Source organism: Piliocolobus tephrosceles, chromosome 2 (genome assembly GCF_002776525.5).
Source record: "Piliocolobus tephrosceles isolate RC106 chromosome 2, ASM277652v3, whole genome shotgun sequence".
Lineage (NCBI taxonomy): Eukaryota > Metazoa > Chordata > Mammalia > Primates > Cercopithecidae > Piliocolobus > Piliocolobus tephrosceles.
This window is the reverse complement of record NC_045435.1, coordinates 38,279,784-38,423,962: the sequence shown is the minus strand read 5'-3', so window position 1 is coordinate 38,423,962 and position 144,179 is coordinate 38,279,784. Positions and strand designations below refer to the sequence as shown.

At 40.8% G+C, this 144,179-nt stretch overlaps 1 protein-coding gene and 1 pseudogene across 2 annotated transcripts; both read right to left on the bottom strand.

Moving 5' to 3' along the window:
* Positions 1–1,602: 1,602 nt before the first annotated feature.
* Positions 1,603–2,771, bottom strand: LOC111542307 (annotated as a pseudogene).
* Positions 2,772–36,361: 33,590 nt separating this feature from the next.
* CASR (calcium sensing receptor) lies at positions 36,362–133,685 on the bottom strand. Of its 2 annotated transcripts, none has more exons than XM_023211104.2 (7): positions 133,556–133,685; positions 68,582–69,010; positions 65,141–65,447; positions 60,439–61,323; positions 46,806–47,036; positions 40,639–40,762; positions 36,362–39,178 (listed from the first exon to the last, which is right to left on the bottom strand). In XM_023211104.2, exons 2-7 carry the CDS (start codon positions 68,764–68,766, stop codon positions 37,674–37,676), a joined length of 3,237 nt encoding a protein of 1,078 aa, XP_023066872.1. In that variant the 5' UTR covers positions 68,767–69,010; positions 133,556–133,685; the 3' UTR covers positions 36,362–37,673. The 2 variants fall into 2 exon arrangements, with proteins under 2 accessions (XP_023066872.1, XP_023066861.1); XM_023211093.2 differs by lacking the exon at positions 133,556–133,685 and adding an exon at positions 132,832–133,035 and having other exon boundaries at positions 40,639–40,792.
* Between the last annotated feature and the right edge of the window lie 10,494 nt (positions 133,686–144,179).

The following is a 144,179-nucleotide window of genomic DNA, read 5'->3' as shown; positions in this document are numbered from 1 at the left end:
TGTTCAATTTATTACAACAAACTGTAAGAAAAAGGAATTTCCCATTTTATATTACTCATATTCGAGCACACACTAATTTACCAGGACCTTTAACTAAAGCAAATGAACAAGCTGACTTACTGGTATCCTCTGCATTCATAAAACCACAAGAACTTCATGCTTTGACTCATGTAAATACAGCAAGGTTAAAAAACAAATTTGATATCACATGGAAACAGGCAAAAGATATTGTACAACATTGCACCCAGTGTCAAGTACTACACCTGCCCACTCAAGAGGCAGGAGTTAATCCCAGAGGTCTGTGTCCTAATGCATTATGGCAAATGGATGTTACACATGTACCTTCATTTGGAAAATTGTCATATGTTCATTTAACAGTTGATACTTATTCACATTTCATATGGGCAACCTGCCAGCCAGGAGAAAGTACTTCCAATGTTAAAAAAACATGTATTATCTTGTTTTGCTGTAACAGGAGTTCCAGAAAAAGTTAAAACTGACAATGGACCAGGATATTGTAGTAAAGCATTCCAAAAATTCTTAAATCAGTGGAAAATTATACATACAATAGGAATTCCTTATAATTCCCAAGGACAGGCCATAGTTGAAAGAACTAATAGAACACTCAAAACTCAGTTAGTTAAACAAAAAGAAGGGGGAGACAGTAAGGAGTGTACCACTCCTCAGATGCAACTTAATCTAGCACTCTATACTTTTTACTTTTTTTTTTTTTTGAGACAGAGTCTTGCTCTGTCACCCGGGCTGGAGTGCAGTGGCCGGATCTCAGCTCACTGCAAGCTCCGTCTCCCGGGTTTACGCCATTCTCCTGCCTCAGCCTCCCGAGTAGCTGGGACTACAGGCACCTGCCACCTCGCCCGGCTAGTTTTTTTGTATTTTTTAGTAGAGACAGGGTTTCACCATGTTAGCCAGGATGGTCTCGATCTCCTGACCTCGTGATCTGCCCGTCTCGGTCTCCCAAAGTGCTGGGATTACAGGCTTGAGCCACCGCGCCCGGCCAGCACTCTATACTTTAAATTTTTTAAACATTTATAGAAATCACACTACTACTTCTGCAGAACAACATCTTACTGGTAAAAAGAACAGTCCACATGAAGGAAAACTGATTTGGTGGAAAGACAACAAAAATAAGACATGGGAAATAGGGAAGGTGATAACCTGGGGAAGAGGTTTTGCTTGTGTTTCACCAGGAGAAAATCAGCTTCCTGTTTGGATACCCACTAGACATTTGAAGTTCTATGATGAACCCATTGGAGATGCAGAGAAAAGCACCTCCAAGGAGACGGAAACACTGCAATCGAGCACCATTGACTTGCAAGATGAACCAAAGTGATGATATCAGAACAGATGAAGTTGCCATCCACCAAGAAGGCGGAGCTGCCAACCTGGGCAGAAACTAAAATAACCTGCTATACAATTAGTCACAAATACACTCCTTGAGTTTTTTTTGCCCATGCACATGAGTATTGTTTAAAATATGCCTTCTTTTTAGCAGCTAGGCTCTGCCACCACGATGTTTGGCTAAGTTCACAAGTCTATCGTAACCTGTAAGCTCCCTGTCACTTCTCTGGCTCTCCTCTCCTGCTAAGCTTTGTTTCCTGGCAGGATTTTCAATCTTCTGCCATTGCCATAGCTACTGCTCTTGCTGGAACTGCCATAGCCACCTTGGTTTTGTGGTTTGGCAAAGTATTCGTCTCTACCACCATAGGGGCCAGAGATTCTGCCTCCAAAGTTTCCTCCCTTCACGAGTGCAAATTTTAAGATTGATTGTTGTTTTTTCAGAAATCACTGTAGCTTCCATGCCCTCCCAAATTGCTTCCACTCTCACCACCAAAGTCATGTATGCCTCCTCCATTGTTATAGCTGTCATGGCTGCCACCCCCACCATAGCCACTGCCCTGGTTTCCAGAATCCTGTCCACTACTTCCATAGCCTCTGCTTCCTCCAGAGTAACCAGGGCTGCCTCCTTCATAACCACTATCATTACCAAATCCATTATAGCCATCCTAATTGCCGCCATATCCACCATCACCACAGCTGCCACCAAAGGCACCAGAAGCACTGAAGTTTCCTCTGTGACCAAAGTTGTCATTCCCACCAAAACCACCTCCATGACCACCACCAAAGTTTCCAGAACCACTGCAGCCTCCTTGGCTAGATGAAAAACTGGCCATCTCTTGCTACTACAGGGCTTTCTTTACTTCACAGCGGTGGCCATTCACAGTATGGTATTTCTGAATGACAATCTTATCTACGGAGCCATGGTTACAAAAACAAAGCCCCTCCTTTTGCCAAAGGTTACAAAAGCAACGCCCCTCTTTTTGCCACTGTCTCGGTCAGTCATGATTTCAATTACTTCAATTCTTCCCATACTCTTCAAAATAATCTCTTAGGTGATGTTATTCAGTGTGTTCTTTAATGCCACCAACAAAGATCTTTTTCAGAGTTAAGTGGGCACCTAGTCTCTGAGAATCTTCTCTTGAGACAGCTCTCTTTGGTTCCACAACTCTTCCATCCTCCTTGTGTGGCCTTGCATTCATGACTGCATCCACCTCCTCCACAAGGGCATATGTGACAAACCCAAAGCCCCTGGAGTGCTTGGTGTTGGGATCTCTCATTACCACACAGTTGGTGAGCGTTCCCCATTGCTCAGAACGGCTCTTCAGAGTCTAGTCGGTTGTTTAAAAGCTCAACTCTCAGATGAAGAGCGTCTGCAGCTGTTTGGGTTCTTTAGGAGACTCTGACTTAGACATGACAGCAGTGGGAAGAGAGACTTTATGCTTCCTCGGCAGTGTCCATTGGCATAAAAGAGTTAGCTAATGGATGAATCTGTGTATATAATTCTTCTGTTGGTAAAGGCATTAAGTTCCAGGCTTAATGAATTTATGGATTGCTGAAACCAAAACCATCAGGCTCTCAGATTTCTATCCTTTCACCAATCCCTGTAGATGTATCTGTCCTCTTCTACTTTTTCTCTGTCATCTATTAAAATGGACTCTGAGTCTAAAGGATATGAAAAAAAAAAAAAAAAAAAAAAAAAAGAATGAACTCTTAGAAAAGACTGCAAATCTTTTGCAAAATGGTACACATAAAAAAATCTTATGGGTATCTACATTTTGACTGAATAAGTGCTTTAAGATGAAGAAATAGAATGGTGAAATTTTATGCATGAGGTGAGCAAATACACTCTGGGAAGTAAGGTGGTTTATAGCATCCATGCATCACATCAATTAGATGATCACCTCTCAACTTACATGTAGAGCCGGCGTTTCTTTGATTTAAAAACTTGTTCTGATTTGTTAAACCACAAGAGTCTATTCTACTTCCATTCTTCTCTAGGAACCTGCCTATATCCATTTCAACAGCCTAAAGTTGGCAAGGATGACAGTTCAAAAGTCGTTGCACAAGGCAGGAGGAAGTTTTATAATATTGGAAAAATAATGTTGGATTACATAATTCTAGAGAAATGTTGAGAACTTAACAAAAATGTATCTAAACATATAGCTATTTATATTTACTTACGTTTTCTCTAGATTATAAACTCTTTTTAAATATACAGTTCATCCTCAAACAGGGGCTCATACCTATAATCCCAGCACTTTAGGCGGGCAGGGTGGCAGGGTTGCTTGAGGGCAGGAGTTTGAGACCAGTCTGGGCAACTCAGTGAGACCTTGTCTCTATAAAAAACAAACAAACAAACAAACAAAAAAACAAAAAATGTAAACCAGTCATGGTGGTGCATACCTGTAAGTCCCAGCTCCCCAGGAGGCTGAGGCGGGAGGATCATTTGAGCCCAAGTGCTCAAGGTTACAGTGAGCTATGATCACACCACTGCACTGCAGCCTGGGCAACAGAGTGAGACCCTGTCTCAAATACATATACACAGTTTGTATTACATTTTCTTTAATGATTATCTTTAATTGAGCTGATAGTTATTTCTCAAAAGGTATAATGTACATATGAATTTACATCTCTTAGCTAACCACATACTAATTATTGGGGTCATGGTATTCTAGCCACTTGGAGTTTCTTGGCCATCCTTGACTTCTCTGGCTATAGAAAATTCCTAAAAGTACAGGAAAAACTTTCTTATTGTAAAAAGTAAAAATAATTGTAGCCAAGACAAGACAAATTAAAAGAAATCATTCTGGCCGCAGAGGGCTCTGGCTTTCCACTGGGGCTGGTTGTCAGTAACAGCCAGGGAGTGAGGCCATAAGGAGATCCTCAAAAGGTGAGTTCTGAGCCTCCATGAGTTAGAGGTTAGTACTTTGCAGTGAGGCTTGGATTGGAATGTGAGGGGATTGTTTAACCCATATCTGCTTCTGTGGTCCTGGACTTGGCTAACTTCAATGAGGCTTACACAGATGCACTGAGAACGAAGATGGAAGATGGGATGAACATAACTAAAGCCAACAAGGCTGGGGGTGTGCCTGCCCTAGGGCTCCTCTCTGGGTGCCAGGACACAGAGGGTGAGGGGTGGGAGTGAAACGGGAGAAGTTCCCTTGTCCCCCTCACAGGGTGTGTGACAGGGAGAGTGGCTCACTTCTTCAGTGCCCAGCTGCTCAAACCTCTAGGGGGAGCTTGCAGACGTGTAGGTTGTGGGGCTCCGACCCCACGGTAGCATCTGGGGGTGAATGCTTACAGCTCCTGAAGCCCCAGTGGGTGTGTGTTACAAAGTGCTCTTTTAGCTTTGCTCTCTGTAGGTAGCTTGTGTCAATCAGCTCTATTAGACCCTTTGCCTTATCATAAGGACAGAGGGCGTCCTGTATCCCCGGGTTTTTGCCTTGGTATACTAGAAGAATCGGATCACATGTGGGCTTGGAGAATGAGTGCAAGGATTTTTATTGAGTGGTAGCTCTCAGCGAGGTAGATGGTAAGGCCAGAAGGGGGCTGGAGTGGGATGGCCCTGCATTTGGGCCTCCCAGCAGCTGGGCTCTTCTCTGACCAGCCTAGCCAAACTCTGCATTGTTGCACCAGTCGATGGCCTGCCGAAGTCTGTCAGTGCCTGTGGGTGTGCTCTTATGCTGGTATGTTCCTCTCCAGCATCTGCCGTTCCCTGTTGGCCCTTAGGCTGGTGTGTTCCTCTCAACTTCCAGTTGCTTGTGTCCTCAGCCATTGGTGTGTTCCTCTTGATGTCCAGCTGCTTGTGTGTGTGCCCGCTAGGATCTTGGAGTTTTTATAGGCACAGGATAGGGGCATGGCAGCCCAGGGTGGTCTTGGGAAATGCAATATTTGGGCATGAAAACAGAAATGCCTGTCCTCACCTAGGTCTATGGGCGCAGGTCTGGGGCTGGAGCCCCGGCTGGGGACTACGCCTTTCCCTTCCCAGCACTTCCCCGCCCCACTTGCTGCACTCTGTATCAGGAGCATAGTTTGCAGGGCTGTAGAAACAATAAGCTACCTAACATCTTTCCAGAGTAAAATTTTCAGCCACCCACAACTTTTCTCACTTCAACGTGGGTGTAGCAGCAATCATTTCCCTCCCTCTTCTGTTTAGGACAAAGGAACCAGTGGTCTCAACGCCAGTGGCTTTTGAGGTCCTCTCAGAACAATGTAGAGAAGCTTGTATGGGCTCAGGGGTCATTCAAACCTTTGCTCAGTAGCCTGGATTGTGAGTTGAGTTGCATTTTTGCCCTTTAGGGGAGAAAGAAGTTGTCGTAGAGGCCTTCCCATGCGTATACTCATCAAATGAACCAGCAATACTGGAGTTGCCTCAGTTTTTATGACTAATAGTACATTCCAGGGTGGAGTAATGTTATACAATCAATGTTGCTGTGCCTGTCCCTATAGAGAAAATTATGCCCTGCCACAAATATACACTGGGATCATAGGCTCTCCCAGTGTGACTTTGTATCAGTTTACACCGTAGGAAAAATGAGCCCTAAGACTCATACATAATCATAGTATCATGCTCTCAAAGGCTTCTTGATAAATGTTAATTTATGAGTTTGGCTTTAGCATGGATTGATTATGCTGCTAGGTTCAACTTTGCAGTGCTCTGGTAAGTTGGGCTGGGAACCACCGACACCAGAGTCAGCTGGGATGCCTGTTCAGTACAGATTCCTGAGTCCCATTCCTTGATTCATTAAATTACAATCTCTTGAGGGTGGGCCCTAGAATCTGCATTTCAAAAAGAGCTCCCTAGATGATTCTCATATGCATTAAATTTAGAAGCCTAGTAACTTACAATGTTGGTGTCCTAAGTTTATAGAGGCAGGAGGGAGGTGAAAAGGTGGGAATCTGGAAGAGTAGTCCACTGCTAGGTGGAAGCCATTTTTACAAAGAGAAAACACATGAAAACAGCTGAAGGAAAGAGCCAAAGCAGATGTTGGCAACACATGCTATTCATATTGAGGTGGGTGCAGGTGGATTCTGGGCTCCTGTTGCAGCACATCTAGTATATACTACATGGGGGCCTGTAATGTGTCAGTCCTGCAAAGTTTTGTCCTAGCCCAATGGCCTACCCCCAATCCTAGTTGAGGATGCTGTGCCTAGGCAGGTGGAGCTCTTTAATCAACAGGGACAGGTGGTGGTTATAGCTTCACCACTTCATGGGATTATCATTATCTTCTATGTCATTTCCACTTGGATCCTTCTAGGGTCCCTTTTCCCCTGCACTGACACAGCCACCTGGGAGAGAAGAGAAGGGAGAGTTAAACTTTAAAACTTCGATTTTTTTTGTATCCATTGATATTTAGAAAAACTGGATTCTTACAGAGGACCCTTTAAGGACTGAAATAGCGTATTAGGAACCCAAACCTTACATTACACTAAACAAATGAGGTCTTGGCGTAATACTTCTAAGATGTTGGCAATTTACAACTTAAAAGCTCATTGCATAGAAACTGAGGGGGAATATTGCCAGGAATTACGCCAACATACTGGCAGTGATGACTCTGCAAAGTCTTTCAATTTCACCCTTCCTTGCTGTTTTCACAGCTATCACTCCCTTAAAGCTTTCATCAACCTCTTACTGGCTTATTGTTGACACTCCCTGGTTGGATCCTACCCTTCTAGTTTCTCCTGAAAACCAAGCTCTTTCTCATACACTGAAAAAATATTGCTTCCTAACTTGGGTACTTCCTGTCATCTATCAAATTCATTTACAATTTTAAGAATAGCCTCCAAGTACTCACAGGTCTTCTTGAACCAGATTCTCTCTCAGAGTTTCTCCCTAGCTGGGTCTTCTTAGATCCTCTTGCACTTCTTTCTCACTCTCGTTCTTGCTCCTGTCTCCTTGTTCATACAATGCCCCTTGACAAGGATGTGATTCCTTCTGTTCTCCGTTACTCTACGTGCAATACTGCTTTCAAAAACCACACCACCCAGAGCCTTCTGTAGTTTCCTGTAGTTCTTGGTTTGTATTCCTGTTATCTCAGTTATTACACATATATTTTCCTGTTTCCTGTAACAGAAATTACACATGTATTTTCTGTTTATCTTCTTGCTGATCTGATTATAATCTCTTCCATGGCAGAAACTGTTGTCTTGACTGTTAGCCATCACATCTCCTAGATTATGAAAAACAGCAGTTGCCCAGCAAATATGTGAACAAATTCATGGATCTCACCACTTTCTCATTGGGAGAAGAGGGCAACCAGCTAACATGGACTTCTGGAGTCCTTAAAGGTCATTGGATAAACATGTCTTGGTCAAGTTTTCCATTTTGCAGCTGAGGAAACTGAGGATCAGTTTGGGTTACAGTGCTTGTTAATCAGAGGACTGAGACTAGACTTTGCTGCCAATTTAAATGGTCTTCCTTTAAGAAGCCAAAGTAGGCCAGGTGCAGTGGCTCACGCCTGTAATCCCAGCACTTTGGGAGACTGAGGTGGGTGGATCACGAGGTCAGGAGTTCAAGACCTGCCTGGCCAATATAGTGAAATCCCATCTCTACTAAAAATACAAAAATTAGCTGGGCATGGTGGCCCCTGCCTGTAGTCTCAGCTACTCTCAGCTATTCAGGAGGCTGAGGCAGGAGAATCACTTGAACCTGGGAGGTGGAGGTTGTAGCGAGCTGAGATCACGCCACTGTACTCCAGCTTGGGCAACAGAGTAAGACTTTGTCTAAAAAAAAAAAAAAAAGAATCCAAAGTAATTACAACAGGACAGCCAGGAGTTCAAGGTTATATTCCCTGATGATCACAGGGCTCCAGTTTCTCTGCATTGCTGGCCAAGGGATGGCCCAGATGCTTGGACAGTTTGATCAGAAACTTATCAAGTCTGTTCGTGTAAGTGAGTTGGCTGGCAGTCTCTATACATGGCCTGAATTAAGCTTGAGGCCTGGTAGCTTGATCCCAGCCAGCACAGTTATGGACCTGCTGGGGTGCACAGTTCCAGGAGCATTATTCCTACTGTATTCTAAAATGGAGCTCAAGTTCATTGGACGTTTTTACTAATAATACTTTATTATTTTTTAGTAAAAAAGGTATGAAAAAAAGAAGGCTTTTGTGGAATGGCTTTAACTTCATCCCAATTCTCGAAGGAGGGCTTGCTGGAGGTAGAGTAGCACAGCAGTTAATAGCACGGACTTTGGAGTGAGGGACAGCTGAGGTCAATAATCTGCATAGCTGTGTAAACCTGGGCAGGTGACTTCACCTTTCTGAGCATCTGTTTCCTTGTCTGTAAAATGGAGGTAATTAACTACCTCACAGGATTGTGAGAATTAAATGGAAAATGTATGTAGAAAATTTAACTCTGTGTCTGGTATATGTGTAGTTAGTATTCCTAAATGGAAACATCATATTTTTGTTTCCAGATATCTTATAAACTATAGCAACCATCCTTATATTTTGTGTCCTCAGCTGCATTGTGAAGGTCTAGAAATATAAAGGGAGATGAAGAAAGTAAAACAGGATAGAAGGATGCATTTGGATTTTTGGGTTAACTTTTCAATATTTGAAATAGAAGAGATAAAAGTCTCATAACCAAAACCAAGCCAGGTTGGATACCTAAGTAGTTTTTCTTTTTTCCTTTCATAATGTAAAATGTGGCACTTAGTAGAGATGTTGGGTGGATAATATTGGGTGGTCTCTTGGTTACAGGGTCTACTTCCAATTGACCCCTTCACCTTCTCCTGTACGTTCTCATCCTTTCACAGTCCATGCCTTGTTCTTCTCATTTCCCAGGTTAGAAAGATGGATGTTATCCTCCACTCTTCCTTGATGCTCAGCCCTTTCATCCAGGAATTTCCAGAGCTTGTCAGTTACATCGACTCCCTTCACTTCCGTCCATCTGGCCTGCACTACGCTGGCTCAGGCCGTGGTTATCTCACCACTGAAGAACGGCAATAGCTTCCCCTGGCCTCCTCCTTCAACCATGTTCCTGTTTCTTCCCACAGTATCGAAATATTTCTTCTAGAAAGCAAAGCCGATTATATTGTTTCCTTAATGGAAGCCCTTCAATAGTTATCCATTATCCTTAGAGTGTACTTCTCACTCTTTAGCACAGCCTTCTCTGACCTGGCTCCTGTCAAGTTCTCCTAAGGTGCCTTATTCCTCTTGCCTCTTTGCTTAGGTTGGAAACACTTCCTTTTGCTTCCATTTGTCAGGCTGATTTCTATTGATCCTTCATGCCTGCTATGGGTTGAACTGTGTCCCCACCTAAATTCATATGTTGAATTCCTAACCCTCAGTACCTCACAGTGTGACTGTATTTGAATATAGTGTCATTAAAGAGGTAATTAGGTTCACCTGAGGTCATTAGGGTGGTCTGTAGTTCAATATGACTGGTGTCCTCATAAGAGGAGAAAATTAGGCCACAAAAGCACAGAGGGAATAGCATGTGAAGACACAGGGAGCAGATGGGATGATGAGCCAGGGAATGCGGCCTCAGCAGAAATAAACCCTGCCACACCTTGATCTCAAGCATCTAGCCTCTAGAGTGAGAAAATAAATTTCTGTTGTTTAAGCCACCCAGTGTGGGGTACTTTGTAATGCAGATCTAGCAGATTAACACAAGGACTCAGCTGAGATGTCTCTTCCCCTGAGACACATCCTCCCAGCCACCACATCCTTGTGCCTGTGCTGTATACTCCTGTTGCACATTGTCATTAGAGCTCTTGCCACAGTCTACTGGAATTCCTGCTTTGTTTTTTTTGGAGTGTTCTTTTTGTTTTTGTTTTGGCTTGTACCTCTGTCTAAGCCATAAACTTCATAGGCTGGGACTATGTCTGTTTTGTTCACTATTGTATCCCCAGTGGCTAGCATAGTGTCGCACACATTTCAGACATTCAGTAGTTGAATGAATGAACACATTGAAGATAGTTAAAATCCTGGAGGTTAAACTAGTGTTAACCTCAAGTCTGCTAGGCCTAGAGATCCAGGGTAAAGTTTGGAGGCTTTCCCTGCAGAGTGAATGTTAGAGATCAGGATTAAAAGAATATTAACCAGTTACAGTCCTCAGCCCAAATCACAGAAACACCCCTCTTCTGCCACTGGGGTTACACAGCCACCCCCAAACCAAACAGAGGACAGAAGGGGCATGGCATCGTGGATTGATGCAAACCACTTTAGGACTCCAGGCTGGGCGCGGTGGCTCATGGCTATAATCCCAGCACTTTGGGAGGCCGAGGTGGGCGGATCACGAGGTCAACAGATCGAGACCATCCTGGCCAACATGGTGAAACCCATCTCTACTAAAAATACAAAAAAATTAGCTGGACGTGGTGGTAGGTATCTGTAGTCCCAGCTACTCAGGAGGCTGAGGCAGGAGAATCACTTGAACCCAGGAGGCGGAGGTTGCAGTGAGCTGAGATTGTACCACTGCACTCCAGCCTGGCGACAGAGTGAGACTCCATCTCAAAAAAAAAAAAAAAAAAAAAGACTCCCCAAGTGGAGGTAAAGATAACTGAGTCAGACATAAGAAAAGTAAAGTAATTATAAGAGAAGTCAGGCCCAGATTTGGCAGTGACAGGGGAGCTCTTCTTAATCACATTCATAATTTTTCACTAGTTATGCCTAAGACCAGTGCTGTTCCTACTTCTGATACCATTCCTCTACCTTATCGGACCTGCAAGCCTATGTGAGAAGGTGAGGCTGTCAGATTTCTCCTGAAACAAATGAGACAGAGCAGAGCCTGGAGAGAGAGGGTGGGGTCAGCAGTTACAAAGTCTAAGCCAGGTAGTTAGACCAGATTTTTACCCAACAGGTTCTTCATGACTCAACCAGCAAGCCAGGACATTCATCATCTATATGACATATCGAGGTTACTTCCTGGTTCTGTAGTCATTTGTGGGGAGACAGTGCATTTGTAGTACAGTCTTCTCTTTGGATTGGTAATTAGTATACGCATGATTTGAAAAATATTTTTATTAAGCACATTAATATCTGAGAATTAAAAAAATAAGATAGTACATTTTCCATGGGACAGACAGGAAATTTAACTAGTGTAAACAACGTCCTTGGTGAGCAAGAAAGCCCAACCAGAGACTGAGATAATCTCAGGGAAGGTTTCTTTTGTTTATTATTCTCGTCATTGGAGATCCCTGCTCTTGTTTTTTTAAAACCATTTTTTGAAGTACAGCATATACATAGTGTACAAATCATACTTCAATAAATGCTTTAGTTTTAAAAATAGTATTTCTCTGTTTATAAAAATAACACATATGCATTGTAGAAATGTAACTGCCCAATGGGTTCGCCTTGTCCGCTGTCCAGACAGAGCCCTATCAAGACAGGGGAATTGTAATGGAGAAAGAGTAATTCACGTAGAGTTGGCTGCGTGGGAGACCAGAGTTTTATGTTACTCAAACCAGTCTCCCTGAGCATTTGGGGATCAGAGGTTGGTTTTTTTTTAGAAGGAGTTTCGCTCTTATTGCCCAGGCTGGGGTGCAATGGCACGCTCTCGGCTCACCGCAACTTCTGCCTCCCAGGTTCAAATGATTCTCCTGCTTCAGCCTCCAGCATGTGCCACCATGCCTGGCTAATTATTCTATTTTTCAGTAGAGATGGGGTTTCTCCACATTGATCAGGTTGGTCTCGAACTCCCGACCTCAGGTGATCCCCCCGCCTCGGCCTCCCAAAGTACTGGGATTATAGGCATGAACCACTGCACCCTGCAATAAAGTTTCCCCAGGTGAGTCCTACACACATTAAACTTTGATAAGTATTGTCTTTTATATATTTATTTATTTATTTTGAGACGGAGTCTTGCTCGGTTGCCAGGCTGGAGTGCAATGGCATGATCTCTGCTCACTGCAACCTCTGCCTCCCGGATTCAAACAATTCTCCTGCCTCAGCCTCCCAAGTAGCTAGGACTACTGGCCCATGCCACCATGCTTGGCTAATTTTTGTATTTTTAGTAGAGACGGGGTTTCAACATGTTGGCCAGGATGGTCTTGATCTCTTGACCTCGTGATCTGCCTGTCTCGGCCTTCCAAAGTGCTGAGATTACATGTGTGAGCCACCACGCCTGGCCAAGATCAGAGTTTTTGAAGATAATTTGGTGGGTAGAGGCTTGGGAAGTGGGGAGTGCTGATTGGTCAGGTTGGAGATGGAATCACAGGGGGTCGAAGTGAATTTTTCTTGCCGTTTTCTGTTCCTGGGTGGGATGGCAGCACTGGTTGAGTCAGATTGCCGGTCTGGTTAGTGTCACCTGATCCATCGAGCGCAGGGTCTCCAAAATATCTCAAGCGCTCATCTTAGGTTTTACAATAATGATATTATCCCTAGAAACAATTTGGGGAGGTTCAGACTCAGAGCCAGCGACTACATGACCCTCAAACTGTAATTTCTAATCTCGTAGTTACTTTGTTAGTCCTACAAAGACAGACTGGCCCCCAGACAAGGAGAAGGTCTTTTCAGAAAGAGCTATTATCAATTTTGTTTCAGAGTCAAACCATGAACTGAATTCTTTGCGAAAGTTAACTTGGCCTATGCTTAAGAATGAACAAGGACAACTTAAAGTTTAGAAGTGAGGTAGAATCGGTTAGGTCTGATTTCTTTCACAGTCATAATTTTCTCAGTTATAATTTTGTAAAGGCAGTTTCAGAAGTATGTGAACATATGAAAAGAAAATCATTATTACCAATAATCCCACTTGTAATTTCACCACTGAGAGATACCTTTTAAAATTCTGGTGAGGAATTTTGCAACCTTTTTTAAAAGGCTATATTTAAGTATAGACATTATAAAATTGTGATTTTACAGTTCCTACTACCTTTATTATTTTTATTGTGAATATTATCATATATTCTTCCTCAATGTGACATTAACAGCTGCATAAAATTTTGTCAAATGATCTTACTCTACTATGGAAATATAGGGCCACAGTAGAGAGAAGCACTTAGTTGAGGAAAATGGGGTTAGAAGTAGAAAGTGTATTTGCCAATTAATTTCAGTAGATGGGGTGATGATTATAGATATTAAATTGTGCAAGTAAGTCATCTAAGAACCTATATAAGTACTGAAAAATAAACATGTGGCTGGATAATATTTCAGGTATTTACCTGCATTTTTATTCTTCTTGAACTTCTCCCTGGCCTTTCCCCCATTAAAGCTAGTGGTCAGTCTGTCCTCATTGTCACAAGAGGGAGATGTTGCATGTTAGAAAGCAGAAGTCTGCAAGACTTTCTGCTTTCTGTTTTTAAGACATGAAATTCTAGAATGGAGAGAGTGTAGACAAGATGTCTGCTTGAAATGGAAGTAAAACTTGAGAATGTTGTCCCAGTTAAGTGGAAGGAAATAAATGCACAGAGAACTCTGAAGCCTGGAGCAAAGGAGGGTGGTAGTAAAACTCCAAAGGTGAAGTAGCTTCCAGCTGTGTCCAGGCAGATGATTCCTCAGCTGTCCTAAAGGTGTTAAAAGTCCCCACTGACTTCATAATAGGAGAGATGCTGTGACCAAATGCTGCACGGTTCCTGGCTTACTGAGGGCACTCAAAGTGCATCCCCCCAGGGCTTCTCCTCTTTAGCAATGAAGCTCCCTAACCTTGAAAGACTTATTCATGGAGATGGGGCATTTTATAATCTCTGTCTCCTTCTAGGAGTAGCTTTAAGGCTGCCTGTCACCAGGTACGGGTCTAAAAGCAGCTAGCTTCTTTCTCTTCTCTACCATTTACAGGAATTTTTGCACAGACTGACCATAAGTGTAAATGTCCAACATTTTATTCTTGTAGCTATTAGAACCAGTTACGTGGCCATCAAACTGATCAGATCTTGGTGGAAAGATGGGTGTTCTCACGGGTGAACAGGGGAGAAAACGAATGCATGGATTCCTGTTTCGGCTCATACTTCAGATTCTGACCGTGTGGAAGAAAGGACTAACAGAAGGTCAAGTAGAGCTCTTACCTGGAACTCGCTGTTCCATGAAGTAAGTCTAAGTTAGCCATTCTCATTTACAGCAGACTTAGTGGAAAACTATTTTTTTTTTTTTTTTACAGTAGAAAAGAGAAGTGAGGTTTTTTAGGGGCTTTCCAGTTGGGAATTTTCAAGTCTAAACAACCATAAGGCAGTGAATCTTAGACACATGAGGATAATTCTGGGATTCTGTGGTGAAGGGAGGCAGGAGGAAGGACACATAAAATTTGGAAACCCACATACATATTTGGAAGAACAAAGATAACTACTTTTCAAATAATATGAGCTGTGTAAAAGATGTGACATCTTTTAAATTCTTGTTTAATGGGGATGTAAGTAAATAAAGTTTGAGAAACTGCTTTAGGCTGTAGAAAAAGGTGCAAGATAGTGTAAAAGACATATAAACCTAGTGTTAGCTAAATAAGGAATCAATACCAGTTTAATCAACAAAGACACAAAACTGGAGTTTAGAGAACATCTAGCCCAATGGTTCGCAAACTACAGCTCCTTGAGTCAAATCTAGTCTAGCTGCTTGTTTTGTTTTGTTTTAAATAGCCCTCAAACAATGGTTTTTATATTTTTAAGTGGTTGAAAAGAAATCAAGAGTTGTATTTCATAATGTGTGAAAACTATGTATAATTCAAATTTCAGTGTCCACCAATGAAGTTTTGTTGGAACACAGCCATGTGTTGTTAATTGCTGCTTTCATGCTACAAAGACAGAGTTGAGAAGTTGCAACAAACAGCATATGGCCTGCAAAGTTTTTTTCATTTAAAAATGTTCTTTTCAGAGACAGAGTCTCATTCTGTTGCCCAGGCTGGAGTGGAGTGGCACAATCATACCTCGCTGCAGGCTCCAACTCCTGGACTCAAGCAAGCTGCCACCTCAGCTTGCTGAGTAGCTGGGATTACAGTGCCAGCCACTGCACCCTGCTGGCCTGCAAGGTTTTACCTGGTAGTTTACAGAAAACATTTGCTGACCTCTGAGCTAGCTCACAGTTCAGGCAAGGAAATTGAAGTCCTGAAAGTTTAACTGATTTGTTCCAGCTCAGATAACTACACAATGGTAGGTTCTTAATATTATTAATGAAATCTCTTTACTGTCTATGTATTTTTTGGTTATTGCTCCTATGTCAGCAGTTTTACTTTCTTTTTGAACCTTTTCTAGCTCCAAAGATATTTCCTAATAGAATTTTCTAGAGTGTAACCACAAATATTTTTGGCAAACACAAGGTATGTTTTGCTTTGCTTCTAATGCACCTTTAAAGGATATTAAGCTGATCTTTCCAACTAAGGCACCTTGTAAACTGCCTGAAATGTCTTTATAAATTAGCTTCCAAGTCTGTTAGCATGCTGTTTATTACCATTTAAGAACTTTACGTGCAATTAGGATGCATTGCCACCAAGTGGCCAATGGCACCTCTGTTATGCTTTCTCCACTGGGCTATCACAGAATTATCATGGTCTCACAGGATCTAGTGGTTGGAAGGAACCTTAACTCCAGCTACTTAACAAGGAATCGTTGCTTAAAGAGATCATTATGCTGTCTGATCAAGTGTTAGAAACAGAGAGTTGTTTTTTCAAAGTTAAGCATACATTCTTACTTAGTCAATTTTAAAGCCAGATAGAAAGAAATGCAAGCTCGCAAATACGATTTGGTGTTATCCTAAGACTTCAATTGTTATTAATCATTGGTAAAACTAACCCTGTTGTCAGGCTATGTAGCAGCTTCCTAACTCAGTCTGTTATTTCCAGTTAAGTAACCCTCAGATGTGTCTTAAAACAATCTGACATAAAAGCCCTTGCAGCTTGATTATTTCTCTTTTTATTAAAAGAAAGATGGTGCTAACTTTGCTTATAACCTATCAGGACAGGAGCCTGCTCACCTTCACAGCCTTTTTCTTAACTTAATGCAATGGTGTGTTAATGTCTTTTGCCCATTTTTATATTGGGTTTTGGGGTATCATCCATCATCTATGATAGATGTTGCAAATATTTTTCTCTTAGTGATTTGTCATTTAACTTTGCCTTGGTGCTCTTTTTTGTGATGTGACAATTTTTTATTTTTATGTAGTCAAATTTATCAATAAGTATTTTCTTTTATGAATCTGGATTTGGAGTCACAGAAAGTTAATAATTCACCATTGATTTCTTCTAGTATTTATATGGTTTAACTTCTTCTTCTTTTCTTTTTTTTTTTGATACAGAGTCTTGCTCTGTCGCCCAGGCCAGAGTGCAGTGGCGTGATCTTGGCTCACTGCAACCTCCGCCTCCCGGGTTCAAGTGATTCTCCAGCCTCAGCCTCCTGAGTAGCTGGGACTACAGGCATGCGCCACCACGCCTGGCTAATTTTTGTATTTTTGGTAGAAATGGGGTTTCAACATATTGGCCAGGCTGGTCTTGAACTCCTGACCTCGTGATCTGCCCGCCTCGGCCTCCCAAAGTGCTGGGATTACAGGCGTGAGCCACCATGCCTGGCCAGCATCATCTTTTATGTTTAGATCTCTGATCTATTGTGAGGTTCTTCTCCTTCTCCTTCTCCTTCTCCTTCTTTTGAGATGGGGTCTCTCTCTGTTGTCCAGGATGGAGTGCAGTGGAGCAATGTCAGCTCACTGCAACCTCCGTCTCCCAGGCTCAAGCGATCCTCCCACTTCAGCCTCCTGAATAACTGGGAGTACAAGGTGTGCGCTATCACACCTGAGTAATTTTTGTATTTTTGTAGAGAGCGGGGGTCTCACTATGTTGCCCAGGCTGGTCTGGAACTCCTGAGCTAAAGAGATCAGTACACCTTGGCCTCCCAAAGTGCTGGGATTACAGGCGTGAGCAACCAAGCCCAGCAGAATTTATTCTTATGTATAGTTTGAGGTGTGGATTCAATTTTATCTTTCTCAAAATGGCTGTCACATTGTCTTCCCACCATGTATTAAATAGTCATATTTGCCTCAGTGATTTTTTTAGATGCCATATGATTTTTTTCTACCATATTTTAAATTTCCATTTATACTTAGGTTTAATTCTGGACTTTGAATTCATTTACACAGATCTGTCTATGTGTGTGCCAATATCAAACTTTCATTATGGAGCTTTTCATTTTATTTTTTATTTAATTAATTAATTTATTTTTGAGACAGTCTTGCTCTGTTGCCCAGACTGGAATGCAATGGCACTCACTGCAACCTCCACCTCCTGGGTTCAAGCAATTCTCCTGCTTCAGCCTCCCGAGTAGCTGGGACTACAGGTGCTCCCCTCTACGCCCAGCTAAATTTTTGTATTTTTGGTGGAGACACGGTTTCACCATGTTGGCCAGGCTGGTCTCGAACTCCTGACCTCAGGTGATCCACCCGCCTCGGCCTCCCAAAGTGCTGGGATTACAGGTGTGAGCCCTCGCACCTGGCTGTAGATTTTAAAATGTGTTTTAATGTCTGGTAGTGCTACCTTTCCTTTATAGTTCTTCTTCTTTTTTTTTTTTTTTTCCCCCCAAACCCTCCTTCTATTTTTTTTTTGTTTTTTTTTTTTTTTTTTTTAAAGCTGTTCTTGCACATTTATTTTTTCACATGAACTTTAGTATCAACTTATCTAGTTTCAAAAAATCTTCTGGGTATATTCAATTGTGATTTGACTTGGGAAGAACAGACATCTCTTGGATATGATCCTATTCAAGAACATCTTTCCATTCATTCAAATCTAGTTTTTGGTATTTTAGGAGTGTTTCAAAATTTTCTTCATACTGATTTTGCACATTTCTTGTTAAATTTATCCCTTAGAATTCATCTTTTTTGTTGTTATTGTCAATAGGACTTTCTCCTCTATTTTATTTTCTGACTGGTTACTGTTAGCATATCTAAAGGCTGTTGATTTCTGTTATGTTAGTTTTATATCCTGCTAACTTTAGAATTTTTTAATTGCTTGGTTAGTTTTACTTTGTTTCTCTAAGACTTTACAGATACATTATTATGTCATCTGTAAATTTCTAGCTTTAGGACTGAGGTGTATATATTTTATTACATTAATACAAAAATACATTAATTCCTACATTCCTGAGTGCTATTTTGACAGCAGAAATAGGCTTTGAGTTCTGTCAAAGATTTTTCAGCATTTATGGTGATCATCATACGGGTTTTCTGCTTAGATCTATTAATATGGTGAATTACAGTAATTGATTTTCTAATAATGGATCATTTTTGTGTTCCTGGAATACATCCCATTGGACATGGTGTATTATTTTCTGAATGTGGCATTGGATCCTGTTTATTAATATTTTACTTTAGGATTTTTACCTGAGATACATATGTGATATTGTTCTGTCATTTTCTTTGTGCCACATTTGTCAGATTTAGGAATCAGTGTTATGAATTTGGATGTTTCCTCTAGAACAATTTATATTGGATTGAGACGATCTGGTCTTGGAAAATATGATAGAATTTTCCTTTGCAACTGATTGTGGTGCTTTTTTGTGAGTAGCTCGTTGATCATTTCTTACATGGATATTGCTCTGTTTAAGATCTTTAAGTCAATTTTGATAAACTGTATTTTAGTAGAAATTTGTCCATTTCATCTAACTTTTCAAATGTATTTGCATAAACATGTACGAAGTAGTCAGTTAAGATTTTAAAAAATATCTTCTCTGTTTCAATGGTTATTTTCCTTTTGTCATTTATTCTTTTGTTTGATTTGTTGCTTTGTTAATTTTTTGGAGACCAAGGATTTTGATTAATTAGTTCTTTTTTGTTCTTTTTAAAAATGTTCTACCTCATTAATTTTGGCTTTTAGATTTATTAGTTCCTTTCTTATCTTTTCTTTTGGTTACTTTTATTCCCCCTAACTTTCTGAGTTGTGACTTCAATTTCTCTATTTTCATTCTTTAACTTTTAGTTGCTATAAGTGTTTAAGACTATGAATTCTCCTCAGATCACTTTTAAATGGATCCCGTGTATTCAAATATTTAGGTTTATAGTATCAACATTTTCTGCAAATTCTCTTAAAATTTTTTTGCAAATTCAATAATCTCAGGGAAAATGATATATATTTTTCCTTTCATCCAAAAGTTGTTTAATAAAACGTTTCTTACTTTCAAGGTGGAATGGCCTTTTGGTTTTTTGATTTGGCCATTAATGACTACTTTTTATTGTTTTATGATGATCTTAAATCTCTTATAATATCTACACCCTCCTGCCTTTGTTTCCCTTATTGAATTTTTGCAGAAACCAAGTTGCTTATTTTATATGATATTCCATATCCTGAATTTGGCAGGAATGGATGATGTCATTTAACTTTTTTAATAAAGTAATCCATGTTTCTGTAAATTGCTATTTATACTTCTAGGCTTGATTAAATTTAGGTTTATTGTTTTAGGCAATAATACTTCATGGGCATGCTATATACTTCCCACTGCAATATGTATTAAAACATGTAGTGTTGCACTTGAGTGATGTAGATATTATTCAGGGCTTTAGGTGGGTCGGCCTGATCCTCCCTTATAAAGTTCACATTCACCCTTTATGAAATGGTTTTGGCATCAGTGTTGTAACCTTGACCCACTACTTTATTAGGTGTAGTGGAATGGTGATTTTTCCAGTCCTGTCATTACTTTTGCTATTTGTGTTTGTTGTTATATTTATTTTTTGACAGTTTTATTGTGGTATAATCGATGTACAATACACATATTTAAAGCATACAATTTAATTAGTTTTGACATACTTATATAGCCAGATAGGTTATTATGTAGTCTGTTACTAAATTCTGTATGTTAATAACTGAATTCTTATATAAAGAAGAATTTTCCATCATCAATGATTTGATTACCCTGAAATACAGTTCAAATAGAGAAAGGAAGGCTAAATGCTTACTTTTTTTCTCTTAATTTATCAATGAACAAATAATAAGTTATTGTCCTGAAACTTCCAATGGTGAGAATTAAGGTTTCTTAAAATTTCTGTTTTTCGGAGGGTGGGGTTTAGGAGAGTGGTATTATGAACTAATGAATTTTTATATATTTAAAATGTTTCAGGCAACCTACAGAACGGGAGAAAATTTTTGCAAACTATACATCTGACAAAGGTCTTATATCTAGGATCTATAAGGAACTTAAACAAATCTATGAGAAAAAACAAATAACCTCATTAAAAAGTGGGCAAAGGACATGAACAGGCACTTTTCAAGAGACATACCTGTGGTCAACAAGCATATAAAAAAAAGCTCAACATCACTGATCATTAGAGAAATGCAAATCAAAACCACAATGAGATACCATCTCACACCAGTAAGAATGGCTATTACTAAAAAGTCAAAAAATAACAGGTACAGCCATGGTTGCAGAGAAAAAGTAATGCTTTTACACTGTTGATGGGAGTGCAAATTAGTTCAGCCGTTGTGAAAAACAGTGTGGTAATGCCTCAAAGACCTAAAAACAGAACTACCATTTGACCCAGAAATTCCATTCCTGGGTATATCCTGAAAGGAACAGAAATCATGCTGTCATAAAGACACTTGTATGTGTATGTTTGTTGCAGCACTCTTCACAACAGCAGACACATGGAATCAACCTAAATGCTCATCAATGGTAGACTGGATAAAGAAAATATGGTACATATACCCCATGGAATACTGTGCAGCCATAAAAAGAACAAGATCATGTCCTTTGCGGGAACATGGATGGAGCTGGAGGCCATTATCTTTAGCAAAGTCATGCAGGAACAGAAAACCAAATACCACATGTTTTTACTTATAAGTGGGAGCTAAATAATGAGAACACATGGATACATAGAGGGGAATAATAGAAACTGAGACCTATTAAAGGGTGGAGGGTAGAAGGAGGAAGAGGATCAGGAAAAATAACTAATGGGTACTAGGCTTAGTACCTGGGTGACGAAATAAACAGAACAACAAACCCCTGTGACATGAGTTTACCTACATAACAAACCTGCACATGTGCTCCTGAACTTAAAAGTTAAAAAAGTTTTCTATCAATTACAATCATGGTCTTTTACTGATGCTCATATTGTTCCATCTTAGGCTTATAGAAGCCCCTCAAGTTGGCTCTTACGTCTTTTTGATATAATTACAGTGGACTTTGATAGCTTCTTTGTTTTTTGGCACAATAACATATCATAAATTCAGCTTGTGTATTTCCTACCACAGCCATGGAATCAATCATTTCTCGAGGAAGTCCTGGTTCCTTTTAATAGGGAATGGCATATAGAACTATGGGCTATTTTTATATTCTCAAAAAAAACTTTCTAAAATTTTATGTTGGTTCAGTTACTAATGATGTACATTAATGACATACATTATTGGGATAATGCTTTTAAAATAAATTGTCTAAGTTAATAGTGTTTAGTTTTGTCTTTTTTATATCAGAGCCAAAAAATTGATTTCAAGTAACATTATTCTATTTTGCCTATTATCTTTACTCATATGATCTATATTTACTTACCACAAAAACTGTTAAGAAAGGGAACTGGGACCAACTAACAAGGAGGCCTGAGGACTCAGGCTCACTCTTTAGATGGCCAGAAACTTGAGCAAACAACCAGGTCTTTCTATGTTTCTGACTCTTTGTGTACGTAGGCAGGGGTAAAGGCAATGACCTGTCTTTGTGAACAGTTGGCTGCTGTGTACGTTAATTGGTCATTTGATGTTAGCAACCTGTCAGTCTTAGCCAGAGAAGCAAAGGCAGCCAAGGGAGGACTATAAAAGGGGCCAGACAAATTAGAGACACATCCATCTTTCAGACCCAGAAAAAGGAAGTGAGTATGAGTGAAAAAACAGACCCTGGCCATTTCTCACTTAAGTCTCTTAAGACAAAGTTTTCTTGACGGGGTGATGGGGAGGATAAAATGTGAGCCTTAAATTGGATTAGAAACTCAAGTTTTGGCTGGGCAGCGTGGCTCACACCTTATAATCCCAGCACATTGGGAGGCCAAGGCAGACGGGGGGCGGGGAGGATTGCTTGAGTCCAGGAGTTTGAGACCAGCCTAGGAAACATGGCAAAAACTCATCTCTACTAAAAAAAAAAGAAAGAAAAAGAAAAAGAAAAATTAGCGGGTAGTGGGGTGTGGTGGCACACCCCTGTAATCCCAGCTACTTGGGAGGTTGAATTGCTTGAACCCAGGAGGCAGAGGTTACTGTGAGCCAAGATCATGCAACTGCACTGCAGCCTGGGTGACAGAGCAAGACTCAGTCTCAAACGCTCAAGTTTTAAACCAGACAAGACTTTTTAATAAGTGAAAATTACTAGAAATATGTAGATTCTACCCAAAATTCTGGTAAGGGATGGGAAGAAAGATTTGGTAAAGCCTGGTCAAAGGCAGTAACTGGAGGAAAGTAAAACTATTTGAGTTTGTAGCCCACAGTGTTCAATAAACTGGATATATTTGGTAACCATAATGGCAGAAGTCAAATTTTTGTGCATCAATATAAGAAATAGAGATTCTGGAATGAAGACTTACATGGGATTATTTATTTATTTTTGAGCTGGAGTCTCACTCTGTCGCCCAGGCTAAGGTGCAGTGGTGCAATCTCGGCTCACTGCAACCTCCGCCTCCCAGGTTCAAGCAATTCTCCTCCCTCAGCCTCCTGAGTAGCTGGGATTACAAGCACCTGCCACCACGTGCAGCTAATTTTTTTGATTTTTTTTTTTTTTTTTTAGTAGAGACGGGGTTTCACCATGTTGGCCAGGCGGGTCTCAAACTCCTGACCTCAGGTGATCTGCCCAAGTCGGCCTCCCAAGGTGTTGAGATGACAGGCATGAGCCACTGCACCTGGCCTAGGTGGGATTTCTTTCTTTTTTTTGTGAGACGGAGTCTCACTTTGTCGCCCAGGCTGGAGTGCAATGGCCGGATCTCAGCTCACTGCAAGCTCACTGCTTGCAAGCTCACTGCAAGCTCCACCTCCCGGGTTTACGCCATTCTCCTGCCTCAGGCTCCTGAGTACCTGGGACGACAGGCCCCTGCCACCTCGTCCGGCTAGTTTTTTGTATTTTTTAGTAGAGACGGCGTAGCCAAGATGATCTCGATCTCCTGACCTGGTGATCCGCCCGTCTCGGCCTCCCAAAGTGCTGGGATTACAGGCTTGAGCCACCGCGCCCGGCCGGGGGCGGGGCGGGGGGGGCGGTGGGGGGGAGTTCTTTAAACTAGATGTTGACAATCTCTCCTACCCGCTCACCTCTGGCTTTTACTGCAATTCAGTTATATTCCACCAGGTGGTAGCAGATATCTTGGCTCTGTCATCCACACTATGATCAAATCGTAATTTTCTGTATGAATTCCATTGTAGATTTAAACGATATGTTTTCAAATAAAAAATTAAAAACATTATTTTAATAAAAACTTTTAATTATTAAATATTATTTTAATACTTAATATCTAATGTATTTATATTACTTATTATTTTAATACTTAATATCTAATAATATTAAGTATTATTTTAATATAAATAGAAATCAGTATTGACTAGTCATATTTTCCAAAGTCAAAAAGGCAAAGTATATAAAAGTAGTTTTCATTCTATCTCTAGCTAATCCTGTTCTTTTCTCTGGGCTTACTAGAATGATACTGTTTAATTTTTTCTCTGATGTTCTCTTGTGTCAGTAGGAAATGACTGGCACAGCTCTGGGACCTTAGACTTAGAAGCACAAATTTCTTGCAGTCTCCTTCTGCTACTGGTTGTAGGATGTTGGTGTTTAGGGAATAATTTTTGTGCCTGCCTTCTTTTACTTGGCAATAATTTTCTATTTATAATATTCGGAGTTTCACTTTTATCCCTTCTGTTGGCAAAATCAAGAAATGAAAATCTCTGACCTGCTCAGACTAAAAATCCCCATTCCACTAAGTGAGTCTTTCTTCAATGAGAGGGCAGTAATTTCCCACTGATTCATAGAAGAACATCATTTTTTTTCCCATGAGCTTTTTGACTGGAAACTTATCTAAACTATTTTACATAAGGTGGTAGTTATCTTGCCACAAATCTGAGTTGCTACAAATAGTTTTAGAAAGTTCTGTACAAAGGGAGCATCTTGAAGCCAAAATGTAAAGTTTCTGAGCAAAAGTTTAACAAGCATTCGTAAACAGTTTTTAAAAACAAATCCCCCAACTTTTTAATTACAAAATTTCTAAACATTCAGAAACAGTGTAGCAAACACCTCTATATCACCACTCAGATTAAATAACTATGAGCATCTTGCCATATATTTTAACATATATCTGTGTCTATTTTTTTGTATAAAACATTTAAAATTGAGTTGCAGATATTGTGACCAGTTACCTCAAAACTGTTTGGCATTCATCCCCTAAATATAAGGACATTTTGTTACATAACCACATTATCACCCCTAGGAAAACTAACAATTCTTCCTCAATTTTATCTAAAAATCAGTTCAAATTCACATTTCCCAAATTTGTCTTTAATTCAAATGTTGTAATTATATTTGGTTGCTATATCTCTTTAGACTTGTATATTAGAAATGCCATATATATGTATGTGTATGTGTGTGTGTGTGTATATGTATAGACATAGATATAGATATTGACCTTTTGATGAGACCAGAACAGTTGCCCTATAGAATTTCAGTATTTTGGATTTGTCTGATTTTTCTCTATAGTGTCATTTAATCCTAAAATCATATTGTCAAATTAATTTTATGACAACCAATTCCTATTAACATGTGAAAGTTTTCAGAAGTTGCAGTGGTTTGAACCCACAAAATCTCTGTAGTCTGAGAAAGAACTGATTCTTTCATGGTTCAGCAAGACTTGAGACCATAGAATGTCAGAGCGGAACCACCCCTGCCTCCCCCAGTGGACACATTAGAAAACTGAGGCCCAGAAAGGGCAAGTGTGATGGTGTTTGTTCTGTTGCTGTTGTAACAGATTACTGCGAATTAGTGGCTTAAAACAGCACAACTTTGTTACCTTATAGTTCTGGAGGTTGGAAGTCCAAAACGGATCTCACTGGGTTAAAGGTACTGGCATTTCTTTCTGGAAAGTCTAAGGGAAAATCTGCTCCTTGCTTTTTCTAGCTTTCAGAGGCCACCTGTGTTCCTTGGCTTCTCGTCACTTCCACCATCTTCAAATCTCTCTCTGACTCTGACCGTGACTCTCCTGCCTCCCTCTTCCACTTATAAGGACCCTTGTGATCCAGCCCACCTGGATACTTTTCCTATCTCAAGGTCATCTGATTAGTGATCATAATTCCATGTGCAACCTAATTCCCCTTTGCCACAGAACGTATTTACAGGTTCCAGGCATTAGGACATAGACATATTTGGGGGTCATTATTCTGCCTACCACAGTAAGCGACCTGAAAAAGATTATACTGTGAGTTAATAGCAAGAATCCTTTAGTACACTGCCACCTGAGATGTTTGTTTGTTATGCACTGGAATTTGGTAAAAGGTGATCCTATATTGAATCCTGTTCAAGAGAGTTTAATAAAAGAGGCATTAACGGGATTTTATTATAAAATGGCATTCCTTTTTTTTTTGAGACAGAGTCTTGCTCTGTCGCCCAGGCTGGAGTGCAGTGGCACAATCTCGGCTCACTGCAAGCTCGGCCTTCCAGGTTCACGCCATTCTTCTGCCTCAGCCTCTCAAGTAGCTGGGACTACGGGTACCTGCCACCACGCCAGGCTAATTTTTTTTTTAAAGTGGAGATGGGGTCTCACATTGTTAGCCAGGATAGTCTTGATCTCCTGACCTCGTGATCTGCCCACCTCAGCCTCCCAAAGTGCTGGGATTTAGAATGAGATTCTTATAATCAGGTGGATGCACAGTTTAGTTCTGGAGGATCGTGCTAATTTGTGTATCTGATATATCTGAAGTCAGATCGTTTTACCTGCTAGTTTTATTAAGGAAACTGAGTGTTTTCTTTGACTATAATTAGAGAATCCAAATCACTTGAATCTTACTATTAACTTCAGCTTGATATCCTAAATTCTACTTGCCTTCTTTTATCACTTCAAGATACAGTGAAAGAATCCAAAAACGTAGGAGAGGCATACACACCTTTTGTGGATTATCTGCTCAAATCAAATCCAAGAGGATCATGCATCAATGTCCAAACTCATGTGGCGTCAAGACTTAATGCTTTATTAAAAGGTGAGTCTCTGCTGTGGTCTTAGATCCTTTCAAAGTCCACAAGGCTCTGTGGGGTTGACTCTTGTTATGATAATTTCTATAACTGCCAATGTTGCAGAGAAATTTTTGTTTCTGGCTCAAATAAATATTTTCTCCAGATCAAAATTTTTGTTTCTGGCTTAAATAAATGTTTTCTCCAGATCACACTCATTGATGTCTCATTAAATGCAATAGAATGTGTCTCATTAATGTTGGTGGGGTTTTTCTGAAGTGGCAAATGAAAATCATCGAATATTGTTGATCAAGTAGGAAAGTCTAGTTTATTGGGAAAGGTGAACTATGAGGTTTTAGTTAACAGAAGTGAAATGTTTTAAGTTAGTGGTTTTAGATGACTTACTGGGGGGAGTCAGATAAGATAGGAAGGAAGAAACTACAGAATCTTGAATATATAACAGAACAGGGAGTTGAGCCAAGAAAATAGCTAAAGTCAAAACCAAATGTGTCGAGGGATTCAGTTGAACTTTGAAATCTCTACTCTTGGGTGTCCTGATTACGTGGCCAACTCCTTAAGGATATTATAATGAAAAAAGCCACAGCTCCCACCTTAGGAGAATGTCTGGAAGGAGTTTGAGAGGGGGCTTGGGACCAAGGAAGGATCTTGAGGGCATGATTTTGAATTTGAAATAGCAGTTGTTAAAAAAAAATATTACCCAAACACTAGTTAAGATGGTCAGGCAGATTTTACTGGAGGGGGCCATGGCAATAGGTGTAGGGACCACTGCAACAGGGTCTTGCCAATCAGACTTAACTCTGACCCCAACCAGGACAAGTAGGGGTTTGTAGCCGAGGAGCAGAGTGGTGACAGCGGGTGGAAAATGACTAAGAGGAAACATCAGAGATAAGGGGTGTCTGGCTAAACTAACTTGATAGGATTCTTGCTGCAGGCAGGCCAGGGTGATAAGATATTGAGGGTGGTCAGATATCTAGAGTAGGAGATTTTCCCTAACTTGACTTAACAGGATTCTTGCTCACATTAGATTCAATAAGGACAGAGAGGGAAGCCCAAGGTTGGGCCTCGTTAAGAGGAGCACTCAGAGGAGCTTGACTAAAGTTTTGGTCAAAGGAAAGTGTCTTTGTACCTGTTATTATTCACACCTGTGAACTCAAGAACATTTTTGGGCATTTCAGCTGTGTTGAATCTTCCATGGAAGTGGCTGTCGGGGGAAGTAAATGGAGTCTTTCTGTGTATCTGCATTGCGTCATTTATTCTATCTGGTGGCTCTTGCTTCCTGGAAAAGAACCTCAGGGCAATAGGATTTTAGAGTTTATTCTTCTGCATGTTCTTAGGTCCCGGTCAAGAGGGATGCCTGGAGGGGGAAACAGAAACTAGACATATCAGAGGATGCTTCCGGGTGTGGAGAGCATATCACCCCCATTAAGGAACCTGGAGGAGACAGGTCTCTAGCAATGGAAGAAGGCGCCGAAGAACACATGAGAGTACCCACAAGCAGAAAAGTCAGCTGTAACTTACTTTCCTTCCTCCCTGTGCTCCAGTTTCGGAGGGGTTAACCATGTGTGGACAGAGGAAAGGGCGTGGCACAAATGGGGTGAAGGGGGAAATGGCTAACCACACCCTCTTCTCTGACTACAGGTTTGTTCATCTGCAGGAGGCCTGAGCTGAGGAAGGGGAGGAGGCCCATATGAAACTGTGTTCGGAGTTTTGACTATCACATGAAATTGTACAGAAACGAAGTTACTTTAGGATTCTATCCCAAGAGCTTTGCTTGCTCAATAAGATTGTGACAGTTGTTATGGTCCAGGCTGGAGATGTCTGGGGCCTTCATTAGCATAGCAGGAGGTGGAGGAGGATGATGAGGCACAGAAAGAGGAGACACTGAGCAATGCTAATAACATTTTGTCTGTTTTGTATTTGGTTGCAAAACAAAGTGATGTTAAAAAATTATTCTTTGAATGTTTTGTCTTCCACTTTATCACAGGTCACCTAATATTGACCACAGTGTGGGAAATGAATTAGCACTCTCCATAGCCTATCCAATCAATAATTCTGCTGGATTTACCTCAAGAGCCCAAAACTGACTTCCTCTAATCTCCTGTCTCCTAGAATCTTGGCTTTATTAGCCCTTAAATAACAGTTAAAATATATATCTCAGATCTCAGATAAGGCTTTCTTCTGTCCTCCCTTCTTTTCTTCCCTCCTTCCCTCTCTCCTTCTTTTTTACAGCAAAGTTATGTAACTTTACAAAAGAAAAGCAAATGAACAATAAACTAAATTTCCTCCATCCTATTCCCTCATTTTGCTTTTCAGTGAAATTGTATTCATGTTATCCCGTGTGGACATCCTATTCTGTGTCCTGTTCTTCCCTAACCATTATTTCTAGAACTTGATTGTGTTTTGACATAGTCCACATGTTTGCATAGCTAATGTCTGTGGGCTCCCTGACATGGAATTATAGCATAATTTCCTTAGCCTGGGTGTTGGGCGCTGGATCCTCTTCTATTTTTCTCACAGGATCTCAGCAGTTGCCAGTGCTCCCCTCAATGCAGGCCTCCCCTCAATACGGCCCAGACAGGTTCTCTTTTAGCCTGAACACGTTGGTAACTAATTAATTTTGCTGCCTGTTGGATTATTTACTTGGGACTGTACATAAAAGAGAAATTCCTGGCACAAAGGCTAAGAAGGATCTGTTAAGAAATTTTTAACATTTTGCCAGAAGACAATAAAAAATGTGAACTAGTCAAGAGTTGGTTCATCTAAGGACAAGATGATAAATGGATGAAATGTTAGAAGATCCAGGGGACTTGTTTTTCATCAAGCTCCAGGAAGCCTTTCTGATATAGTCCTAAAAATTACTTTTTAACCTTGTTGTAAGAGTCTTAGTTTGATTTTAAATTTTTTTGCTTTTCAACGACAATTTTAGCTGCCTGGCAGACTTTCAGGTTCTCTTTTTTGTGAGTGTTTGACAAACTTTTCTTGCAACTAATTGAACCAGTCAAATCAGTGAAATTCTTTTGTGTCATTTTTTTTTTTTTTTGACTAATAGTATTTTTTATCCTTCCACTGCTTTTTAACATTTTTTATTATGGAAAAAAATTAAAACTAGAAAAAAAAAAGAAAGGAATAGAAAAATGAGCATTCCCTTACCTGTCACCCAGCTTCAATGACCATAATTTTCTGCTCTTCCTGTCTTATCTTTCTCCCTTATTCCTTTTTTCCTCCCCATTCCAGTATTTTAAGGTAAATCCCAGACATCATATGATTTCATCCATAAATACTTCATGTGCATCAAATTTTATTAAATGACCATGGCACAAAGGACAAAGCAAATGGGTTAAAATGTAAATGGTAAGTGAATCTGGGTAGTGGGGATTCAAGTGTTCTTTGTACTACTTTTACTTCGGCAAATTTTCTGTAAATTTGAAATTATGTCCAAATAAAAACTTAAACAAATGAACAAACCAAAAACATGACCATAATATTGTCCTGTCTGAGAACCCAAGTGACAGATTTTTCTTGTTTTATGCTACATTATGCTCATGGAAGGAAATTAAGGAAAAAAAGCCCAGAAAAATATTACAAAGAAAATACGAATCACTAATAATTTTAACACCCAGACATAATCACTTTTAAATGATTATGCATTTTCTCCAGGCTATTAAATAGACACTTCTTGTACTGGACCAGTATTAACTGCAATAGGGATGGCACCAGGTTCAAGAGGCTGAAGAAGAGACCTGGAGCCAGCAAAGGAGGCATAGGGTTTACTGAAGGGGACTTAAATACAGGGCTGTCCAGTGGTGGTGGACTGGATGGGAGAACCTCAACCTCTTGTAAAAAGCATGCAGTTCACATAGCATTTTCACTTAGCAATCCGCCCCCAGCAACCTCCATCTGGGAACCCTCATTTCTTGTTAACTTATTGCTATCAGGTGAGGTTACCATATAACGCTGACACACACAAAGACACACATACAAACATATGCGTGTTATTTAAAAAGACAAGTAGTACTAATTGGCTTATAACAAAACACACTTGTTGCCACCCTCCCCTGTAGCACTCTCCCCTGCAGTGCACGTTCCTGCTCTCTCTCCATCTCCTCTGCCAGCAGGTTCTCCCTCATGGTAAAATCCAGTTGTAGGCCGGGCGCGGTGGCTCAAGCCTGTAATCCCAGCACTTTGGGAGGCCGAGACGGGCGGATCACGAGGTCAGGAGATCGAGACCATCCTGGTTAACACGGTGAAACCCCGTCTCTACTAAAAAAAAAAACTACAAAAAAAAACTAGCCGGGCGAGGTGGCGGGCGCCTGTACTCCCAGCTACTCCGGAGGCTGAGGCAGGAGAATGGCGGGAACCCGGGAGGCGGAGCTTGCAGTGAGCTGAGATCTGGCCACTGCACTCTAGCCTGGGCGACAGAGCAAGACTCCGTCTCAAAAAAAAAAAAAAAAAAAAAAAAAAAAAAAAAAAAAAAAAATCCAGTTGTAGTTCAATCTCCAGCACAGCATCTTGTGGATCTACCACAGCTGTGGAGATGAAAATAAATCATATTTTGCTTATATTTTTCTTAAGAAAGTGTGTTTTTCATGTTGTGTTTGATCTTAAAAATCTTTGTTTTGGGGTGGTAGACACTGTGAACGGGCTTGTTCAGTAGCCACTCTGACCTTCTTCTAGCAGGTCTTCCTCCACTATAGAGGCTGGGAAGCAAATGCTGCATTTCCAGACTCCCTGACAGCCAGGGCTCTGCATGTGGCTGATGTGAGACTTGGAAAGTTCTTGTGAGTGGGGCCAAGCACAGGCAGAGGGATTTGGTTCCTCCAGCTGCAGTGAAGGTTCCAGTGTCTAGTTCTCTGTGTCTTGGTGCTAAGTGGAAGGCAGGGGAGGTTATGAAGCTTTTTCCAGAACACCCTCATAGAGGGATTAGGTATTTCTCCTGGGTGAATTGATCCTGATTGTATAGCAACTAAATTTGGATCACTGAGCCTCCCAAAATGTTGTAAGCTTCCTAATACCATATAACAAGTACTTTTCTGCTTGAACTAGTTAGAGTGAATACTATTGCCTCCAACTAAGAAAGCTGACAGAAGAAATCATTGCATTCAATGGTACTTCCTGAGATTTCAAAAGCAAACCTGCTAAACTTCAGTCACCCATGGTTTTAATAATTATTTATATTTTGCCTAAATTCCTGAAGTCCCTTTCAAATCACTTGTTTTATTTGGCAAACAACCGTAGTTGGTAATTATGGCAGGTAACAGTCTGTCTACTTTTCTTTTTTTGAGACAAGGTCTGACTCTGTTGCCCAGGCTGGAGTGCAGTGGCTCCGTCTTGCTTCACTGCAGCCTCTGCCTCCTGGACTCAAGGGAGCCTTCCACCTCAGCCTCCCAAGTAGCTGGGATTACAGGTGCACGCCACCATGCCCAGCTAATTTTTTGTATTTTTTGTAGAGATGAGGTTACACCATGCTGCCCAGGCTTGTCTCAAACTCTTGACCTCAAATGATCCACTCGCCTTGGCCTCCTAAAATGCTGGGATTAGAGGCGTGAGCTACCATGCCTGGCCTATGTACTTTTCATAGTGGAAACTGAGACAAAGAAAGCTTAAGTGCCTCATCTAAAGGCGTGTAACTTATGTGTCGTACTGCCTAGAATCCCACTCCTTTCCACTATTCTATGTCCTCAGCCTGTTCAGAAATTTAAAAGTCCCATGAAAGTCTTGGAAGCTAATTAGAGCTCTGGAAAAATTTGTAGGAGGGGTGACTAACCCAATATGGTGATTCCTATCTCATATGATATGCTTTTCTGTTTAAAATTTGGTTGCATGTTTATTTTAAATTCTTTTTTTTTCCTTTTATAATTTTGTGCTTAATGTACAAAACTTGGGAAAAATTTAGAAAATCCTAAAGAAGCAGAACAATCATCCATTAGTCGACTACCAAGCAATCTTCATTTATAATGAGTGTATGTTTATAATTTATACATTTCTCATTTATAATGAGAGGTCAGATAGAAACAAAACATTTAAAGAAAATCAGGATATTTTGAACAATAACCACATCTTTGGGTTGATATCAAGGAAGACAATCACATTCTTCCAAAAACATTTCCTGACGCCTTTGTGAGGGATCAAATCCTGTAATGACTCCAGGGGTTATTCTTGGGCTTTGATCTCTTACCTACTTTCACTAAACTTGAAAATATTTGCCATCCATGTGCTGAAACTTCAGTCGCAGGGTTTGCTGCTTTTATTTGTTCTAACTTCCTGTGCTATCTAGTTACTCAGGTGCCCACATTTTAGAGGCAGGGAGCTGGTGCTGTATCTCTATTATTCCCCCACCTCTATCTTCCAATAAAGCTCTTTTTCTTTTTCTTTTTCTTGAAAGAGTCTTACTCTGTCACCCAGGCTGGAGTGCAGTGGTGCAATCACAGCTCACTGCAGCCTTTACCTCCTGGGCTCAAGCAGATCCTCCCACCTCAGCCTCCTGAGTATCTGCCACTATAGGCGCATGCTACCATGTCCAGCTGTTTTTTTTTTTTTTTTAATTGTTTGTAGAGATGGGGTTTTGCTATGTTGCCCAGGCTGGTCTTCAACTCTTGGGGCTCAAGTGATCCTCCCACCTCAGGCTCCCAAAGTGCTGGGATTGCAGGCATGAGCCTCTGCATCTAGCCTCAGCTGTTGATTTAAACGGGTACCCTTGCTTGTGTCCACTCCAAGTGTCCTCCACTCTTGTCCAGGGGTCAGGGGAGGGGACGGATGTGGTGGTTATTCCCAACAGAGGAGAAGGTTCCCCTAGCCCCACTTGGTGCTAGAGTCACAGTTGTCCCTCCAGTTCCCAGAGGCACCTTCGTGCTGGTTCTGCCCAGCTTCTTGCCCTGTTGGCCTTCACCTAGCGGTTCTCCATCTCTCATACCACTTGCTGAGCTTTTCCTCTCAAGGCTAAGACTCTTCTTTGGATCCTTGGAATGCACCTTTATTCCTGCGACAGGTTCTACCCTGTGCTTGTTGTTTCCCTGACCCCTGCCTCACTCTTTGCATAATAGCAAAGTCACTCAAAGTTGTCATCCAAGTCTTGATATTTTTTCCATGATCTTGGCCAGGAAAGCCAGCATCTCCCAGAGGCTGTGATCTCACTATGGCAACTTCCTCCCACCTACCCCAATTCCACCCACCTTTGGAAGGGTTCTTGTCTCCAGTGGACTCCTGAAATGACCACTCAGCCTCAGACAAATGAGGACCACTTCCTCCGGTGATTAGCCAGCAACCCTTATTGATGTTCCATTGTTTTTCTAGCAATAATTATTTCAAATGCAGCAGATGAGCAAAGGGAAGCTCCGGCTGGGCAGAGCCAGCCCATAGCTATGCGATTTCAACCAGAACAAAATGACAGACAACATTGCCTTGAAATGTGACTTCTGGAGACAGAGGTAGGGTAGCCCCAACTTCCCCCAAATCAAAATTAATGCAATTAGACAATGTGTGACGATCATAGAGACTTTCAGGGTATTGATGTTATATGTTGATCATCACCTCTAAAGTTCCAATCTTGATTCTTAAAATCTTCTAGGACACTTTCATTCGAGTGAAAATCTTTTTATAATTCATTTTAATTTTCAAAAGAAATGTAATCAGTTTCCCACTGTTAACAAAACCTAAGAAATATTTTTAAAAGTAATTAAAAGGTGAGCATATGTTTACCTCCTGACTTCCTTTATTCAAGAGAAAAGCAAACACTAGTTTGTTGAAGCTATCATTTTCCGGTTTCTGCTACTTACAGATAATAGAATGAGACAACATGGCTGTGTATTTTCTATAGCCAAAGTCAGGAAAGACTTAGAATATGAGGTTTATACTTTCCCAAGCAGACGTGGAGGAATAGAATATTAGAGGAGAACGAGTGAGCTAGGTGGAGGGAAGAGGACCACAGTGAGAACAGGAATAGATCTCTGAGACAGGCCTTGGCTGCTAAAACTCAGGGAAGGAGAAGACAATACAAATGTATTTGTTTTCTGTTGCTGCTGAAACAAATTACTGCAAACTTCATGGCTTAAAACAACACAAATGTATTATCTTACAGATCTGGAGGTCAAAAGTCCTACAAGGGTGTCACTGGGCTAATATCAAGGTGTTGGCAGGGCTGCATTCCTTTCTGGACGTTTTAGGGGAGAATCGATTTTCTGGCATTTGCCAGCTTCTAGAAGCAGCCTGCTTTCCTCAGCTCATGCCCACTTCCCTACACAAAGGCAGCACTGGCCGGTGGTGTTTTTCTCATACTGTATCGCTCTCACACTGACTCTTCTGCTTCATCCACATTTAAGGGCCCTTGGGATTCCACTGGGCCCACCTGGATAATTTGGGACCCTCTTCCTATCTCAAGGTCAGCTGACTAGCAATCTTAATTCCACTGTACTTTAATTCACCCTTGCTATGTAACAACACAGTCATAGGCTCTAGAGATTAGGACGTGGGCATCTTCGGGTGACCATTATTCTGCCCACTACGAAATCTATTCAGGTTTGGAGACATGTACGCTGTTTCTTCTCTGGTACCCTGGAGTCTTTGTTAGCCTCCATAAGCTCTGTGTACTGTCATGGGGAGACAGCAGTCAAGTAGATGTGGAAGTGAGGCTGCCAGTGATTTCTGGGCCCCAGGGATGAGCATGGAGGTAGCTGCAAGAGCTGGCAGGCCCCACAGGGACCGACTGGTTAGGACAGTGAGGCATTCGTGAAAACCACCACGAATCCCGTGATGGGACCAGATGAGGATACGATGCCTCAGAGCACGCCAGCAAAGGCCACATAAGATTGCTCTCAGCAATGCCATGAGGGAGCTGCCGATGACTGAGGAGGCCCACCCAACATTACAAAAACCCTCCTGGAAGGGAGAAGGAACAACCTCCAAACTGATCCCCAAACATCTAAATTGACTCAGAAAACACTGAAGTCACTGTGAAAACCCCGATTCGACTAAGATGAAGTTTCTGTCACTAGGCTGGATGGGAATTTGAGATAGAAATTAAGTTGTTTTAGAAAAATAATGAAAGTTCGTATTTCACACCCCTGATTTTGGCTGAGTTGCACCTGCTGCGTATAAATTGGCACAGTGTTGCTGTATCTGCCTTTCTGACAATACTATTGGGAGAGACTCCTTTATTTGCAAGCACTTGGTGAAATGAAAGCTCACTGTAAACCTATGTTTTCCTCCTTAAGCTCCTTAGGTGAGGTGGACATTGAAGTCAAACCCCGGAGGGAGAAGTATGTGACATTCTGTTGAGGCTGTTCCTTCATAGCTATTCTGAAACCATCATATTTTCAGCATTTTTTAAAGACCAAGTAAAATGTTAAATATAAAACCCCACTCAGCTCTGTGAGAGGCATGACTACAGGGGGGCGCAGGCTGGGCGGGGGGCGGTGCCTTTCCTGGGTGGGGAGCAGGCACCTCACTCAGGTCGTCCTGAGTCACCACCTTCTGCTCACAGTTGTGCTCCCACACGGTGCCCTCTAATGGTTTCTCATCATAATCTTAACAAATATCAAGTCAACCAACTTGCCCTACAAATCACTGAAAGGAGCCCCTTTGGAAGGAAGTGGTCAGGGGGAGAAGTCACCAACAGCTGTACAATTTGAGGCTTCAGGAGATTTAATTGCAATGGTTTGACCTCAGCTTAAGAGTAGTATTGAGAGTGATCTGAGAACCTCCTCCTAGACAGATGATGGTCTTCCCTGGATGCTGGAGGTCCAGGCCCTGACACTGTGGAGACAGGGCATCAGGCCGCCTGAGGGCCTGACCAGCTTTCTGGCTTCCTCACCATGAGCCAGTGTTACTAGGACTGACCCCATGTGTTGGGCCCCAGAGCTCTTGGGCTTATTGTAGAGAGAGTGATTGTGATCAGTGGGCTAGCTGGTACAATCTGAATGGTTAATATGTATGTTTTGTTTTGTATTTGAAGTAAGGTAAAATAATTATTATAGGATCAGTAATAATAATATTAACTAATATTTATTGAATGCTTATTGTGTGCTAGGCACCAGGCTAAAGTACTTTACATACATTATCTCGTGTAATCCACATGAGAGCTCTGAGGGAAAGAATGATTACTGTCCTCATTTTAGAGACGAAGAAGCTGGGGCTTAGAGAGGTTAAGGTTCCCTGCCTACAGTCACCCAGCTTGCAAATAACCAAGCCAGGGCTTTAACCCTGGTCTGTCTCTCTGGCTCCAGAGCCTGGGTGACCAGCAGTATTAACACCACTGCTGGAGGGAACATAGCTCTGACATTTGAGGGTGGATCTTTCTTGGAACCACGCTTTCCTACCCTTGCAGCTATTAGCAGGCCAATAATTGGGAGCTTACTCTGCACAGGGACAGGGTGGATCTGGCTTCGTGAATTCTTTGGGGTAGGGATGGGCGGGACTTCTGGACCCTTGAGTCCCCAAAGGGGCTCACATAAGGCTCGGCTTATGGGAGTGAGGATGGTGGGGTGGGGAAATAGAGCTCAATAATACTGCCTTATAGAAACCAGACAGACATTTTCCAGTTTATATGGTCCATGGACTATTACAACAGAAGCATTTTCCTAAGGATAAAACTACATACATGAATATTAATTACAGATACAGCTCATTGGTTTATGCAGTCCCTTCCTAACAATTTGAGGTGATTCTTGTGATCCTGGAATCTAAACATGGCATCACTGTCATGGCCTGGACAGAACCAGACATATGGTATAGGAGGGGTGCAGACTTTCTGGATGTTACACAATAACAGCAGCAGGTAGGAGAGCAAATATCATATTGTTTTCATAAATAGGAGGAGATACATTCTCCTTATGTTGTGAACATTTAAAGTTTAGTTGGTTGTCAAGGCATTGGGCAGGACTGGTGTCATTCTGTCTTTCAGACTCTCAGCTCTGGTGGTGGCAGAAATTTGATGTCCCATCAGTCTGCACACTCTGGAGGGTAGTTTAAAGCCATAGTTTCATCTCTGAGCTGTTGGGTGGGACAGAACAGAGGAAGAGACATTAGATGTGGGCGAAAAGCAAATCTGACCATGGAGATCTCAATGATTTGAAATGCAACCAGAGAAACACAAGGTTCTTCTTTTTTTAATTTTAAAGGGAACATTGGTCAATTCACTGTCATTTAAAATGGTGTGACTAAATTTGGGGCCTCTGATGTGTCTATTATCCCTTCTTCCTCAGAGGGAAGGGGTCTGGGGTGATTCCTCATCCCTGGGACCCCAAGAAACCTCTCTGCATTCTCCCTAGACCAGTCTTCTCCTTCCATTTTATGAATGCAGTACGTTTTCTGTAACAGTGCTGCCTCCACCACTGATGACAAAGCTCTGTGAACTGGACACTACAAGTCCTGGGGACAACTCTTCAGGGTCCTCCACCTCTGGCCGGTGGTCTCCACCCACTGGTCCTTGCAGACCTGTTTCCTGGACGCTCAGATCTGAGTCCACTTCCCCGCATTGCAGCGGGAGTAATGCCTGGTGTCGGGTCAGCGTATCGCTGCTTTTCTGGGCCTCCAGGGAGTTCTGGTGTGTAGAATTCCTGTGGGCCATGGCGTTCTTCTGAGGCTCATCGAAGCTCAGTGAGAAGGTGACCGTGCCGCTGCCGAAGATGACCTTCTGCTTGCATCTTGGCTGCTGCTGCGATTGTTGCTGCTGTGGGAGGGTCAGGGGCTGCTGCTGCTGCTCTTGTTGGGTTAGGGCCAGCGGCTGCTGCTGCTTCTGCCTCTCGGGCTGTGGGAATGGGTCTTCGCTGTTGCTCTTGCTGCTGATGGAGGAGGAGGGGGTGGATCCAGTGGAGCCCCCAAGGCTGCTGGACCGCTTGTGGGAGACGTTGCTGCGGCGCAGCGTGGCCCGGGCAGCCACCTTGAAAGCGTGAGCTGCGGTGCTGCAACGCACCTCCTCGATGGTGTTGCGGGATGGCTTGAAGAGAATGATGTAGATCTTGTTGAAGAAGATGCACGCCAGCAAGCCAAAGCTGGCTGCCAGGATGGCAATCACCTCCACGGCAGAGACAAACTTGCCGTAGGTGCTGGCATAGGCTGGAATGAAGGAGATCCAGACAATGAAGAAGATGAGCATGCTGAAGGTGATGAACTTGGCTTCATTGAAGTTCTCTGGCAGCTTCCGGGACTTGAAGGCAAAGAAGAAGCAGATGGCAGCCAGCAGGCAGGTGTAGCCGATCAGGAAGCCCAGGGCCATGAGTGAGCCCTCGTGGCACGTGATGAAGATGATCTCATCCTCCAGCTCGTGGTTGCGGTAGCTTGAGGGGGGCGCGGTGTATAGCCAGATCACACAGATGACAATCTGCATGAAGGTGCAGAGGAAAACCAGCAGAAACTGCAGGTTGAGCCCCCACCACTTGCGGTGGAAGCTGGTGGGGATCTTGGCCTCAAACACCAGGAGGACACGGTTGGTTTTCACTAGGATGCACGAAATGCAGAGCACGAAGCTGATGCCAAAGGCCGGTTGGCGCAGGCGGCAAGTCCAGTCCTGGGGCTCCCCGATGAAAAACAGGGAGCTGGAGAAGCAGCAGAGCAGGGAGAAGAGGAGAAGGTAGGAGAGCTCTCGGTTGGTGGCCTTGACGATGGGCGTGTTGCGGAACTTGATAAACACACCCAGCACAAAGGCTGTCAGGAAAATGCCCAGCACGGCAAAGAGGGTGAGTGCAATCCCAAAGGGCTCCGTCCATGACAGAAACTCGATCTCCTTGGCAATGCAGGAGGTGTGGTTCTCATTGGACCAGAAGTCATCTGGGCACTTGTCACAGGCACTGGCATCTGTAAAATGTCCCGGTGAAGAGTGAGTTATTGTGTGGCACAGACTAAAACGTGTGAGTGTACATGTGGTGGTGGGAATACATAGTTTTTTGGATGTGGTCACTACATATTTTCTTGATTTTGATGAAAACATTCTGATTTTTACATTATCAAAAAATACGCTGAACCCCAACATGTTTAATAACATGGTTAATTTCATGTAACTCTGATGGTTCTATTGTTAGTTTGTTTTCCCTTTGCACATGACATGGGTGGGGCCCTTGCTTCATTTAACACTACCTGCTGATGGTTTATAGCAGGGAATGATCAACCTTGCTGGACAGGTGGCTGCCCTGCACACTAGAGGTCTAGCATGGTCCATCAACGCTTCACAGAATGATTCAAGCTTAACCTGATTTATTTATTTAAGTATTATTGGGTAATATTTGAGGTTTACAACATGATGTTGTGGGATACATATGGGCAGTAAACTGGCTTTTCTAGTGAAGCAAATGAACATATCTGACATCTCATATGGAGACTGATTTACTTTGGATATATGGATGGGCTTTGTAGACATGCCAGAGCAGACTTTCTTTAGATCAAGGCAGAGTATTCCATGCATATGACCTATGCTTTCCTCACTCCACATCCACAGCTTTTCGATGAGGGAGGCTGCAGACTCATTCAATTGACAACTGTTTACTAAGTCTCTGCTAACTCCCAGGCAGTGTGCAGTTTTGGGCAGTGAAAAGAGCAGGGTGTTTGGAGTTAGAGATCTGGATGGAATCCTGGCCGTACTACTTACTAGTGATGTGACATTGGTCAAGTTTCTTAACCTCTCAGAGCCTCAGTTTCCTAATTTGTCAAATGGGAGCAGCAATAATGCCATTATTGGGGTGAGGATAACATGAGATAATAATATCAACTATAGTTAATATTTATAGAGTACTTCTAAAATGCCAAAGTTTTGTTTAACAAATATTTATCTGGAGCTTACCATGTGCATTAACAATATTAATCGTTTAATTCTCAAAACTCTATAGGATAGGTTTACTTATTATTCCCACCTAAAAGTAACCTGAGAAACAGGAAAAGCACGAGTAAGATAGCAAATTCAATGCCAGGCACCCAGCAGGCAATTCTATCATGGCCTATTAACTCTGGAGTCTGGAGCAGACAGAACTTTGGCCATTCAGGGCCACTAAACTCTAACAAAAAGGAAATATATTGGCCAGCAGTATAAAGTAAGAGAAAGATGTGTAATAGGTGTTGTTAGCTTTCATGGTATTTAAAGAACATCTACCTTTCTTTTTCTATTCCACCTCCATGACCAACATTTTGTGATGCTCAGACATACCCTTGTTAAATGAGAAACTGTGCAAAGCACCATCTCAACCCAGCCCTTCCATGGGCTTCATTGACCCCAGGCCTCCGAAGTGGACCAAGCCCTGCACAGTGCCCGAGAGGGGTTCCCTTACCTGTCTCATCGCTGTACTCCCCATCAGGACACTCCACACACTCAAAGCAGCAGGTGGGCTCCCCCTCAATGATCCCTTTCCTGGTCCCTGCCAGACAGTCTCGGCTGCAGTTGGAGAAGGGCACCTGGAGGATGGACAGCACAAAGGTGAGTGGCTGTAGCTGTAGGGTCAGGGGCCAACCCTACAGTCTCTTCAAAACATATAAGAGGGAGGAGTTTGGGCACAAGAATCAGTGTGACAGATGCTGGGCCCATTCCAGGCAAAGGGAGGTCCAGAGGCCCTTGGTTCTGATATCTGTGAAAGGGACAGATGCCTGTGGGCAAGTGGGTATACATGCACACACACACATGTGCATGCACATATACACACACACACGCATGGGATTCTATGATGATCTGGGAAAAGCACCACTACTTTCTACTACTTGAAAACAGATGAAAAATACTAAAACACTAGACAACATACTCCAAGGACCTAAGAAAGAAAATGTATCATGACCATGTTGGGTTTATGCTCAGGAGTGCAAAAAAGTCTAATATTAGACAAATCTATAAGTATTATTCACTGTATTAACAAATTAATGGAGAAAAAACCGTATGATCACCAACAGATAAATAAAAAGCATTTGATGAAATTCAACACAAACTATTGATAAAAGCTTAGTAAAAAAGGAGTGGGAAGAAATATCTTTAGCTTGAAAAAGGGTACCAAAAAACCTCTTAGAGTAAACATCATTCATATAGAGAAAATATTAAAAGTATTTCCATTTAAAACAAGGATGTCCACTATCACCACTACTCTTTAACTTTGCACTGGAGGTCCTAGCTAATGGAATCAGACAAGAAAAATAAGTGCATACATTTTGAAAAGGACCAAATAAAACTGTAATTATTTGCAGATGATATGGTTGCCATAAAGAAAACCCAAAAAACAACCAAATTATTAGAAACAACTGAAGAGCAGGCCCAGGCTAAAATGCCACAGACTACCAGTGTTCTTACCAGAATTTCATTAGTTTTTGTTAAAACAAAACAAAACAAAAAACAAACAAACAAAAAAGCCTTCACCTTTTGTTGTGTGCTTTTGGTTAACTTCCAGGTTCTTCAGTGGTTTTTGTCGGTTTTGTCCAATTTTATCACTGCTTCACCATTTCAAGAAGTCCTGCTTCTATCTCATTCTTTGCACCAACTAATTGAGTATTTATTCTAGAAATTAATTAGTTATTTACTATCTAACAATCTGTATGTTTCAAAGACAATAAATGTATCATAAGAATGAAGCCCATTTTGCAACAGCATATGTATTTTAAAGGTAGAGAGCACTTCTCACTCATCTTTGTAACCCCAAGTACAAAGCCTGGAGTAATGCTTAATACGTAGTAGGGCTCTTACTATTTCCGTAATGTCTAGTCATTAAGTCTCCCCTCTACCTACTACTTTGTAAGATGTCTTACAAACACAGAAAGCAGTAAAATAACCATCATTGTTTCTAGCAGAAATGACTGGCTTGACAAAGGAGTTAAAAAAAACTTGAACAGAAGATGATTGACATTATCTTCTAATGAATGAGGAATGGAAAGGCAGTAATGGACCTGATGACTGCCAAGACTCTCGTGACCCAGGGAAGGTAAGGGAAGGGGAGGGAATAGGATAATTCACATAATCATCTTCAACTATGGTGACAAGGTATCCTCAGAGATGTGCTCTCAGTCCTTAAGTTGCCAACCCATTTGATCACTGAATGAAAGCTAAAGGCCCTGTTTTCCAAACCCACACTAGGAATGCTTCTAAATTTTCCCCATTAAAGAATGATGGTTGCTTCCTCTCTTCCTATTTGAATACCCTTTACTTCTTTTTCCTGCCTGATTGCCCTGGCCAGAACTTCCAATACTACGTTGAATAAGAGTGGTGAGAGAGGGCATCCTTGTCTTGTGCCAGTTTTCAAGGGGAATGCTTCCAGCTTTTGCCTATTCCATATAATATTGTCTGTAGGTTTGTCATAAATGGCTCTTATTATTTTGAGGTATGTTCCTTCAACACCTAGTTTATTTAGTTCTTAACATGAAGGGACGCTGAATTTTATTGAAGGCCTTTTCTGTGTCTATTGAGATAATCATGTGCTTTTTGTCTTTAGTTCTGTTTATGTGATGAATTACGTTTTGCAGGAACAGAAAACCAAACACCCCATGTTCCCACTTATAAGTGGGAGCTGAACAATGGGAACACTGGACATAGGGTGGAGAACAACACTAGGGCCTGTCTGGAAAGGGTGGGGGAGGGTGGAGAGCATTAGGGAAAAGAGCTCGTGCATGCTGGGCTTAATACCCAGGCGATGGGTTGACAGGTACAGCAAACCACCATGGCACACATTTGCCTGTGTAATACACCTGCACATCCTGCACATGTACTCCAGAGCTTAAAAGAAATAAAATGAAAAAAGAATGATGGTTGCTGTATCCTTTATCAAGGTAAAGTGAGGTTCTCTTCTATTCCTAGATTAATGACATTTTTGTTTTTAACCTGAGAGGGTATTGAATGTTAATGGATACTTTTGCTGTGTCTACTGACATTGTAGAACTTTTATCTTTTATTCTGCTAATGTAATAAGCTACATTTATGAACTTTGTAAAGTTTGGCTATCATTACATTCCCGTACATTCACTGCTAACTCTACTAGGAGATGATGTTTATTTTATACATTGCTGGTCTATGTTTGGTGGTATTTTATTTAGGATTTGAGCATCTACATATATAAACAATATTGTCCTATAATTGTCTTTGCTTGTATTGTTCTATCTGTTTTTGGTATCAAGATTATATTATCATCACAAAATAAATTTAGTAGCTTTTCTTCTTGGTTTCTGCTAGGCTGTGAGTGCCAAAAATTTCAAAATAATAACTCCAACAAGACTGAACTGTGTTTCTGTCTCATATAAATGTCTAGGGATGTGGTCTAGAGTGATATAGCACTCCACAATGTTGGACACCTAGACTCTTTCTACCTGGTGGTTCTGACATGTTTGTCTTTGCTTCATAGTCCTGGATAGTGGCATTTGGTTTCCAGGAGGCAAGATAGAGGAAGGGATGAAGAAGAGAGCAAAGGATACCTGCAAGCACTTTCTTAAAGAAGGTTCCCAGAATCATCCCATGACACTGCCACTTACATCCCATTCTCCAGGATTTAGTCATGTGGCCACACTTAGTAGAAATGAAGGCTGAAAAATGTCATCTTGAATCTGGGTAGTCATATGTCCAGCTAAAATGGAGTTCTATTTTTAAAGAAAAAGAGGAGTATAAATAATGAGGGCCGATAGCAATGTCTGCCATGCCTCTTTTTCTCTTCTTGTTGATGGTTAAGGAACAGGCTGAAGGTCACACAATGGCTTGAGACTGGAGAGCTGAGATTCGCGATGAGGTCGGTCTTCAAAGTCTGCACCTTTCACTACACCAAACTCTGCTTTATACCAGTCAAGGCTTAGAAGAATGTCTCCATCTGGGTTCTCTTACTGCATCCTTCAGCAACCATCAGCTAAAGAGAAATCCTATCACCACAGGAGTGGGCTGAGGTAGCCATCAGAAAGATCCATTTTTCCAAAAAGCAGTCAAGTATCTCCAAGTCTCCTCAACAGTCTTATTAAAGATGCCTGTCCAGTTCTGGCCAAGGAAGCTCACCTGAATTCCAAGCCCCTAATTAAGGTGTCTCTTTTACTTCTTATTTGTTGCAGTAAAACAAGGAAAGAATTATTGGCAGTGTAGTGTAGGGAATGGAGCACTGAGGTCTAAGTTAGGGTCCTTGGAGTCTAGTCTCAGCTTTTATACTGACCATCTGTTTGGCCTGACAAGTCACCTTTGCATCCCAAAACTTCAGTGGCATCAACTTTAAATTGGAAGCTTGGATATAAGGATCTTTAAAGATCTATCTAGCTCTAAATTTAGTGCTACATTTGTAAGAAAATTGAGAACATCAGTTAAATATAATGCCATATTAATAATACTTTGCATTTATATATTAATAGTATGATTCAGTTTATAATACGCTTTTCATCCTTGATCTCATTTGATCTCAATAACAACCTTGTGAAACATGTAGGGAAGTTATTAATATATAATTTATAGTTAAATATAGATGGTATTTTTGTGGTCATTTCCACAAAAAGTACAGAAAATAATAGAGTAGATCCTAAGATTTGTTGAGTATCCACTGTGTGCTAGGTTTGAGGTAATGTTTCTATGGAAAAATTAGATTTAACTTATAACTGTGTCAACTATTCCAAGAACATAAGTGACTGAATTTATGAGAGTTCCCTGTGTTATTCATTTATCAATGTTTAAGCCCATGATGTACATAACCTGGGAGAGGACATTAGGGCTATGGAGAACTGTACAGGAGATAGTTCCCTGCTGCAGTGGAGAGGAGACATGTGCCATTAGAGAATTCAATTCTATGCATTAATGGGGGTGAAAGATAACCTGGATGATCCAACAGGGATAAACAGGTGGCAGTATAGTGATCAACTTAGACTCCAGTCAGTGAAAATGCATGATAAATTAGACAATGGTATAATTAGTGGACAGAGGAATACAACATCTGGAACCCCCAAATCTCCATCTGGAAAAGGTCATGACATGCTTATAATTGAGAACCCACCCTCTGAGGTGGAAGCCATTAAAAATGGCACACTGTGGATGAGATTCACTGCCTATAGGAGACCTTCCCAGGGGTAACCCATCTACATACTGGGTAACAGTGAAATTGTAGCATCTCATCAGGAACCTGTCCAACCTAAGAAGCATTTGATAAGAAGATGAAGTGAGTCTTTGGTTATGTTATAAAAAACGGTCCAAGATGGTTGGGTGCTGTGGCTCACATCTGTCACCAGAGCACTTTGGGAGGCTGAGGAGGGTGGATCACCTGAGGTCAGGAGTTCGAGACCAGCCTGGCCAACATGGTGAAACTCCATCTCTACTAAAAATACAAAAATTAGCCGGGCGTGGTGGTGCGCCTGTAATCCCAGCTACTCAGGAGGATGAGGTGGGAAAATTGCTTGAACCTTGGAGGCAGAGGCTGCAGTGAGCCAAGATTGTGCCACTGCACTCCAGCCTAGGCAAGACAGCCAGACCTCATCTAAAAAAAAAAAAAAAAAAAAAAAAAAAGAAGTGGTCAAGATGCTCACAGGTGATAATAAAAAGTCAAATGCAAATAGAAATGTGGTGGGTCTTATCCAGGCTTCCTGTGAGAGTTAAGAGGATGCCCTGTCCAGGATCTGTGTTCTTACAGAGGACCTGGGTTCTCAGCAGCCTGCTATATTCTAGGACACAAACATCACAGAATGGTCATCATTCCAGTGTATCATGTTTCTCTCCCTTAAGTGCAAATCGACTGAGGGGTAGGCTTCTGGTTATTAACAGGCTTCTAGATGCAGTGATACTCAGGAACACAAGCATCCTCCTCTTTGTTACAGGTCTCCTGGAGAAGGAGAATAAATTGTCCTTTTGGTTTACAGTTCAGCAGCCCCAGGCTGTCTGGATGACAGTGAACTACCTCTGTGTGAACTGTTCAGGCTGTGAGGGTGGTGACAACACTGAATGACTCAGTTGAAAACATCCAGCTCCATTTTGGACTCCAGTGTCTTTCAATGGCTGTTACTGGTCATTGAGGTGGGGACAATTCTTCGTCACGTAAGATTGTCCCACGCAGGCTGGACACTTAGTATCCCTGGACCCCAAGCGCTGAAGGACATTAATACGTCCTGGTCATTGTGACAACCCAAAAGCAGTCCCCTCCACTCTAAAACTTGTCTCCCCTGCCCTCGGCCCAGCTGAGAGCCACTGACTTGACTGATGTTTACATTTGCTTAAATAGTTTGCTCTGGTTAGGGAAAGTTTTAGCCAAGGAAACTTTATGACTAGCTAGGGAGTCATATTTGTGAAAAATGAAACTGTTTCAATACAGTAGGAAGGCATGGGGCTCAGGTTCTGGAGATTCTTCTCTTTACACTAAACACTGTGGATTTCACAGGGAGCCCCAAGATTGCAGTGGCCAGAGAGTTCAGGGAAGTGGACTCTTTATTTTGGAAGTCCAGTGGTGAAACCAAAGGCCCTCCCAAAGCCCAGCACAGTTTCCTGCCCCTGGTGGAGACATCTGGTTTTCTGATGGACAGCACCTACCTCCCTGGAGAACCCACTCCACAGGATTTTCTCCTCGTTGATGAAGAGTCTTTCTCCCTTCTTGGCATAGACGTTGTAATACCCGACTTCCTTAAACATGATGGAGCCATCCTCTGGGGAGAGGTGCCAGTTGATGATGGAATAGTTCCCCACCAGGTCACCACACTCATCAAAGGTCACCTGCTCCCCCATATTGTTGGTAAAGTTTAGGTGCCGTAGGTGCTTCAGGACCTAAAGAGGAGGAGAGAATGAGTACAAGCCACATGGCTGCCACATAGAACCAATTAGGTAGGCTGTGCCCTGCACAACGACAGTAAACTATCTTCTTCCAACAAAACTATCTTGTTCCAACAAAGTGGGAGGAATGTGACTTGAGGAAGAGGCTGCTCTTTCTAATTCACACCAAAGTACTTGCCTGTGTTAGCAGCAGCCCTGGTAAGCCATGGGCTTTAATTATTATTCAAATTACAATTAGGGTAGGAAACACTTTTTCGAAGATGGGGAAAGGAAAGGGAGACATCTCACCTGGCAACTGACCAGGTCAAAGGTCCTGCAGGTGTGCCATCACCTGGCGGTGCCCCAGGAGGGGCAGGATTTATAAGCCAGAGCCCATCCCTGGCATCTTCTGAGCTGGGCATTGGGGAAGGAGAGGAGAAATGGCTGAGTGCACTTATTCTTTGCACTTTCTTTCCCTGTGGTCCTGCTGCTGTGGAAGTGCTTTGCTGCCAAAATTCACAGAGTAGGGTGGAAGGAAGAAATAGATGAGGCTGTGGGTAAAGCCCTGGCCATTATTGCTGTCAGTCATGGCAAATCCTTGAATTTTTATAAGGTTTTCTATGTCACAAAGTCTTTGCACAAAAAAGTCATCATAATAATTACTAACACATATCACATGTTAGTCATGTAAACATTTTAGATATCAGTCATTTTTACTACCATTGAGGCACGACCCTAAGTGCTTTATATCCATTATCTAATCGAATCCTCACAACAAATAGTATTAAGCTGATCTTATTGCTGGGGAAACTGAGACACTGAAAACTTTAAGTATCTCATCCAGGGTCACAAGCCTGCACTCTTAATTGCTATACTCTACTGTAGCATCACTGGGCTCCTGGCTGTGCTTCCTCACATGTTCCTGACATCAGTCAAGAGGAGGCAGTGGGCACTCAGCCTCTTATCTTTCATGTGAGGCCAGCCTTGTGTCACTGTGACACCACATGAGAGTAAGGCAGGGTCCAGCCTGTGAGTGTAGGGCACAGCTTCCAGTGTACCTCCTGAGTATCCAGCAGTCTTCCATTCTGAGCTGATTTTTTTTTTGGTTTTGTAGAGACAGGGTCTCACTATGTTGCCCGCACTGGTCTCGAACTCCTGGGCTCAAGCGATGATCCTGCCCAAAGTGCTGGAGTTACAGGCATGAGCCACTGCGCCCGGCCATTTATCGTTGTTTTTAAGGTACCTAAAATCCGATGTCTAATCTCACACTGGGACAACGGTTGGGCTGGGCCCATCTAATGAATGGCCTTAATAGGCCTTTCTGAGGCGTACATTATTCTGATATGCGTGACAAACACGTGGACTGAGCCAGCACCTCTCCTGTCCCACTCCACTCCAGAGATGGCACTGCTTCTTAACAATTGATATCTGTATTGACTTTATTTTTAAACAAACATTGATTTATAGTAAGGAAGATTAAATACAGTAGAGGAGTCACTTGGATTTATCCATAAGTAGCTCCAAGATATGCCTGGGGAAGGAGTCCATGATAGACTGTGTGTGCTCACAGGCATAGCACCCTGGGCGCCTCCCCTAACCTGCAGTCTGTGACCACTGCTCCACTGGCAGACCCTGGCTGCCCTGACTTTCGACTCAGGTCTATGAAGGAGAGGGACCTCTCACTCCCTGCTAGCTGGTTCTGCAACCAGCTGCTGAGCCATCCTCAAAAAAGATGGAGAATGCCTCTTACTAAGGATTTGTGTCTTCTCCTGTGCCTTCTCACCTTCTCTGATGGTTGACAACCTTGTTTGCCTTCATTTTTACTGAGGCCTTAAGGCAGTCAGTGGAGAGGAGGTGTTCTAGACATGCTCCTTTCTTTTACCTCCACCTCCACTTCCTATCCCTCCTCGCTGTTGGGGTGACCTGACTTCCTCCTACCCAGAGTGGTGTACATCCTTTTGTCTGTACCCCGACACATCCCTGTCCTGACATATCCTTCTTGCCCTCAGAGGAACATGCAATTCTTCTGCTCTTTAATACTGCCCCTCCTCCTGCATTGCTAGAAACCTTGCTCTTAGCAGCTCGGGGGCCTTTCTGACATGGCCAGCTCATCCTTCTCCATGCCATAATCATGCCCCTCCCACTTCCTGCTGGGGACCTACCATGACTCAGATAAAATGTGCTTCAAACTTCTCCAGGTAGCTTCCAAAGCCCTCTATACTTTGAGCCCATGTACCTACCATGACTTGTCAGTGCAAATGTTTCATCCTAATCATAGAGTTTCCACTATCTTGTCCACATGCCATGTGTCTGTGCATGTGGAAAAGGAGATGAGAAAAGTGAAGACGTAGGAAACTACCTCTTATTTGTACTTCCTATGTGCCAGTCACTCTTCTAATACTTAATACGCACTATGTCATTTAATCCTCACAACACCTCTATGGATTAGAACTATTAGTATCTTCATTTTCTAGATGATGAAACGGAGGCAGAGAAAGATCAAGACACTTGCAAAAGTCATACAGCCACTAAGTGCTGGAGCTGGGGGTTGAACATGGCTTTTCTACAACACCATCCTACACCTCCAATATAAATTGCTTACAGTGTCTGTGGCAAATATTTGTCAGAGGTCAGTAACACATCCTTATTGAAATGCATATATAGTGGTAAAGCTGTAGTAGTTAGCATACATTTCTTCCTCCTATTTAGGTTTCAGTTCCTTGGTTCTTAACATGCCAGGCAACAAGCTGCTTCTCTCCTTTGTCCACTAGTTCTCTGCAGTGGAACTCTCCCGACATCAGGGTAGAAGTGGGGAGGGGAACTGAACAAGATCCTTTCATAATTAGCTGGTCATCTTTCACACTGGTCAGACTGGACAGACAAGTGACTTAAAGCTCATCCCGGGCTACAAGTCTTCTGCATTATTGGTGGCATGGGCTGGAGATTTCCACCATAATCCTAACTTCAAAGGAGAAACAATCAAAACTCATTTTCTTAAAGTTTCTAAGTATTCATTAAAAAACTCACAATACAAGACTGGATTTTTATACTATCAGAATAAATCAACTAGGAAATATTTACAAAATATTCACTGTGTGTTCTGAACTGGGCTGCAGAACTACAAGACATGGTCATCCCATCCTCATGAGTTTTCATATGGATTAGGGGATAAAATACAAGACATAAATATTCAGTGAAGCAGTAAACAGTACAAGATAAAATACACGTAACTGCTAACTGATGGGGTATCATCTCTAAGTACAGAGAAACTCAGAGGAGATAGAAATTAAAAAGGGCTGAAATGACCAATGCAGGCTTGAGGCATAGTAAATATTTTGGCTGGGAAAGGACAGAGGGAGGGAAGGTGTTAAAAACCATGGAACAGCATGGGCAAAGATTCCACATTAGGAATAAACATGATGTGTTATGGGGCCAGTAAAAGAGATCAATTTCTCAAGAATCATACTAGAGAACAAGGGGAAATGCAGAAGACAAGTAAAGAGGAGCCAAGGCAAAAAAAGAGGCTAGATTTCATATCAAAAAGGTATGGGATTAGATAAGAAACAGGACTGATCAAAACGTAGAGAACTTGGGATCCTCCATAGACCGCTGGTGAGGATGTAAACTGGTGTAGCCACACTGGAAAAAATGTTTGGCAGTTCCTTAAAAAGTTAAACATAGAGTTATCATTTGACCCAACAAATCTACTCATGTGTGTGTGTGTGTGTGTTTGTGTGTGTGTGTGTGTGTACATACCTAGGAGAAATAAAAATATATGTCCACACAAATATTTGTACATAAATGTTCATAGCAACGTTACTCATAACAACCAAAGGTGAGAACAACCCAAATGTTCACCAGTTGGGTAAATGGATAAATAAAATGTGGTATATCCACACAATGGGATACTATTTTGCTGTAAAAAGGAATGAAGTACTGATACATGTTATAATATGGAAGAAGCAGCCAGTCACAAAAGATCATATGTTTTATGATTTTATTTATGTGAAATATCCAGGAAAGTCCAAATGTACAGAAGCAGAAAGTAGATCAGTGTTTGTCTAAGACTGGGGCTTTGAGGGCCTAGGGAGTGACAGTTAAAGGGTATGCAGTTGCTTTTTGATGTGGTGAAAATGTTCTAAAATTGATTGTGGTTATGGTTGCATAACTGTGACTATATTAAAAACCACTTAATTGTGTACTTTAAATGACTGAATTGTATGGCATGTGAATTACATCTTATAAAGCTGTTACAAAAAGGAAGGCATGGAAAAGGACTTTAAAAATCCAAATATGACTTAATTAGTGAAACTGACATTTGTAGTTGGCAGGAACCTTGATAACAAGGTAGCCTCTAGGATACTTGGTGTAGCAAGTTGAGTAATGAGACATGGCAAGTCCAACTTTGGATGTGGCAGGGAGATAAAGGGTAGGCAGGAGGGAAGACATGGCAATGTAAACATCTTATTTGGAGAAGGAAGCACCCCAGAATCTTTGTGGCTAGGAATTTTGTACCTATACTTCATTAGACCAAACTTCTCTAAAGCAGGAACTGTGTTATTTCTTTCTGTATCTCCAGTGGTTTGTAGAGGGCCTAGATTTTAGTGGATACTCAAGCTATGTCTTTTGAGTGCATGATTAATAAAATAGATATTAAACCTGTACGTGTCCAGCATGACTATGTGGACAAGTGGTGCCCATGAGGAGGTTTTTATCAGTCTGAGGATAAATGAGAAAAATAAGGTCAATAAGGCATCTGTATTAGTTGAAAGAAGTAGGCAGAAAATCAATAAAAATATAAGAGACTTAAAAGACTTGGACAGTACTATCAACCAACTTGATCTAATTGATATTTACAGAACAGTCATCCCAACAACAGAATACACATTCTTTTCAGGAACACAAAATATTTATCCAGATAAATCATATTCAGAATTATAAAGCAAGTTTGAATAAATTTAAAAAATACTAATATCAAACAGAGTATGTTGACTCCAATGGAATTAAATTAAAAACAAATCACAGAAAAATGTTTGGAAAAATCACCGGAAACTTGGAAACCAAATAACACACTTCTAAACCTGAGGGCCAAAGAAGAAATCAAAAGGAAAGTTGGAAGGTATTTTAAACTGAATTAAAATGAAAACACAGCATATCAAAATTTGAGGGATGCAGCTAATACAATATTTACAGTGAAATTTATAGCACTAAATGTCTATATTATAAGAAAGGTTTTTAAATCAATGACTTCAGTTTCCAAATGAGTAACTAGAAAAAGGAGAGCAAATTAAACTAGAATAAATCAGAAGAAAGGAAATGACAGAGATCAGAGTAGAAATAAATGAAATAGACAACAAAAATATAGAGAAAAATCACTAAAGTCAAAAGCTGATTCTTTGAGAAGATTAATAAAGTTGATGAATCTCTAGTCAGACTGATCAGAAAAAAGAGAGAAGATGCATATTTACAGTATGATAAATTAGAGAAGTGACATCACTATAGATGCTGCAGGCATTATAATGATAGTCTGAGAACATGATAAACAATATTACAAATAAAGTTACACCAATAAATTTGACGATGTGGACAAAGTCTTTGAAAGACAAACTATCAAAGCTGACTCATCTATACGTAAATAGCATTCTATCCATTAAATAAATTGAATTTGCAGTTCAAAATTTTCCCACAGGCCATGCACAGTGGCTCATGCCTGTAATCCCAGCACTTTGGGAGGCCAAGGTGGGTGGATCACTTGAGGCCAGGAATTAGAGACCAGCCTGGTCAACATGGTGAAACCTCATCTCTACTAAACATGCAAAAATTAGCTGCTGGTGGTGGCTCATGCCTGTAATCCCAGCTACTCGGGAGGCTGAGGCAGAAGCATCTCTTGAACCTGGGAGGCAGAGGTTGCAGTGAGCCAAGATCACGCCACTTTGCTCCATCCTGGGTGACAGAGCGAGACTCCATCTCAAAACAAAACAAAACAAAACAAAAAAATCCCACAAAGAAAACCAACTAAAGGTGGCTTCACTGATGAGTTCTGCCAAAGATTTAAGGAAGAATTAATACAAATTCTACAAAAGTCTTATAGAATATCAAAAAAGAGTCAATACTGCCAAACTCATTCTGAGGTCATCATTACTCAGACACCAAACCAGGCAAAGATATTACAAGAAAATAAAACTATAAACCAATAGTCCTCATGAACATAGAAGCAAAATCTCTTAACCAAATTTTAGTAAATTAAACACACAAATACACGTACCAAAAGGAATATACATTATGACCAAGTAGGATTAATCCCAGGAACGAAAGATTGGTTTGACATTCAACTACATTAATATACTACAAAAGAAAAACCACATCCTTTTCTGAATAGATACAGAAAAAGTACTGATAACATCCAACCTCCATTCCTGATAAAAGCTCTCGGCAATATAGGAACAAAAGGGAACTTCCTCAACTCTATAAAGGGCATCTATGAATGTTAGCATCATACTTAGTGGTGAATGACTGAACGCTTTCCCCCTGAGATCAAATGCAGACAGCAATGTCTGTTTTCACTGTATCTATACAAGATTATACTGGAAATTCTAACCAGTTCAGTTGGATTGAATCAGGCTAACTAAGACTGATAATATGATCTACATTCTAAACCCAAACAAACAAAAACAAGTAACCAAATAAAAAGGCCAAAATAATGTTTTTGAAGTTGCTTCTTTTCTTCTTTTAGGAATATTCATTAGTACAAATTAGGCTAATAAATTGTTCCTGATAAAGATTCTTAGGAGGCCTACATCAGTTAAAAATATAAGAATAATTTAAAATTTAATGGTTTCTGGATCTTTGTACCTCAATAACCTTGTTTATAGTCTTAAAATCCTTACCAAAACATGTTTTCTTTTATGTAATTTACTTTGTTGATAATGCAGAGCTAAGTTTCAGCCCCAGTTTATGAAGTCAGCATTACTGTGGTTTGTTGTGTGAGAGTTTTCTGACCACTTCTCTGAGATCACTGATCTCCCTTATCTGTGCCTATATCTAGGTACTGTGTCACTGTCCTCTCAGGAGTTATTTTTGCCCCATTTTCTTTCTTTATTCATTTGTTTACTCAACAAGTATTTATTGAGGAACCACTACTGGCCAAGCAGGCACTGTTTTAGAAAGAAGAAATGCAATAACATTCAAGATGGACAAAGAGATGTTTAATAGACTCCAACCTGATTGGTTGTGTCCACTCTCAATTATTTGCACATTAACTTTCTCTTTGTGTAAGGACCGAGGTGTCAGGACAATTGGTGAACACCCAGGCTTCAAGGTAGTGGACCAGTGTCTTCACTTGAAGACCACTGGCTGATCTGGCAGCCTCTCAGGAGCTAGAAGGCACGTGGTGCTCAGAAGGCAAAACTGGTTCTTTTAGCAACTCCTGTGGCCTCTTTGGGGAACAGATCACCTGGAGCAGATGTGACTTTCTTACTAGCTAGATATATTACTTTAGGAAAATCATTCCGACTTCTCCGGGTCTTACCTTCCTCACCTATGAAAGAATAATACTCAAGAATATTTACTGAACATAGTATATAGGCACTATCCTAAGCACTCTGTGCATATTAACTAACATTATCCTCATAATAAACTTATAAGTTTCATGATCTCTATTTCTCAGGTGAGAGAGAAAAGTGAGGCACAAGGACACTAAGTGACTGCCCAAGGTCATAAAGCAGTTAGGTGGCCATTAAAATTTAAACCAACTCAGTCTGGCTTGAGATTCCAAACAGTTAACTATTACACTATACTACCTACTCACATGCAGGAGTGAAATTAGACATCTGTTAAGTTGTCTATCTCTAGTTACAACAGGTTAACTGGTATAAATGTAGGTTGAGAAAATGGATATATTTTAAAAATGAAATGGTAGAGATGTGTAATGCTTGTGGCAACATGAGGGGCCATAATTGGGAAAATGGTCTAACCTGAATGACATCCTGATATCCATGCATAGCCAGGACTTCCCTACCTGGGGACTTTCCATTATTTTTTTCATCAGCTTTTTTGAGGTATAATTTATATACACTCATTTTAAGTGTATAGTTCTGAGTTTGGGCAAATGTATATGCTTGGTAACTACCACTGCTACCATCCCAAAAGGTTCTGTGGTGTCCCTTAAAGTCAGCCTCTACCCACTGGCAGCCTTAGGCCACCAATGATCTGCTTTCTTTCTGTCAGTAGAGACAGAATGTCGCATAAATGAAATCATACACTATGTACTATTTTTTAAAGTCTGTATTATTTTGCTTAGCAGAATATTTTGTGACTCTTCCTCCAAGGAGTACAGTAGATCCTTCTCCATATCCACAAATCCTATCTACTCTTCAAGACTCATCTCCAGTGATTTTTTTTTTCCTTACTTCAAATCCTAACCTGAATTGTATTGTAGTATGTCCTCACAGCAGGTATATAAATAAAATCACATAAGTGTGGAATATTTTCTACTCAAAATTTGTATGTTATCCACTTATAATCAATCAATTATTATGCTTACCAAGTCATATCTCTAAGTCACCTCTTTAAACATCTTTAATATTTCTTTTGGCAGATTGACTTGCAATTTTTGCATTTGGGCATTTTATTTTCTGCATAGTATCTTGCCTTTAATTCACATAACAGGGAAGATGGAGATGAAAACCATTTTACTCTTAAGAGCAATGACAGGGAATCTTTAAATTGATAATCTCGATCCACAAAAAAGCAACATAAGTTAAAAGATAATTTAGATATCTGCCCGAGAGAGATTACTCTTTTTCTTATTTATTTATTTATTTATTTATTTATTTATTTATTTATTTATTTATTTATTTTGAGACAGAGTCTTGCTCTGTTGCTCAGGCTGGAGTGCAGTGGTGTGATCTTGGCTCACTGCAACCTCCGCCTCCTAGGTTCAAGTGATTCTCCTGCTTCAGCCTCCCAAGCAGCTGGGACTACAAGTGCATGCCACCACACCCAGCTAATTTTTTGTAGTTTTAGTAGAGACGGGGTTTCACCATGTTACCCAGGCTGGTCTTGAACTCCTGATCTTGTGATCCAACCACCTTGGCCTCCCAAAGTGTTAAGACTATAGGTGTGAGCCACCGCGCCTGGCCTCTTTTGCTTTTAAAAATGTTTTAAAAAGGAACTAACAGTTCCTTTTAAAATGAAATATAAAATTTTACTTGAGATTGTTATCCAATATAATATGTTTCCAAATTATTTATTTTATTTGGGGAGTAATATGAGGGAAAAGAATAAATGAAGGGGAAGAGAAATAAAAAAAGCTAGTAGAAAGATCTGAACATATGAGAACTACTTGAACCTGGGAGATGGAGGTTGCAGTGAGCCGAGATTGTGCCACTTCACTCCAGCCTGGGCGACAGAGCAAGACTCTGCCTCAAAAAAGCAAACAACCAACAAATAAAAAGATCTGAACACAGACACAAAGAGACTTACAGGCTCACAAAGAAAGCACCACCAAGAAAGACACATAGATCTCACAGAGGGGCAAATACAGGACACGCATGCACTTAGAAGCTAACATATTCTTTTATGCCATAATATTCCCACCTTGTGGTATTTTAGGGTATTTCCCCTAAAAGATTTTAAAATCAAATGGTTGCTCATTATAAGCATAAATGGGAATCACCTCTTGGCATACATTCTCAGTTGCGTCAATTGAATTAAGCTGAACGCCAGAGATTAGAAACCCCCTGCAGGTCTAGGACTTCCAGCTCTTACACAGATAATGAGGGCCAGGTCACACAGATAATGAACTTGATGCTTCTTGCCCAATTCCTGTGGTAAGAGCATGGGGGAAGATCCAGGACCAATTCCCTTCTCTAATCCCAGCCATGTTTTTTTATCTCCCTTCCATCTTCTCTGGCTGTCCCCACAATTTATCTCCCATTCCCCAACTTCCAGCAGTACCAGCAATTCCTAGAAAGGTCAGCTCCATCTGACTTCCATCCTCACCATGGCTGCATGCCTGTTTTTTGACTAATGAGTATTGGTGTGAGGTGCATGCACCTTGTGCATGATCATCTTGAGAGAAGAAAGGTGATTTCGTACTTACATGATGTTCCATTCAAACTTGATGGTGGGGATGTGACCAAAGCTTGTCCAAACAGAGCCTAGAATACCTTGGCCACAGTGATTGATTCAAGAACGGGTTGTTGGCTCAAACAGTTCCCTGCAAAGGCCTCTAGGTAGTGCTGACAGGTCAAATCAACTAGACTGCTATTCACTCCTTCATTCATTCTATGAATATTCCAGCATCAGACATTCTACACATACAGATGAACAATACAGGCATGGTTCCTGATCTTGTGAAGCTTAGAGTACAGCAAAGGAGTAGTGAAGAGACAGCTGAGAAGGGATGTGAGGAGGGCTTGAGGGTCTCCAAGAAGAGGTCAGAAGGCAATTGTGGGTTGTATGCTCATAAATCACCTGCTAGTGCTACTTTGGAGGCATATGAGTTGATTGATATATATATTTTTTGAGGAGAGAGAAAGGAAAAAAAAGTGTGATTGACCCTTATAACCAGAATTTTAACTAATAAGTGTCTACTTCAGTCAACTGAAGAGATGTGGAAGCTTAAGTTGGGTATATAAACATCAAAAATGAGGAAGCAAGAATGATCAGAAAGTGTGTTGTGGGAATATGATTTGAAAAGACTTCCAGGGGAAAGTAGATTTGGAAAACAATTTAAATGTTCATGGTGGAAAATGACAGCAGTGATAAAAATTGATGGCCCTTCTGGTGTGGGCTATGGCCTATGCAAAGATGCTGTGCCAAAAACTAATGAGTGATTTGTGAGGAGGTGTCATGCAGGTTGGCTTACAGGGGAAGAACTGAGAGAAGGCAGACATGGAGTTCCAGCTGGAGACCTGGATTCGATTATAGGTGATAAATTTCCATATAGGCCTTAATATTGAGAATGAATAATTGCTAGTTGATTTCCTGATGAAGATATAGGTCTTAATGAGAATTAATAATTGCTAGTTCATCCCCTGGCCAAGATCTCAAATTCTGGAATGCCCGCCCAACAACCTGGGTTCCTGAGGCTCAAAGGAGATCCACACCAAGCACTCAGAACATTTTGGCCAATATCCCATGTTATTCCTCCCTAGAGTTCTGATCCCATTTTCCTATCTGTGCTCTCTCCTGGGGGGATTTTGCCAGACCATGTAAGAGTCAGGAGAACATATCTTTACCTGGGCCATGGTTGGGTGAAGTGTCTGTGTAGTGGACATTTTGAATGTTGGCTGCTTTGCTTCTATTTCTTCCTCCTTTTGATAATGGCATCCTGACTTCCCACTGGGGATTCACTCCCCGCTTACTCTAAGTCTATGTAGTCTGGAGGACTGCTAGCATTAGGGATGGATCCATTACCTAGGAATGGTCAATAAACGTGGTTTCTGGAACTTTTACAGGATATCTTGGGAAGTAAGGAGATCCTAGCTTCAAGCTGCTACAGAAGCTGAAAATTGCTAACCCTGGGGAATGAAGAACAGAAAGATGAGATGAAAATACCTAGCTGTACCTGGAACATTTCTGAGATTTTTAGTAACATGACCCACTACATTTCCTCTTTTTTTGTTTATGCCAATTTGGTTAGGGCTTTCTATTACACAACTAAAAGTCCCAGTTGTGACTATTGCCTGTCATGGCTTTTTTTTTTTTTTTTTTTTTTTCTCTCACAGGTCCAAGCTCTGGTCTTGACCATCTGAATTTTATTTCCTTATTTGGAAGAGGAGCCATTGAAGAGTAGAACTGCCAAGTTTCCCCCTTGAAACCTGTTTTTCCTTCAACCCTACCCTTGTCCTGCAGTTTTTTCGAGTTGGGGTCCTCCTTACACTGGACATGAAAGGTAAGAAAGAAAAGACAATAGTATCAACCACCTAAAAGATTGTCCCCTTACTCCTCCTACTTAAAACCCTACACCTTAGCATCATCACTCCTGAAGACTGTAGAGTTTCTGACCTTCATTACAGCACCTCTATCTTGACAGGGTAGGGGCTCCATGTGAAGGAGGAAGCTCTGAGTACCCCACAGAAGTTAGAAATTTTAGCCAACAGTGATGGTTGGGTGAGAGGTTCCCATAAAAGAAGGGCTGAGAACTTGTAGATTCTGACTCATTCGACCAACTTAGACAGTCACTCCTTGTCTTTCATGAGAATCTCTATAGTGACTGATACAAGTTGTATGCTTTTTGCTTCTTGGTATCCTTCCCAAAGGGTTTGTGGTGGTTGGGTTCTGTATACAAAGCTGTTCTAGTTATCATTTTCAGCTAAATGATGGATTAATTAGAGGTGTACTGAAATTCTACTATAATAATCATACATCTGTTTAGAGTTTGAAAGTTTACAAATTGCTTTTACATATATCATGTCGTTTAATGTCACGAACCTAAGTCAAAAGAACCTTGAGTGGAAAGTAAGCTAGACATTAAGTCTGTGTCACAGATGGAGACACTGTGACTTACAGCCGTGGTTTGCCTAAGATCACACAGCTAGGAAATGGGGGCACCGGAGGCTGGGACATTCCATTCAAATTCAGGAGTCCCCACCCTCTCCACTGTCATGCAGTCTCTCTGATAGGTCAGTTTGGAACTAAGGAAAATACAAAAGGAGTGTAAAACATGGTCTGATTGAAAAAATAAGGCACATATGCAAGACCCAAACAGCTATTTAGGATATAAGCTCTTGAAATGAAAAAGATTATGATGTCTGTCCTGTGTGTAATTCAAAATTACAAAACAAGGCTAAACAAGTGTGGGAACTCCTCTGAAGTTCTGATTTTTACTACGATAACGACTTCAGTACTTCTTTTTGAAACATTCAATATCAAATCTTTTTACAAAGAGTTTTTGTTTTCTGTGCCTTTGATTTGCTTTTGTCCTAAGTCACACTTAGCTGACCTGCTGGGTGGCTTGGTATAGGCTGTCAGTAATGTAATGGCAAAAGTGGTGACTGAACACAATAATACTAGCTTTATGCCACTTAGTATATGGAATGTAACAGGTACTCAAAAGATACTTTACTCACAAGGGAACAATATTGATAATTTAGACATTAGAAAAATACCCCACTCATTACTAAATCTGTTCTGGGATATTTGAAAACTTTTGGGGACCATACTTTAGCTATTCTGAACCACTGGACTAAAGAACAGTTGACTCAAGGCTTTAAATAGATAATCAAATTACTATCAATTTTGCTCAAATCAGTTGCTCAAGATTTAAAAAAGGTACTTTGAATCCAACACTCCATTTAGTGGCCTCATTTAAATATTGCCCTTTTCAAGTAACCACTATTTTTCTTGCCTGGAGTAGAAGCTCACCTCTGCTTTATTATACAGCAAATTGCTATATAAGTGAAGGACGCACCTGCCATGCCTCAACTTTCTTGATGTCTGCACAGGAGCCGTTGGTGAAGAGCCCTCTCCCAGGTAAGCAGGTATATATATCTTGCAAGGCATGGGCAATGGAGTAGACTGCTAAGTACACATTGTAGGATATCCGTAAATGCGTGTAATCTATATAAGGGGTCTCAACACTGCTGATGTTCTCATCCCCTGTACAGAGGGGTCGGAAGGCTGTCGAACTGTTGCTAAACCTGCCTCCACTTTCTTCGTGACCTCTCAGAAAGGTGTCCACAGGTAAAGGTCCTTTAACACCTTCTTGGAGGTGGCAGTTAAATGTTTCTTCCCAAAACTCCTTGGCAAAACCATTGTGGACAGACTTCCTGGGATGGACCTTCTTCAGGAATTCCCGAAAGCCTGGGATCTGCCCAGCCTTCAGAGCAAATCCAATGGTGCCTCCAACCACGTGGAAGTACTCGGGCATGGCGATCAGGGAGGAGCTGGCCCAGGCCTCACTGGCCAGCCAGATCTTGCCTGTGATATTGCGCCGGACAATCTCCTTGATGAGGGGCTCAAGGTCTGGGCCACTGGAGAAAACCACGATGACTTTGGCCGTGGAATTTTGAATCACCTCCACCACATGCTGTATCTCTTCCTCATCAGAGTACTGGGAGATGAGTTCACTGAAGTCAATGCAGATGTCCCTTTCCTCAGCTTCCTCTCGGAACTTCTCAATCCCTGGCCGCCCATAGTCATCATCAGCTGCAATTGTGCCCACCCAGTTCCAGCGGAAATACTCAATGATGTCTGCCATGGCAGTGGCCTGGTGCTCATCATTGGGGATGGTTCGGAGGAAGGACTTGAATTGATTCTTGTTGCTGAGGAGTCTGCTGGAGGAGGCGTAACTGACCTGGAGAGAACCAAGAACATGGTGAATGAGTGAGTGAGTGAGTGAGTGAGTGAGTGAGTGAGTGAGGAGGTGCTGAGTGAGCCTCCAGGCTGTTGTGGAGGTGGCTTTCTGAGCATGCCTTGGTCTCATTTATCAACTATGCTGTTCACTGTGTACAGGATGAAAGAAAGCGTAAGGAAAAGCAGCATCTGTTCCACTCCAGCGTGAGCACTTAAGCACCTTTCAGTCTATGAGGGAGCATCCCAATTCCCAATGGATGGTTCTTCACAATGCTACCTTCAAAACTGGGTCTGGCCATAAAATCAACCCAACAATAGTGGGATGTGCTTAGCCTTTCAAGAAGAGTCTTTATGCACCATTTCATGTTTCCTCTAACCTCCTCTGTGCTGCCTCATTGGTTATAGTATATATATCCATGTACACAACTTTGGCCTGTTGTGCTCAGCTTCTGATCTGAACAGTTTAACTTCCCTTTACTGCAATAAACACTTTGTCCATAATCTGCCTCTGGAAGGAATCAGGTTCCCCATGGATTATAAACTTAAGGCTCTTCAGAGGAGTCCCCGGGAATTCCCTTTTCTTATTCTGCCTAATTTCTCTCTTCCCATCCTCTGGTTATTCCTCCTCCTCCCTCTCCTCCCCACACCCCAGTACTTTAGAAAAAAGTAACCTTAATTGCAGTCATTTCTGAGAACTGTTTCTTTTCGGCTCAGTTAGACCATTAGGCTCAATCCCCCTGCATCACAATAACAATGACGTGTGTAATTAAATATCATCAGAAAAACCTCCCTTCCTCTCCATCCCACTATTGTTGGATTGATTTTATGACCAGATTTTATGACCCACTTCTGAAGGTAGCATTGTGAAGAATCTTCCATTGGGAAGCACCTTCCAGAGCCCTTTCCTTTATTCATTTATAGGTGACAGGCTGAGCCTGCTTGACAGGCTTTTGATGTGGGTCTTGAAAATCTTAGAGGCTAAACAGGAACCCTGGAGAAGCTGTCTTGACATGTTTGCACTCTCTAAGACATAGCCACTTCTGCATCTGAGCAAGGGTGTGGACTACCAGGGGAAGAAAGTCTTGCCCTTGATGTTAAGAGATCGTTGCTTGAAGAAGTAGCCAAATACCATGTAAAGCATTAGTTAGTGCAGAGCTTTCCCACTTCTTTTCACATTATGGCAACACATGGAGCAAATGGAAGAAGCTGATCAACCTTGGTGGGAGTGCTCTGACCACTCAGGCCCCACCTGGCCACCCCAAAGCTTGAGGGGATCCACATCTTTGATGAGGCCGGCTTCAGCTCATTTGCAGCACTCTGTGTCATCAAGGCTCACCACTTAGGAAGTTCCAAGTTATGGGAACATTTTTTCTGAAGAACGAAACATTTTAACACAAATAGAATTTCTTCTAGGAAATGAAGTAGCTTAATACCTTGTGTTCTCTAGTTTTTCCAGAGAGATTTTGAACTTCTTAAGAAAACAAGTCAAAAGTATTTGGGAGAATGCCTTTTTAATATCTCTCACCAATTAAAACAATTAATTTTCCATGTCCAATATTTTTAAATAAAATTTTCCAAAGCGTTTCTTCTTATCAATGGATAGTTTCTACATTAGAAACATAAGTCTGTGAAAAAATTAGGCCAACTTGACTAAAAAGCAAGTATGATTGTTTTCTGACAAGTGCTTTTATTTTAGAAGGTATAGTATAAAATTGATCATTTTTTCCTTTATCAGAATAAGGTATTCTCAAAATACAACAGAACTTCACGAGGTAGGTGGTTAAATTAGATAATTTGTTTAGATGTTACTGTTTTCAGAGAATTCTGTTAGCAGACCCAAACGATAGGCCTCTGAATCAGAGTTTTGCAAACACAAAACCCATCGTTTAAAAAAATCCATCCATTATTGCTTGCTTCTTGATTTTTTGAAAAATAGGTCAAAAGGGCTTTAATGGAATAAAAAAATTAAAAACAATAATATTCCTCATGGATATGTTCTCTTAAGGAATATATTTATAATGTTTCCCAAGTTTTTAAAAGCAACTCTACAGTGGGGTAAATACCATTTTGTGTCCCAACCCCCCCCAAAAAACCCTCAGAAACACACAAAATTTTTTTTATTGTAAGAGGGGAGAATTTCATGAATGATTCAGAAAACTGTTCCAACCACAATTTGTCTAGCTGGTCTGCCTGTTCCATCCACTTGGTGGCGTGGCTGGCATACAAAATACCCCTGGGTTCATGACCCCACCCAGCAGGGCAGTGGCTCCCAGCCCAGCTGCACATTAGAATCACTTCTGGAGTGTTAAAACCTCCTGACACCCAGGCTGCATCTCAGCTCAATTAAAGCTTGTTCTTTGGAGAGTGGGACTTAGGCACCAGTATCTTTAAAGCTCCCTAAGTGATTCCAATAGGTAGCCATGGCAGACATGGCAGAGAACCCCTACTGTAGATAGACTTATGTTGGTTTGATTGATAATCAAAGCACTTTCATAATTCAAATTCAACTTAACCTTATCTTTCATCCAAACCACAAAGAATTAACACCCCCCCGCCCCCTGCCACCTTTCATGTTCTTTCTTTACTTGACATCTTAGCCTGTTGGCTATGGGGTAACAATAACTTACTTTAACTGTGTATCTAAATTTGAATATACGCAGCACGTTTACTGATACAGGCTTTGTCAGATCACTTTGGCACAAAAGTTACAAAGCTAGGGCTTCCCCATGGGAAATACCTTTAATTCCCTGAAGTAAGGATTCCATAAATGATGACAAAACTGTCTCTTGTCTCATGTATATAAAGAGATAATGGCAATCACCAAAAAACAACAACAAAAAATGGAGCCCTCCCAACATAGAAATGTAAATTTATCAAAGGTACTCTTACAAATTTTAAATATTAAGCATTCCAAAAAATAAATTTAAGGTGTAGTTTATAATTTAATTTCAAACTTAATGTAAGGATGCATCACAATTGAGCTAATTCTCCCACCTACACACATTTAGGTTGTTTCCATTATTTCACAATTATAGAATGATGTCATAGGTTCATAAATATTAAACTGAAAAATGCTTTGCTCTATAGTGTTAAGAAGGAAAATGCCATGTTATAAAATGGCATTTCACATTTGTTATCTTTTTTTGGTGAAAAAATGTACCATTGAATGTTTATTAAAGCACTTGCTTCAATAAACTGTTAGTATATGAAAAAGCAACCATCTCTCCCCCTAGGCTGAGTTCCTGCAAAGTGGAGACTGCTTATACATATATACTGAATAAATATTTGTTGAATGAAATAGAATTTTCTCCATTTCTGGAATATGCAACACAATGATTAAGTTCCTGTATTGTGAGAAAATATGCTCTGCTTCCCTCTGAGCTAAAGTTTCAACCAGACAGTAGAGAAGCAGAGACTTTTCAGGAAATGGGAATTAGGGACAGATATTTTGAATTTGAGAGGTGGGATTTACCTCATATGCTCTGATTCCTTTTAGTAAAAGCAGAAGGAATAAAAGCATTTACTAAAGGAATAGAGTGGGAAATAAATAATTGAATGCCTCTTTTTTTAAAAAAGACACAGTTTTATGCAAGATACATTTAAAAGAATTTTGGAAGAGTAATGAAGGAATCATTGACACTGTGGACACTGGAGTTTCAGAAATCCCAAATGGTCATGATACAGCATATCAACTAAATCATGGGTCTTTTGTGCCAGAGATAAGAAAATAGCAAACTGTATGGATATTGGGCATGGCACCCCCAAGCTTGCTTATTCTGATCCTGCTCCCAGTGCCCCATCTGAGAAGGCGTGAGTACCTGGGGAATGTAGAAGAGCCCCAGCAGATTTGCCACTGCCGTGGAGACGCCTGAGCCAGTTGCTCCCACCACAGCAATCGTAGAGGGAATGTGCTCTGAGCAGTTGCAGAACTCATCAAGGTTCAAAGAATCAATTTTGTTTTGAGCAACAAAACTCAGGGTGGCTTCCAAGGCCTTAGAAACGGTGTTGCAAGTGTCAAATATCCTGTATCCCAGCGTCAAGTTGGGAAGAAGGGCTGGGCTGCTGTTTATCTCCTCTATGGCAAATATCATAGCCTGTAACCAGCGAAACCCACGGAAATTATACCTGGAAGAAAGAAGAAGTGGAAGAAAATGGGAAGCTTTCTAGTCAACGACTTAAAGACCGGGCAAAGCTGGGTTTGGATCATGGAACTGTTACTACTCTCTGGCTGCATGGCATGCTCTGTACAGAGCCCCGTTAAAATGGGGGTGACATGGCCGGGCGTGGTGGCTCACGCCTGTAATCCCGGCACTTCGGGAGGTCGAGGCAGGTGGATCACTTGAGGTCAGGAGTTCGAAACCAGCCTGGCCAACATGGCAAAACCCTGTCTCCATTAAAAATACAAAAATTAGCCAGGAGTGGTGGTGGGTGCCTGTAATCCCAGCTACATGGGAGGCTGAGGCAGGAGAATCACTTGAATCTGGGAGATGGAGGTTGCAGTGAGCTGAGACTGTGCCACTGCACTCCAGCCTGGGTGACAGCATGAGACTCCACCTCAAAAATAAATAAATAAATAAATAAATAAATAAATAAATAAATAAATAAAAATAAAAGGAGGATGACACTTGCCTCACAGGGTGACAGTGAAGATGATGACACAAGATAATTATGCAAAATCTTCAGCATGGTGCCTCACACAGAGACAGAAAACAATAATGACAATATTAAAAAGAAAAATAAAAGATTGCTATTTGTAGTTCATTGAATAATTTGTATCTGTCTTCTCCAGTAATGAATTTGAAGTAGCTAATGTGAGGCACTTAAATAAAAGCAATATGTAGATGTACAAGAAAAAGACCAGGGTAAACATAAATAGATTAGGATATTAATATGTGGGTGCCTAAAAATAACCTCAGATCAGATTTGCAGAGTCATAAGTTTAGACTATGACATTCCTGAAGGTCAAGGGGAAAGGGACATGAATGATCTCATTTTTGTAAACAAATAACAAACCTATGAAAGCCATACACAGACAGTGGTTATTCTGGGGTGTACAACAGTGGTCATGTCTGGGTGGTGGAATGCTTAGTTTTAAAATTACGTGCTTTTGGCTTATTTATACTTTATGTCTAAAAAAATGAACATGCATTGCTTTTCAAAGAAGAACATTTGAAATAAAAATCAAACAAGTTAACAAGAGAAATAGGGTCAGAGACATAGTTTTCACTTCCCCAGCACTTTGCTCAGCTTGAGGACTCAGTAAATGTGCTGAATCAGTGTATTTGTGTCTAGAGGAAAAAACAACTCGCCAGGTTCTTTCTTTATATTGTGAGTTTCACTACTTGAACTCAGTGACAGGAGGTGAGATGTACCCCATTGTATTGTTAGGTTCCCTAAGCTCTTGGTCTAACTTTTAATGTGATGTTTTCTGTTTACCATTTTCTTTATGTTTTCTTCATGTATTTCTTTTTTTTTTTTTTTTTGAGACATAGTCTCGCTCTGTCGCCCAGGCGGGAGTGCAGTGGCCGGATCTCAGCTCACTGCAAGCTCTGCCTCCCGGGTTTACGCCATTCTCCTGCCTCAGCCTCCTGAGTAGCTGGGACTACAGGCACCCACCACCTCGCCCGGCTAGTTTTTTGTATTTTTTTTTAGTAGAGATGGGGTTTCACCGTGTTAGCCAGGATGGTCTCAATCTCCTGACCTCGTGATCCGCCCGTCTCGGCCTCCCAAAGTGCTGGGATTACAGGCTTGAGCCACCGCGCCTGGCCCATGTATTTCTTTAACTATTTGTTTTAAACCTACAAAGTTATTATGAAATATTACAGTTTTTTTTTACATTAAACATCTATGCTGCAAAGCTAATTTTATTATCTTTAACATAATTTGAAAATATATATTATTTTAGGGCAAGCCTTTTGCTTGATCTTAGGTCTGTATACACACGGCACATGTACAGCTCTGTGCAGCGGGGTGCAACAGAATATTTGTCCACATGGGTTATGTGAAGGATGCCATCAGCATCAGTGCAATTCTGCACTTAGATTTCCTGCATTCATAAGAAAAATATGAAAATATTATCAATTTACTAGCTCTCATTAGAACATGAACAGAAATCCAGTTTTCTTGGAACAATTCTAGTTTCATTTTCATTTTCCAGCTATTGGGAAGAGCAAGGAAAAGTGTTGGATCCCTTTGGGAAGTTGCAAGTTTCTCTAGAAGATGGGTCCAGATTTGGAGCACAGTCATAGTCTCCAGTGTAGATTAGGGGAGGTGATATACAGTCCACTGTATTCTGCAGAAGTCAGATCCTATTTTAAAGAGATGTGGTTCACCCTGGAGACTATATTCTAAAAGGGTCACAGTAAATTAGGGGGCATCAGATGGAGGACAACCAGGATGATGATGGATCTGGAAAGCATATCATGGAGAAAATGACCATAAAACAGACTATGTGGCTTGGAAAAAAAAGTATTTGATGAGACATTAGCTCTCTTCAAGTGGTTGCAGAGAGAATCCATTGAGAGAGTTAGATGCATTCTGTCTTGGTGGGGTAGGATGAGGGGTGGGGAGGGTGGCAACCTTCCTATGCAAAAGACTTTGGCAGTAGTTCCAAAATGCTATGGACTACATTTTACAGTTTGAAGATGCCTGGGTCATGCTGACTACTGTGGTTTCTTTCAATTTAAATGCCAAAAAAAGAAAGAAAGAAAGAAAGGAAAGAAAGAAAGGAAAGAAAGAAAGGAAAGAAAGAAAGAAAGGAAAGAAAGAAAGAAAGAAAGAAAGAAAGAAAGAAAGGGAAGGAAGGAAGGAAGGAAGGAAGGAAGGAAGGAAGGAAAGAAAAGAGTGAGGCAGCCAGCACTCAGGTATTATTATCCATTGGAGCATGTAAGGTCAGTGGGGGATTATACTACTCAGGTTTGCAAGACCTGCAATAAATTTCCTTCTAGGTATTTAGTCTTTCATTAAGCAACACTGCTGCCAGGTGAATGATGATCATTTGGTCACCAAATGACCACCAGGTGCTTTAACAGGCCATGCATGGATTTTCTACTTAACATAATTGACATTTTATTTAAAAAGAAGTCTTCAGGGAAAAAAAAGGCAGGATGTGGGGGCAAATAAGCTTCAGCATGATTACCAATCAATCACTATTATTGAAAAGATAGGACAAAGTTTGAAAAAAATATTTTGGGTTTGGTGCAGCTTTTCTCCAACCACTCAGAAGAGAAGAGACTGGCAGATTAGGCCCCTCTTCTTACCTGATACATTCCACAGACTCTGGCCTTGATTTGAGATCTTGATCTTTAGCTGCTACTCCAAAATGAATAGGAAAGAGCCCGCCAAGTATAATGTCCCCTTTCTTTTGGGCTCGCTGGTCAGGCCCATAGGCAGAGGTGTGCCAAGTGAGTGCCAAGAGGACCCAGAAGCAGCAATAAAATGCCATGGTTCTGCCTTCTCTCCAGGGCGAGGGACAAGACAGATAGGAGTTTGGAGGCTCCCAGAAGTTTCTCCCTTGGAGCAGTTCACTCCCTGCAGTGGGGACACATGTCTACAGAGTGATTAATAAAAGAACAGAAGAAGTGGTGTTTGAATCTCCATTTCTGCCTTCTTCATTGCAGACTTGTAAGGTGGGTGGTCCTTGAGTCTTTGGAAGCCACATCATGTAGAGAGGCCTCCTGTGATGCCTTCTAAAAGAAAAGAAAGACAAAATGGATTCAGTTAAACTTAAATCCCATCTTGTTATGACTACTGCTACCGAGGTGGCTCAGAATTTCCATTTAGGCGGGTCTAGGGGTGGCAGATTGAAAAGGCCTGGCTTGGAGTCACATTTTTATAGCACTATGTAAAATACAGGAAACTTCAATTGCCCATATTGGAGAAGAACTGTATTAGGTTATGAAAGGTCAAATTTTAAAGAGGCCATTGATAAGACCTCCACTGGTGCTGATGCTGGATTTTAATCCATTCATTTTCCTGTGTGAATGAGGCATAAATTTGGCCTATTAGTAGTAGCAGCTCCTTTTGTTATAATAACATTAGCGATATTTTATTCAGCATGTAAGTTCTTCTAGAAAATATAGGATGAAGCCGAGTGCAATGGCTCATGCTTGTAATCTCAGCACTTTGGGAAGCTGAGGCAGGTGGATAACCTGAGGTCAGGAGTTCAAGACCAGCTTGACCAACACCCTATCTCACTCACCCTGTGAGTCAATTACCAATTACAGGTTGATGGGGCTAAATATCCAGCCTGCCTTGAGGTTCAGGGCCAAGCACTGGACTGCCAACTGGACACTGCCACATGAATGTTCCACAGATTCTTTGAATTTAACAGGTCCTAAACTCACCTCCCTACCGAACTTGTTTCTCCTTCACTATTTTCTATCTTAAAAGATTACATGCCATCCACAGAGACATAAAATAAGGAGCCATCTTTTCATCTTTGTGTTCTCATAATTGTCCTTCATATTTAAACAACCCCCAAGCCCTATAGATTCTACTTCCTAAACCTCTCTGGAATTCATTTACTCCTCACCATTTCCAAGACTATTTTCAGTCCACCATCATTTTTTTTTTCTTTTTCTTTTTCCCTCTCCTCTCCTCTCTTCTCTTCTCCGCCCCTCCCTCCCTTCCTCCCTTCCTCCCTTCCTTCCTTCCTTCCTGTCTTTCAGAATCCGGCTCTGTCGCCCATGCTGGAATGCAGTGGCGCCATCACAGCTCACTACAACCTCAACCTCCCGGACTCAAGCAGTCCTCTCACCTCTGCCTCTTAAGTGGCTGGGACTACAAACACATGCTACCTGATTTGTTTTTCTAAGACCACCAGAGTGGGCACAAAAGAACCAGCGAGTAGGCAAGGCTAAAAGCAAAACTGAAAATTTATTCTTTGGTCATCTAGCTTCAGGGACCGGAGCTGGGCGGGGGGGGGCTGGAGTTTCTAATACAGTCCCGACAAGAGTGGGGGCTGAGAAAGCCCACCCCCGGCGCATCTGCTGGGAGCGACTTTTCTAGGAGTGGAAGGGCAATAGGCGGGGCACGGGCATGTCGGGGGAGGGGGGGCGCTCCGCAGGTGCCACCAGGTAAATCTTGGTCTCCTCGAATTGACATCACCTGGTGCATGCCTGATTAATCTGCACCTTCCCGGGCGTCAGCTGCATTCTCACACACATGGGAAGAGTTGGTGGTGAAGAAGAACCCGGAAGTGCACCATCCTGCCTCCGTTCGTCCAAACACTACCCACACCTGGCTGATTTTTAATTTTTTCTTTTGTAGAGATGGGGTCTCACTCTGTTGCCCACAGCTGGCCTTGAACTCCTGGGCTCAAGTGATCCTCCCACCTTGGCCTCTCAAAATGCTAGGGTTGCAGGTGTGAGCCACCACACCTGGCCCTACTATCATTTTTAACCAGGATTTCTGCAACTCTTTCTTAACTGGCATTCCCATCTCCAGTTTTGCTCTTTTGCAATTTGCAAATCTTTGGATGCCACAGGACAAGTGCTTTGGAGCACAGGCTCTGGAGTTAAACCTGGCTTTGAATCATAGTTCTACTACTTTCTAATATGACTTTAGGCAAGTCACTTAATGTCTGTGATCTAAACAAAATAATGCATGGAGAGCCAGCCATTAGCACAATGTAACTAGTAAACTCCTAGAAAATACTGGCTTTAATGAATACCCTTCCACTCTTGTCAGTTTTCTCTTTGAATGTCACACTTCAACCTTGCTGAACTTCTTTCAGTTCCTCAAGTACATCAGGCTTTTAAAATGCACAGACCTCACACTTGCTGTTCCCCTCCTTGGTCCCTCTGGCCTAAACTTGGCCTGGAAAACATCTACTTATCTTTCAGCTTTCAGATGTCCATAATTGTGGGGCATGTCTGGGTGAACTGTAGGCCTTCGGGTGAATGAGGAAAAGAGCTCCTTCTGGGGCGCACACAGCTTTGAGTCAAGGTGCACAGCTTTAGTGGAACACAGGCTGGATTTCAGCCCACATTAACCCCTCAGTTGTGCAGTGAGCAATTTGCAAGGCTCTTGAAGGAGACCTTCCCTGAACCCTTAGGTGAGGGAGGTCCACCTATAAGAACATAGTCTCTTATATAAATCTTGGATCTTGAGCTTCCATCTTGGAAGGTTCATCACACTTTATTATAGTTACGTTCATAAATGTCTGATTCCAGAGCCCAATCTCTTAATCGTCATATGGTGCCTCTTGGTCCTTAGGAATTTCACCTTCTTCTCCAACAGCATTCCTAGCAGAGTGTGCTGGGCCTCAGGTGGAAGGACCACCCCAGCAGACACTCAGTTTTCATGGAATCTCCTCCTGTAATGTCTGAACATCCATGACCACCCCAGTTTTCTGACCCTAGTCCTGCTTTTAGATTTTTGGCTTCATTCCTTGGACCCTGGACATATGTTCACTCATACATTTAATAAGTACCTGTGTTGGGAATATAAAGATGACAAACACATGCATGTTTACATCGTTAGGAGCTCCCAGTCCAGGGGGTAGGCATGCTGGTCTAAATAATCAGAATTTACCTTAACACTCAGAAGTGAAAAAAAGTAACTTTTTTTCTAAATTTAACTTTGCCCTCCAGCACTTAGTACAGTGTCTAAAATAGGAAATGCTGAATAAATGTTTGTCAAATAAAAGCATTAAAAAAGAAAGTACTTTGGAAAGAGACAGAAACTAGCATTTATTGATCCAGGCATTGTACCAGGTTCCTTAAATATTCTTTGTATTTTAAACTCACAATAATTTTGTAATGAGGGTAATACCAAGTCCACTTTCTAGATGGGGAAATAGATTCTTTGTATATTCAGCTTACTCGAGTGAGCAGTTTTGGCACTTGACTTAAGAATGCCTTAAGAACTCAGAATTTTAAGGAGTCCCGTGGACTGAATTAGGTAGGAGAGGGAACATTATAACTGGCTAGGGTTAGTCACTGAGACCTGTTAAATTTTTCCTGTGAAATATTAACTACTTGGAGAAGTTTATTAACTTAATTAGTTCATTCAACGAAAATACATGGCAAGAATGAATAAAGGAAGGAGAGATTTGGGGTCAATTTGCAGCAGTTAACTCTCTCAGTCTAATGTATTCTTCAAACCGCCCTTTTGAGTCCAGTTGCCAGGGTTGAATTTGCTTTCAAAGCTAAGGGTCATTCTAGATCCACCATCATCCTGTCCTCCAACATCCAGTCTCCTGGTCCTGTGATTCTGCCATTGCTTCCCTCTCTGCCTTCTTCTACACACTCCTGTGGCCAGTGCCTTTGTCCAGGCTCCCATCACCTTCCACCTTCCATGTTGTAAAAGCTTCATTTTCTTTGTACTTGACTGCTGGTTGCCCCTCATCCCTTCTCCCCACTTCCTCTGTTCTGCTGCACGGAGGTGGACATGACAGCTGGAGACCATCTTGAACAAGGAGCTACCACCTAGGGAATGATGGTGCCATGAACTAAGCATTTCATAGTGCAGAACCTTAATATTGAACTATTTCTGGACTTTTGCCTGACAGAGAAAAAAAGGCTTCTGACTGGTTTAAACCACTGTTATTATATATATTTTTTTCTTACTGTAGTTACCTCCAACAGTATCTAGCAAAGAATCACAAATAAACTCATTTGTTCTCCTTACTATACATTTATTCCATTTAAATCATATAAAATCATGCTTGCCTTCCTGTAAATGAGTATTACAAAGCTGAAGCTAATATTTGTTCTTTCTCTCAATGGCAGATACATCTTGGAAGAAGAAATGAGCCGTGCACCAGGTGGTTTTATGTTTAGAAGGTTCTTGACATCAGGAGGAGTGTTTCAGTATGGACAGATAATGGCTTACTAGGCTCTTCAGTCAAGGATCGGAGATGGAAGATGAGGGCAGACTGGTCAATGGGTTTCATGGGTTCATGAAGTTACAAATCGTGCAATGATTTACTCATTCAAAAACCATTTACTGAGCTCTCTATGTGCTAGATACTAGGGAGTGCAAGACACTAGGGAAAGAAAGTTGAAATTTTTGCCTTCAAGGTGCTCATGGTTTAAAAAGAGACAGAAAGGTGTATTATAAGGACGTTGATCTAAATGCTATCAAGAGGCATGCATTAAGTATTGAGGGAGCAGAGAGCAAAGAGTGATATTCTCTGTCTGGTGATTGCTGGGAAAGAAAATTAAGTCAAGACAGGGACCAGAAACTTCATGAGGCCAAGGCCTGTCTCTTTTCTTCACCATTGCTGCCTAGCACCCAGCACAGCACCTGGCACAAATGATTCACAAATATTTGTTGAATAAATGCATGAAGTGTGCCCAGTAAAGACCAGAGGCTCGTTGGGCAATTCCTGGACAGGACAGGGAAGGGGTTACTCCACAAGACTGATGGTTCCTGTAGGCAGAGGCTTCTCCATGATCACAGCTGCATCCTCAGCATCAAACAAAGAACCTGGTACTAAATGGATGCTCTAAAAATGTCTGTTGAACTTGCTGTCCAAAGAGTAGGTATTGGCTAATCCAAGTTCCTCAATCAAGACAAGTTAACAGAGGATAGCAAAACAAAGTTAGGAGTGAACACTACCACATTTCAATTTTCTTCCAAATAAAAACCACCCCTATTCTCACCTCTTGGCCTCAACATTTCTGGAAATTGTGAATCTCTAGAGCAGAATGATTTTGCTCACATTTCAAATAGAGAAAACGCAGACGCAGACCTTCTGAACATAAAATCACTCAGTAAATTAAGGGCACAGTAAGCTCAAAGGCTACTACTTCTGAATTCCTAGATTGCAGAAAAAAAATTCTGGGTTGCCTAGGAAAAAGATAGTTATAAGACCAAATTTGATTTCCAATAGAATTTATCTTCATAAGGTGAGTACGCTGCTATGTCTCTGGTTTATTGTACTGTAATCTTTGCCCTCTTTCATCACAATGATCATAAAGATACTAACAGTAGGGTTTGAAGCCACTATTGCAGAAAGGTGAAATGTGTATCTTTTAATGAGGGTGAACAGGAAAAATAAACCTGAAAAAGTTTAATCATTAATTACCAGACTCATGTGCCTGGCTGTGGTTGCAGCTTCCTTTACCTCTTGCTGAAGAGACATCCACAAGATGGGTTTCTATACACAGCTGGTGCACATTTGCCAAAGAATTAGGGATATCTAACCTGCCATCACTAATAAGGCCATTCCTAGTTCTATATCAGACTTCATTCCTTCTGTACCAAAGCAAGGCACATCTTGTTTTAAAATGAGGGCCATATTTCAGTGCTGGGGGAAACACAAATTGCCCGGTCACCCTTGGCTGCCTCCCGCAAGCCCAAGCCTGGCTTCTGCTGTCTGCCTGCCAGCTGTACACAGTCTTGCCCTCCATCTCCCTGACAACAGGTGTGACTTTTGGGGAGTCCATGCCTCATTTAGTTCTGGTAATGGCTTAATTGAGTTGGAAAAATGCAAAGACAGGAGCATAATGAACAACAGCTGAGCTGGGTTCTTGTGAGTCATTGGAAAAAGTTATCAGGGAAGGGAGGGAAAAGGATGAACAAGAGTGGTGAGGAGCAGCACAGGGCACAGAGCAAAGTGGGGAGGCAGAAGCCTAGACAAAGCAAAGAAAGGCAGTAAACAGAGGAAGCTGACATTCATTAATGCTGCATCCTGAGCTCCTTGAAGACAGGGCCAGGTCTGTCCCATCCACGGCCTGGAACATGGAGGGGCTCCATGATGATGGTTGAGTGGATGCATACTTGTGTGTACTGCGTGCAACATAACAAACTCTGTGTCCATCATAGGACTGAGTGAGTTGCTGGGGACACAGCCCACAGGAAATTAAGAAACTTCTTGTCCTGAATTGTTTCCTTCATGCCTTAAGTCAGCTCTGCTGATGGATGTATGAACACCAACAGAGTTAATGAAGTGGTTCATTTGAAAAGCGAAGATAGGCAACTCATGTTTTTATAAACAAAAATGCCAGAGCCTCAAGTCCTACATAAAAGAAACATTTCTGTGGAATAACGTCCTGGGATTGCCTCTCCAAATAGTAAGGAACCCTGACTACCCAGTCTGATGTTCCAAGATGTGTCACTAGGAAGTGTTCTGGGGTAAAACAAGTTTGGGAACTAATGTACACTCCGCCACAGGGGCACATATGCCTCCTTAAAGGCTCTGAGAAGTCCCGCAATAAACATTATTGCTTATTTTGGTATGGGACTTTTTTTTCTTCCCTGAAGGACACTTTTCATGATGCTGTGAAACACGGGCTTGGAAGTGCTGACTGAGTGGAAAGCATAAAGTTTGTAACCTGAGATTCTCCCATTTGTTTAGGTGTATCTTTGAATAGGGAGATATGTCTGCCCCTCAATGGGCATAGCAATTTTTGTAATCCCAGGTATGAAATTCCAAAGGGTATTATTGGAAAGAAGGACTCAGGTGGGGTGGGTGACTGCTGATGTAACTTTGAAATCATTCTCTGGTCTCAGGCATATGTTTCTGTTCTCTTCTACTCCTGAGGGATGGGTTTCTATCGTACATAGAAAGTTGTATACTGAGCCTTTCTCCACCCACTTGTGACTCTCCTGACCTCATACAGTGTCTCTGTCTGAGGACCACTGGGGACATGTGGTGGTGTGCTGGCAAACTGTCTTCTAAAAGAAAAACAAGTCCTGACTTGAAGTGTTTGCTAAATATTTCCACTATGGTCAATTTCAAGCTATCAATGGTTTAACAACATATTTGTAAAAATTCTGGATATTTAACTATTGACTCTCAAGAGTTGATAGAATCCTGTTCTAACACATCATGGGGACATCTTTCTAAGCACACAGAAATTCTCGTTTTCTTTGGAAAACCTGACCAAAATTATTTTATAGGCATTACAAATCTTCTCTCTTCTCCTGTTTCCCTCTTTGTCTTGAGTGTTAGGAAGCTGTAAGCCAAATTTGTGGCTCCACTGTAGCTAAAATAGAAACCAAAAGCATGCATTTTAGTGTTCTAACATTATGTGTGCATTATTTTATATTCTTGCACACATTTTACCACGATTTACTCACCACATTAAGCCTTTCATTTTTATTAAGAGCAACAGGGATATAAACACGAAAATAAACCAATAAATCTGGATTTTTGCTGTGAGCAATAAGAACTGTCCCCAGTTGAAATTCTCTGTGTAATTAACAGGAAAGGGTCTGGAAAAGTCATTCTTGCTTTATTAATTGAGTGGGTGGACACACCAGGTCATTAATCTAAAATACAGAATTTTAGAGGTAGAAGGGACCTGGGAAGTTTATCTGGTTTACACTGAAACCTTCTGACGCATGAATGTTTGAATCATTATGGCCAATTTTATCATGAACAGGAGCTGGAATTCACAACTCATTGTAAAACTATGTGAGGTTTAGTAACCAAAGGGCAAGCTTCTTCTTACTGAAAAGGGAAGTAATTTTTCCCCCTTGATTTGTCAGTGCACAGTTTGTCTTTAAAATGTCAGTTTAGGACTTCAGAGGACTAAACTTACTTTCAATTACAGCACCGAATCTATTTATTATGAGAATTCTTTCAGTTTTAATTGGACTACAGGCACACAAAATTGGATTGATCATAATCTCGGGTTGGTGACACATCCTCATTCTTCGTCTAGACCTGGCCCACTTTTATTTCCTAAGTTATTTTTAATAATTAATCTGCCAACTACAACAAAAAACATCCATAGTAACCTACCAGTGGGTTCCTGTATTACATCCTGTTCTTGTGCCTCTTTTTTTTTTTAATTAGTATACTTTAAGTTCTAGGGTACATGTGCACAATGTGCAGGTTTATTACATATGTATACATGTGCCATGTTGGCACCAAAGAAGCCATTATCCTCAACCACATGCTGATTATTCCTTGCTTCCCTTTCCACCTCATCCTTTTAAAAACTTCATAAATCATAAGACAGAAAGACTGGTAAGATACACACCAAAATGTTAAGGATGATTAGATCTCAGTGATGCAATTCTGGTTTCTTCCCTGTTTTATTTTTTGTTTTTGAAATTTAATAAAATAAACATGTACACTTCGTCCTCCATATATGTGGGTTCTGCAGCCATGGATTCAGTCAACTGCAGATTGAAAATATTTGGAAAAAATGAATGACTGTATCCATACTGAACATGTACAGACTTTTTTTCTTGTCGTTAGTCCCTAGATAATAGAGTATAACAACTATTTATGGAGCATTCACATTATAGTAGATATTATAAGTAATCTAGAGATAATTTAAAATATACAGGAGGATGTGGATAGGTTATAGGCAAATACTATGCCATTTTATATAAGAGACTTGAGCATCTGCAGATTTTGGTATCTGAGGGGTCCTGAACCAATCTTCCATGGATACAGACAACTATATTACTTTTAACTGGAAAATATATGGTAGAATGTTATTAAAACAATGGCTATATGAATAGACATAAACGTTAAACATGAAAAACACTGCAAAAAAGATTTTACTTAGATTTTACTACCTATTCATACTGTATATCCTTTGAAATATATTTTGAAAACTATGCTTATTGATACGTCATACCTTCCATCCTTTTTGTTATTTTTATCTATTTTTACTCCCTTCTCTTTATCTCTCTTCTTTCTCTCACTCTTAAAATAAATTTTTACTTGAAGTATAATAAACATCAGAGATGTGCAAATCATACATGAATTTCCACAATGGAAACATTCACGTAACCAGCATCCAAATCAAAAAACAGAACCAGAACTCCGGAGCCCCTACTCATGCCTCCTTAGAGTCATTACCTTCCCCAAGGATGACCAGTACTCTGACTTCTACCATCAAAGATGGGATTTTCCTGTTTTTGAACTTTATATAAGTGGAATTACGTAGTATATGGCTTCTTTTGTCCAACGTATTTGCAAGATTCATCTATATTGTATGTAACCATAGTTTGTTTTTTCTCATTATTGTATATAGTATTTTCCTATGATTCTACCACATATTACCTATCCAGTCTCCTGTTAATGAATGCTTTGGGGTTTTAATGAACAGCACTGCTATGAACTTTCTTTTTTTAATTTTTAATTTTTGTGGGTACACAGCAGGTATATATATTTCTGGGGTACCTGAGATAGTTTGATACATCATAGTAAATGGGGTATCCATCCCCTCAAGCATTTATCTTTTGTGTCACAAACAATCCAATTATATTCTTTTAGTTATTTAAAAATATATAATTAAATTATTATTGACTATAGTCATCCCATTGTACTATCAAATACTAGGTCTTACTCATTCTTTCTAACTACTTTTTGTACCCATTAACAACCCCTGCTTCCTCCCTACTCCCCGACTACCCTCTCTAGCCTCTGGTAACCATCTTTCTACTTTCTATGTTCATGAGTTCAATTGTTTTAATTTTTAGCTCTCACAATTAAATTAGAACATGCAAAGTCTGTCTTTCTGTGCCTGGCTTATTTCACTTAACATAATGACCTCCAGTTCCATTCAGTTGCTGCAAATGACAGGATCTCATTCTTTTATATGGATGAATAGTACTCCATTGTGTTCATGTAACACATTTTTTGTATCCATTCATCTTTCGATGGACACTTAAGTTGCTTCCAAATCTTGGCTTTTGTGAACACTACTGCAACAAACATGGAAGTGCAGATATCCCTGTGATATACTGATTTCCTTCCTTTTGGATATATATACCTAGCAGTGGGATTACTGGATTGTATGGTAGCTCTATTTTCAGTTTTTTGAGGGACCTCCAAAATGTTCTCCATAGTGGTTGTAGTGATTTTCATTCCCACCAACAGTGTATGAGAGTTCCCTTTTCTTCACATCCTTGCCAGCATTCATAATTGCCTGTCTTTTGGATAAAAGCCATTTTAACTGGGGTGAGGTGATATCTCATTGTAGTTTTGATTTGCATTTCTTTGATGATCATGATGTTGAGCACCTTTTCATATACCTGTTTGCCATTTGTATGTCTTCTTTTGAGAAAGGTCTATTCAGATCTTTTGCTCATTTTAAATTGGATTATTAGATTTTTTTTCCTATAGAGTTGCTAGAGCTCCTAATATTCTGGTTATTAATCCCTTGTCAGATGGCTAGTTTGCAAATATTTTCTCCAGTTCTGTGGGTTGTCTCTTCCCTTTGTTAATTGTTTCTTTTGCTGTGCAGAAGGTTTTTAACTGGATGTGATCCCATTTATCCAGTTTTGCTTTGGCTGCCTGTGCTTCTGGAGTGTTACTCAAGAAATGTTTTGCCCACTCCAATGTTCTGGAGAGTTTCCCCAATGTTTTTGCTTAGTAATTTCATAGTTTGAGGTCTTGTATTTAAGTCTTTAGTCCATTTTGACTTGATTTTTATATATGGTGAGAGACAGAGGTCTAGTTTCATTCTTCTGCATTTGGATATCCAATTTTCTCAGCACCATTTATTGAAGAGACACTCTTTTCTCCAGTGCATGTTCTTGGCACTTTTGTCAAAAATGAGTTCACTGTAGGTGTATGGATTTGTTTCTGGGTTCTCCATTCTGTTCCACTGGGCTGTTGTTATTCCAGCACCACACTGTTTTGGTTACTATACTTCTGTAGCATAATTTGAAGGTCAGTAATGTGATTCCTCTGGTTTATTCTTTTTGCTCAGCATAGCTTTGATTATTCTGGGTCTTTTGTGGTTCCATATAAATTTTAGGATTGTTTTTTCTATTTCTGTGAAGAATGTTGTTAGTATTTTGATAGCGGTTGCCTTAAATCTTTTATTGCTTTGGGCAGTATGAACATTTTAACAATACTGATTCTTCCAATCCACGAACATGGAATGTATTTCCTTTTTTTGTGTCCTCTGCAATTTCTTTCATCAGTGTTTTATAGTTTTCATTGTAGAGATCTTTCACTTCTTTGATTAATTCCTAGGTATTTAATTTTACTTGTGACTATTGTAAGTGGGATTACTTTTTTGATTTATTTTTTAAGTTGTTCAATTTTTTGAATGCCTTAAGACTTGTTTTGTGACCCAACATACGGTTTATACTTGAGAATGATCCATGTGCTGAGGAGAAGAATGTGTATTCTGCAGCTGTTAGATGAAATGTTCTGTAAGTATCTATTAGGCCCATTTGTTTCATACTGCAGATTAAGTCTGATGTTTCTTTGCTGACTTTCTGTCTGGAAGATCAGTCCAATGCTGAAAGTGGGGTGTTGAAGTCTCTAGCTATTATTGTATTGTGGTCTCTTTATTTAACTCTAATGATATTTGATTTGTATATCTGGGTGCTCCAATGTTGGCTACATATATATTTAAAATTGTTATACCCTCTTTCTGAATTGATCCCTTTATCATTATATAATGACCTTCTTCATCTCTTCTTACAATTTTTGTCTTGAAATCTATTTTGTGTGATATAAGTATAGCTAGTCCTGCTCTTTTTCAGTTTCCATTGGCATGGAGGATCTTTTTCCATCCCTTTATTTTCAGCCTGTGTGTATCTTTATAGGTGAAGTGTGTTTCTTATAGGCAACAGATCACTGAGTCTTGTTTCTTCAGCACTTTAAACATGTCATGGCACTCTCTCCTGGCTTATAAGGTTTCCACTGAAAAGTCTGCTGCCAGACATATTGGAACTCTGTTGTATGTTATGTGTTTCTTTCCTGTTGCTCTTTTAGTATCCTTTTTTATCCTTGACTTTTGGGAGTTTGATTATTAAGTGCCTTGAGGTAGTCTTCTTTGGGTTAAATTTGCTTGATGTTCTATTCCCTTCTTGTTCTTGAATGTTGATATCTTTCTCTAGGCTTGGGAAATTCTCTGATATTATTTTCTACCCCTATCTGTCTCTCTACCTGCTTTTTAAGGCCAACAACTCTTAGATTTGTCCCTTTGAGGGCATTCTCTTGATCTTCTAGGTGTGCTTCATTCTTTTTTGTTCTTTTTTCTTTTGTCTCCTCTGACTGCATATTTCCAAATAGTGGTCTTGGATAAGACCCAGAAGAATTCTCTGTAGTACCAGGCAGAGACTCTTGTTCTCTTCCTTACTTTCTCCAAAACAAACACAACCTTTCTTTCTGTGCTGAGCTGCCTGGAGCTGGGGGTGTGGTAACACAAGCTTCCCTGTGGCCACCACCACTGGGATTGTGCTGGGTTAGGCCTGAAGCCGTCACAACACTGAGTCTTGCCCAAGGTCTGCTGTAACCACTACCTGGCTACCATCTATGTTCTACCTCAATGTCCTAGGGCTCTGCCATCAGCAGGTGAAGAGGCCAACTAGGCTTGTGTTCTTCCCTTAAAGGCAGTGAGCTCCCCCAGGCCTTGGGTGGGTCCAGAGACACAACTGGGAGCCAGGATTTGAGCCAACAACCTTAGAAATCTACCTGGCATTCTATTCTACTGCATCTAAGCTGGCCCTTAAACCACAAGACAAAGTCCTTCTCACTGTTCCCTCACCTTTCCACAGGCAGAGGAGCCCCTCCTGGTGGCCTCCACCACTACTGGCTCAGGGGGAGTTCTGCCTGGCTACCACATATGTTCACTTAAAGCCCAGGGGCACCTCAGTTAGCTTGTGGTGAGCGCTGCCAGGCTTGGGACTCACCCTTCAGGGCAATGGGCTCCCCTCTGGCCCATGGCAGGTCCAGAAATGCTGTCTAGGAGACTACACCTGGACTCGGGGACCCAAGAGCCCGCTTGGTACTCCATACCCCTGTGGCTGAACTGGTACCTAAGGTACCAGCAAGAAAACATCCCCTTTACTTTTCTCAAGCAGAAGGAATCTTTCGCCATAGCTACCATAGCTGGGAAGGTAGTAAGTCACACCTGAAACCAGCACTTCTCAGAGTCTCATCCAAAGCCCATGGCACACTACTTGGGTATTACTGTTGGTTATTCAGGGCCCAAGGGCTCTTTAGTCAGCAGGTGGTAAATTCTGTCAGGACTAGCTCATTCCTTTCAAGGCAGTGAGTTCCCTTCCCGCCCAGGGCATGTCTAGAAATGTTGTCAAGGAACTAGGGCTGGAATGGAGGCCTTATGACTCTGCCTGGTGCCCTATCCTACATTGGCTGAGCTTGTATCCAAGGTGCAAGATCAAGTCTTCTTTACTCTTTGCACTTCTCTCCTCAAGCAGAAGGAAGGAGTCACTTTAGTTGCTGTGAGCTGTGTTACCTGGGGTTGGGAGATGGGTGGAACAAGCACTTCCTTAGCCACCCTGGATGGTGTCTCTCTAGGTCACCTGCTGCCCTAGTTCACTGCTCTAGTGTTAAGCCTAGCCCAGCACTAGGACTTGCTTAGGATTGCAGTCCGTTTGTCCTAGACTGCCTTTCAAGCTTACATAAGACCCCAGAACACTTTAACACATGGTGGTGAGGCTTGCAGAAACTCAAGTACCGACTGCTTACGTGGGTGATTCCCCTCTGGCTAGGGCTGGTCCAAATGCTCCCTCCACCTAAGCAAATGCCAGCTGAGCCCAGTACAGTTTTTCTCTCTGCTGTGACAGGTCAGCACTGAGTTCAATGCCAAGTGGCCCAGTCGCTATGCTCTCCCTCCCCCAAGTGCACAGATTTTCTCTTGCACCACACAGCCACTGCTGGGGGAATAGGGGAGAGGTAGTGTCAGCAATTCAAGGCTGTTTTTCCTACTCTCCTCAGTGCCTCTTCGAGCAATAAGAAATTAACACCAGGTGCTGTGATTGTTCACCTGAGTTTTGCTTCTTTTGATGGTGCTTTTTTTTGTGTGTAGTTAGTTGTTAAAATATGGTGTTCCTGTAAGGGGGAACCATCGATGGAGGCTTCTATTCTGATATCTTGCTCCACCCTCAGCTATGAGCTTTCTTGAACATGTCTTTTTGTGAACATATGTTGAATATATACCTAGAAGTGGAGTTGCTAGATCATAGAGTTTTTGTATCTTTAGTTTCAGTAGATACTATCAAAACGTTTTCCAAAGTGTTGTACCAATTTATCTTTCCACTGCACTCTATGAGAGTTTCTATCGCTCCATGTCCTTATCCACCCTTGGTACTGTCAGTCTTTTTCATTGTGGTCATTGCTTGTTGTCCCTTTTATATGATTATATTGTATCTACCTATATTCCTAAAATGTATTTAAAATTTTTAGTTGTTTTAAGCATTATAAAAGGGTATCATACTGTATGTAATCTTCTGAGCTTCTTTCACTTAATATTATATTAATAAAATTCACCTATATTGTTGTATTTTACTGTAGTCCATGATTTTAACTGCTGTATAATATTCTACTGTGTGAATACATCACCATTTATTCATTCATTTTCCTGTTGGTGAGCATTTGGACTTTTTCAATAGTATGGAAATTCCTTTCTTCAATTGGCTTTGAGATTGTGCAAGAACCAAGGAAGAGCTCTATAGAACTTTAAAGACACTTAAACTGCATAAGTACAGCCAGGTGTAGGGGAGCTCACGCCTGTAATCCCAAGGTGGGAGGCTGAGGTGGGCGGATCACGAGGTCAGGAGATTGAGACCATCTTGGCCAACAGGGTGAAACTCTGTCTCTACTAAAAATACAAAAATTAGCTGGGCGTGGTGGTGCAGTCCTGTAATCCCAGCTACTCGGGAGGCTGAGGCAGAAGAATCGCTTGAACCCGGGAGGTGGAGGTTGCAGTGAGCCGAGATCACACCACTGCACTCCAGTTTGGTGACAGAGCAAGACTCTGCCAAAAAAAAAAAAAGGGTAAGTACTGTTAGCTACGATTAGCATCTCTACAAATTTCCAGGCTCAAAATAACAAGCCTCCAGTGTTTCATTACTCCATTTTAAAGAAGATTTTACTTCACAGCTAACTAAAATTACATCTATTTTAAAATTAAGGTCATTTATTCTTGCCTAATTTATCACTGCAATGAAAGGCCAGAGACAAAAATTTTCATTAATTTAAAGGTAGAATCATCTTCACTTTTTTTCAGGCTTAACTATCCAAATTTCTTTTAAACTTTTCTGCTTAGGACTACTTCATATTTTTCTAGAGATATTTGTTAATATGCCAAGAACCTATTCTAAGTTCTTCATGTCATTTTTTAGAGCATGTGAACAGAAATTGGTACCATGCTTTGGGGCTGACCTGAGGTTAAAAGAATTTGCGTCCCAGCCTTTATGTGACAGGTTTCAGGATGTGTTTGTTAGCTTTTGTCCATAACTCCACAATTTGGCTGACTCATGTCCACATTCTGGCCTTCTTGGGCCTCCTTGATTTCCTAATATACATTTGCTTGAGTAGTCCCTTCAGAACCGATATCTGTATTTTTTTATCCCCAAATATCTCAGATTGAAATTGTTCACACTGAATTTTATCTCCCCTCTAAATTCATTTTGAATTTTGTTCCCATTGTTTGAAGGAACATGTCTCTCTGTCAGGAAATGTCAGGAAATATGTGTTGATTTATTAGCTGGTCTCTTCAGCTTTGCTAAGAAGAATCATGAACCCCCATTTAAAGAATGAATTTTAGAGCATACCACATTCAGTTGCCTCTGTGAGAAAATTCTCCATTGCTAAGGACACCTGAAGCTGTTCTAGAGGAAGACTGTCTGGAATAAACTTTCCCCAAATAAGCCCATGTATGTTTCTAACCCTGACTTTGATGCTGGGTCAGCCAATATATCCTGACACATGGTGGAAACCCATCCAATTGATTTCTTGTAATGTGGTAACCCTCAGACAGAAACTTCTTGTTACTGTAAAAAGAGCCTCCTATCTGTTGGGCATAGAGCCAGGTACAGGACAGTGAGTCTTAAAGTGTGGTCCTTGGACTAGCATCAGCACCATCACTTGGGAGCTTGTTAGAAACACAAATCCCATCCCAACCTACTGAATCAGAAACTCTGGGTGTGGGGCCCAGCAACCTGTGTTTTAACCAGTTTGAAAGCCATTGCTAGACCATCTTTTATATGCATCTGTCCAGGTTCATATTCTGTTCTGAGCTCTAAAAAATGTGTTTCCTAAGAATGATTGTTTAAATTTAATTTTATTTATGTATTATTATTTTGAGAGACATGGTGTCACTATGTTGCCCAGGTTGGAGTGCAGTGCCATGATCATAGCTCACTGCAGTCTCGAACTCCTGGGTTCGTGATCCTCCTGCCTCAGATTCCTGAGTAACTAAGACTACAGGAACATGCCACTACCCCAGGACATGTATCACAGGAACATGTCCCACTACTAGGGACAGGACCTTGCTGTGTTGCCCAGGATTCTTCTGACACTATTACTTTTCTCCAAGGATAACACAGCTAAACAAAAATGTATTTTGAATGGATACACAACAGTTTCCTGTCAATGTCAATTCATTCTTCAGTTTCCCTGAAACCTTTCTCCTGCAAAATAACTGCTAACATCTTTTGAAACCAGTATTCCAGGAAAGCACAGTTCAGAAGTCATTGCTGTAAAGCTAGGGTAACTTTCTGAATCTATAATCAATATGCATGGTCTGTGAACTAGAGAAAATGGCCATTAACTGTAGATAGACTACTTCTCACCCTCTCTTCCCAGCCATAAGCAGGGGATTTACCTATGTGGTTATCATTTGTGTCTACCTTTCCGGGCAGAGTCTTGGGTGCTCTACTTTACACTTAAGTCTTCCATTATTAATTCCCTTTTTAGATTTGTGGAATGAGTATATATTCTTCACAACCAGTCCATCAGTCCCAGATGAGAAGGTCTGGGACCCTGTTTACCTGCAACTGTTAGAAGTCACAATACCTGTAATCCCAGCACTTTGGGAGGCCGAGACGGGCGGATCACGAGGTCAGAAGATCGAGACCATCCTGGCTAACATGGTGAAACCCCGTCTCTACTAAAAAGAAATACAAAAAACCTAACTGGGCGAGATGGTGGGTGCCTGTAGTCCCAGCTACTTGGGAGGCTGAGGCAGGAGAACGGCATGAACCCAGGAGGCAGAGCTTGCAGTGAGCTGAGATCCGGCCACTGCACTCCAGCCTGGGCGACAGAGTGAGACTCCGTCTCAAAAAAAAAAAAAAAAAAAAAAAAAGTCACAATACCTGTGACTATTAGAAGTGTACAGCACTCCCTGGTCCTTCTCTACTCTCCTGGGAGCCCTTTCTATGAGCTCTTCAGGGGCTCTTTCTTCAGGAACTGAAATAGTCCTAAACATTCCACAATCTGTGCTGATGCAGTGCACTCTCAGTGTCTCTCTGCCTTCTTCAGCTTTGCCCAGAAGAATCAGGAACTAACATTTAAAAAATAAATCCTGGAACATGCTACATTCAGTTGTCTCTATGAGAAGATTCTCCATTGCTAATGACACCGGAAGCTGGTCCGGAGGAAGACTGTCTCAAATAAACTTTCCCCAAAGAAGCCCGCATATGTTTCTATAAACCTGACCTTGAAGTCAGATTAGTCCACATAGCTTGAGTCTCAGTGAGTCACTGAGCCTCAGTGAGTGACTCTTGACCAGCTGGTCAGGGTAAGAGATGACTAGGGTCAGCCTGCTATGCAGAGGCCTTAGAAAGAACCCTTTCCACTCTGATTCTTCCATTACTCATTTGAAATAAACAAAACTCCATCCTCTCATGTTTGCTTTCTCCTCTCTTCTCTCCCTCTTTTTCTTTCATCCTCCAGCAGTTTCCAAACTGATTTTAAATCTCTCAATCAGTCTAATGAGAAGTAAGCTCTTTAGAGAGTAATGGGCAAGGGTTATTATTCCTCTTCTTATTCAACTGTGCTCACATGTTGGTTACATTACACCAGGGGCCAGCCAACTACAGTCCATGGGCCAAATCTGACCTGCTTGTTTTTATAAATAAAGTTTTGTTGAAATGCAGTCATGCCAAATCACTTGCACTATATCTATGGTTGCTTTTGTGCCGCAAGGGTAGATTTGTATAGTTATGGCAAAGATTAGCCCACAAAGCCTAAAGTAGTTACTATTTGGCCTTTCACTGAAAAAGTTGATTGACCTCTTCATGAAACTGAGCACAAAGAAAACCCTACTTTTGCCATGAACTGGACATTTCTATGGCTTTGGAAACAGTTACATGCCTGATGTGAGCAACAGCTTCTCCAAGCTGAAAGGAGCTGACTTCACCAGCTTTCTCAATCAGAGGAGTAAGTAGTTGGTCCTGTACTTGGTTTTGTGTCCAGAGAAAGAGGTCACTTCTTTCCCTTGGTTATTATCTGACTCAGGAAGCACCAGGAGTCTGATTTGTTTACCACTGGCTCACATGAACAGAATAGAGTAGGTTGTGTGGTGGGGACTCCACCCAGTGAAAAACTTTTAGCTAAGGGTGGGAAGTCCAAGCTGTGAATCTGAATCAGCAGCAGCAGCAATTTTTGTTCCCCTTAGATACTGTCAAATGGGTCAGTTCCACTGGGAGCTGGTTACCTTCCTGTGAAGATGACTTTAAGGGGAGGTGGTGGTGTATGGTTGGGAAACAGGAATACCACAACCTCCCAAGTAGCCCATGCGTAATCTGGGTGGGGCATAGACATAAAACCAGGAAGCCCAGACTTCAAGTGAGAGAAGAAACATTCGCTCTGGAGACAGTTTTAATTCTGTTCCCACATCATCAGGTGGGCAAAATTCCCCTGTGAAGTTGCCCTCTTGCATTTCTCTTCCTCATTTTCTCCTCCTCTACTTCCCAGCTTTACTCCCCAACACCCTGAGGCCCAGAGCAGGGTACGTGTGGTGAGATTAGAGAAGAGCAGGGGAGGGGACTGATGTCAACTCCCTCCAGCCAAAGACCCCCAGGACTGGGCTGGAACTGGTGAGACAAGAGAGGCACCCGGAGAGCAAAGTGTAGGGTGGCATTACTTCTCACGGTCAGCCCTGCACTTGCATGAGGAATGTCCCGTGCTTGGACAAGTTGGGTTTATTACCCATAGCAGAGAACGAGAACTGTGGGCTGCCTCACCAACAAGGTGCTAGAAAGGACTTACAGCCCTGGGGTTTGTGGTAGGCGATTTCAGGGAGGGTTTAAGGAAGTGGGGCTTTGCATGCTGTCAGAAGCAGGGGTATATTCTATGATTCCATATCATAATAAATCTTGTCTAGAAGGGAGGAAGACTAAGTGAGAGTGAAGCTGTAAGGGTAAAGGAGCAGCAGTCACTCCTCTGAGCCAGAATACGGAAACGTTTGATCAGTTCCACGGTTTGGACAATGTTAATGTTTTTTGTCTGTGTTCAGACATGATTGTGGAGTGGTCTTATATTTGTCTTTATCATGGTCACAGAGACACCTTGCTTGCTGTTGATGTTCTGTGAAGTTGTTTATGTTTAACAGGAGAATGCCAAGGCCTAGCTTATAGAACCACCCAGATCCAGATTGTCAGGGGCTACTTTTCTCTTTCTCAGCAATCATTTCACTTTCTTTGAAGTCACAATATCACAGGATAGTAGAGTCAGAAAGAGATTTTGAGATCATCTAATTCAAGACTCTCACCTTTAAGATAAGGAAATGGAACATGTGAGCTCTTACCTGCCTTGCCAATAGCCCACAGCCAGTTAGCATCCCAGCTGGCGACTCCTGGGCCCTGCATACACTGGCCCTGCCTCCTCTCCGGCTGCATCTCCCACACCACTCTCCCTCTCTCAGCACTTAGCCTGCCCTCCTTTCAGTTCCTCCAGTGGACCAAGTTCTTTATTGCCTTGGGCCCTTCCCATTCCTCTCAGAATGCCCTTCCACCCCTCTGATCTGCGCCACTTGCTTAATTCATTTCTCTTCATCCATCAGGGATGAGTCATTCTTCAGGGATCCTTCAGTGGCTCAAACACCACTTCTCAAGGAAGCCCCTCCTGGTTCTCCAGGCCTCACTCTTGTGCTCTGTGCATCTGCCTGGCACTTCCCTGCCACAGTCCCTCTTGTTCTTTATGCAGCCAGGGACCTGGTCTGTCTTGTTCATTGCTAGCTTACTCAGGACACATACTCAGGACACAGCAGATGCTTAATGAATGGGTGCTTTACTTCAAGCCCTATGGAGGTTCTATGACTATAATTCTTTTTATAGCACAATAAAAAAAAAGGGATTGTGAATCTTTTCTTGAGGTTGCAATATAAACTTGGAGTCCAGTTGCAAGTAAATAATACAACAAGCTGAATTAAAAATGCTGAGGTGTTGCAAGCAGGTGGAGGGTGAATCTGATGATCCCATCTCCATGTCATCCTTCCTGCGATGGCTATCTGGACATGCGGGTGTGCTGGAAAGGCCAGCGCGCAGCCTGGAGCCCTTCACACCCCTGAATCACAGAGAGTTCTTTGGCTCAGGGGTGACTGTAATCTGAATCTGCCTATCAGTACTGCTCAAGCCCATTGGTACTTACAATGTTAGAAGACAATGTAAAGTAGATTGTTTAGTGTGGAAAAGGCTATAAGATGAGATAGTCCCAAGAGTTCTTTGGTGTGTGTGTGTGTGTGTGTGTGTGTGTGTGTGTGGGAGAGGGGTAATGTGTGTCTTTGAGATGCTGATGAAAATTGTGGCTGCTCTTTGCAGAAAAATGCACATATGCATATAATTTCATCCAATTCAGATGTTTCATGTACCAGAAAGCAAGGTTAAGTGACTTGCCTGAGATTACAGAGAGATAGAGCAAGAATGGAAGTTATTCCCCCATTTAGTAACCTTTTCCTTATGTGCCTCCGTCTCCTCATTGTCCACACAGGAATAACAATAGTACGGCTGCTGTAAGGATTATATTAAAACAATACTTGTAAGAATTTAGCATAAAGCCTACCACATAGTAAATGCTCAAAAAAATTAGCTCTTCATATGATGATGATAGTGACCCCTCTCTCTTCCCAAACAGTGCCTTTACTAATTGAATTGATCAACATGGTGACTTGCCACCTCCTGACCAGTCCTAGAATGCCTAGTTTAGCCCACTCATGGGATGGCCACCTTCAAACAGCAAGTGTATGATGCTGAGACAGGACTGGGGCAGAAAGCCAGGTAAGCCACCCAACAGCTGGGCCAGAGGAAAGGTGTCCTCTGAGACTGGTTAGCATCCTGTCTGCATGGTGGATGGGATTAGCTGCAGGACACACTTCTCACCTCTACAAGGGGATCATGATCAGGACACTTTCTGATGCCTCTAAAGTGATTGCAGATGGATGATGACCCTCAAAAAGCTGCAAAAATTCTGAGTGGATGGTAAGCAGAACACACGAGAAGGTCCTTGGGGTAGAGATGAGTTTCAGGTGTCAAACGCACAAATCCTTGATTCTTTTTTTTTTTTTTTTTTTGAGACGGAGTCTCGCTCTGCCGCCCAGGCTGGAGTGCAGTGGCCCAATCTCAGCGCACTGTAAGCTCCGCCTCCCGGGTTTACGCCATTCTCCTGCCTCAGCCTCCCGAGTAGCTGGAACTACAGGCGCCCGCCACCTCGCCGGGCTAGTTTTTTGTATTTTTTAGTAGAGACGGGGTTTCACCGTGTTAGCCAGGATGGTCTTGATCTCCTGACCTTGTGATCCGCCCGTCTCAGCCTCCCAAAGTGCTGAAATTACAGGCTTGAGCCACCTCGCCCGGCCAAATCCTTTTGTAAAGAAACTAAAAGGACAGAAACACCCTTTGGCTGAAGAAGTCTAGTGGAGGGGACAGAGAAATAGAAGGGGCCAGGAGATGGTGGTTCAAGTTCCCACCCAGCTGCTCCTCCTTGGGACAGCTGCTTCCTTCTCTGGAGTTTGGTGTCTTCTCTTGTAAGATGACCAAGTGGCACCAGGGGCTTGGTGGGTCCCAGGAAGCCCCTTCTATGCAGGTGGAACCTCAGTGGAAGAGGCCGAGTTTGGAAATGGGCTCTCTTCCTGTCTCCTTTCCAAGTCCTGCTCAAGCGAGAGGGTCTTCCTCCTCCCTCCCACCCCACCTCCCACCTACAGAGATGGGCTCAGCCACTGCCCTGTTGCAGGGGGTGGGGGATGGTGGCACAGAGAGGGGAAGCCCCTCAGGGAAGGAGGTTGCTTTCTCCACGGTCAGCAGCACCCCCGCCCCCAGCCGCTCCTGAGTCCCCCTCACGCCCGCATCCACTGCAGGGCAGGCTGTGCTGGAGCAGAAAGATCTAGGCTCGATTTGCAGCCCGGATGCGGCGGCAGCGTCAGCAAGGAGGAGAGGTTGTTTTGTAACGCGTGGCGCTAAAGGAGCGTTTTCCCTGGACTTGGGCTCTGGCCCTCACCGCGAGGCGTCGCTGCCTTTGCTTTACTGGTCCATGCGAGTGACTCCTTCAAACAGCCGCTGGTGAGCCTGGGCTGGGCCTGCAGGATCTAGTCCCAATGTCCCAGACTTTACCAGGGGTTATTGATAACTTAAGACCAGAAACATTGCTGAGCAGAATGAATACATGATCAGAATCCAATACTGTAATGCCGGGGCCAAGAAGGCATCTCAGAATATGTTTAGTATAAATCTTCCATTTTACAAATAGGTAGACTGTGGCTCAGAAACAGGAAGCAGTTGCCACGTCACAGGGCCAGACACCAGCAGTGTTAGGAGTAGAACGGAAATGTACAATCTCTCATCATTTCATAGTTCACTTGGTGAGGAATGAGAGGCTTCCTTATTTATTTATTTATTTTAAACAGAGACTCACTCTGTTGCCCAGGCTGGAATGCAGTGGCACAATCTTGGCTCACTGTGGCTTCCACGTCCCAGGTTCAAGCAATTCTCCTGCCTCAGCCTCCCGAGTAGCTGAGATTACAGGTATGTGCCACCTGTAATTTTTGTATTTTTAGTAGAGGCAGGATTTCACCATGTTGGTCAGGCTGGTCTCAAACTTCTGGCCTTAAGTGATCCACCTGCCTCAGCCTCTCAAAGTGCTGGGATTGCAGGTGTGAGCCACCATGCTCAGCTGAGGCTTCTAACTTCTAATTTTTAGTGTGCAAAGTTTTAACACAGTAAAGTAAACCACAATGGAAAGATGCATTTTATTGGAACATTAACATATGGCCAAATTATGCAGAATTTTAAATTTGGAAAGGATATTAGAAGTCGTCTAACTCCCTTCATTTGTTTGTGACTGCTTAGAGGCAGAGAAGGGTATAGACTCCTGTGGGCTCTGCCCACTGCCATGGCTGTCATGAAATAAACTCACCTAAATAGAAATGCAAATGAATGCTACACACTCTGGTAGGAAAGCAGAGAATTTTGCTACAAGGGTGGCCTGATTTTGAGGGTGGGTGGTGGTGGGTGGGAAGAGTATAGAGGTTGGTAAAAAGTGTTTAGCAGATTTAAACAATGTATATGCTTTATTTAAGACTGTTTACAATAAAATATATACTTAGTTCAGAGTAGTCATGTTGTCAGATTACCACATTTTAAGTTTAATCAGGGAGTTTTCCATCTTGAAGTGACTTAACTGCACATAGGCAAGGCTATGTAAATCAATTGTTGTAACCCTAAGAATCTGAGCATTAGATCATTTATAATAAGATGGTAAATACATGATTGAGAAGTCCTGAAACGATAAATCAGTGAATATCTGAGGGATGTGTTTGAGAAGAGTGGGGCATTGAGGTGGTAGGTGTGGACAGGCAAAGGAGAGGGTCAGGTGTCATGGTGTGGAGGACAGGATGGTGGAGTCTCAGGGGTGGTGGCTCCTAATTCCAGCCAGAGACAGATGGGTCTATGTAGCTGAAACACATGAGGTGTAATCTCAATTGGAGAAGTCCAGATTAATTCCTTTTGTCTGCACCTGGTTAACACTAATTTTAATAGGAAATAAAGGCATTTCCATGTTCCACAAGTGAGGCTTGGTGTGCAATGATGGTATAGTTTCATAACAGAATACAACACAATCTTTAAGAACATGTGATAAAACTACCTAAAGACATAGGAAAATGCTCATGATATGCTGATAATTTAAATACATTAAAAACCAAACTTATGGAATAGCATGTACAGTGAAACCAATTTGTTTTCAAAATATGACTAGACCTAGGAAGAAAAGATGGAGCACTATTAGACCAAGACGAGATTACTAGTGTTAGCTCCATGATACCTAAACAACAGCAGCAATAAAACTACCTGAGAGTCAGGGGATTGCGTGACTTGTCCAATACTAAACAACTGGTAACTGGCAAAGCTTCAGCTGGAACTAGTTCTCAGATTCCCAATTCAATGTTCTTCCACTGGACCATTCGAATCTGCTCTTCCCTCAGACTGCTGGTGTTCTTCACAGGCATATACATCTCAGGAAGGACATATTTTGAAGTAGCCATACTGACACGACCACAGTCATTAGAAAATAGAGATTTATTTATTTATTTATTTATTTATTTATTTATTTATAAATAGTTTTTATCTTGGCCTTCCTTTTAGGTTCAGGGAGTACACATACAGGTTTGTTACACGGGTAAATTGCATGATGCTGAGGTTTGGTGTACGAATGATCTTGTCACCCAGGTAGTAAGTGTAGTATACTATAGGCAGCTTTCAACCCGTGCCCCTACCCCCCATCTTCCCCCTTAATGTAGGCCCAAGTGGCTTTTGTTCCCATCTTTGTGTCCATGTGAATTCAATGTTTAGCTCCTGCTTATAAGTAAGAACGTGAAGTATTTGGTTTTCTGTTTCTGCATTAGTTTGCTTAGGATAAAGGCCTCTAGCTGCATCCATGTTGCTGCAAAGGGTATGATTTTGTTCCTTTTTATGGCTGCATAGTGTTCCATAGCATATATGTGCCACATTTTCTTTATCTAGTCCACCACTGATGGGCATCGTGGTTGACTCCATGTCTTTGCTCTTGTGAATACTGTTGCAAAGAACACATAAGCACATATGTCCTTTTGGTAGAATGATTTATTTTCCTTTGGTTGTATACCCAGTAGTGGGATTGCTGGGTCAAATGATAGTTCCATTTTAAGTTGTTTGAGGAAACTCCACACCACTTTCCACGGTGGCTAAATTAATTTACATTCCCACCAATGGTGCATAAGTGTTCCCTTTTCTCTGCAAACTCCCCAACATCTGTTTCTTTTTCTTTTTCTTTTTTTGGACTTTTTAGTAATAGCCATTCTGATTGGTGTGAGATGGTATCTTATTGTGGTTTTGATTTGCATTTCCCTAATGATTAGTGGTGATGAACATTTTTCCATATATTTGGCCACATGTATGTCTTCTTTAAAGAAGCGTCTGTTCATGTCCTTTCTAAACGTTTGCTTTTTTTTTTTTTTTTTTTTTTTTTTTTTTTTTTTTTTTTTTTTTTTGTCTTTTCAATTGTTTAAGTTCCTTACAAATTCTGGATATTAGACCTTTGTTGGATGGGTAGTTTGTGAATATTTTGTCATATTCTGTAGGTTGTCTGTTTACTCTGTTGATAGTTTTGTTTGTTTGCTGTGCAGAAAGCAACTCTTAACTAGATCTCTCTCATCAATTTTTGTTTTCGTTGCAATTGCTTTTGGGGACTTAGTCATAAATTCTTTCCCAAGGCTGATGTCCAGAATGGTATTTCCTAGGTTTTCTACTAACATTTTTATGGTTTAGGTCTTATATTTAAGTCTTTAATCCAACTTGGGATAATTTTTGTATATGGTGAAAGGAAGGGATCCAGTTTCAATCTTCTGCCTATGCTAGCCAGTTAACCCAGCATCATTTACTGAATAGTAAATGATTCTGAGATGATTACATGGGGAGTCCTTTCCCCACTGCTTGGTATTGTTTATTTTGTCAAAGATCAGGTGGTTGGAGGTGTGTGGCTCTATCCTGTTCCATTGGTCTATGTGACTGTTTTTGTACCAGCTCAATGATGTTTTGGTTACTGTAACCTTCAATATAGTTTGAAGTCAGGGAGTGTGTTGCCTCCAGCTTTGTTCTTTTTGCTTAGGATTATTTTGGCTATTCAGGGTCTTTTTTGATTCTACATGAATTTTAGAATAGTCTCCTGATTCTGTGAAAAATGATGTTGGTGGTTTGATAAGAATAGCATTACCTCTGTAAATTGCTTTGAGTAGTGTGGACATTTTAACGATATTGATGCTTCCTGTCCATGAGCGTGGAATGTTTTTCCATTTGTTTGTGTCTTCTCTGATTTCTTTCAGCAGTATTTTGTAATTTTTGTTGTTGAGAACTTTTACCTACTTGGTTAGCTGTATTCCTAGGCATTTTCTTCTTTTTGCGGCTATTGTATGTGGACTTGTATTCTTCATTTGGCTCTCAGTTTAAATGTTAATGGTATATAGTAATGCAACTGAATTTTGTACATTGATTTTGTATCCTAAAACTTTACTAAAGTTGTTTATCAGTTCTCTGAGCCTTTTCGCAGAGTCTATGGGGGTTTCCAGGTATAGAATCATATTGTTTGTGAAGAGAGAAAGGTTGACTTCCTTTCTTTCTATTTAGATGCCTTTTATTTCTTTCTCTTGCCTGATTGCACTGGCTGGGATTTCCAGTACTATGCTGAATAGGAGTGGTGAGAGTGGACATCCTTGTCTTGTTCCAGTTCTCAAGAGAAAATGCTTCCAGCTTTTGCCCATTCAGTATGATGTTGGCTGTGGGTTTGTCACAGATGGCTCTTATTATTTTGAAGTATGTTCCTTTGATGTCTAATTTGATGAGAGTTTTTAATATGAAGAGATGTTGAATTTTATCAAAAGTCTTTTCTGCATTTATTGAGATAATTATGCAGTTGTCATTTTAAATTCTGTTTATGTGGGAAATTGCATTTATTGATTTGCATGTGTTGAACCAACTTTGCATTCCAGGAATAAAGCCTACTTGATTGTGGTGGATTAACTTTAATGTGCTGCTAGATTAGGTTTGTTAGTATTTTGTTGAAGATTTTTGCATCGATGTTCAACAGGAATATTGTCTGAAGTTTTCTTTTTTGGTTGTGTCTTTTCCAGGTTGTGGTATCAGAATGATATTGGGTTCATAGAAAGAGTTAGGGTGGAGTCTCCTCCTCCTCAATATTTTTGGAATAATTTCAGTAGGATTGGAATAATTTTACATCTGGTAGAATTTGGCTATGAATCCATCTGGCTCTGGGCTTTTATTGGTTGGTTGGCTTTTTATTACTGATTCAGTTTTGGAGCTCATTATTGGTCTGTTCGAGGTTTCAATTTTTTCCTGTTTCAATGTTGGGGGACTTGGATTTCCAGGATTTTATCCATTTCTTCTAGGTTTTCTAGTTTATGTATATAGAGGTGTTGATAATATTCGCTAAGGATTTTTTGTATGTCTGTGGGGTTGGTTGTAATGTCACTTTTGTCATTTCTGATTGTGTTTATTTGGATCTTCTCTCTTTTTTCTTTATCAATCTAGCTAGTGGCCTATCCATCTTGCTTAATTTTTTGAAGAACCAGCTTTTGTCTGGATTTTCACATCTCAATTTCATCAAGTTCAGCTATGACTTTGGTTACTTCTTTCTTCTGCTAGCTTTGGGGTTGGTTTCCTATTGTTTTTCTAGTTCTTCTTGGTGTGATATTAGGTTGTTAATTTAAGATATTTCTAACTTCTTGATGTAGGCATTCAGCACTCTAAACTTTCCTCTTAACACTGCTTTAGTTGTGTACCAAAGATTCTGGTATGGTGTATATCTGGTCTTATTAGTTTCAAAGAATTTTTTGACGTCTGCCTTAATTTCATTGTTTACCCAAAAGTCATTCAGGAGCAGGTTGTTTACCATGTAATTGTATGGTTTTGACAGATCTTCTTGGTTTTGATTTCTATTTTTATTGTTCTGTGGTCCGATAGTGCGGTTAGCATGATTTCTAATTTTTTTTAAATTGTTGAGACTTGCTTTATGGCCAAGCATGTGGTTGATTTAGAGTATGTGCCACATGCAGATGAGAAGAATGTATATTCTGTTGTTTTTGGGTGTAGTGTTCTGTAGATGTCTATTAGGTCCAATTGGTTAAGTGTTGAGTTTAAGTCCAGAATATCTTTGTTAGATGCTGCCTTGATGATCTATCTAATCCTGTCAGTGGGGTGTTGGAGTCTTCCACTATTATTGTGTGGTTATCCAAATCTCTTCATAGATCTCTAAGAACTTGTTTTATGAATCTGGGTGCTCCATTAAGACTTCTTGTTGAATTGAATCCTTTATTATTACTACTAATAATAAAGGATAATTATTATTATTGACCTTTTTGATTGTTGTTGGTTTAAAGTCTGTTGTATGTGATATAAGACTAGTAACCCCCAAATAGAAATATTTTTTCTCTAAGAAATGATGCAGTAGTGTGCCCAACAGATATCCTCCATCTTCCTTAATCTTTCATGAATGAAGAGGTATAGGCAAGCTGCTAGGCACTCTATGCATACACCCAGAGTACACAGGCTATTAAAACTGGCAGATATCTCAGGACTTATTTAGAAGATGAGAAGACCAAAAGTCAGAGATAATTACCTTTACCCCCAGCTAGGAATGGACCCTCCCAAGGGCAAAGGGTCTCTTCCAGTCCCCTTTATCTTGTTTTGTAGGATCTACGAAAAGATAATGCTATTGTCTTTTAGAGGCTATTCCAGAAAAAGATCAACCTACTCCAATATTGGCAGAAAGCTGTCAGCCAGTTCTCTCTTTTGGGTAGAATTATTGTCAGTATGCTAGGGCAGGGAGGAAGGCTTTGAATAGATGTAGATTCAGGAGTTTTTAGGGAGACTGTGCTGGCTTAATGGATAGAAAAAGAAATGAGAGAGGATGGGAGTTAAATGGAGAAATAAGAGAGAGGTGAGCCACGGGTAAAAGGTATTATATATTTGCCATAGTTGCTCATTAAATCTTCCCAGTAATCTCCACAGATACTATCGCTACTCACAAGATGAACTTTGTGAGACTCAGAGAGGTGAAGCAACTTGTTCAAGTCATGCTGTAATAAATGATGGGAGAATTATTTAAACCTAGATTGCATTATTCCCAGGCGTATTGGGATTTCATTGTTCACTGGTGTACTAGAGATTTGTGTTGTTGTTGTTACTATCTTTCTAGTGGCAACAGATCAGTAAAGATTCTATACCTTTAGGAACCAAAGATTCACTGAGTTTAGGGTTCAATTCTCAAGGTGGCTTAATAAAAATCGCAGAAGTAGAGCCTCTTCCATTCCATCAGTTTCATTTTTTCATATTTGTTGAGTGAAGAATTAATACATTCAGAACTTCCTCTGAACCTTTGTAAATTCCCACTGTGCTACACCATGAGCCATCTAGGTGAAGGTGTGCTACGGGCAGGGGTATCCTAGAGCTGGGACAGCAAGGGGCTTGGGCTGAGACAGGAGAGACTTTAGCACTAAGATGGCAGCTAGAACAGTGAGCATTGATGGTTCTTCAAGGAGGGGGGTGAGGGGAAAAGGAAATGAATGGTAATCTTAAAGTAGCATTTCTCAAAGTGTTCTTGGTCAAAAATATATGGAAAAATTCAGTTAAATAAAACTCAATGTCTCTTTCTACACTCTGTGTCACACTAGATTCCCAATGTTTGGAAATAATTAGTACTATCAGACATATCACTGGTTCCTGGCTTATCGTTGGGATAAACTGCCAACTTTTAGGTGTTGTTGGGTAGAAATTAGCATTGGCTGGGAATTGAGAGAGGAGGAAGGGCAGGATGAAGTGGTCAGACACAAACAAACATTTATCTAAGTCATTTTTCCTTGAGGCGGAGTTTTCTCTGTTGCCCAGGCTGGAGTGCAGTGGCATGATCGTGGCTCACTGCAACCTCTGCTTCCTGGGTTCAAGTGATTCTCCTGCCTCAGCCTCTCGAGTAGCTGGGATTACAGGTGCCTGCCACCACATCCAGCTAATTTTTGTATTTTTAGTAGAGACGGGATTTCACCATGTTGGCCAGGCTGGTCTTGAATTCCTGACCTCATGTGATCTATCCGGCTCGGCTTCACAAAGTGTTGGGATTACAGGTATGAGCCACCACGCCCACCACAAAGTCTTTAATAGCTTAATGTGCATTGTTGAATCACCAAGAAGAGGACCCAGTAACCAAAGCAGAGAGTTTAGAAGACAAAAATAATATCGTTCTTACTTTTCTTACTCTGTCTTCTCTTCATCTGGATATCAAGCTCAAAAAGCTGTAAATCCTTGGTCTTCTATGATTTATTTAATGCATTGTGGTTAACTGTTACCAAGGATGCTGGTAAAGGACATACAGCAACAGAGATGTTGCTCTGTATTTCTTCAGAAATTTTCAGTCTATGTAACGCTGGATTCCCAATATTTGGAAATAATTAGTACTGTCAGATGTATCACTGGCTCTTCGCTTATTGTTGGGATAAACTGCTAAATTCTTCCAGGTGTTGTTAGGTAGAAATTAGCATTGGCTGCGGATTGAGACTGGAGGAAGGGCAGGAAGAAGTGGTCAGACACAAACAAGTTTCAGGAAAAGGCATGCTGCTGCTTTTTGTATCTGACACCAGAATAGATCATCCTTCTTTGTTGTCTCTATCTTGGGATCAGGTGTCTCTTCTCTTTCTCTCTCTTTTTTAAAAATGGAGATGCTTGTGGCCCTGCAGGTTAACATGCCCTGATGTACCATTACTCACACTCCAGCTGCCACACATGCTCATCACTGTAGGCACAACATGTGCTTACACATATGTGCATGCAGGCATACCCACACAGCAGCAACTGAGCTGGAACTTGTCACAGAATCCTGAGTATTTTACCTCATGTGGAAAAAATGTTGAAATAGCAGAGAAATAGACAACACGATCAAGAAGGCAAGTATTTTACTGGCAAGGCTACCAAAAAGCCTCACGCTCTAGATCAAACTAAGTCTGCAAGGCAGGGATCCCTTTTATCTAAATCACAAGGAGCTAGAGAACACTGAGATTGCACTGCTTGCTATTCCACAAATAAATCTCCAATGTCTGACTCATCCACCAAATGTCTCATCCAACTGTTGTCATAGGTGGCATATCTCCATCCCTGTAACCTTGAACTGACAGCTTTGCCACTTTAACCTCCACTGTTGACCCAGCCCTACCCTCACCCAGCCCTACCCTCACCCAGGTTCTGAATTGCTTACTACTTCTGTCCTGAGACAGGCAGCACTGATAGAAACCCAGCTCAACAGATTCCTTCCTTTACTGTGAGCTGCTACAGACCCTGATGTGACTTTGGTGACCCCAGTCTTGATGACCCCTGGCCCTGAGCCCAGCTACTCTGGTGCTGGATTTGAGTCCCTGAATCCTGATCTGGGCTGGGTCTGATGAGATGAATCATAGGTAGGCTACACCAGGCTGTCAACTTCTGCAACAGAATCATGCCACCACTTCTTTAGGGGTCATTTGGATCTTCAGTGAGGTCAGTTGGTTAAAATCCCTCTGATATCTGTTTCCCTCTCCCTGATCCACCACCATAGTGGATCAGCCCTAGTGCAAGTTATCATCTTCTATCACCTGAATGACTGGCTTCTAACTGGTCTCCCTGCTTTTACTCTTGGTGTGAAATAATTAATTTTTCCCCATTTTTCAAACAGCAGAGTAATCTTTTAAACATCAATCAGGTTATTCTAGCTGCTATATTAAAAAAAATCCAAAATCTTCAGTATGACCTACAAATGACCTACCACCCCATTTTGTACAATTCCTTTTTAAAGGCTCACTATTTTTGGCCACCCTAATTTCCCACCTGTTCCAGGAATACATCAAGCTCTTTGAACTTACTGTTTCCTCTACCTGGAATGCTCTTTCACTGGCTCTTTTGGCTGTCTCTTTCTCATCCTTCAGGTCTTACCTTAAGTGTCACCTCCTCCTGTGTTACTCTCTCTGACATGCCCCTTAGTTTTTCATTGTAGCACTTACCTGTAATCACCCACATTGTAATATGTAATTATAATTTGCAATTCAAACACATCATTATTTGTTTACTTACATATTGTCAACTCTTCAGTTCCAGTCCCCTCCAAACTGTAACCTACTGAGGGCAGAGACTTGTCTGTTTTGTTCAGAGTTGAATCCTTAGTACCTAGCAGAGCATCTGGAATTTAGTAGGGGCTCAGTAAATACTTGCTGAATGAATAAATGGATTCTCCTCACCTTCCCTTGCCTCCTTCATCCAGTTCACCACCAGATCTTGTAGATTTTACCTTATAAATAACTTTTCTTTTTTTTTTTTTTTTTGAAACGGAGTCTCGCTCTGTCGCCAGGCTGGAGTGCAGTGGCACGATCTCGGCTCACTGCAACCTCTGCCTCTGAGTTCAAGCGATTCTCCTGCCTCAGCCTTCCGAGTAGCTGGGACTACAGGCACCCGCCACAATGCCCGGCTAATTTTTTGTATTTTAGTAGAGACGGTGTTTCACCATGTTGGCCAGGCTGGTCTTGATCTCCTGACCTCATGATCCACCCGCCTCGACCTCCCAAAGTGCTGGGATTACAGGCTTGAGCGACTGTGCCTGGCCCGTAAATAATTTTTGGTTCTTTTCAGCTCTACCACTATGGCTCTGTGTTAAGCTACCGTCAACCCTTCCACAGCCTGCTGTGACAGCCTCCTACACTTAACTACCTGCATCCACTGGGGCCCCCTTCCAATCCATTATTCTCCTTGCAGTGGCACGATCTTTGAATACAAAAATCTGTTCACCTTGTTTGAATCGCTTCAATGGACTCCCTTTGCTGTTAGAGTCAAGAGCACAATTCTTAACAGGGTATGCGATGAGACCATGCCTGCCTTGTTTAGTCTCCTACAACCCCTAAGCTCATTTTCTGCTCCACACCCCCTCACTCTGCTTAGATGTGACTATGCCTATGCCAATATCTTTCTTTCTTTCTTTTTTTGAGATGGAGTCTTGCTCTGTCGCCCAGGCTGGAGTGCAGTGGCGCCATCTCGGCTCACTGCAAGCTCTGCCTCCTGGGTTCATGCCATTCTCCTGCCCCAGCCTCCCGAGTAGCTGGGACTACAGGTGCCCGCCACCACACCCGGCTGATTTTCTGTATTTTTAGTAGAGACGGGGTTTCACCGTGTTAGCCAGGATGGTCTCGATCTCCTGACCTCATGATCCGCCTGGCTTGGCCTCCCAAAGTGCTAGGATTACAGGTGTGAGCCACTGCGCCCGGCTGCTAATACCTTTCTGACTTATAGAGCCTAGAAGTTCTAGTCCTTGTATTAATAATAATAACACCAAAAATAATAACTAACATTTATTGAACTTTTTATGTGCCAGGTTATGCTAAGTACCTGAAACTTTGTCCTTTCAACCACTATTGGAATGGTACAGTTATTACTTTCATTTGTGCAGATAACTATAGTTTTTAGTCCTTCTTCCCTTTTTATGCGGCATGAGAACTTCTGAGAAACCTTCCAGATCTCAGATTTCTGTGTTTGGTGTAAGATGAGTTAAGTTGAATGTCAAAATCCAGCCTCAAGGCCTTTGCACATATTCCTTCTCTCAGGAATCTGCTTCTTCTCACTCACTGTTACATTAGTCCTACTCATTCTTTGGATTTCAACTCACATGTCAATTACTTTAGGGAACCTTCCTGAATCTTCCTTGCCCCTTTGCCATCCATCACACAAGGCTGGGTACCATCAGCTACATGAACTCATAGAATTGTATTTTCCCAGCCAGGCGTGGTGGATCACACCTGTAATCCCAGCACCTTGGGAGGCTGAGGTAGGCAGATTGCTTGAACTCAAGAGTTTGAACCAGCCTGGGCAACAAAGCAAGACCCTGTCTCTACAAAAAACTACAAAAAATTAACTGGTCATGGTGGCATGTGCCTGTAGTCCCAGCTACTCAGTAGTGGCAAGATGGCTTGAGCCTGGGAGGTGGAGGTTGCAGTGAGCCAAGATCATGTCGCTGCACTCCTGCATGGGTGACAGAGCCAGACCCTGCCTCAAAAAAAAAAAAAAAAAAAAAAATTGTACTTTCCCTTCACTGCACTCAAAACAAGTTCTAGTCAGATATTCATTCCTATAATTATTTGTTTATTGTTTGTCTCCTTTGTTAGACAATCAGCTCCATGTGGATGAGGTCTGCATAGCTCACCATTGTATGTTCAATGCACAGCACAATGCCTGGCATATAGTAAGCACTCAATAAATATATGTTGAATGAATGGATACAAATCAAAAAGTAGACATTCCAAAAGGTAAAATTTCATTTGTAAATTATGCATGAGTAACAGTATCTCATTGTTGATGAGGCACTCTTTCATGTGTCAAAAGTCACTGATGACATATAAGCTAATATCTTTCTAACTTATAGAGCCTAGAAGTCCTTGTATTAGTAACACCCAAAATAATAGCTAACATTTAATGAGCATTTTTTTATGTGCCAGGCTATACTAAGTACCTGAAATTTAGTCCTTTCAACCACTGTTAGAATCATATAGTTATTACTCTCGTTTGTACAGATAACTATAGTTTTTAGTTCTTACTCCCTATTTATGCAGCATGAGAAATTCTGAGAAACCTTCCAGGTCTCAGATTCCTCTGTTTGGTGAAAGATGAGTTCATAAGTTAAATGTCAAAAGAACTTCCAGGTAACTAATGAAACTGACCAGATCCTTCTAAAATTCCATAGACACCCCAGACTGAAGTCATTTGCCACACAGGTTGCAGGAAGTTAGAAACAATGGTAGTAGTGTTTCAAACTGTTTCCTGCCTGTCTTCTTTGATTTCCCTTGCCCATGCTCAAGTACTGGAAAAGTCAGGTAAAATGGACATCACATCAAGGACAAGGTAGCCCTGAAGGGACAAACCTGCAGCCCAAGGACAGTACAAGGGGAAAGAACAGCCCCACCCAGGTAGGATTTGATGATGTGGCTGTCTGTGAACTGACTGTCTGTAGGAGGTGTACCCATCAAGAAACAAGATTAATTTGACAAATATACTTAAGCAATAATGCCTAACATTTGTATAGGGCTTAATCATTTGTAAAAGAGCTTTCATGTCCCTGACCTAATTTGAGTCTCATAACTGCTTGTGAAAAGTGGACGTTATGAACACCCCATTAAAGATGAGCAAACACAGGCTCCATGAGGGTAAGGACCTAACTGAGGTCCACAGATCTCAAGAGACACAGTCTTGGCTCAGTTCCAGTGGTTATGATCCCCAACACTTCTGGAACCTCATGCACCTGTCCTTCAGATACAGCCTCTCTGAGGGCAGGTCTTGTTGGTCACTTCTGATATGGGTGCCTCTCATGGCAATACCTGAGCTGTCCAAGAAAACCAATTATACCTGACTTGGCACCAAAATCTTGATACATGGCTTAATCATTACCTTACTCACTGAACTTCAATGGCTGCTGGCAACTCTGACCTATTTTGAAAACTCAGATCCTTTTTCCAAGGTGGAAACTTTGACAAAACTGATGATACTCCATAAAATGGAATATCTAGAAAAATATCCTGAAAAATGTTCACCAAATATTAATGATGAACTTTCAGGTGTTTTTAAAAAAACTTTAAATTTGTGTTCTTTTCTGCACTATTTGAGATCTCTGTAATAATCTGTGCTTCACTTTAATAAGAAACAATAGAAAGAGATTTCTTAAATAAAGAAAAATATTGGAAGCAAATAGGCCAAAATATTTACAGTAGCTAATTATGAGTTGTGGATATAGACAGATGGCTCTCATCTTTTTTTGTACATTCCTTTACTCAACTCCCTAAGAATCTCTTGAGCAACGTGGAAGCATCATGGGATAAGCAGAAAGCTTTTCAAGGGGCTTTACTTAAAAGGGGACCAAATTCATTTGGTCGTGTACATACCAGCATGATGGTTTAAAATAAATCAGCAGATCGTTTGCCTCATACATAGCCCAGCTGTCCAGCTGTGCCCTTAGTTCACCCACAGAGGCAGAGGGCTGTAATCACGGTATGGACCAGCTTTCTCAAGTGCATAGGCAAAGACTTTCTCCATCTCTCATTCAAGGTGCTAGAGGCAGTAATGTTTGAAATGGTAGTAATGTTTGAAATCTCAGCAAAAGCAAGGATAGACCTATCTCCTTCCTTCTTTCACCTGCTTCCTTAGCAGTCTAGAAAACTCTGCTTTATATCCCTTGAATGTGCGGCATGGATTAGTCTCTCAGTGATGCATTCCACACTTTTGTGGTTAATGACTGAAGAAAAGCAAGTCATTTATCATGGGCTTTCGTGTGACCCTTCATCCAGTCAATGAAAAAATACTGTGCTACGGATGCTTTCAAACAAGGAATTTGCCTTACTACCCTGCTGCCATGTGTCCAGTTAGGGGACATGGTCTTTTTTTAGTCACTTTCATTCCAAGGACTCCTTAGCAGCCAGGGGAGATTTCATTTGGCTAAATTCTAGCCATTACAGTCTAGGCTGTTAAGTGTACCTATACAGTTTATGCACAAAATGAACGACAATTGAGTTTACCTGAATAGTAGTACATCTTTCCCTGTTGGATCAGAGTTGGGACTTAGATATGTTCAGAATGTGGCATTAAATGATCTCAGTTATCTGCCCACTTCTGTATCCATCCCACCTCCTCACTGAAGTTTATGCCTTCTAAACTAAGAGAACAGCAATGTCATCCCTTCATTATCCTGTCTGAGCCATAGAAGTAATAGTCTTCATAGAGTTAGTTCAATGGCTCTGGATTGTGGATTAGGAGGACTGGGTCCTCTTCAGCTCTGCAATTGTTTGTCTATGCTGCCCCCCCTGCCACCTTGAGATACTATAAAGCCACTGTGGTACATTTTAAAAGAAGTTCTGAGGAATGCCCTTTGTTTTTCCTTTAGAAGAGAGCACAAATTAAAGTCTCTAATGAGAAAAATGGATATACTCCATTAAAGAATCTTCAAACGGATATGTATGAAGAAAAAAAGAAATCAAGGCCATAAAGTAGAATCAACAAACCTAAAAGAGCCAATGACAAGATCTGGCACAGAGATTAGCAGGACAAGAGACAGAGATAGTAAGCAACAACAATGAAAACTAGGCACGTTCAGCAGTCACCTTGGAGTTTTCAAGAAGAGGACATGACACAGGGTCAAGTGTTGAAGAGCTAAACATGGGCAGACAAGACACTGATATGGGTCCAGAACAATGGCAGCTCCTGGTTGGAAGAGACAAACAATCATGTGGAAGAAATGAGAAACCTATTCTCAGGTGGAGGGCTGTCCCTCTCAGCAACTACAGCTGCAATAGCTAGGATCCGGTATGAGCAAGTCATCTCAGATCATCCTTGCCTTTTCTTTGCCATGGTCACTGAAACGAGTGTTGATTTCAGTAATTCAGCTAGGTTTTTTTTGACACTGGCTTAGTACTTGTACCCAAATAGTAAGCAAAACTATAGAAGAGTCTGGATTATACATAGGCAATGTATGACCACAGGGTCCAGGTAACTACTAAAGGGGGTTATTAACAAGGACTGGGAGGACCAAGAGACATATCATACTCAGCCTTGGCCCAGAATTCATATGGGGTATGGTGCCAAGTATGCATATTTCGCTCTTAGAGAGAGGACCCAAACGAGCTGGTGTTTATCCAAGCTGGACAATGAAAGCTTGGTAATGAAGCCATAAAGAGGAAACAATTATGGGAATGAACTCTGAGAGTTTGCCTGGAGAACTCTAGGACATGAATGGGGTCTGCAGGATGCTGAAAGAGGTCTCAGTGTTTTCCTAGGTGGGTATGGACAATAGGGCTGCAGGCGCAAGTTAAAGGGAGACAGATTTTGATGCGATATAAGGAACAATTTTCTAACCATGAGACCTGTAGAGTAAAGCACTAGGTTTTCAAAAGAGCATGAGAAAAATGTCCTTATTCCAACAATGGGGACTATGCAACAATGGAAATACATGTGATGGTGTAAAAGCATTCTAAAAGAGGCTGAATGATCATCTCTGAGGGAGGCCAAGAGGGCATCTGGCCCTGGGTATGTGTGCACATGAGATCTGCACGTTCCACTAGAAGAATCTGCAGTTCTAAGAACTATCTTGAACTATATTGCACATTTCTTTCTGGGTACTTAGGTAATTTTACCTTGAGTCTCACAGGGTAAATGCATCCAAGAACAATGAAGCAATTTGCTTAAAAATTGTAGAAAATCAGCCAGGCATGGTGGCTCATGCCTGTAATCCCAGCACTTTGGGAGGCCGAGGCAAGCAGATCACCTGAGGTCAGGAGTTCGAGACCAGCCTGGCCAACATGGAGAAACCCCTTCTCTACTAAAAATACAAAAATTAGTTGGGCATGGTGATGCATGCCTGTAATCCCAACTACTCAGGAAGCGAGGCAGGATAATTTCTTGAACTTGGGAGGCAGAGGTTGTGGTGAGCCAAGATTACGCCATTATACTCCAGCCTGGGCAACAAGAAGGAAACTCTGTCTTGAGAAAAAAAAAAAAAAAAAGAAAAAGAAAAAGAAAAAATTGTAGAAAATCTGGAATCAAAACTCCTCCTAGGGATATAATTCTCATTGATTTCTTTTTTTGAAAAATTATTTAATTTTATTTTAAGTTCCAGGATACATGTACAGGACGTGCAGGTTTGTTATACAGGTAAACACGTGCCATGGTGGCTTGCGGCATCTATCAACCCATCACCTAGGTATTAAGCCCAGCACGCATTAGCTATTTATCCTGATGTGCTCCCTGACCCCAACTTCCACAGGCCCCAGTGTGTGTTGTTCCCCTCCCTGTGTCCATGTGTTCTCATCGTTCAGCTCCCATTTCTAAGTGAGAACACATGGTATTTGGGTTTCTGTTCCTACGGTAGTTTGCTTAGGATAATGGCTTCCAGCTCCATCCATGTCCCTGCAAAGGACATGATCTGGTTTTTTTTTTCATGGGTGCGTAATATTTCATAGTGTATATGTACCACATTTTCTTTATCCAGTCTATCATTGATGGGCATTTGGGTTGATTCTATGTCTTTGTTATTGTGCATAGTGCTGCAATGAACATATGTGTGCACGTATCTTTATAATAGAATGATTTATATTCCTTTGGGTATATACTTAGTAAAGGGATTGCTGGGTCAAATGGTATTCATCATTCTAGATCTTTGAGGGATTGCCACACTGTCTTCCACAATGGTTGAACTAACTTGCATTACCACCAACAATGTGAAGGTGTTTCTATTTCTCCACAGCCTCATCAGCATCTGTTGTTTCTTTACTTTTTAGTAATCACAGTTCTTACTGGCATGAGACAATATCTCATTGTGGTTTTGATTCACAGTTCTCTAATGATCAGTGACGTTCAACTTTTTTTCATGTTTATTGGCTGCATAAATGTTTTCTTTTGAGAAGTGTCCGTTCATGCCCTTTGCCCACTTTTTTTTTTTTTTTTGTGACAAGGGACAAGGTCTCACTCTGTTGCCTAGGCTGGAGTAAAGTGGTGTGATCTAGGCTCACTGCAACCTCCACCTCCCAGGCTCAAGCGATTCTTGTGTCTCAGCCTCCAGAGCAGCTGGGACTACAGAGGTGTGCCACCATGCCCAGCTAGTTTTTGTATTTTTAGTAGAGACAGGGTTTTGCCATTCTGGCCAGACTGGTACTGAACTCTTGACCTCAAGTGATCCACCTGCCTTGGCCTCCCAACATGCTGGGATTACAGGTGTGAGCCACTGTGCCTGGCCCCTTTGCCCACTTTTTAATGGTTTGTTTTTTTCTTGTAAATTTGTTTAAGTTCCTTGTAGATTCTGGATATCAGACCTTTGTGAGATGGATAGATTGCAAAAGTTTTCTCCCATTCTGTGGGATGTCTGTTCACTCTGATGATAGTTTCTTTTGCTGTGCAGAAGCTCTTTAGTTTAATTAGATTCCATTTGTCAGTTTTTGCTTTTGCTACAATTGCTTTTGACATTTTTGTCATGAAATCTTTGCTGTGCCTATGTCCTGAATGGTATTGCCTAGATTGTCTTCTAGGGCTTTGATAGTTTTAGGTTTTAAATTTAAGTATTTAATCCATCTTGAGTTAATTTTTATATAAGGTGTAAGGAAAGGATCCAGTTTGAACTTTCTGCATATGGCTAGCCCATTCTCCCAACACCATTTATTAAACACAGAATCCTTTCTCCATTGCTTGTTCTTGTCACATTTGTCAAAGATCAGATGGGCATAGATGTGCAGTCTTATTTCTGAGTTCTCTGTTCTGTTCCATTGGTCTATGTGTCTGTTTTTGTACCAATACCCTGCTGTTCTGGTTACTGTAGCATTGTACTATATATAGCTGTTCTGGTTACTGTAGCATTGTACTATATACAGTTTGAAGTTGGGTAGCATGATGCCTCCACCTTTGTTCTTTTTGCTTAGGATTATCTTGTCTATATGGGCTCTTTTTGACTCCATATAAATTTTAAAGTAGTTTTTTCTAATTCTGTGAAGGATGTCAATAGCTTAAGGGGAATAGCATTGAATCTACAAATTACTTTGGGCAGTAAAGCCATTTTAATGATATTGATTCTTCCTATTCATAAGCATGGAATGTTTTTACATTTGTTTGTGTCCTGTCTGATTTCCTTGAGCAGTGGTTTGTAGTTCTCCTTGAAGAGGTCCTTCACTTCCCTTGTTAGCTATATTCCTAGATATTTTATTCTGTTTGTAGCAATTGTTAATGGGAATTCATTTACGATTTGGTTCTCTGCTTGTCTATTGCTGGTGTATAGGAATGCCTGTGATTTTTACACATTGATTTTTGTATTTGAGACTTTGCTGAAGTTGCTTATCAGCTTAAGAAGCTTTTGGGCTGAGACAATGGGGTTTTCTAGATATAGGATCATGTCATCTGCAGACAGAGACAGTATGACTTCCTCTCTTCCTGTTTGGATGATTTTATTTCTTTCTCTTGCCTGATTGCCCTGGCCAGAACTTCCAATGCTATGTTAAATAGGAGTGATGAGAAACGGCATCCTTGTCTTGTGCCAGTTTTCAAGGGGAATGTTTCCAAATTCTGCCCATTCAGTATGATATTGGCTGTGAGTTTGTCATAAACAGCTCTTATTCTTTTGATGTATGTCCCATCAATACCTAGATTATTGAGAGTTTTTAACACGAAGGGATATTTAATTCTGTCAAAGGCCTTTTCTGTGTCTATTGAGATAATCAGGTGGTTTTTGTCTTTAGTTCTGTTTATGTGATGAATTACATTGATTGATTTGCATAATTTGAACCAGGATGATTTGCATCCTGGGGATGAAGCCAACTTGATCGTGGTGGATAAGCTTTTTCATGTGCTGCTGGATTTGGTTTGCCAGTATTTTATGGGGGATTTTTGTATTGATGTTCATCAGGGATATTGGATTGAAGTTTTCTTTTTTTATTGTATCTCTGCCAGGTTTTGGTATCAGGATGATGTTGGCCCCATAAAATGAGTTAGGGAGAAGTCCCTTGATATGGTTTGGCTCTGTGTCCCCACCCAAATCTTATCTTGAATTGTACTTCCATAGTTCCCACGTGTTGTGGGAGGGACTTTGTGGGAGATAATTGAATCACTGGGGCAGGTCTTTCTCGTGCTGTTCTTGTGACAGTGAATAAGTCTCATGAGATCTTATGGGTTCATAAGGTGGAATTTTCCTGCAAAAGCTCTCTTTGTCTGACACCATCCATATAAGATGTGACCTGCTCCTCCTTGCCTTCTGCCATGGTTGTGAGGCTTCCCCAGCCACATGGAACTGTAAGTCCAGTTAAACCTCTTTCTTTTGTAAATTGCCCAGTCCCGGGTATGTCTTTATCAGCAACGTGAAAACGGACTAATACATCCCTCCTTTTCAATTGTCTGAAATAGTTTCAGAAAAAATGGTACCAGCTCCTCTTTGGACCTCTGGTAGAATTCAGCTGTAAATCCATCTGGTCCTGGGTTTTTTTTTTTTTTTTTTTTTTTTTGGTGTGAGGATGTTTCAGGGAGACTGCTTTAGGGCAGTGTTCTTCCAATTGTGGACTCCAGGACCAGCAGTATCAGCATCAACTAGAAACTTCTTAGAAATGCAAATTTTCAGACCTACTGAGTCACATAAACTCTGGGGTAGAACTCAACAATGTGTGACTTTGATACACACTTGAGTTTGAGAACTACTGCATTAGGAGGTGGTTTTTGGCTGGGGACTTAGAAATCCTACCCTCAAGGTTTCAGGGGAAATGGCATATACTGAGAATATTAGCTGAGACCCTCAAATCCCAATGTCAAACTCTAGTGACTGAGAGAGAACTACACAAAAGATCTTTTTCCTTCACTATGTTAGCCTAAATAATCTACATCTAAGGCATACACTCTTTCCTTTTCCTCCAAGGCTAAACTTCAGGTTCACTCTTTGTTTTTTTTTTTTTTTTAGACGGAGTCTCGCTGTGTTGCCCAGGCTGGAGTGCAGTGGCCGGATCTAGCTCACTGCAAGCTCCGCCTCCCGGGTTTATGCCATTCTCCTGCCTCAGCCTCCTGAGTAGCTGGGACTACAGGCGCCTGCCACCTCGCCCGGCTAGTTTTTTGTATTTTTTTAGTAGAGACGGGGTTTCACCGTGTTAGCCAGGATGGTCTCGATCTCCTGACCTCGTGATCCGCCCGTCTCGGCCTCCCAAAGTGCTAGGATTACAGGCTTGAGCCACCGCGCCCGGATTAACTCTTTGTAATCAATATGAGGAAGGCATGTTCCAAAATACGTAATCATTCAGTGCTGGAGGGAAAGAAGCCTAACATGCTTTCCACAAATTCCAGGTCTCCAGAGGCCGACTCAGTAGTCTCAGATGTCTGCTCCCATGGGGAGAAAGATAAAATTGATAAAATTCAACATCCTTTCATGGGAAGACCTTAGCAAGCTGGGAGTTGAAGGAAGTATCATTAATGTAATAAACAGTGATTATTAAAAAAATCTATGCCCAATACCACATTTACTCAAAAAAGGCTTAAAAGTCTTCCCTTTAAAAATCAAACAAGACAAGGATGCCCCATCATCACTTCTCTTTATCATTTTCCCCGAGGTTTCACCCAGCTTAGTAATATAACAAAAATATATCAAGTATGTAAGGTTTAGAAAAAAAAGATCATTAATTACAGAAAACATGACAATCTTAACATCTACATACAAATAATTAGAATTAATAAGAAAATTTAGGCTGGGTGTGGTGCCTGTATTCCTAGCTGCTCAAGAGGCTAAGGTGGGAGAATCACTTGAGGCCAGCTTGAGCAGCATGGTGAGACTCATCTAAAGAAAAAACAAAGAGAGAATTTAGCAAAGTTGCTTGGTATGAAGTACAAAAGAATCATTTGTATTTCCATTAATAACTGATAAGTGAAATATACACTTTGTAAGTAGATACTACTTAAAAAGTTTCTAAAAAATAAAATGAACTATTAAAGTTTTTCCACTTTTTTGAGATATTCATTTATTGCTATGAACTCCCTTCCTAGTATTACTTTTGCTATAATAATAACACATTTTGTTATTATTAGACCTAAAGGGAGAGAGAGACTGCAATACAGCAATAGTAGGGGACTTTCACACCCACTCTCAGTAATGGACCGATCATTCACACAGAAAATCAACAGGGAAACATCAGAGTTAATGCTATGAAATTCCTTTTCAGGAAGGGAGTTTATTTATTTCCTTCTCAAGAAAGAAGTTTATTCTTAGGAAGGAAGTTTATCATAAGTAGTTGTTACTTATAACAATAACGAAAAGTAATTTTCTCAAAAATAAAATGAACCATTGAAGTGTTTCTACTTTTTTGACATAAGCATATTTATTGCTATGAACCTCCTTCTTAGTACTGCTTTTGTTGTATCCCATACATTTTAGTACGTTGTATTTCCATTTTCATTCATTTAAAGACATTTTAATATGTCCTTCTTAATTTCTTCATTGACTCATTGGTTGTTCAGAAACATAGTATTTAATTTCCATGTGTTTGTGAAGTTTCCGAAGTTCCTCTTGTTACTGACTTCTAGTTTTATTTCATAGTAGTCAGAAAAGATATTTGATATAACTTCTATTTTTTAAAAAATGTGTTTGGACTTGTTTTGTGGCCTAAGATATGGTCTGTTTGGAGAATGTTTCATGTGCTGATGAAAATAATGTGTATTCTACAGCAGTTGGGTGAAATGTTCTATAAATGTTAGTTAGGCCTATTAGATGTGTTGTGTAGTTTAACTCTGATGTTTCCTTGTTGATTTTCTGTCTGATCTGTCCATTACTGAGCGTGAGGTGTTAAAGTCCTCTACTTGTTGTAAGGGATTTTGCAATACAATACTATTGTACTGCAGTCTATCTCTCCATTTAGATCTATTAATATTTGCTAATATGCACCTCAGGGAACTACAAAAGCAAGAACAAACCAAACCCCAAATTAATGGAAAGAAATAATAAAATCAGAGCAGATATAAATGAAATTGAGACTAAAAAAATATGGGTCAACAAAATGAAAAGTTGGTTTTTTGAATAGATAAACAAAATTCACAAACTTTTGCCTAGAGTAAATAAGAAAAAAAGAGAAGACCCAACTAAATACTATCAGAAGCAAAAAAAGGAAACATAACAATTGAGACTGAAGAATTACAAAGAATCATTACAGACTATTATGACTATTATGCTAACAAACTGGAAAACCTAGAAGACATGGATAAATTCCTGGACACGTACAACCTACGAAGGTTGAATCATGAGGAAATCAAAACCTCAATAAACCAATATTGAGTAATGAAACAGAAGCCATAAAAAAGTCTCCCATCAAAGAAAAGCCCAGGACCTGATGGCTTCACTGCTGAATTCTATCAAACGTTTAAAGAAGAATTAATACCAACTCTACCCAAACATTTCAAAAAAAGTAAAGAAAAGAGAATACTTACAAACTCATTGTTTGAGGCCAGCGTTATCCTGTTACCAAAACCAGATGAGGACACAGCAAAAAAAGAAAACTTACAGGCCACTATTCCTGATGGACATAGATGTAAAAATTCTCAACAAAATACTAGCACAATGAATTTAACAACACAATAAAAAAATCATTCACCACGATTAAGTAGGATTCATCCTAAGAATGCAAGGATAGTTCCACATACTCAAATCAATAACTGTGATACATCACATTAACAGAACCAAGAACAAAAACTATATTACTTTAATAGATATTTAAAGGGCATTTGATAAAATTCAACATTCCTTTATGATTAAAAAAACCCTCATCAAACTGGGCATAGAAGGAACATATCTCTAAAACAATAAAGACCATATATGACAAAGCCACAGCTAATGTCATACTGAATGGGAAAAAATTAAAGGACTTTACAATATGGAAGAAAACAAGGATGACTATTTATATCACTTTTATTCAGTGCAGTACTGAAAGTCCTTGGTCAGAGTAATTAGGCAAAAGAAAGAAATAAAAACATCCAAAGAGGAAAGGAAGAAGTCAAATTAGCCTTGTCTGCAGACTACATGATCTTATAATGAGAAAAACCTAAATAGTCTACCAAAAAACTGTCAGCACTAACAAATGAATTCAGTAAAGCTGCAGGATACAAAAACCAACACTCAAAAATCAGTAACATTTATATACACCACCAGTGAACAATCTGAAAAAGAAATCATAAAAAAAAATCCTATTTATAACAGCTACAAAGAATATAAAATATATAGGAATAAATTTAATCAAAGAAGTGAAAAGTCAATATAAGGAAAGCTATAAAACACTGATAAAAGAAATTGAAGAGGACACAAACACAAAATGAAAAGTTATTCCATGCTCATGGATTAGAAGAATTGTTATTATTAAGGTGACAATAGTACCCAAAGCAATTTACAGATTCAGTGCAATCCCTATCAGAGCACCAATGACATTCTTCACAGAAATAGAAAATAAAATCCTAAAATTTACAAGGGACTACTAAAGACCCTGAATAGCCAAAGAGCAAAGAACAAAGCTGGAGGCATCACACTACCTGACTTTAAAATTTACTACAAAGCTATAGTAACAAAATCAGCATAATGACATAAAAAAGAGCAGACATGTAGAACAATGGAACAGAAGAGAGAATGCAGGTATAACTCCATGCATTTACAGCCAACTGAGCTTAGATAAAGGTACCACGAACATACAATGGGGAAATCATAGTCTCTTCAATAAGTGGTGCTGGGAGAACTGGTGACTTCCCATATGCAGAAGTATGAAACTAGACTCCTGTCTCTCACCATACACCAAAATCAAATCAAAATTGATTAAAAAATATAAGACCCAAAACTATGAAACTAATAGAAGAAAGCACTCGGGACATTGGTCTGGGCAAGGATTTTTTTGGGTAAGACTTCACAAGCACAAATAACAAAAAGAAAAAATAGAAAAATGGGATTATATCAAGCTAAAAAAATTCTTTCCAGCAAAATAAACAATCAACAAAGTGGAGAGACAACCCACAGAATGGGAGAAAATATATACAAACTACCCATCTGACAAGGGATTAATAACCAGAATACATAAGGAACTCAAAAAACTCAATAGCAGGAAAACAAATAACGTAATAAAAAATGGGCAAAAGATCTGAATAGACATTTCTCAAAAGAAGACATACAAATGACTGACAAATATATGACAAAATGCTCAACATCATGTATCATCAGAGACATGCAAATCAGGACTATAACGTGATATTATCTCACCCCAGTTAAATCGGCTTTTATAAAAAAGACAGGCAGTAATAAATGCTGGTGAGAATGTGGAGAAAGGCGAAACTTCATACACCGTTGGGGAAGATGTAAATTAGTACAGGCACTATGGAGAATAGCTTGGAGGTTCTTCAAAAAATGAAAAATAGAACTACCATATGATATAACAGTTCCACTACTGAATAGATATCTAAAAAAGTCAATATATCAAGAAGATATCTGCACTTCTATGTTCACTCCTATGTTTATTGCAGCACTGCTCACAATAGCCAAAATATGCAATCAACCTGAAGTGCCCATCAATGGGTGAATAAATTAATAAAAGATGGTACCTGTACACAATGGAATATTATTCAACCATAATAAAGAATGAAGTCCTGTCATTTACTGTAACATGGATGGAAGTAGAGGTCATTATAGTAAGTGAAATAAGCCAAGCATAGGAAGACAAATATCGCATGTTCTCATTTATATGTGGGAGCTAAAAGGTGGATTTCATGAAAATAGAGAGGAGACTAGTGGCTACCAGAGGCTTAAGGGATGAAGAGAAGTTGATTAATGGGTTCGAATATAAGATTTGATAAAATAAATAAGACAGTGTTAGATAGATCAGCAGGGTGACTTTAGTTTACAATAATCTATTGTATATTTCAACATAGCTAGAAGAGAAGAATTGGAATGGTACTGGCATAAAGAAAAGAGAAGCATTTAAGGTGATGGATATCCCAAGTACACTGATTTGATCTTTACAAAATACATGAATGTATTAAATTATCACAGGTATCCACAAACTATGTATGTCTATTATTCATCTATTAAAACTGAAAAAATGGAAAATAACTAAAAATGTACAAGAACTTTATGAAGAAAAATTCAAATGCTGAAAGACATTAAAGAAAATCTAAATACAGTCATATACTACAAACTGCATATACCATGGTGGTCCCATAAAATTATCATGAAGCTGAAAATTTCCTACCACATAGTGACATCTTAGCTATCCCAACATCATAGTACAATTACTCTATTTTTATAGATAAATTTAGTGTAGCCTAAGTGTACAGTGTTTATAAAGCCTACAGTAGTGCACAGTGAGTCCTAGGCCTTCATATTCACTCATCACTCGCTCACTGACTCGCCCAGAGCAATTTCCAGTCCTGCAGGTTCCATTTATGGTAAGTACCTTATTATACAGGTGTACCATTTTTTTGGTCTTTTATACCATGTTTTTACTGTACCTTTTCTATGTTTATATATGTTTAGATACACAAATAGTTACTACTGTGTTACAATTGCCCACAAGAATTCAGTACAGTCACATGCTGTACAGGTTTGTAGCCTAGGAGCAACTGGCTATACCATACAGCTAGGTGCAAGTAGGCTATACCATCTAGGTTTGTGTAAGTGTACTCTATGATGTTTGAACAACAATGAAATCACCTAACAATGCATTTTTCAGAACATTTTCCCATTGTAAAGCAACCCATGACTGCCTCTTCTGTGTTCATACAGATAGGAAGGCTTAATATTGTTGGAATGTCAGCTCTGTCCAAATTCACTGCAGTTCTAATAAAAAATCTCAACAGGTGTATGTGTGCGTCGCAAATGCACAAGTTGGCTAGTTGATTCTTACAAGTTATGTGGACAAGCAAAGAGCTGAAAACAGTCAATACTTCAGAAGAAAAAGAACACAGAAGGGAGGCTCACCCTATCTGCTACCAAAGTTTAATATTTGGCTGGAATAATTGAGATAGTTGATAATGGCAGGAAAGACAAACAGTACAGAACAGAACTCAGAAGCAGACTCATGCATACATGGGAATTTGATAATTGACAGATAGTACTGTGTATTGGTGGGAGAAAGGGCAGACTATTTTGTAACACTATTGAGGCAATTGGTTATCCATGTGGAAAAAATTAATTTGGATCTATACTCAGATCATACACAAAAATCAATTGCAAATGCCTTGAAGATTTAAATGTGACAGGAAAAACTTTTAAGAATTTAGAAGAAATTATAGGAGAACGTCTTTGTAACTGTTCTTAAGAAGATTTCTTAAACAACAAAAAAAGCCACAAAAGGTGAAAGAAAAAATGATAAATTCAATTACATTAAATTAAGAACTACTGTTCATAAAAAGAACCTAAAGTGAGAAGATAAGCCACAAATTGGAAGATGATAGTTACAGCAATGTAACCAGAAAAGACTAGTATCCAGAATATACAGCATTCCTATTGAAAGAAAAATAGAAACCTCCCGCTTGAAAAACAATGGGCAAAAGATATTCACAAGCATTACATGGAGAAAAAAATAAGAATGGACAAAGAGAAGAAGTACATACTCATTGGTAATCAAATTGAAACCACAACAATTTGGCAATGGTTCAACTGTTGGCAAGGATGTGCTTAGCTGAGCTCTCTCTTACACTAATGAACAAGTTTAAATGGGTAAAATCATTTTGGAAATCCATTTTGCATTGTCTACTAAACATAAATGTTTTTTACTCCTAAGTATAATTCCCTAGAGACTTTTGTACAGGTGCCAAACATTTTTACAACAGCAGGAAACTGCAAATACCAACTGCTCCACTGACAGAAGAACAGATCAATAAATTTTGGCACACTCATACATTGACATTCTATACAGCAGTAAAAAGGAATCAACCACAGTGATAGTCATTAACATGGATTACACTCACAAATATAATACTTTTTTAAAAAAACTGAAAAAATGTAAAGAGCATGACTCCATTTGTACAAAACTCAAAACAATGCAACATCAAACAATATATTGTTTAGGGATACAGCTGTTTCTGGTATAATGTAATATATGTATGTGTGTATTTATTTTGCTTTTATTATGATTTTTGACACATGATTATACATTTTATGGGGTACTGTGTGATATTTCAATACACGTATACAATGTGTAATGATCAAATCAGGGTAATTAGCATATCCATCACCTCAATACTTTATCATTTCTTTGTGTTGGGAGCTTTCAAAATCTGCTCTTCGGCCAGGTGCGGTGGCTCATGCCTGTAATCTCAGCACTTTGGGAGGCCAAGGCAGATGGATCACCTGAGGTCAGGAGTTCGAGACCAGCCTGACCAACATGATGAAACCCCATCTCTACTAAATACAAAGACTTAGCCAGGTGTGTTGGTTCATGCCTGTAATCACAGCTACTTTGGAGGCTGAGGCAGGAGAATCGCTTGAACTCGGGAGGCAGGGGTTGCAGTGAGCCAAGATTGTGCCATTGCACTCCAGTCTGGGCAACGAGAGTGAAACTCTGTCTCAAACAAACAAACAAACAAACAAACAAGCAAAAAACAAAAAACTGCTCTTCTAGCTATTTGAAAATATACAATGAATTGTTGTTAGTTATAGTCATGGTATAGTCCTGTAGAGCACTTTAACTTGCTCTTCCTATCTAGTAATTTTGTATACCTTAACCACTTGACCAATTTCTGGTTATCACCTCCCATCCCCGCATCCTTCTTACCCTCTAGTAACCACTATTCTACTTGTTACTTCTATGAAATCAGCCTTTTCTTTCTGGTAATATATGTATTTTTTTAAACCCTCACATTCTGCAAAACTGAGGATGAAAAGTAAGTTTATGGACTATTTTTATATGGAAAAACAGAAAAAAAGTTTCTCTATAATTTTGTGACCAGAATTTAATAAAACAATAAAAATCCTAATAAAACATTGGGAAACTTGTAAGACAAATTACATTCTGAATCAATAAATACTACTTTCTCCATTTACATTAAATAAATAGCACTGTGAATATAATAATTCACCTTATAGAAAAAAGGAAGATAATTTCTTAGGAGAATGTTTAAGGAAGGGTTGAAGAAGCTACCTTAGGATAAAATGCCCAAAGATCAGGAAGAACTATGTGATAAGCACTTCTCAGATTGAATAGAAAGCCAAAGCAACCCAAGAGGAAGAACTTGCAGTGGATGAGTTCCATGTCAGAAATTCACAGCTTGCTGCATTCAGCTGTGTTAGTGTACTCTGCAGGCAGCTGCAGTTCCTTGGTGGTACAGATCATTTATGTATTGGGAAAGATGTTGTATAAGCAATGTAACTTTCATGCATATTGACACAATTCCCTTATTTACTTATTGTTTATGAACTAATGTGCATTACAGTAACACAAGTAGTAGCATAATGAACTGAATATGTAAACGTCATAAAACTATAAAAAGAGGGAATGTGGAATACAAATTTGGGAATGATTACCTCTTTAGAGGAAAGAGCGTGAAAGATTTGATTAGGAATACAAAGAGATCTCAAAGAACTAATTTTCTTAAGCTGAATTTGGGAATAGAGGTGTCCATTTTATATTATTCTTTATTCCCCATATATGTATATATCCTCTCATGTATATATAACATATTACCTCTAGTATGAATGACAATTTTATAATAAAAAGTCAGACAAAATTTTTTTGAGTAATTTCGTAGTAAAATGTTAGGAAGATATAAAATGAACAATCAAAAAATGAAGTTAGCTATGTAATTCACTCAGAAACTAGTAGTTATTTTATTTGTGTGTAAAACAACATTTCCTAACTGTAAAATATACGAACAATGTAGAAAAGTAGAAAGAAGAAATAAAAAGAAACAAAAAATAAAAATTTCCTCAAAAAGTCCACCACCAAGAGACCTTATTTCAGTGATTATATATGCACATACATATATAATTTTTACAGAAATGGGATCGTATTATACATTCTGGTCTGCAACTTTTTATTCAAAAATATATATTTATTATCATAAATACATACATATTATGATAAATACATAATAATATTTAATGACTTCTAGTGATTCACAGTATGCATGAGTCAAAATTTACGTAGCCAATCATCTACTGCTGGGCGTTTAAGATATTTCTTAAGTTTTTACTACCACAAACAACATTTCAATTACTTATTTTCAAGTACTTATTTAACATTTGTCTGATTATCTCCTCAGCATTTATTCTGAGAGGTGTAAATTCTGTGTCATAAATCCTTTTCTCTGAGTTGGCTACAGATAATTTGCTCTTTATTATGACTTGCTTTTTTTTTCTAATCTTTTTTTAATAGAAGGAATGCTAATTGATGTCTTATTTCAGTATTTTATCTTCTGAGGCTAATTATTCCTTCTATGATCGATTATGCCCTAAAGAAAAAGGCATGAATCAGAAAGCTTTGCAGAGCTCTGAGGAGTCAGAGTGTTGAGACATTTTTTAAAAGATCTGAAAAAATGCTTCAGGGAAGGCCCAAATCAAAGGCTTAAATGATTAGACTCAGGACTAGCAGTTGAAACAGTCAATGAAGAATAAAAATAGATGATCGACCGATAGGTGGACTTTATAGGTGAGGAACGAAAGGGGATCAATGAAGGAAGCTAAAGCTGGCAGACAGATGATCAAAGTGATGACAGCAGAAAGAAAAGCTGAAGAAGGAATGGGGCACTCTGCAAAGACATCTTGAAGCCTGAAAGAAGGGGAGGCGATGTGATGAGTTTAGGAGATCGATGTGAATCAACAGCACAAGGCAGTTGGGAAGTGGCCTGTTCCTGACACTGGATCAAACAAAACACCCTGGGTCAAAAGAAGAAAAACAAATGAAAACCCCAATTAAGAAAAAAAGAGTTATTAAAGAAACTGAGGAGACAGAACTTCATGTCTATAGAAATGCTTATTTGATTATGGGGGAAATTATAAATATAAAATGGGAACACTGGTAAATATGAACATTGGTCAAAGGTCTTGTAATTTTTTAAAAAGCATAGAATTTTCTTCACAATGTGAGTGAGGGTTAAGAAAGATAGCTACTAAACTCTAGAGTAAAAAAAATAAGTGCTGCTGGGGTTCACAAAACTAGCAGAGGGAAGCGGAAAGGACATTTAGTTAGTTAGCTTGTTTTGATCAAACAAGTTATGAATTTCCCACCGGAGCCACACAAGGATACACAGCACCAGACAAAAGCTCAGTTTTATGCCAATATTTCCAGGCCAAATGGTTAGCTCCCAAGTTCAACCCATCAGGTTAGTGGGCAAAAAATTGACCAAGGAGTTAGCATAAAAACACCAACAGAGGAAATGCCCAAGATGGAAGTCCAAAGAGATGTTGGTCAAAGGGTATACACTTTCAGCTATAAGATGAATAAATTCTGGAGCTCTAATGTACAGCATCTTGGTTGTAGTTAATAATACTGTATTGTACACTTGAAATTGGCAAAAAGAGTAGATCTTTAATGTTGTGACCACATATACAAAAAAAAGGTAACTGAGATGAATTGATAGATATGTTAACTAACTTGATTGTAGTAATCATTTCACAATATTTACATATGTCAAATCATCACATTATACACCTTAAACATATGCAATTTTATCTGTCAATTATACCTCAGTAAAACTGGGGGTAGCAAAGGGGACAACATGCAGACATTTTTTCAATTAAAAAAATAACCACCATCCTGGGCAACCTGGTGAAACCCCATCACTACAAAACATACAAAAATTAGCTGGGCATAGTGGGGCATGCCTGTAGTCCCAGCTACTTGGGAGGCTGAGGTGGGAGGATCACCTGAGCCTGGGGAGGTCAAGGCTGCAGTGAGCTGTGATTTCACCACTGTACTCCAGCCTGGGTGACAGAGTGAGACCCTGCCTCAAAAACAAAACAAAAGAAAAACAAACCCCAAAAACCAAAACCAAAAAGTTAAAAAAAGGTAAATGTCAACTAAAAATTAATTATTACATAGTAAAAAAGATAAAAGAAGAAACGAAAATTAGTCTTAATTCCAGCACCTTACTTCAACTCACAGCTTTTCACATTTTTAAATATATGCTACATATTCATATCCTAGTTTGATATCATTTCCCTTTGAGTTTATTTTGTAGTACCTATTTTTTAAAAATTGATTTAATCTGAAATCCTATGGTATGTTATTTACCATACCATATGTTGTATATGTTATTTACCATGCTATATGTTTATGTTATTTACCATACCATACCATGTGTTTATATCATAAACACACTTCTATGTCACTACATAGTCTTTTCCCGCATGATTTATAATTACTACTTGGTATTTAATTGATTATGTATCATGTTTTATTTAGCCAATTATCTTCTATTGGACATAGAACCTGTTTCAAATTTTTCATATTACGAATATGGCTGTCCTGAATTTCCTTAGGGTAAAATCTTTGAACATATTAACGATTATTCCTTTAGCATAAAGTCAGGCATGGGAACTGTTAGATTAAAGGATAAGAATATTTTTAAAAGCTTTTTATATGTAGTGCTAAATTGCCCTCCAGAAAGGGTGTATTCTTTTATATTCCCACAGCAGGGTATGAGACAGCTATTGAAAAACTCATTACATTTTTAAAAGGTGAGTTAAAAGATCCCATAAACTACGTTTTTGACTATGGGCTTTGGAATGATATGAACTGATTTTGAATCTAGTGTGTTCCACTTACTGGCCATGAGACCTCAGACAAATCAATCTGACTAAACTTCAGTCTCCCCATGTATACTGGGATAATAACTACCTAAAATTTTTGATAGGTAAACTAAGCAATGTATAAAATCTTTAGCATAATGCCTAATGCATTGTCAACACTAAATAAACAGTAAATGATATTCCTCAGGATAATTTTTTCCCCTAGTATTCCAGTATGACAACTACCAAGAATAGCACATGGAATGAGGCACCAAAGAGAAGAAATTCAGATTACAGAACACACCAAAGGAAAGCAACAAGAATACCACAAAGCTGGTTCATAAATATGGGTCAGAAAAAACCCGTTTGAACAAAAAATTAATTCAATCTGAAATTATGCAATAGTGGTGGTGTCAGTGTAGCAGTGTAGCTACATGCGCCTGTAACACAAACACAACCAGTACTTTTGTATTAAATGGATGGGGAGGAAATGAAAGCACCACAGGAAATCTCACCCTTTTGCTGGGAGGCCCAGCCACTCTGTAGCCCTGTTACAAGGAAATAATGACAAGTTGTGGGAAAATTACAAAAGGAAGATTACAAGCTCTGGGATGTGTAAGTTGAGTGTTGAGTGCTGTCATAGTGGGTTGATAACACTGGCCAACTAATAATAGAAGTAATAACCTCAGGAAGATGGAGAAGGGAGGGATGGAGGGAAGTAAAGAAAGAGATGGAGGAGGAAAAAGGAGAAGGAGGAGGAGCAGGAAGTAGGGTGAGGAGGAGGATAAAGTAAGAAGAAGAAAGGAGGAGGAAGAGGAAGGGAGGGGGCAGGGAAGAATATAATCAAAGTGTACAGACCAAATGAATGTGTTGGCCATGCTGGCCCCAGCAGATCTCACTGCAGAAAGTAGCTCCATAGATGTATAAGCTGGGAATGGATAGGCAAAGACTCTTGAAATATACTTGGATGATAACATGGGTGTTGGGTGAAACGGGGAAGTACAATAATGAAAATGGAATTTGAATAAACATGGAAGGAAGGAAGGGAGTTCTGGAAACCCTCAAGAGAGCGAAGGGTTATAAGACATGGCTAGTACCTCTCTGCCAAGTAGAGGAAAAGTTCCTTCTCATAACATTCATGAGAAAAGTTCCTTCTCATAAAAAAAACTTCCTTCTCATGACATTGTGGAACCACAAGGCAAACACTAACAAACCACACACAGGGAAGGAGATTAGGAAGGGTGAAACCTGGCCTATTTTTTTGCCTTCTTGTTGGTGTGGTTAAGATTGTTATTAATTCATAAAGAAAATCGTGGAGATTCTGCAAGAAAAGTAAAACTATAGAAAAGGATTAACATTGATTATATCTGCCAAATCTAGTCACAGTAAATGTAATAAAGTAGATTTGTGTCAGTTCATTGATGTTTTGCTGCTAACTAAGTTACATAAAACCTTTAGATGCTTAGAGCTTTGAGGATTTTGGAAGTGTAGACCTGTATGAACCCATTTAAGCCACATAACAGCCCTATTTGTTAGATACTCTTATCGTCCCCATTGTACAGATGAGAAAAGTAGGGCCTGGAGAGGTTCCAAAGTTACAGGGCTAACACATGACAGAGCCAGAATTTGAATCCAGGTGGTAAGACTCAAAATCCATGCTTTCAGCTGCTAGCCTATGCTGCTTCCTATCCATCACACTATATTTAACCATGCCCTTATTATTGGACTCAGGCTTTTTCTGGTGTTTCAGTTTCAAATACTCATTGTGAAGAACATAATTGGGCATATATCTTTAACCATATTTCTGATAATTTCTTAATGATACAGTTCCCAAAGTGGAAATTCTTTGGTCAAAGGCTGTGAACAGTTTTAAGGCAATTGTTTTCCAGGTAATTTGTTATGACAGTTTCCGTTGTGCCCCACTCTGCTAGCATTATCTTCAACATCCTAATGTTCCTGATAAGGAAATTGGTATATCATTGTAAAAATGCTTCCCTTATTCAAGAAGAGTTAAAATATTTATATGTTTCACCATCCATGTGATTGTCTTCATTTGAAAACCATTACATCCTTTGACTACTTTTTTGAAACCATGGTCTTAATATTCTTCCTGTTAAATTCTACGAGCTCTTTATATTTACAAATTTGAAACTTTTGGCATATTTGTTGCACAATTTTTTGAGTTTATTTTCATTTTAATGTAATTATAACTTTTTATACACAAGTATTTTAAATGTTGGCCAGGCATGGTGGCTCATGCCTATAATCCCAGCACTTTGGGAAGCTGAGGCGGGTGGATCACCTGAGGTCAGGAGTTCATGACCAGCCTGGGCAACATGGTAAAACTCCATCTCTACTAAAAATACAAAAATTAGCCAGACATGGTGGTGTGTGCCTGTAATCCCATCTACTTGGGAGGCTGATGCAGGAGAATTGCTTGAACCCAGGAGGCAGAGGTTGCATTGAGCCAAGATCACACCGTTGCACTCCAGCCTGGGTGGCAGAGTGAGGCTCCATCTCAAAAAAACAAAACAAAACAAAACAAAAAAAAACCCAAAAAACCTCCAAGTGTTTTAAATGTTTATGTAATGAAATCTACCAATATTTTCCTTCATGATTCTCTGCTACTTTCATACTTAGAAAGAACTTCCTCATTCTTACAAAATATCCATTGCTCCCCTCTTCAAAAAATAAAAACATTCCAAACTTCAAGTTGTAACTTTAAGTTTTAACTTGACCGAGTGTATTTACAGTAAGAAGCTAATTTCTTCAGAAAGCTAAATAAGCTATGTGTGTTTATTTTTGCTGGTGGACATCCTTTGAGTTCTGTGAAATCTGTATCAGGTGGAGAGGCAGCCGAATCTTGAGAAGAGCAGAGAGCTAGGAGTGAGTAGAATCAGCAACGTTAACCAGGTCTTTTATTTATAGTTGTGCCTTTTTTGGTAAGTCAACCTTTCAGTACTCTGTTTTCCTAATTTGTGAAATGGAGATAATACCTTCCCTGCCCAGCTGCCTTATTTATCTCCTGACATGTTCTGGGAATCAAACGAATTAACATTAAGAGGGTGCTTTGTCAATTGCTGACTGTTATAGCAGTCTACATATTGAGATTTGTTCATTCACTAAGTCACTCATTCATTTGTTCATTCATTCATTCATTCATTCAGCTCCTCCAATGTACCAGGTACTGTGATGGATTCTGGAGTTTCAGTGTTGAATAAGACACGCTGTCTACGCTTGAAGAGCTTGAACAAAGAGGCAAGTAGTGTTAATAACTCCAGTTTACAGATAAGGAAAATGGGGCATAGAGAGGTTGAACAACTTGCCCAAGGTCACGAAGCTAGTGAGCTGTCAAACTGGGATACAAGCTCAGGTAGTCTAATTCCTGGCCTCAGGCTATTACCACTGTAGTGTACTGCCTCTCAAAAGATGAGGATGAATGGAAATTGGTTGATAATTGCATGGAGTATAAACTTTACTTGGACTATTTTCATTTTTAAGAGTGTGGGCTGAGCGCGGTGGCTCACACCTGTAATCCCAGCACTTTGGGAGGCCGAGGCGGGTGGATCACGAGGTCAGGAGATCGAGACCATCCTGGCGAACACGGTGAAACCCCGTCTTTACTGAAAATACAAAAAAATTAGCCGGGCGTGGTGGCGGGCGCCTGTAGTCCAAGCTTCTAGGGAGGCTGAGGCAGGAGAATGGCGTTAACCCGGGAGGCGGCGGAGCTTGCAGTGAGTGGAGATTGCACCACTGCACTCCAGCCTGTGCGACAGAGCGAGACTCCGTCTCAAAAAAAAAGAGTGTGAAAAGAGGTCACCTAGCCTCCTCACTACCTTTCCCCGAATCTCTTAATCGACAAGCACTTAGCACATAAAGGCTCTAATGGGCAGGGGCTTGGGGCATAGGGATAAGTAGACCCAGAGCTTGACCCCAAGGAGCGCATGATTGGATGGACTGGAAGCCTGAAGCTGTGGTAGAGAGCCTCAGCCTGAGTGTCCCCCTCCAACCTCCCCATCAGCTGTTTAAGATCAGCTTGCACTCTCCACCCCACTTCTCTTCCTACCCAGTCTCTCCTACAAGGGCTACCAGACTGGAGATCTGGGCACCATAGCTGCTGTCTCTGAGTACACAGTGCCGGCTCAACATCTGACATGCATTTGGGGTCCAACTGGTGAACAAAACTAAACTAAAAGCTTATGTCAAATTACAGAATATTTAGAAAAAGTATATGAAAGATATAGTTCTTTCAACCATCAACTTCTGTTAAGAGGAGAAAAGTAAAGCTTTGTTCCTAAGGACAAACAATTATTGAGGGGTACAACTACAATTTCTTTGAACCTGCTTCTTTGTACCTACATGAAAAACAAAAGATAAACAAAAAATATGCTTAATAGGAGCTCTACCAACAGAAAATGTGGGAGGAAGAAGTCAAATTACTCAATTTTTCTATTTGTTAGTAATTTTACTTGCATGTGTGTGACAGATTTGTTGAAGGAAGAATGGCTAAAATTAGTTTCCTCTCTGCAGGTATCATATTACCTTTGCCCTCATCATCACTGATAAGCATTCACTGAGGGTGGAGGAAAACAGGTTTCCACCCTGGTTCCCAGGGAAAAAAAAATCAATCATAGATGAAAAACACATTAAAACAAATTAATTCAGGTTACTTAACCCAAGAAATCTGCACGCTTCCTGTTTTTTCAATGTGAGGAAAGACCCTGGGGATTAACTGAGCCAAAGGATATGAGCTAGTTAAGCACCCACCATAAGCCACACATTGTATTTAGCACATTTAACTCATTTAAACGTCACAAGACAGATCTCAAAGGAATGTCCACCACTAAAAACTGAGGCTCAGCTGGGTTAATGTCATGCTGAAGGTCAGAGATAGAAAGCCCACTTTCCACCAAACTAGACTGTCCATGGCAGAGGCAGACCTTGTTTTCCTCATCTCGTATTGGACTGTCTCACTCATTTGGCTCTGCCTAATTATAATGTTCATTTCTGTGGCTTCGAGTAATAATACAGTTGCTTGAGCAACTGAATCCAAAAGCACACCCTTAATCAGCACTTCCACCTTTGGTGGAAACAGTAATAAAGCTCTCAAAAGCTTTTCAACAAACACTATCACACATGTCTGTATTGTTTCCTGCCTTATGAATGGATACTGTGGTTACCAAGACTGCATTGTGTTATGAAATAGGAACTACCTGAATCCTCTAATTCTCATGGACTTTAATAAAGTCCATGTGGGCACCTCAATTAGTGCTTATTGTATATGAGAAGACATGAGAAAAAGGAGAAAAAAGTGAATCAGGCTGGTATCAGGCAAAAATTGAACCAACAGTACCAGGCATGAGTGAGGGTTACATGTGTCACTTCAAGGCAATGACAAATAGGTGAAGTCTAATGTCCATCCCCTTTGAACTGAAAGCCTCCCAGAAATAGAGAGAGAGAGAGAGAGAGAGAGAAGATGGATATTATATTTGGTACGGATTAACTGATTCTATTTTATGTTCAGACACAGAAATGGTCAAGGGCTCTTCTGAATCAGAGATAGAATTTTTTGGTACCAATCATGAAGTTCTCTGTATACAAGCACTTCCCAGATTCCTGATCCCCAGTCCTGGTTGATACTCACTTCTTTTTTTCTATCCCAAGATCACTTGATTGACAGAATCAAAGGATAACAGACCAGAATCTCAGGCTTCACCTCCTCAAATCCTCTCCCTCACTGACCACATCTAATGAATAACTTAGTTCTGTACTGGAGTCTACTTTGGCGATATCTCAAGCATTTAGCTCGTTTTCTTCTTGGTTACTGCCATGACCACTGTGGTTCAGGCCATCATTACCATTATCTAAATGGTTATAATGTCTTTAAGTGGTTACTTTGTTCCAAATGACCCCCTCTTCAACCCAGCATCCACATGCAGCCAGAGTGATTGCAAAAATGCTCAGGACTCACTCCTCTATGTAAAACCCTCCAGCAGCTTCCTTTGCCCTAGAATAAATAATGAATAGCCAACAATTCCTGAGTACATAATCTGTGCATATCTTATCTGAATCTTTGCAGCAATCCTATGAGGGAAGTATTACCTTCATTATCATTAATTACTGTGGCTAAATTACTTAAATACTGTGGCTAAATTACTTAACTGAGGTCCCACAGATAGAAAGTGGCAGAACCACGACTCAAACCTTTGTTTCTGTGACCCCATTGTGCATACTTTAGCCACCTTGCTAGCCTCCCTACCTCTTGGCTCCGTATGCTTCAGCTCCTTTGAACCACTTGCAGGTCCTAGAACTTGACATGATGTTTCATGCCTGTGGTTCAATTGTTGTTGGTTGCTTGTTTTTGCACATGAATCTCTCTCCCATTATATCTTCTTCTTTTGTCTACCTAGTGTAACTCCTCATCTTTCAAGATTCAACTCAAGCATTACCTCCTCCAAGAACCTTTCCCTGACCCTTCCTCTTTTGGTAGAATTGACCACTCCCTTCCCTTATACATCAACATACCCTGATTATGCTTTCATTGTAATGAACACAATACTACCTGCACATGGATAATGAGTATGACTCCCTCTCTTAGACTTCTATGAATTCCTTAAATGTTGGGACTCTGTCCTAGTAATCAATTTTAATTATAGTATCTAGCACAGTTCTGGGTACATAAAAGGTTTACTGTAAACACTGTTGAATGAATAAAAATATTTGTTTGAATGTTAAATATGTTGCTTGGTTAGAGCACCCCAGGAATTACCTTGTGAGATTTATATTTACAGCATCAGTGCAATTGGTGATTTTTTTCTTTACTAAAAAGCTGTATGTGAATCTTTGAAAAGGATCATGAAGCTTTAGAATAATTGAAAAATTCTGGCATCCTCCCAGTTAGAGCAGTGGCTAGGGATGGAGGGAAGATATTTCAGTCCACCTACCACACCTATTTTCACCTGTTAAAAAATCTATTTAGTGATAACATTGAACAGTCAGTGTATAAACCATATTTGGTATCAGGGTTATATATATTTACCTTATTCATGGGAATATGGATGATTCACAATTGAACCACAATACATACATTTTGTTGTACACAATATAATAAATGGATAAGAATAATGTTAATTGAAACATTTAATTATAAAGCAAGAATACAGCAATGATAAACCATGACCAACTGAAGACAATGCAACTGATACTGTGATAAAGAAGCATTCTTTCCCAAAGTGCCAAAAATGCCAAGTTGGCACATGTGCTCATGTAGTACAGCAAATGTCACATGGCAGTCAGTCTTCTTAATGACTAGCAGCCAAACACTATTCCTAATGGATACATCCTGGTCCTATGTCAACAACAAATATATCCTTAATCTTCCTCTCCATCTTTGAATCTTGGCTCAAGGGAGATCTCCTTGAGAAAGCCTTTCCTGGTCTCACAGTTCAGTTTGTATAAACCCTCAAAGAACTTTGTTTCTTTCCTTTAGACAGTTTATCTTAGTTTGTAATAACATATAGTCAATATTTATTTTTCTAACAGCTGCCACCTCAAAGCATCTGTAAGCTCCAGGAGAGCAGGGACCTCACCTGGTTTTATACACCTTTTAGTTCCCAGTGACTGGCACATAGCCAGGCACTCTATAAACATTTTGAATGATGAATGATGAACAATTTTGTTTACCTCTTACTCATTGCCCTGTTACCTTAAGAATTATATGCGACTCCTCACCAGTCTCAAACTTGTAGTCAACTTCTTCCTCTTCATTATATACCTACCCTATCACAAGGATCAGTCATTATTTTCTCATCTTCTCCTCCCCACTCTCTCCCACCAAAAAGTCTTAGAAGCGGCAGCTTCCAATCAGCCTGAACTTTCTGACATGGTTGGGATCCAGTTCAAGGTTATGCAATATGAAAAGATACACAAAATAAAGGAAAAATGTGGAGACTGGAGTACCTATTAGGTGATTTTAAACAATGGACACAGCTCCTAAAGAACCCACTAATTCAGTAAAAAAAAATTTTTTAATTAATTTAGTTTCAACCACTCTGTTTTATCATAGAGACAAAAACTGGTTGATTTGCTGATTTTTTTCACTTACTATGTTTTGGCATAACATAGAAGTCTTGAAACAGAGCTGACTGTACTGATTGTTGGCAGGAAGTAACCCGCATGTGTGGTCTCTTAGCAAATTATATGGGGACTGTTCCTAAATGACAGGGCTCTGTGCTTGAGGAGTCTTCTGTACTCAAGGGTCTTGGCCTGCTTCTTCCTTCCTACTTCCCCTCCAATTTCCCCTACATCTTCCCCTCCCACCTTGTCCACCACAAAGCTTTGTCCCTCAGCCCCTTCATGGAACACCTCCCAGGCAGGTATAAAGCACCCGGTGTCCCAGGTTTCTACAGAGGAAGAATCCTAGGCATGCCAGTTAGGGGATCCTGGAGTGGAGACGAGAAAAGCAACAGCAAGGTGTGACTGATGAAGTTCTGTTTTAAGGAGTAGGAACTACTGTGGTGTTAAGTTCTGGAAATCCAGAGCATTTCAGAAAACAGCCTGCATTATTTCCTCTCGATAACACACAACCTAAACTGCACTTGGAAGATCCAGTTTAAGGGGAAAGATAGGTGTGTTTAGAACTTGTCATGGACTGTTCCCCAAAGTGCCTTTTCTTCAAATCTCTGGGATAGTTGAAGCAAGTAAATGAAATGTCTTGTCGTTAGTGTGCTCCCTACCCTGAGGAACACCTTGTGAAAAACATTTGAGGACAAGATAGGTGTTGCGAGAAGGAACACTGGAGATTAAAGGATGTGGGCAGTGGTGGTGACATCATTTTCTGGATAAAGAATCAAAAGACGGCGACAGAACATGTAGAGTGTGAAAGGCTATGAGTATAGAAAGGGGATAGCAATAGACACATGCTAGTTCAGGCACTGCTTCTAGAAGATAAATGTTTGTATTATTTGACTTAAAAAAGAAATATATGCATGTTATCTATTGAAAGCTATAATGTTAAAATAATGATAAGACTCCATCAGTCTGGTATGCTTTTTCTCCCCAGGAAATACATACGGAGGCTGGTGATCAGGCCCCGGGAACTGACAGTCTAATTTGATGCCACTGAAGCAAAGTCTCCAAGGAATTCTGGCGGCTTGGACCAGAAATTCTGCGGGGACACTGACGGCCCCTGGGGCCAGAGCTGACACTGTGGCCCTCCCCTCCGTATTCATACTCTCTGTAAAGCTACCTGTCCCCTTGTTAACACATGGAAAGCGAGTCCTTTCTGACTACATCACAGGCAGAAACAAGGCAGAGGCACAAGAAACTACCGACAGCAGGCGTTTTGGTGTGCGCTCCCGTTCATTGGCATAGGTGACCAGCTGCCCTTTCTAGGGGACACTGAACAGTCCAGTTCTGAGCCGGGGAAAGCCTTGATCCTGTAATGTGGTCCCTACTTTCCCCCACGTTCACGCCCAGTGCTCCCAGGCTGGAGCTGCTTCGGCGTGTGCCCCTCGTTCGGCCCCGAGCCCTTGGCCCCCAGACCCCTCTGCGGCCCCTCCCCCACTGGGGGCGCTTTCCGCCCGCCCTCCTCGGGTTCCCCGGTCCTACCAGCGCCTTGGCCAGGGCTCCCTTGCACAGAGGCAGCTCCAGCCCCTCGGCCGTGGGTCTTCACGAGGCTGGGCTTGTGTCTGATCTCAGGACGGCGCGCAGACCCTGCTCCCTATGCCAAGGTCACGGTCTCGGAGAGGCGCGCATGGCTCACTGCACTCCCTGCGCCCGCCTTCGGGACCGGCCGCAGCAGCCCCCGCAGACCCTCTGGGCGGCCGCGGCGGCCCCGGCCCCGGAGCTCCGCCCCTCTCGTGCTCCCCGCCCGCTTGCCCCTTGGGGTCCCGGACTACTGAGCCCAGCTCCCCTTGGAGCCCACTCGCGAGCTGCCCTCTAACCCCCACCCCAGTTAGTCCCGGTTCCCTCACCGTCTCCTTAGCCCGCAGATAGCTTAGCTGACTCTTCAGGGTCGCGGAGGGCGCGTCTTCCGTTTCCCGACGGCCACACGCCGGCTCGGGTCCCCAGCAGACGGCGAGCCCCGCGCTCAGGTCCTCTCCTGTAATCTTCCGTGCCGAGCCAGGGGTTCCCGGCTCCCAAATCCTGTTCCTGATGCCTGCTGTCGGGGAGGTCCTCTTCCCCGACCCCTACTCCTTGGCGATGGAGAGAGACTTAGGGGGCTTACGACGCCACCAACGTTCTCTGTGCCGAGGGTGGCATATTTTTTTTTTTTTTCCTGATATAAGGCCAGAGATTCACAATAAAATAAATACAAATCGCGTGCCCAAACTCTTAGTTATTGTGCAAGACTCAGGTCAAGCGTTGCCTCGGTGCTGACAAACAGCTCCCTCCTTCCACTCTCCTGCGCGAAAGGGCGCGCAGTCCTCCCTGGCTGCAGCCTGTTGCACTTGGTCTACTCTACCCGACTCCACAGCTCGCTGCTTGGAGGCTCCGACCTGGCCTTGCTTATCCTTGTCCCTAGCCCCTGGCAAGGTGCCTGCCACCCATCACAGCACTAGAATATTTTATGAAAGAGTGGAAAATTAATTTATTTTGTAGAAAACTATTTGTGTGTGTGTGTGTGTGTGTGTGTGTGTGTGTGTGTGTGTTTGGCTTTTTACCCTCAAATAAAGCATACTCCTTTGGGTGGGCAATTTGCTAGTCTCTATAAAGAAACACCAAAAATATCCCCTTTAATGCAGTGTTCCACGCTTGGGGAAATTTCCGGAACAAAATAACGTTCATGCGGAGATGTTTTTTAGCAGGATCATTTATTACAGAAAATAATTTTAAAAACCACAAAAAGCAAACAGAGCCAAACTGTCAACAGTAGGAAACTGGTTGAATAAATTAGGGTGACTTAATGGGATATTATACAACCGTTAAATTGATAAACATCAAGACAGAAGTGCTTCAAATTCTTTTTAGAATAAGGAGGGAGTATGTATTTATTTATAAAGCAAAAAAAAAAAAAAAAAGGGGGGGGAAACATGAAGTAACATGATAAAATGTTTGCAAATTATTGTTAAGCAAAAAGCAGAAAATTGGGTCATTTACCCATGTTTAATAACTTCAAATAAAAATGCAGATTTCTTCTCTGCAAAATGGCGATAACATCTACCTCAACGGGTCCTTGGAGTGTTAAATGAAATAGTCAAGGAAAGTGCCTGGTATAGAATGGATGCTCAACAAAGTTTCTGTTTCTTTTCTTCAATGGAACACAGACTCAAATCCAGCATGTCAAACACATCCTCATTATGGCCCAATTCTACCCATTTGGCTTCCTTTCCCTCAAATACAGGGTAGGAGAAGGAGCTGAGCAAATGCTAAAGAACCAGTGAAGGGGGGGAAATCTAGTTAATAGGAATAAATGTGAAGTCCTCCCTCAGGCCGAAACACCCAGCAATACAAGTTGGTAACGGGGGATGTGGCTCAGTAGTGCTGTACATCAAAATACCTTAGATTTTATTTTAGTTGGCTACAAGCACAACCTTGTGAACACCCAAAGGCTGAATGAGTTCAGTTCAAAACCTGAATGAGGCTGCAATCTTAGGCTGAACTCATCCTCTTCAATGGTCAGGTTACTGGGCATAATGTCCAAATTTGGGCACTATCTTTAAGAAAGCATTACTCTGAAGATCTATTATTGCTTCCATTGTAAAGATGAAGAAACTGATGCATACAGTTTCCAGTATTTAGGGTTGGGTTGCTAGGAGTTGGCAGAGCCAAGAGCTGAACCAAATCAGCTTGACTTACAGTCCTGGCGCTTGATCACTTTACCAGTGTGTGCCAGTGTGTACATCTTCCAGTAGAGATTGGAAGCGTGGTATTGGGTGGTACACAGACAATAAAATTAGATAACAGTGGATCACAAGGTGAAAAAAGATATGCCCTTCTCACTTTTGTTCCTATGGATTATGTCAAGGAAGGAGTATCATTTTTGTGGTATTTGTCTTTGCACCCCTGTATAATACTTGCTAATCTGTTTTAACAAAGAGCGAGCTTGCCTCTCGCTCAGAACCTTTGCTAGGCAACAATTCCTAAGTAGAATTTAATATCATCACTTTCTCTTCCATCTCCTTATGCAGTTAAGTTCCAATTGGCATAGTTTTCCACTTACAAAGTGATGTGGTTTCCATTTAAGGTAAATTTTCTTGTGTGAGAAAAATGAGCAACTTGAAAGAAAGATATAAAAGAACTAACAGGACCAGTGATATTTAAATTTCATACTCTATTATGACCAGTGGATAGAAGGAATGACAGGCAGGTTTCTGTCCACAGTGAATTAGGGCTGCCTGGGAAGATGCTGAAGGACTGCCTTGGGAGCTCAAACACTATGGCTAGAAGCTTTAAAGTTCCTGCCAACCAGGAGAATCTGGGATTTTTGACAGCAGGGCTTCTCAGGAATCTGACCTCTAGAAACACAGATTTTAGTGTAAGTTACATTCACTGCTTTTGGACAGCTCCCAAAGAAGAGTTCCAAGTAAGCTGAGAACAATAGCAGCACCTCTGTGACCATGGTATAATTAACAGAGCACTAGTGAGAGGTGACAGTGTGCTAGCAGCCCTCACTCTCAGCGCCTCCTCGGCTTCTGCGTCCACTCTGGCGGCACTTGAGGAGCCCTTCAGCCCGCCACGGCACCATGGGAGCCCCTCTCTGGGCTGCCTGAAGCCAGAGCCGCCTCCCTCTGCTTGCCGGGAGGTGTGGAGGGAAAGGCGCAGGCGGGAACCCGGGCTGCGCGCTGCGCTCGCGGGCCAGTGCGAGTTCCGGCGGGCGCGGCTCGGCGGGACCCGCACACAGAGCTGCCAGCCCGCGCGACCGGCCCAGGGCAGTAAGGGGCTTAGCACCCGGGCCAGCAGGTGCGGAGGTTGCGCCGGTCCCCCAGCAGTGCCGGCCCGCCGGCGTTGCACTCAAATTCTCGCCGGGCCTCGCGAGGCAGGGCTCGAGACCTGCAGCCCACCATGTCTGAGCTCCCCCACCTGCGGTGGGCTCCCGCGCGGCACAAGCCTCCCCGACGGGCGCCGCCCCCTGCTCCGTGGCGCCCGGTCCCATCTACAGTCCAAGGGCTGAGGAGTGCAGGCGTGGCTCGGGACTGGCGGGCAGCTCTGCCTGCAGCCCCCGTGCAGGATCCACTAGGTGAAGCCAGCTGGGGTCCTGAGCCGGATGGGGACTTGGAGAACTATTATGTCTAGCTCAGGGTTTGTAAATACACCAATTGGTACTCTGTATCTAGCTAACTTAGTGGGGACTTGGAGAACTTTTATGTCTAGCTAGAGGATTGTAAATACACCAATCAGCACCCTGTCAAAACGGTCCAGTCAGCTCTCTGTAAAGTGGACCAATCAGCTCTCTGTAAAATGGACCAATCAGCAGGATGTGGGTGGGGCCAAATAAGGGACTAAAAGCAGGCTACCTGAGCCAGCCAGCCAGCAGCGGCAAGCCGCTCAGGATTTCTTCCACAGTGTGGGAAGTTTGTTCTTTCGCTGTTTGCAATAACTTTTGCTGCTGCTCACTTTCTGGGTTCACCTTGCCTGTATGAGCTGTAGCAGTCACCGCGCGAAGGTCTGCAGCTTCACTCCTGAAGCCAATGAGACCACAACCCAACGGGAAAAACGAACAACTCCAGACGCGCTGCCTTTAACAGCTGTAACACTCACCACGAAGGTCTGCAGCTTCACTCCTGACAGAGAGACCACGAACCCACCAGAAGGAAGAAGCCCCAAACACATATGAAAGTCTGAAGGAAAAAATTCCGTACGCACCATTTTTAAGAACTGTAACACTCACCGCGAGGGACTGCGGCTTCATTCTTGAAGTAAGTGAGATCAAGAACCCACCAATTCCAGACACACTAGTAGATTCTCTCTAAAGTAACTTTTGAAAGAGACAATATTTGGGAGGGTTTAAATTGTTGGGATGTTTGTTTACACGTCAATCATTTACTCCCTTACACCTTCTTCTGGTGTTCCCTCTATTTGTAGCATCCCGAGGGCCAAGATGATGGGGCTGTTCTTCCTTCCTTTCGTGTTCCGGCATTTCTCGTCCCCAAATTCCATATCTTGTGGCCTCTGTTTCCCCTAAGGCAGCTCCCCTTGCTATTTTTTTTTTTAACACTTTGGACCAGTATTAAAATGGATGTGCGGGGAAAAGTGGGTACATAGGGTCACCAGCAGTTAAAAAGTATTTTTGGTATAGGAAATTTGTTTTGAAACCATGAAGTCTGAAAATTCATAATGTACAAAACCATAATCTGATTGTCTTATGGTTCAAGAATATTTGGTGTGTAGACATCACCTGGCCCCCTGATTGCTAAGAACAGAAAGCCACTCGGGAACCTATTTGGAAGATAAGCTGGAGGGAAAAGATCATTCAGACAGTCTAGTGGAAGGACTAAATGCTTCCACTGGAGGAGCTACATCAGGGGAAGCTTGTTCGACTGGATTAGGAAGCTCTTTCCTGAGACACCTCTGATGCCTCTTCTTTCCTCACGCACCATCTCCAACCAGCCACAAGTGCTGATGGGCTGACTTTCAAAATACATCGAGACTCAACCTCTTTTTCCTGCCTCCACCACTACCAGCCCTATCCAAGCTGACATCATCTCTGTCTTAGAAGACCTCCTATCTGGTGGTTCTTCCCAAAGCAACTGCAATGATACATTTAAAAATAAACTTGGATTCAATCATTTCTCTGCTCAAAACCATGTCTGTAATGGATTCCTGTCTCAGAGTGAAATTCAGTAAAATTCATGGTCCATTAAGGCCAGCATCATGTTGGTCCTGGCTATGTCTCTGATCTTCTCCCTACCATCTTCCTTGGCTTCACACACACTGGTTTCCTTGCTGGTCTTTGGATGTGCCCAGCATACCCTGTGTTGGACCTTTGCATTTCCTTCTCTGTCAGTCTGGGGCACTCTTCTCCCTCCTTTTTTTTTTTTTTTTTTGAGACTGAGTTTTGTTCTGTCACCCACGCTGGAGTGCAGTGGCACCATCTCGGCTCACTGCAAACTCCACTCCCCGGGTTCAAGTGATTCTCCTGCCTCAGCCTCCTGAGTAGCTGGGATTCCAGGCATGCACCACCATGTCTGGCTAGTTTTTTGTGTTTTTAGTAGAGATGGTGTTTCACCATGTTGGCCAGGCTGGTCTTGAACTCCTGACCTCAAGTGATCCACCCACCTTGGCCTCCCACAGAGCTGTGATTACAGTCATAATAGAACACAATTTTAAAGTGAACATTAAATACTCTGTTCTTTAAAAACATTTAGGCAATCCTAATACTGTGAATTTCTCATCGACTGTCTTTCCTTCTGGATTCCCAGTCTCCTGTCTCATTAGTGTAGTGTTTTCTCAATCTCTCACCCACAGCCCTAACTCCTCTTGGATTACTCTAAGAAACTCAGGTGCCAGCCTATTTTTTGTTTTGTTTTAATTTACTTATTTTATTGAAATATAGCACACATGTAGAAATCTGTACAACTTGAATAGCACTGTAGAAACCCTCCATACCCTTTTTCATTCTGCAAAACCCACAGAGTAACCACTAACTTGATATATAACACTATATGTCATTTATATTTGTATTAATATAACTATTTAGTAAATACTCCTTTGGTCTAGTTTCTTTCAACAACATTTGTGAGATTCAACCATATTTTGCAGTAGGTTTTTTTCCTTTTCCTTGCTTTATAATATTCTGTTGTATGACTGTATCACAATTTATTGAACGATTTTACTCTTGATGGACATTCAAGTTTGCTTCCAGTTTTAAGCTATTATGAATAATGCTGCTATCAACATTCATGTAGCTACTTGTTGGTGTGCCTGTGCTTGCATTTCTGTTGAGCAATATATGGCAGTAGAATTACAGGGTCAAAAAGTATGTATGTTTAGCTTTAGAAGATATTACCAAAGAATTTTTCAAAGTGGTCATACTCATTTACATTTCCACCAGTGGCAAATGAGAGTTCTTATGTATTCTTTTCCTTACCAACACTTGGTATAATCTTTTAAAAAATGATTATTTATGGCTGGGCTGGTGGCTCCCACCTGTAATCCCAGCAGTTTGGGAGGCCGAGGCGGGCGGATCACCTGAGGTCGGGAGTTCGAGGCTAGTCTGACCAACATGGAAAAAACCCGTCTCTACTAAAAATACAAAAAAATCAGCCGGGTGTAGTGGTGCATGCCTGTAATCACAGCTACTCGGGAGGCTGAGGCAGGAGAATCACTTGAACCCAGGAGATAGAGGTTGTGGTGAGCCAAGATTGTGCCATTGCAATCCAGCCTGGGTAACAAGAGTGAAACTCCGTCTCAGAAAAAAAAAAAAAAAAAAAAAAAAAAGACTATTTATTACTCTGGCTGATGTAAAGTGGTATCTCATTGCAGTTTTAATTTGTGTTTCCCTCATGACTAGTGAAGCTGAATATCTTTTTAAATGTTCATTGACTATTTGGATAGTCTCTTCAATGAAAAGCCTGTCTTCTCTCCTTCCTTTAAAAAAATTGGGTTATTTCTCTTTTAAAAAACTAATATGTAAGTTTTCCTTTTATATTTTAGGTATAGGTTATTTGTCAAGTATAGATTTTTAATTGTAAATTGCCAATTTATAATTATGTAAATTTATGGGGTACAAAGTGATTTTATAATTTGCTAACACAATGTGTATAATTAAGTCGAGCTAGTTAACATATTCATCATCTCAGATACTTAACCTTTTTTGTGGTGAAAACATTTAAAATTTACTCTTTAATTACTAAGACTGTAAATACTGCAAATATCATTTCCATTTCTGTGATTTGCCTTTTTTCTCTCTTAATAGTGCCTTTTTATGAATAGAAGTTCTTATTTTTAGTGTAGTCCAATTTATTAATCTTTTTCTTGATGGTTAGTGTGTTTTGGTCCCGCTTTGGTCAGAAAACTTTACCTACATCAAGTCACGAATATATTCTCCAATGTTACCTTTTAAAAGCCTTATTATTTTGCCTTTTACGTTAAGATCTAAAATCCACCTGGAATTGATTTTTGTATGGGTGAAGTTTCATTTATTTTCCAATGAATATCCAATTGACTCAGCACCATTTATTGAAAATATCCACCTTCCTCTATTGCTCTGTGTCATTGTTGTCATAAATAAAGTATCAGTATACGTGTGGGTCTGTTTCTTTACTCTTTATTGTATCCCATCAACCTGTCTGTTCTTTTGCTAAAATATCACACTGCCTTATTGTGGCTTTATAATGAGTCTTGAAATCTGGTACAATAAGTTCTCTAACTTTATTCTTCTTTAAGTTCACCTTGCCTCTCCGTGAGCATTTACTTTCATACACATTTTTAGAATCATCTGATCAACACACACACACACACACACCCCTTAATTTTGAGGGAATTACATTGAATCTATAGGTCGATTTTGGAAAAGATGGACATCCTGATAATATTTAGAGTTCCAATCTGCAAACAGTATAGCCTTCTATTTATTTAAGTATTCTTTAATTTCTCTTACTAATGCTTCCTACAGTTTTCTGTGTAGAAGTCTTGCACATACTTTGCTGGATTTATTCTTAGATGTTTGATGCTTTTTGCTGCAATTTTCTCTGGCATCTTTAAAAAATTTTATTCTCAATTGATTGTTGCTGGTACTTTGCTGTATTTTTCTTCTTAGGTACATCATCACCTCAACATTTGACATATTACATATTTATGTATTATTATTTATCTCTCTTGCATTAATGTAAACTCGATGAGAGGAGAACTTTTGTCCATTTTGGTCACTGCTTGATCTCCAGTGCCAGAAAACATTTCTGGCAAATACTAGACACCATAAATATTTATTGAATTGAATTGACTTACATTGGGTTGAAATCGGCTGCTTGCAACTCTCACTCTTTCTTTCTCTAGAACAATAAGAGTAAGTCTTTTTTTTTTCCTTCAACTTTTATTTTAAGTTCAGGGGTACATGCGCAGGGTGTGCAGGTTTGTTATATAGGTAAACGTGTGCCATGGTGGTTCGCTGCACAGATCATCCTATCACCTAGGTATAAAGCCCAGCATCCATTAGCTGTTCTTCTCGATGCTCCCCCTCCTCCCACCCAACCCTGTTGTTCCCACCGCCGCATGTGTCCATATGCTTTCATCATTCAGCTCCCACTTACAAGTGAGAACTTTCGGTGTTTGGGTTTCTGTTCCTGCATTAGTTTGCTGAGGATACTGGCTTCCAACTCCATCCAGGTTCCTGCGAAGGAGATGATCCTTTTTATGGCTGCATAACATTCCATGGTGTATATGTGCCATATTTTCTCTATCCAGTCTATCATTGATGGGCATTTAGGTTGATGACATGTCTTTGCTCTTGTAAATAGTGCTGCAATGAACATATGTGTGCATGTATCTTTATGACAGAATAATTTATATTTCTTTGGGTATATACCCAGTAATTGGATTGCTGGGTCAAATGGTATTTCTGCCTATCAATCTTTGAGGAATCTCCACATTGTCTTCCACAATGGTTGAACTAATGGGTACACTCCCACCAGCAGTGTAAAAGTGTTCCTTTTTCTCTGCAACCTCTCCAGCATCTGTTGTCTTTTGACTTTTAACAAGCGCCATTCTTGCTGGTGTGAGATGGTATCTCGTTGTGGTTTTGATTTGCATTTCTCTAAAGATCAGTGATGCTGAGCTTTTTTTACATGTATTTTTTTGGCAGCATGTATGTCTTCTTTTGAGAATTGTCTGTTCACATCCTTTGCCCTCTTTTTAATATTTTTTTTCTTGTAAATTTGTTTAAGTTCCTTGTAGATTCTGTATATCAGACCTTTGTCAGCTGGATAGATTGCAAAAGTTTTCTCCCATTTTGTAGGTTGTCTGTTCATTCTGATGATAATTTCTTTTGCTGTGCAGAAGCTTTTTAGTTTAATTATATCCCATTTGTCAGTTTTTGCTTTGTCACAATTTCTTTTGGTGTTTTCGTCATGAAATCTTTGCCTGTGCCTATGTCCTGAATGGTATTGCCTAGATTTTCTTCTAGGGTTTTGATACTTTGGTTTACATTTAAGTCTTTAATACATCTTGAGTTAATGTTTGTATAAGGTGTAAGGAAGGGGCCCAGTTTCAATTTTCTGCATTTGTCTAGCTAGTTCTCCCAGCACCATTTATTAAATAGGGAATCCTTTCCCCATTGTTTTTGTCAGATTTGTCAAAGTTCAGATGGTTGTAGGTATGTGGTCTTATTTCTGAATTCTCTATTCTGTTCCATTGGTCTATGTGTCTGTTTTGTACCAGTATCATACAGTGTGGTTACTGTAACCTTGTAATATAGTTTGAAGTGGCACACAACTGCTCATCAGCAATCTCCCAGCAGTGTTTACTTCCCAAAGGCAAACACTTTAGTTCTTTCAGTAGCCCTTTCCTCATATGGCAAGAATCTCTCTCTTTCATCACATTGTCTGCTTCCCTTAGTACATGGCTCTGCTTTGCTGATGTTTCTTTTTCAATTTGAACTCCCAGAAGTGATTTGACTAGTGCATGTGGTAAAGTTAGAATACCCCTTGCCTAAGCTGGCTCATTTTTATTTACTGTCATACTATTAATGCACAGGAAGATTGTGAATGAAGAAAATTCCCCTGATTTTTTTTAACACAAGTGTCTCAAAGTCAGGCTCTCTTCATCCTGTATTTTAAAATACAATTTAATTATTTTAACATAAACGTAGAACTTTGGCCAGAGGTAGTTATACTCTGAAGCTAATAAAGAGCTAAATAAAGCTTAAGCTTTGGGGTCTTTCATTTGTATGGCCTCTGTGAATGCTGAGAGATTATGGGACTTGTAGAGTGTTCTAGGTGGGGAATAAAAACTAGATTGTAATCAAGAAATATTTTAAGGTAAGCTTCTCTGAATAATGGGACATAACTCCAAGACTGTGGTGATTTCTTTCCCATGCTAATAAATACTCACTTTTGTACTTGATTTTTGTTTTGTTATTCATAATGTTGTATTTTGTTGTTGTTGTTAAAGAGGGGATTTCAAATTCTATAGGCTTCAGACCCTATACAACTTGAATCAGTTCCTGCTAAATTTTGTGGGATTTTTGTTTGTTTTAGAGATAGGGTCTTGCTAAGTTGTCCTGGCTGGAGTGCAGTGGCTATTTGTAGGTGTGATTGTTGTGCAAACTCCTTGGCTCCAGCAATCATCCTGCCTCAGCCTCCGCAGTAGCTGCAACTACAGGCATGCATCACTGTATCCAGCTTGAATCTGTTGGTATCTTCGCTGGATATCCTGGCATTCCAGTTCATTGAAACCATTTTGAGTCCTGACCACTGTGGTTCACTTTATTGAGCATGTGCTTGCTTCAAGTCTTTATGTCACATTTTGGCAATTCTCACAGTATTTCAAACTTTTTCATTATTATTATGTCTGTTACACTAATCTGTGATCAGTGGTCTTTGATGTTATGATTGTAAATTTTGGGAGGTGCCATAAATCTTGCCCATATAAGATGGCAAACTTAACTGATAAATGTTTTGTATGTTCTGACTGCACCTCCAACCGGTTCTTTCCCTGTCTCTCCACCTGTCCTTCTTATTCCCTGAGAAACAAAAATATTGAAATTAAACAAAATAATAAACCTGCTACGGCCTCCAAGTGCTCAAGTGAAAGGAAAAGCCACACATCTCTCACTTGAAATCAAAAGCTAGAAATGATGAAGCTTAGTGAGGGAGGCATGTCAAAAGCCAAGACAGTCTGGAAGCTAGGGCTCTTGCGCCCATTAGCTAAACTGGGAATGCAAAGGAAAAGTTCTTGAAGGAAATTAAAAGTGCTACTCTGGTAAACACATGAATGATAAGAAAGTGAAACAGTCTTATTGCTGATATGGAGAAAGTTTTATTGGTCTGGATAAATCAAACCAACCATAACATTACCTT

What these genes read in the sequence shown, in the direction of transcription:
- CASR (XM_023211093.2), bottom strand. Translation starts at nt 68,766, where the DNA reads ATGGCATTTTATTGCTGCTTCTGGGTCCTCTTGGCACTCACTTGGCAC. An exon ending in GGCTCTTCTACATTCCCCAG is followed by an intron (nt 61,324 to 65,140) that starts GTACTCACGCCT and finishes GGTTCTCTCCAG; the next exon opens with GTCAGTTACGCCTCCTCCAG. An exon ending in AGAAAGTTGAGGCATGGCAG is followed by an intron (nt 47,037 to 60,438) that starts GTGCGTCCTTCA and finishes CCTCCTCTTTAG; the next exon opens with GTCCTGAAGCACCTACGGCA.